The sequence below is a fragment of the Bufo bufo genome, chromosome 10, assembly GCF_905171765.1.
Source record: "Bufo bufo chromosome 10, aBufBuf1.1, whole genome shotgun sequence".
NCBI classification, from domain to species: domain Eukaryota; kingdom Metazoa; phylum Chordata; class Amphibia; order Anura; family Bufonidae; genus Bufo; species Bufo bufo.
In genome coordinates, this window is record NC_053398.1 from 144,567,360 (window position 1) to 144,708,858 (window position 141,499).

The window sequence follows — 141,499 nt, forward strand, 5'->3', positions numbered from 1 at the left end:
TTGCATAAAGCTGGAAAGGGTTATAAAAGTATCTCCAAAAGCCTTGCTGTTCATCAGTCCACGGTAAGACAAATGGTCTATAAATGGAGAAAGTTCAGCACTGCTGCTACTCTCCCTAGGAGTGACCGTCCTGTAAAGATGACTGCAAGAGCACAGCGCAGACTGCTCAATGAGGTGAAGAAGAATCCTAGAGTGTCAGCTAAAGACTTACAAAAGTCTCTGGCATATGCTAACATCCCTGTTAGCGAATCTACGAGACGTAAAACACTAAACGAGAATGGATTTCATGGGAGGACACCACAGAGGAAGCCACTGCTGTCCAAAAAAAACATTGCTGCACGTTTACAGTTTGCACAAGAAAACCTGGATGTTCCACAGCAGTACTGGCAAAATATTCTGTGGACAGATGAAACCAAAGTTGAGTTGTTTGGAAGAAACACACAACACTATGTGTGGAGAAAAAGGAGGCACAGCACACCAACCTCCAAAACCTCATCCCAACTGTGAGGTATGGGGGGGGGGCATCATGGTTTGGGGCTGCTTTGCTGCGTCAGGGCCTGGACGGATTGCTATCATCGAAGGAAAAATGAATTCCCAAGTTTTTCTTGCAAATATATATATATATATATATATATATATAAAAATCACAGATTTTGTTTCTTATCTCATTCCTCTATTTACTCACCCTCCTGCTTCATTAACAGACAGCAAGCTGTAGGGGTGATTTGTACCAGATGATTAGCGAAAATACTAACTTCCTCATGTTTTATCTTTAAATATAAATCTTTTAAAAGACTAGGAGTACTCTCTAAAACTGGCACAATTAGAGAAAAATTTGAGAATACGCTTTAGAAACGTGTGGCCTTTCCATAAAAAAATGGTGGACATATCACAAGATGGCAGATGCCATACTATTAAACATAGCATTTCATGTTTGATTCATTTCGGGCCAATAATTGTTACAACATCAAAAAAGTTGTGGGTTGATGGGGTGGGGATCCCAAGTAGTTGAGGTAGAGGTTTCAGTGAGGATCCCGAGAGGACATGGCAAAATCTGATCAGGCTAGTCTTCGTTCCCCGGAGAAAGGGCCGAGAAGAGCGTCCCGGAGGGAAGCGAGGATGGTCCGTTATCGGAACCAAAGGACCTTTAGGGTCAATTAGTGAGGTGTGTTAACTTATGGATGTTAACGTTAGATTTTAAATTTTAATTGATTTTTTTTCTGCAACACATCAAGGGTTAACAGCCAAACAAAACTCAAAATCTATTACCCTGAATCTGGAGTTTACAGAAACACCCCATGTGTGCTCAAAAACTGATGTATGGGCGCACGGCAGGCTTCAGAGTGGAAGGAGCACCATATGGCTTTTGGAGAGCGGAATTAGCTGGAATGGTAATTGGGAGCTATGTCGCATATGAAGACACCCTGAGGTGGCCCTACAGTGGAAACCCTCAAAAAGTGACCCATTCCGGAAACTACACCCCTCAAGGAATATTTCAAGGTGTGTAGTGAGCACTTTGACCCATCGGGCGATTCAACGAATAAGGAAACGCTTGGCTGTGAAAATGAAAAATTACACCCACAATTTTCACAAGAGGTAACCCACATTTTGTTCCCCATTTCCCCCTCAATACGCCAACACCCCATATGTGCTCAAAAATTGATGTATGGGCGCATGGCAGGGTTCTAGAGTCAAACAACTAAATATGGATTTTGCTGACTCTGAATTGTCAGACATGGATTTTAGGTGCCATGTCGCATTCATTAAATGCCTGAGATCCCCAGAAATGAAAAACCCCAAGAAGTGACCCCATTGCGGAAATGGCACCCCCGTACGAAAATTTTAAGTGGTAGAAAGGGTACTTTTCAGCAAATGGGCGTCTCACAGAAGACAGAAATACTTGGGAAGCATTTCAAAGCATATATTTGTGGGGGAAAAAATTACTAGCAGACCCCAATTTTTTATTCACAAAGGGGTTAAAGGAGAAAATGCACCCCAGTATATGTTCCCCATTTTCTTCCCATTCAGGAAACACCCCATATGTGCTTGTAGCCTGCTGTATGGGCGCACCGCAGGCAAACGGCAATATATGAATCTTACTGACGAGCCTGAATTGGCAGAAATGGATTTTAGCTGCCATGTCACGTTAAATAAATTCCTGAGGTCCCCAGAAATGAAAAACCCAAAGAAGTGACCCCATTTTGGAAAGTGCACCCCCATACGAACATTTTAAGGGGTGGAAAAGGCACTTTTGACCTAACAGTTGTCTTACAGAAAAGAATATGGAGTGGTTGTTAGAAAGTGGATATGCAAGCAAAGTGGAGTAAATCAGAGATATAAAGTGGAAATATTACAGGGAGCAAAAAGGATGAAATTAAATGAATACTCCATGGATGAGACTCTGAAACACTCCTGCATGCACATGCCAGGTTTTTCAGGGCAGGTTTCAGTGGTAAAGGGTGTCTTTCCTTATCCCCCTTTTGGAACACCCCTGCATCTTTTTTGGGTCCTTCCCTTCCTTGCTGTCTGGGGGACTTGACCTGGAAAATGTTGCCCTGGTACAACACTGGCACCGAAACTTCCTGAAGTACTGGGACCCTCCCCGGCCTGGGTTTGAAAAATTAGGGCCTTGACTACCACCTGTTGGAACTGAAGGAAAGTTACTCTATGGCCTGCAGAATGAAATAGCACGTACGCATTGCACATTGCCATCTGTACAATGTGTACGGCCAGCTTTTTGTACCACACTTTTGTTTTTCGTGTCGCACTGTAGGGCTTCAGAAGTTGATCTGCAAGATCCACCCCTCCCATGTGCCTGTTGTAGTCCAGAATGCAAACTGGTTTGGGGATAGTGGTTGTGGTACCTCGTACAGGGGCAGGGGAGCTGGTGTTAGTGTGAATGGTGGTCAGTACAAGAACGTCCCTCTTGTCCTTAACCACCAGCATGTTCTCATGGAGGAGAACCCTACGTTCACCCATTCTCAGTGGTTGCCTTACCAGGGATCTAGGGAGGCCTCTCACCACAGTTCCTCTGGCAGTTAGGGGTATGCTGGTATAATAGTTATCCACATAGCGATATGGTGACCCTTATCCAGCAGTGGGTCCAGTAACTCCCACACAATCTTCCCACTAACTCCTAGGATGGGGGGGGCATTCTGGGGGTGAAATCCGGGAATCGCTCCCTTGATAAAGGTGGAACTTGTGGGTATACCCGGAGCTACTATCACAAAGGTTGTATATTTTTATGCCATACCTTGCCCGTTTGCTAGGCAGGTACTGGCGGAATCTAATCCTCCCTTTGAACAGTAATAGGGACTCATCTACACATACATTTTTATCGGGGATGTACACCTCAGCAAACTAGGTGATGAAGTGGTCAATGACGGGCCTTACCTTGAACAGATAGTCAAATGTTGGGTCGTTTTTGGGTGGGCACTGTGCATGGTCATTGTAGTGTAGGAATTTCCGAATTGAGTCAAATCTATTCCGGGTCCTGGTCTGACTGTAAATTGGAGTCTGGTAGAAAATGTCTGAACTCCAATATTGCCTAACGTTTTTGTTTTTTTTACTACGCCCATATGCAGCACGAGTCCCCAAAATGTCATCATCTCTGCTGCATCTACTGGGGTCCAACCTAGGGGTCTAGCGTATGCAGTGGCGTAACTACCAGGGAAGCAGCTGCTTCGGGGCCCCAGCTATAAAGGGGCCCGGAGCAGTACTAGATACAGTAACAGCAGTAATAGATCGGGAAGAACTGTCTGCCATGTGATTGGCTCCTCTCCTAGCCCCTACCCCCTGGAGCATGCAGTCCTTTCATGGTGTTTTCAGTGCACCAGGCAGAGCCACCATCTTGAGCTCCATTGGAAGCCCCTTAGACGAAGCCTGAAGACTCTACCTAAGCATTGGGCTGGTCCATGGAGGGGAGAGGGTTTCTCTTTTGGGACCCGATAGCCATGCATACTGATGAAGAGAGAATCAGAACTGCAGTTCCCTCTCACCAGCCAGAGGAGGGCAGGCTTCATTTAAAATCCACCAGCATTAGTCACTTGCTTAGCTGGTAGCAGCTAGCCAGCTTCTGCCCCACCACCCCCCTACAGAGAGAGAGAACAATCCATCTTCCTGCTGGTGGTAATAGAACACAGCTCAGGTCGGCAGTCGGGACTAACAGGAGGGGAGGGGGGCTGCAGAGACGGCGCGGTCTGAGCCCATCTATATCTGCAGAGACTGCGCGGTCTGAGCCTGTCTATATCTGCAGAGACTGTACTGTCTGAGCCTGTCTATATCTGCAGAGACTGCGCGGTCTGAGCCCGTCTATATCTGCAGAGACGGCGCGGTCTGAGCCCGTCTATATCTGCAGAGACTGCGCGGTCTGAGCCTGTCTATATCTGCAGAGACTGTACTGTCTGAGCCAGTCTATATCTGCAGAGACTGCGCGGTCTGAGCCCGTCTATATCTGCAGAGACTGTACTGTCTGAGCCTGTCTATATCTGCAGAGACTGCGCGGTCTGAGCCCGTCTATATCTGCAGAGACTGCGCGGTCTGAGCCCGTCTATATCTGCAGAGACTGTACTGTCTGAGCCAGTCTATATCTGCAGAGACTGCGCGGTCTGAGCCCGACTATATCTGCAGAGACTGTACTGTCTGAGCCTGTCTATATCTGCAGAGACTGCGCGGTCTGAGCCCGTCTATATCTGCAGAGACTGCGCGGTCTGAGCCCGTCTATATCTGCAGAGACTGCGCGGTCTGAGCCCGTCTATATCTGCAGAGACTGCGCGGTCTGAGCCCGTCTATATCTGCAGAGACTGTGCGGTCTGAGCCGGAGTCTAAGTGGGAAGTTGGAGAAGGTGCGTGCGATGATGTCAAAGGACGCACCAGAGTTGGTTGAGTGGCTCATTCAGCCTTCCGCTTCTGCACCATACTCACTCTCTGCTGTGTGCACCCCCAAAGACACCACCACCACCATAGCCCCTCACTCGAATCAGAGGAATTATTTTCCCATCCATTCACAGACCTTACCGATGCTCAGCCATTCTTGGGCATCGAATGAGGAAGAGGAGGTAGCAACGGTCGCCACCCCAGCAGTCTTACGACAGTACCCAGATCAGCCCAAGAGGGTGGTCCCCGCTGTTGCTGCCTACTCCGATATCTCTAATGTCAGTGGTGGTGAAGGTGACGATGATGACGTGTCGATGCACGTCACATGGGTGCCCACAAGAGAGGAAGAGGAGGAGAGTTCAGAGGGAGAGACGGAGCAGCAGATAGGGAGGAGAAGCAGGCAGAGCTCGCAGTGCACAGGAGGCAAAAAGCAGACTGCTAATGTATCTGGAGTGAGGCATCCACCATGCACGGTCACATCTGGCGCTCCCAGGACGCCGGCACATGGCTCCGCATTGTGGGCTTTTTTAACGTGTCAGCTGCTGACAATCGTGTTGCCACTGCAGCCTGTGCTGTCAACGCATAATTTGCGGTAAGCCAACACTCACCTAGGGACGACCGCCTTAAGAAGGCACCTGGCTCCCATCACCGAGCCCAGTGGGAGCAACGCCGTCAGAACCCACAAAGCCACACTCCCGGCGCTCCACGTCCTGCCTCTTCTCCTCTCTCTTCCCATTTGTCCTCTACTCCACCTTCCACCGTGCCATCGTCGCGTTCATCTGGCACAAGGCAGGCTTCCGTGGTCCAAATGTTCGAGCGTAAAAAATGATGACGCCGGATAACCCTCTTGCCCAACGGCTGACCGCTGGCTTGTCGGAACTGCTAGCCCGCCAACTACTGCCATATAAACTTGTGGACATCGGAGGCCTTTATAAAATTTGTGTCCATTGGCACACCGCAATGGAAGGTCCCCAGAAGGAAATATTTCTCCCAGAAGGGCATCCCAGAGCTATATGGCCACGTTCAGAAACGGCAAGTGAATGTATCTCTGGCACACAGTGTCGGTGCCAAGATACATCTGACACGTGGTCTAGCAAAACACGGGCAGGGAAGGTACATAACTTTTACTGCCCACTGGGTGAACCTTCTGACGGCCATCAAGCATGTAACCCGTGGCACCCGTGATTGCATGCAGGCCTGCCTTTTCTTCTCCTCCTCCTACTCTTTCCTCCGTCTCCTACTCGGCTGACTTTTCCACTGCTACTGCCTCTCCCGCTGAATCCCCCAAGCTCCCGGAACCTATTCGACGTGCCAGGTGAGACGTTGCCATGCTGTGCTGCGACTGTTGTGCCTGGAAGCCAAGAGCCACACGGTCTTGCACTGCTTTCAGCTCTGCGGTCACAGGCCGATCAATGGTGCCAATCTGCTGAGCGCGCTGAAACGGCAAAATGACACACGTGCCCTGCATGGCACACGTCCTGGACTTAGTCGTGCAGCGATTTGTTGCCAAATACCCCGGGGTCCAGGACGTCTTGTGGCAGGCCAGGAAAATCTCTGGCCATTTTAGAAGATCTTACACGGCCATGGCTCGCCTTGCTGACGTTCAGCGGCGACACCACTTGCCTGTCAGACGTCTGATTGTGACTGCCCGACACGCTGGAACCTTGTATATGCTCGATAGGCTGCTCCAGCAGAAATGTGCCGTTAACCGACTACCTGTACGAACTCTGCGGCAGGACAGGTTCTGGGAGCTTGGTTTTTTTCACCGCACCAGTGGCAGCTCATGCGCGACGCATGCAGACTTCTGCGACCATTTGATGAGATCACCAAACTGGTCAGTTGCAGCCAGGGCGCCATGAGTGACATCGTACCTTACGCCTTCTTTCTGGAGCGTGCATTGCATTGTGTCATTGATCAAGACGTCGAGGAGCAGGAGATGAGGAAGTCACAATGCTGGATGAATTCCCAGGGGGGTTACTCCATCCGAGACAACAGGAGTCTGAAGAGGAGGTCTGAGGAGGATGGTGCCTGGGAGAGGAGGAGCAAGAAGAGCAGGCTTTAAACATTTCTGGGATCCCTGGTGTTGTCTGTGGCTGGGGGGGAGGAGAACGAGGACGATATTCTCCTGGGCGACGAGCAGGAGCCAGGCCGCTCCACCGCTTCCAATTTAGTGTAAATGGGGGCCTCCTGCTTCAGTGTTTGAAGAGGGACCCCCCCCCCCCCGTATAAAAATCATAAAGGTCAAGGACCTGTACTGGGTGGCAACGTACTTAGACCCCCGGTACAAACACAAATGGCGACACGTTACCAGCATCAAAGAGGGCTGTCATAATGCAGCATTTCCAGGCCTTGCTGCGAGAGATGCTGCATTCTGCTGTTGCGGGCGCTGGCATATGAATTTCCACCCACAGCGAAACAGGTGCGGGTACCAATCCTACCGTGCCTGCAAAAAGGCGGTTTGAAGATGTGTTGGTCACTTCGGATATAAGATCATTCTTGCAGCCAACCCATCGACAGCCGCCCTCCAGATCAAGCCTCATGGACGCCTAGACCGACAGGTGTCCGACTACATCGGGTTAACGGCCGATGTGGACGCTCTGAGAAGCGATGAACCCCTTGACTACTGGGTGTGCAGGCTTGGACCTGTGGCCAGAGCTGGCACAATTTGCCATGGAACTCTTGGCTCGCCCCTCGTCGAGTGTCCTGTCCGAAAGGACGTTCAAGCGCAGCAGGGGGGATCGTGACCGATAAGCGCACTCACCTAGCTCATGACAGTGTGGACTACCTCACATTTCTAAAAATGAATGAGGCATGGATCTCGGAGGAATTCAACACCTGTGACGACCAAGTGTAATTGAATTTCCTCATGCCAGCCCACACATATCCGCCACCACCCAGAACAAAGAATGGTCCTTGCCTTATGTATATACAGCGGCATAAAAGGCCTTTATTGGGCGACAGTTACATATTTATCCTGTGACCGCCTAATGTACCTCCAGCCACAGAATCCAAAGTTCTGTGCTGTCAGGGGAAGGCCTATTACCTAATTTTTGGGGCCTATACTGGCCGACAATTTTTTTATCTCTAGCCACATAATCGCACCCCTGTCTCACTCCTCTGCCTCTCTTTATGGTGGCGTATGATCCGCATTCACCATAAGGACCTTTTAATGTCACAGGGTCATGTGACTGTGCCCCCTTATACCCTGCATTGTGCCCTCTTACCACACCCTGTGCAGTGCCCCTAGTCATTCCCTGTACTGTGTTCTCTTATACCCTTTTATCCGGTCACGGTATGGCGGTTTTATCCGGTCATTGTACAGAGGTGTTATCCGGTCACGGTATGGCGGTGGTATCCAATATCTGGATGGCCATAACTGTATCCCTTTCCCTGCCTACGCCATCTTTTTTAGACCTGGCATGAGCGCGGAAAAGTTGCAGCTTGCGGTGCTAAGGACCTTTGCGCCACAATCTGTGTCAGAAATACGCCGAACATAGACGTATTTCTATATAATAAATGACCACCTAATTGTATAATTATTCGGGGGTAGGGCTAATATCTTTATATTATATAGATTCTAGTGTATTATACTGCGCCCTGTATTTCCCAGTAGAAAATGATCCTTGGGAAGCACAGTCCTCATCCCTGACCACCAGGACCAGGTAGCGCTCTGTCAGTACATGGCGCCCTCCCCTCTCCGCCACGCTGCTCCGCTGTGTACTGGGGCTTATTCTGACACCAGGGCTGGGTTCATGTCCTATTTTTGCCATCCATTTAATGTATACCAAAAATGTCTGCGTTACCAGATGCCTCAGACTGATGCCGTACAGTGGCGTCCATTTACCATACAGTTCCATGGTAGAAAAAAAAAATGACTAACGTATGCATTTTTTTTATGGACTCTGCAGGATACAAAAACGTGGAGCGCTGCACATTTGTATACATCAAACCGATAGGAAATAAAAAATTTCTAGGCTCCAGCAGGGCACATTTTTGAGAGTTTCACTTTAAGATGCATAAAAATGGCCCCTGATTAAAATACATATTTTTTGTGGGAATTTTTGCCAATGACCCCCGTCTGGTTTATCACTGTACATGTTGTGGGACTATTTGTGCACTTCTAGTAAGTGTTTGCTGGTTGCAAATATGACCTGAAGGTTTTTCAGGTTCGCCTGTCATTAAAGTGAATGGGGCCCGCTGCGAACGCGCGGTTCGCGAACATTTGATCGTCCATCACTACTGATCGGTGCTCTGCAGCACGCACGCTGCGTGTGTTCAAAAACTAGTATAAAAATTCACTACAGTGCTCTGCAAAATGCATGCACGCAGATGGTGCGTTCGTGCAAAAACCTAAACTCACACTAACTCAAATTTATATATAGTCATGGCCGTAAATGTTGGCCCCCCTGAAAACTAAAAAAATAGTACAGTCTCTGCAGATATAGACAGAATTCTGCATAAATAATCCCCAGGTGCTGATCAGGCAGGTACGCACTGAACAGCACTTGGCGGTCACAGCTCGCACGCAGAAAAAGTGGTGAAGAGCTGGAAAATGTAAAAAAATAATAAGACCAAAAAAAGGTGGCCCAGGATTCAGGATGATTAGTGACGGCCGCGGTGCACAGGGTTCAGGATGATTAGTGACGGCCGCGGTGCACAGGGTTCAGGATGATTAGTGACGGACCGCGGTGCACAGGGTTCAGATGATTAGTGATGGACGCGGGTGCACAGGGTTCAGGATCACTAGTGTCGGCCGCGGTGCACAGGGTTCAGGATGATTAATGACGACCCGCGGTGCACAGGGTTCAGGATCACAAGTGTCGGCCGCGGTGCACAGGATCAGGATGATTAGTGTCGGCCGCGGTGCACAGGGTTTCAGGATCACTAGTGTCCGGCCGCGGTGCACAGGGTTCAGGATGATTAGTGACGGCCACGGTGCACAGGGTTCAGGATGATTAGTGACGGCCGCGGTGCACAGGGTTCAGGATCACTAGTGTCGGCCGCGGTGCCCAGGATTCAGGATGATTAGTGACGGCCGCGGTGCACAGGGTTCAGGATGATTAGTGACGGCCGCGGTGCACAGGGTTCAGGATGATTAGTGACGGCCGCGGTGCACAGGGTTCAGGATGATTAGTGACGGCCGCGGTGCACATGGTTCAGGATCACTAGTGTCGGCCGCGGTGCACAGGATTCAGGATGATTAGTGTCGGCCGCGGTGCACAGGGTTCAGGATCACTAGTGTCGGCCGCGGTGCACAGGGTTCAGGATGATTAGTGACGGCCGCGGTGCCCAGGGTTCAGGATGATTAGTGACGGCCGCGGTGCACAGGGTTCAGGATGATTAGTGTCGGCCGCGGTGCACAGGGTTCAGGATGATTAGTGACGGCCGCGGTGCACAGGGTTCAGGATGATAGTGACGGCCGCGGTGCACAGGGTTCAGGATGATTAGTGTCGGCCGCGGTGCACAGGGTCAGGATGATAATGACGACCGCGGTGCACAGGATTTAGGATGATTAGTGTCGGCCGCGGTGCACAGGGTTCAGGATCACTAGTGTCGGCCGCGGTGCACAGGGTTCAGGATGATTAGTGACGGCCCGCGGTGCACAGGGTTCAGGATGATTAGTGACGGCCGCGGTGCACAGGGTTCAGGATCACTAGTGTCGGCCGCGGTGCACAGGATTCAGGATGATTAGTGACGGCCGCGGTGCACAGGGTTCAGGATGATTAGTGACGGCCGCGGTGCACAGGGTTCAGGATGATTAGTGTCGGCCGCGGTGCACAGGGTTCAGGATGATAAGTGACGGCCGCGGTGCAACAGGGTTCAGGATCACTAGTGTCGGCCGCGGTGCACAGGGTTCAGGATGATTAATGACGACCGCGGTGCACAGGATTCAGATGATTAGTGACGGCAGCGGTGCACAGGGTTCAGGATGATTAGTGACGGCCGCGGTGCACAGGGTTCAGGATCACTAGTGTCCGGCCGCGGTGCACAGGGTTCAGGATGATTAATGACGACCGCGGTGCACAGGATTCAGGATGATTAGTGACGGCCGCGGTGCACAGGGTTCAGGATGATTAGTGACGGCAGCGGTGCACAGGGTTCAGGATGATTAGTGACGGCCCGCGGTGCACAGGGTTCAGGATCACTAGTGTCGGCCGCGGTGCCCAGGATTCAGGATGATTAGTGACGGCCGCGGTGCACAGGGTTCAGGATGATTAGTGACGGCCGCGGTGCACAGGGTTCAGGATGATTAGTGTCGGCCGCGGTGCACAGGGTTCAGGATGATTAGTGACGGCCGCGGTGCACAGGGTTCAGGATCACTAGTGTCGGCCGCGGTGCACAGGGTTCAGGATGATTAATGACGACCGCGGTGCACAGGATTCAGGATGATTAGTGTCGGCCGCGGTGCACAGGGTTCAGGATCACTAGTGTCGGCCGCGGTGCACAGGGTTCAGGATGATTAGTGACGGCCGTGGTGCCAAGGTTCAGGATGATTAGTGACGGCCGCGGTGCACAGGGTTCAGGATGATTAGTGACGGCCGCGGTGCACAGGGTTCAGGATCACTAGTGTCGGCCGCGGTGCCCAGGATTCAGAGGATTAGTGACGGCGCGGTGCACAGGGTTTCAGGATGATTAGTGACGGCCGCGGTGCACAGGGTTCAGGATGATTAGTGTCGGCCGCGGGCACAGGGTTCAGGATGATTAGTGACGGCCCGCGGTGCACAGGGTAGGATCACTAGTGTCGGCCGCGGTGCACAGGGTTCAGGATGATTAATGACGACCGCGGTGCACAGGATTCAGGATGATTAGTGTCGGCCGCGGTGCCACGGGTCAGGATCACTAGTGTCGGCCGCGGGTGCACAGGGTTCAGGATGATTAGTGACGGCCGTGGTGCCCAGGGTTTCAGAGTGATTAGTGACGGGCGCGGTGCACAGGGTTCAGGATGATTAGTGACGGCCGCGTGTGCACAGAGTTCAGGATGATTAGTGACGGCCGCGGTGCACAGGGTTCAGGATGATTAGTGACGGCCGCGGTGCACAGGGTTCAGGATGATTAGTGACGGCCGCGGTGCACAGGGTTCAGGATGATTAGTGACGGCCGCGGTGCACAGGGTTCAGGATGATTAGTGACGGCCGCGGTGCACAGGGTTCAGGATGATTAGTGACGGCCGCGGTGCACAGGGTTCAGGATCACTAGTGTCGGCCGCGGTGCACAGGGTTCAGGATGATTAGTGACGGCCGCGGTGCACAGGGTTCAGGATGATTAGTGACGGCCGCGGTGCACAGGGTTCAGGATGATTAGTGACGGCCGCGGTGCACAGGGTTCAGGATGATTAGTGACGGCCGCGGTGCACAGGGTTCAGGATGATTAGTGACGGCCGCGGTGCACAGGGTTCAGGATGATTAGTGACGGCCGCGGTGCACAGGGTTCAGGATGATTAGTGACGGCCGCGGTGCACAGGGTTCAGGATGATTAGTGACGGCCGCGGTGCACAGGGTTCAGGATGATTAGTGACGGCCGCGGTGCCCAGGGTTCAGGATGATTAGTGACGGCCGCGGTGCCCAGGGTTCAGGATGATTAGTGACGGCCGCGGTGCCCAGGGTTCAGGATGATTAGTGACGGCCGCGGTGCCCAGGGTTCAGGATGATTAGTGTCGGCCGCGGTGCACAGGGTTCAGGATGATTAATGACGACCGCGGTGCACAGGATTTAGGATGATTAGTGTCGGCCGCGGTGCACAGGGTTCAGGATCACTAGTGTCGGCCGCGGTGCACAGGGTTCAGGATGATTAGTGACGGCCGCGGTGCACAGGGTTCAGGATGATTAGTGACGGCCGCGGTGCACAGGGTTCAGGATCACTAGTGTCGGCCGCGGTGCCCAGGATTCAGGATGATTAGTGACGGCCGCGGTGCACAGGGTTCAGGATGATTAGTGACGGCCGCGGTGCACAGGGTTCAGGATGATTAGTGTCGGCCGCGGTGCACAGGGTTCAGGATGATTAGTGACGGCCGCGGTGCACAGGGTTCAGGATCACTAGTGTCGGCCGCGGTGCACAGGGTTCAGGATGATTAATGACGACCGCGGTGCACAGGGTTCAGGATGATTAGTGACGGCAGCGGTGCACAGGGTTCAGGATGATTAGTGACGGCCGCGGTGCACAGGGTTCAGGATCACTAGTGTCGGCCGCGGTGCACAGGGTTCAGGATGATTAATGACGACCGCGGTGCACAGGATTCAGGATGATTAGTGACGGCCGCGGTGCACAGGGTTCAGGATGATTAGTGACGGCAGCGGTGCACAGGGTTCAGGATGATTAGTGACGGCCGCGGTGCACAGGGTTCAGGATGATTAGTGACGGCCGCGGTGCACAGGGTTCAGGATGATTAGTGACGGCCGCGGTGCACAGGGTTCAGGATGATTAGTGACGGCCGCGGTGCACAGGGTTCAGGATCACTAGTGTCGGCCGCGGTGCACAGGGTTCAGGATGATTAGTGACGGCCGCGGTGCACAGGGTTCAGGATCACTAGTGTCGGCCGCGGTGCCCAGGATTCAGGATGATTAGTGACGGCCGCGGTGCACAGGGTTCAGGATGATTAGTGACGGCCGCGGTGCACAGGGTTCAGGATGATTAGTGTCGGCCGCGGTGCACAGGGTTCAGGATGATTAGTGACGGCCGCGGTGCACAGGGTTCAGGATCACTAGTGTCGGCCGCGGTGCACAGGGTTCAGGATGATTAATGACGACCGCGGTGCACAGGATTCAGGATGATTAGTGTCGGCCGCGGTGCACAGGGTTCAGGATGATTAATGACGGCCGCGGTGCCCAGGGTTCAGGATGATTAGTGACGGCCGCGGTGCACAGGGTTCAGGATGATTAGTGACGGCCGCGGTGCACAGGGTTCAGGATGATTAGTGACGGCCGCGGTGCACAGGGTTCAGGATGATTAGTGACGGCCGCGGTGCACAGGGTTCAGGATGATTAGTGACGGCCGCGGTGCACAGGGTTCAGGATGATTAGTGACGGCCGCGGTGCACAGGGTTCAGGCTGATTAGTGACGGCCGCGGTGCACAGGGTTCAGGATGATTAGTGACGGCCGCGGTGCACAGGGTTCAGGATGATTAGTGACGGCCGCGGTGCCCAGGGTTCAGGATGAGTGATATGTGGCATTATTTTGCTGATTCCAGATTTTTCCATCTTTGTGATCTGGAATTAATTTACAATGATTTCCTTTCATTGGCGGGGGTTTAGTGATCAGACCATGCTCCTGGGCTCTACTGCGGCATGGCGACTGTCAGATCAAGGTGCCCCTAATAGGCATTCTGTAATCTATGGAAACAAAAGTGGAATTGTGTAAGACTGGCAAGTGTGATGGATTTGTAATGACGAGGAGCCTCCTCCCTCTGCACAGCCCAGCGCATTACTGGGAACACACTGTTCTGCAGTGGAAGAGACGTAGAGCGGAGGACCAGCTCCCCGGTGTGGAGGTAGGTGACAAAGCAGCTGACAAACACATGGCAGACCCGGGCACAATGTTCTGCAGATCTATAGGGAGGCCAGTAGTGTGATAATCTGCTGGATTATATCCTATCAGGAGGTAGAGAGGAAAGGGCAATGTTCTGCAGATCTCCAGAGAGGTCCGTTGTGTAATAATCTGGGGGACAGGGGCGTTGCTAGGGTCTGAAAACATCTGGGGCACAAGCCCACTGTGTTGAAATTGCACATTAAAGGCATGCTTAAAGGGGTGTTCTGGTTTACGCAAATGAAGCGCAGTACTGCAGACATTATATAATACAATGTTATGTTTCATTTCCTCACCACTGCAGAAATCTTTGCTTGGGCCCTTTAATATTGACGCCGCAGGATGGGATTGCGCACCGAGGTGACTAAACTTATGCCCGCGCAGCCCGCAAGTAGCGGATCAGCGGAACAAGTACAAGGTGGGTGGGGGACTGATCGGTGGTGGGTTGCCCAGGTCCAATCAATATTAAAGGGCCCGGGAATAGCAAAATAAATAAATAAAAATGCTACGGGGCCAGCATAACATTCGGGGCACTGGACAAAACATCCGGGGCTCAAGCCCCGAATGTTTTGACCTAAACGACGCCCCTACTGGAGGATATATCACCTATATCTGTCAGGAGGTAGGGAGGACAGACGATGTTCTGCAGATCTCCAGAGAGGTCGTGGTGTAATAATCTGGAGGATCTATCACCATGAATCCTGTCAGGAAGGTAGAGAGGGAGGAGTGTTGTTCTGCAGGTCTCGAGAGGTCAGTGGTGTAATAATCTGCAGGATATATCACTATGTATCAGGAAATAGAGAGGACAGAGCAATGTTCTGCAATCTCTACCTCTAGGTCAGTGGTGAGGAGGTAAGTACCAGACTGGACCAGGGTAATGCCCCAAAAGTTGAGAAATAAAATGAAACCGCCTGGACTGAAGAAAATAGGGGGTGGTTAACGGTACAGCCTCACAATTGGGTCACAGTTACTAGTGGGGTACCACAGGGTCCGTATTGGAAGGGTCACAGTTACCAGTGGGGTACCACAGGGTCAGTATCGGAGGGTCTCAGTTACAGTGGGGTACCACAGGGTCAGTATTGGATGGTCACAGTTACCAGTGGGGTACCACAGGGTCAGTACTGGAATGGTCACAGTGACCAGTGGGGTACCACAGGGTCAGTATCGGAAGGGTCACAGTTACCAGTGGGGTACCACAGGGTCTGTATTGGAAGGGTCACAGTTACCAGTGGGGTACCACAGGGTCAGTATCGGAAGGGTCACAGTTACCAGTGGGGTACCACAGGGTCTGTATTGGAAGGGTCACAGTTACCAGTGGGGTACCACAGGGTCAGTACTGGAAGGGCCACAGTTACCAGTGGGGTACCACAGGGACAGTACTGGAATGGTCACAGTTACCAGTGGGGTACCACAGGGTCCATACTGGAATGGTCACAGTTACCAGTGGGGTACCACAGGGTCTGTATTGGAAGGGCCACAGTTACCAGTGGGGTACCACAGGGTCTGTATTGGAAGGGTCACAGTTACCAGTGGGGTACCACAGGGTCCGTATTGGATGGTCACAGTTACCAGTGGGGTACCACAGGGTCTGTATTGGAAGGGTCACAGTTACCAGTGGGGTACCACAGGGTCAGTACTGGAATGGTCACAGTTACCAGTGGGGTACCACAGGGTCTGTATTGGATGGTCACAGTTACCAGTGGGGTACCACAGGGTCAGTATTGGATAGTCACAGTGACCAGTGGGGTACCACAGGGTCCGTATTGGATGGCCACAGTTACCAGTGGGGTACCACAGGGTCCGTATTGGAAGGGTCACAGTTACCAGTGGGGTACCACAGGGTCAGTACTGGAAGGGCCACAGTTACCAGTGGGGTACCACAGGGTCAGTACTGGAAGGGCCACAGTTACCAGTGGGGTACCACAGGGACAGTACTGGAATGGTCACAGTTACCAGTGGGGTACCACAGGGTCCATACTGGAATGGTCACAGTTACCAGTGGGGTACCACAGGGTCTGTATTGGAAGGGTCACAGTTACCAGTGGGGTACCACAGGGTCAGTATTGGATAGTCACAGTGACCAGTGGGGTACCACAGGGTCTGTATTGGAAGGGTCACAGTTACCAGTGGGGTACCACAGGGTCAGTACTGGAAGGGCCACAGTTACCAGTGGGGTACCACAGGGACAGTACTGGAATGGTCACAGTTACCAGTGGGGTACCACAGGGTCCAGACTGGAATGGTCACAGTTACCAGTGGGGTACCACAGGGTCAGTACTGGAAGGGCCACAGTTACCAGTGGGGTACCACAGGGACAGTACTGGAATGGTCACAGTTACCAGTGGGGTACCACAGGGTCCATACTGGAATGGTCACAGTTACCAGTGGGGTACCACAGGGTCTGTATTGGAAGGGCCACAGTTACCAGTGGGGTACCACAGGGTCTGTATTGGAAGGGTCACAGTTACCAGTGGGGTACCACAGGGTCCGTATTGGATGGTCACAGTTACCAGTGGGGTACCACAGGGTCTGTATTGGAAGGGTCACAGTTACCAGTGGGGTACCACAGGGTCAGTATTGGATGGTCACAGTGACCAGTGGGGTACCACAGGGTCTGTATTGGAAGGGTCACAGTTACCAGTGGGGGTACCATAGGGTCAGTACTGGAAGGGCCACAGTTACCAGTGGGGTACCACAGGGACAGTACTGGAATGGTCACAGTTACCAGTGGGGTACCACAGGGTCCAGACTGGAATGGTCACAGTTACCAGTGGGGTACCACAGGGTCTGTATTGGAAGGGCCACAGTTACCAGTGGGGTACCACAGGGTCTGTATTGGAAGGGCCACAGTTACCAGTGGGGTACCACAGGGTCTGTATTGGAAGGGTCACAGTTACCAGTGGGGTACCACAGGGTCAGTACTGGAATGGTCACAGTTACCAGTGGGGTACCACAGGGTCAGTACTGGAATGGTCACAGTGACCAGTGGGGTACCACAGGGTCCGTATTGGATGGTCACAGTTACCAGTGGGGTACCACAGGGTCCGTATTGGAAGGGTCACAGTTACCAGTGGGGTACCACAGGGTCAGTATTGGATGGTCACAGTGACCAGTGGGGTACCACAGGGTCAGTACTGGAATGGTCACAGTTACCAGTGGGGTACCACAGGGTCTGTATTGGAAGGGTCACAGTTACCAGTGGGGTACCACAGGGTCCATACTGGAAGGATCACAGTTACCAGTAGGGTACCACAGGGTCTGTATTGGAAGGGTCACAGTTACCAGTGGGGTACCACAGGGTCCATACTGGAATGGTCACAGTTACCAGTGGGGTACCACAGGGTCTGTACTGGGTCACAGTTACCAGTAGGGTACCACAGGGTCAGTATTGGATGGTCACAGTTACCAGTGGGGTACCACAGGGTCCATACTGGAAGGATAACAGTTACCAGTAGGGTACCACAGGGTCTGTATTGGAAGGGTCACAGTTACCAGTGGGGTACCACAGGGTCCATACTGGAAGGGTCACAGTTACCAGTGGGGTACCACAGGGTCTGTATTGGAAGGGTCACAGTTACCAGTGGGGTACCACAGGGTCCATACTGGAAGGGTCACAGTTACCAGTGGGGTACCACAGGGTCTGTATTGGAAGGGTCACAGTGACCAGTGGGGTACCACAGGGTCCATACTGGAATGGTCACAGTTACCAGTGGGGTACCACAGGGTCCATACTGGAAGGGTCACAGTGACCAGTGGGGTACCACAGGGTCAGTACTGGAAGGGTCACAGTTACCAGTGGGGTACCACAGGGTCAGTACTGGAATGGTCACAGAGACCAGTGGGGCACCACAGGGTCCATACTGGAAGGATCACAGTTACCAGTAGGGTACCACAGGGTCTGTATTGGAAGGGTCACAGTTACCAGTGGGGTACCACAGGGTCCATACTGGAAGGGTCACAGTTACCAGTGGGGTACCACAGGGTCTGTATTGGAAGGGTCACAGTTACCAGTGGGGTACCACAGGGTCCATACTGAAAGGGTCACAGTTACCAGTGGGGTACCACAGGGTCTGTATTGGAAGGTCACAGTGACCAGTGGGGTACACAGGGTCAGTACTGGAAGGGTCACAGTTACCAGTGGGGTACCACAGGGTCAGTACTGGAATGGTCACAGTTACCAGTGGGGCACCACAGGGTCCATACTGGAAGGATCACAGTTACCAGTAGGGTACCACAGGGTCTGTACTGGAAGGGTCACAGTTACCAGTGGGGTACCACAGGGTCCATACTGGAAGGGTCACAGTTACCAGTGGGGTACCACAGGGTCTGTATTGGAAGGGTCACAGTTACCAGTGGGGTACCACAGGGTCCATACTGGAAGGGTCACAGTTACCAGTGGGGTACCACAGGGTCTGTATTGGAAGGATCACAGTTACCAGTGGGGTACCACAGGGTCCATACTGGAATGGTCACAGTTACCAGTGGGGTACCACAGGGTCCATACTGGAAGGGTCACAGTGACCAGTGGGGTACCACAGGGTCAGTACTGGAAGGGTCACAGTTACCAGTGGGGTACCACAGGGTCAGTACTGGAATGGTCACAGTTACCAGTGGGGTACCACAGGGTCCATACTGGAATGGTCACAGTTACCAGTGGGGTACCACAGGGTCAGTACTGGAATGGTCACAGTTACCAGTGGGGCACCACAGGGTCCATACTGGAAGGGTCACAGTGACCAGTGGGGTACCACAGGGTCAGTACTGGAATGGTCACAGTTACCAGTGGGGTACCACAGGGTCAGTACTGGAATGGTCACAGTTACCAGTGGGGCACCACAGGGTCCATACTGGAATGGTCACAGTTACCAGTGGGGTACCACAGGGTCCAGACTGGAATGGTCACAGTTACCAGTGGGGTACCACAGGGTCAGTACTGGAATGGTCACAGTTACCAGTGGGGCACCACAGGGTCCATACTGGAATGGTCACAGTTACCAGTGGGGTACCACAGGGTCCATACTGGAATGGTCACAGTGACCAGTGGGGTACCACAGGGTCAGTACTGGAAGGGTCACAGTTACCAGTGGGGCACCACAGGGTCATAGTTACATAGTTAATACGGTTGAAAAAAGACAAACTATTTCTCATCAGAGAAACTACAAACAAAGAGCAGCTTTGTAATCAGGTGAGGAAATCCGATTTGGCGCTGCACGGGTCACGCAGGGATGTCGCCAGTGACCGCCTCCCTTTTACAGTGTACAAATACACGAAGCGTCAGTACAGAGTCCTCTCTGAGGTCTCAGGCTCACGGATCCGCAAAATTCGGACACCTTTCCGTGTGCAATCACATTTTTCTCGCTCCCATTACTAGATATTATTATTTTTTTGTCCACAGTACCCGCGTGTTCTATAATCTGTGGATGCCGACGGCACACGGATGACATCTTCGTGATGTCTGGAGGTTTTTTTTTTAATTTTTTTTTTATTGCAGCCCCTTAGAAATAATGGGTCCGTGTGCAGTCTGCTTTAAATGCGGATCGGACATGAATACCAAACATGGTTGTATGCATGAGGCCTGACTATCTTTTTACACCCAGACATGTATTTTGGACAAGAAGACGTCCTGCACATCTACCTTCTAGAGGGAAGAGTTTCATCATCATCAAAGACCGGGTTCTTTAACCACTTCCTGACTGCCCATAGGCTATAAACGTCCTGGGGGTCGGGATTATCTACCCGCTAATCGTGCAGCTGCTTAGTGGGGGGGGGGGGGGGGGGCCGCTGTCTGACGACAGGTCTCTTTATAGAGAAGGCAGAGACCATTCCTCTGTGTCCCTGCCTTCTGGATCACTGTATGAGCGTTGTATATACAGATCAGGAAGAGCTATGCTGCTTCCTGTTCCGCATGACCGTCGGGACTGTCGTACAGCCTCTGAGGAGTGCTCCCCCTGTAACTGTCAGCCCCAGCTACAAAGAAAACCAAAGGGGAAATTTTTTTAAATGTCCCCAGAGGTCTTGTAAGGCTACTTTCACACTTGCGTTGTTCTTTTCCGGCATAGAGTTCCGTCACAGGGGCTCTATACCGGAAAAGCACTGATCAGTTTTATCCCCATGCATTCTGAATGGAGAGTAATCCGTTCAGGATGCATCAGGATGTCTTCAGTTCAGTCGTTTTGACTGATCAGGCAAAAGAGAAAACCGTAGCATGCTACGGTTTTATCTCCGGCTAAAAAAACTGAAGACTTGCCTGAATGCCGGATCAGGCATTTTTTCCCATAGGAATGTATTAGTGCCGGATCCGGCATTCAGAATACCGGAATGCCAGATCCGTCCTTCCGGTATGCGCATGCGCAGACTGAAAAAAAAGGTGAAAAAATAAATGCCGGATCCGTTTTTGCCGGATGACACCGGAAAGACGGATCCGGCATTTCAATGCATTTTTTCGACTGATCAGGCATTTTTAAGACTAATCAGGATCCTGATCAGTCTTACTAATGCCATCAGTTAGCATACACTTTGCCTGATCCGGCAGGCAGTTCCGGCGACGGATCTCTCTGCCGCAAGTGTGAAAGTAGCCTAAGTGTAAAATAAAAAAGCAAATGGTACCAATGAAAATGTCACCTCATCCTGCAAAAAACGAGCCCTCACTCAAGACCATAGCCAGAAAAATAAAAATAAAATGTCTCTGAGAAAATGGCATGATTTTTTCCCCAAAAAAATGTTCTTATTGCATATAAAACTTAAAAAATAGACCTATTTAGTCTCTCCGCGCCCATAACAACCAGCTCTATAAAAATGTCACATGATCTACCCCATCAAGTGAATGAATAATTACGCTAAAACAGCTTTTTTGTTACCTTGTCTCCCAAAAAACATTATATCAAGTCATAAAAAAAAGCTCTCAGACATCTACGTTGGCACAAGAATAAAAATGTTATGGATGTTTGTATATGTCAATGCAAAATATAGTAGATCTTTAATAAAAAGGGATTTTATGATGCAAAAGTTAAAATTTGGTATTGCTATAATTGTGTCAATCTGCAGAGTAAAGTTATCATTATCACATATACCACATGGTAAACCTCATAAAAAATAAGAAGAAACACCGTCATAATTAAAATTTTTACCCACCTCACATCACAAAAAATGAAATAAAAAAGCGACCAGAAAGCCAAATGTACCCCGATATGATGCCAATAAAAACTACAGCTTGTCCCGCAAAAAATAAGCCCTTACACAACAAAGTCAACAACAAAAAAAAAGTTATGGCTCTTAAAAAACTTTTCACAAAACCCCATGTTAGAAAATCCAAATGCCGCTCCTTCCCTTCTGAGCCCTGGCGTATCCCCAAACAGCAGTTTACGACCACAAATGTGGTATTACTGCATTCAGGAGAAAATGGGTAACAAATTGTGGGGTGATATTCTCCTGTTACCTTTGTGAAACCTGTTGGTTCAAAGACCTCACTAAACCCCTTAGAAATTCCTTGGACGGTGTAGTTTCCAAAATGGGATCACCTATTGTGGGTTTTCACTGTGGGGGTACATCAGGGTCTTTTAAAATGCAACATGTCACCCAAAAACAATTCCAGCAAAATCTGCCCTCTAAAAACAATATGGCGCTATGGCGCCTGAGGGCTAGCCTCCTTCCTACGCAGTATGGACCCAGAACTATATGGAGACCCCCTCAGACCTCTTGGGGTTACAAGGAACTATTAACCCTGATGTATGTGTGGAGTTTATAAGCCATATCGTTCCTATTGCCCATTAAAGGTGGAGGAGTGAACCCAGCAACACAAAAAGGGTTAACTAGGATAATAAATATGGAGGTTTGTTTTGTTGTTAACCCTTGATGTGTTATAGCAAAAAATTAAAAATAAAATGGAAAATCTGCACACAAAAAAAAGTTACATTTTGAAATTTCACCTCCATTTTTCTTTAATTCATGTGGAATTCCTAAAGGGTTAACAACATTTCTAAAATCAGTTTGAAGGTGTAGTTTCTAAAATGGGGTCATATATGGATGGTTTCTGTTATGTCAGCTCCTCAAAATGACTTCAGAACTGTATTGGCCTATAGAAAATGATTTGGGAAATTTTCTTGAAAACTTCTAAATTGCTTCTAAAATTCTAAACTAAACTGATACCAACATAAAGTAGACATATGGTGAATGTTAATAAAGGTATCATTGTCTTAAAAGCAGAAAAATTCAAATTTAGAAAATAGTGACTTCTAAATTTTTGGAAATTTTGGATTTAAAAAAAATAATATAACATACTGACTCAAATTTACCATTAACATGATGTATAATGTGTCGCGGAAAAAAAACCCTCAAAATGGCTTGAATAAGTAAAAGTGTTCCAAAGTTATTACCACAAAGTGACACAGATGTCGGATTTGCAAAATTAAGCCTGGTCACTCAGAAAGGTGGTAAATGGCCCGATCTGGAAGTGACTAATGTAAGATCCTACGAGTCTCTATTGCTGCTCATACATTAAAAAGTCTCACTGCTCTTACAGTAAAGAGTCCATAGTCTCACTCCTCTTAAAGAGCAGAGTCCATAGTCTCACTGCTCTTACAGTATAGAATCCATAGTCTCACTGCTCTTACAGTAAAGAGTCCATAGTCTCACTGCTCTTACAGTAAAGAGTCCATAGTCTCACTGCTCTTACAGTAAAGAGTCCATAGTCTCACTGCTCTTACAGTAAAGAGTCCATAGTCTCACTGCTCTTACAGTATAGAATCCATAGTCTCACTGCTCTTACAGTAAAGAGTCCATAGTCTCACTGCTCTTACAGTATAGAGCCCATAGTCTCACTGCTCTTACAGTAAAGAGTCCATAGTCTCACTGCTCTTACAGTAAAGAGTCCATAGTCTCACTGCTCTTACATTATAGAGTCCATAGTCTCACTGCTCTTACAGTATAGAATCCATAGTCTCACTGCTCTTACAGTAAAGAGTCCATAGTGTCACTGCTCTTACAGTAAAGAGTCCATAGTCTCACTGCTCTTACAGTAAAGAGTCCATAGTCTCACCGCTCTTACAGTAAAGAGTCCATAGTCTCACTGCTCTTACAGTATAGAGTCCATAGTCTCACTGCTCTTACAGTAAAGAGTCCACAGTCTCACTGCTCTTACAGTACAGAGTCCATAGTCTCACTGCTCTTACAGTAAAGAGTCCATAGTCTCACTGCTCTTACAGTAAAGAGTCCATAGTCTCACTGCTCTTACAGTAAAGAGTCCATAGTCTCACTGCTCTTACAGTAAAGAGTCCATAGTCTCACTGATCTTACAGTAAAGAGTCCATAGTCTCACTGCTCTTACAGTAAAGAGTCCATAGTCTCACTGCTCTTACAGTATAGAGTCCATAGTCTCACTGCTCTTACAGTAAAGAGTCCACAGTCTCACTGCTCTTACAGTAAAGAGTCCATAGTCTCACTGCTCTTACAGTAAAGAGTCCATAGTCTCACTGCTCTTACAGTAAAGAGTCCATAGTCTCACTGCTCTTACAGTAAAGAGTCCATAGTCTCACTGCTCTTACAGTAAAGAGTCTATAGTCTCACTGCTCTTACAGTAAAGAGTCCATAGTCTCACTGCTCTTACCGTAAAGAGTCCATAGTCTCACTGCTCTTACAGTAAAGAGTCCATAGTCTCACTGCTCTTACAGTAAAGAGTCCATAGTCTCACTGCTCTTACAGTATAGAGTCCATAGTCTCACTGCTCTTACAGTAAAGAGTCCACAGTCTCACTGCTCTTACAGTAAAGAGTCCACAGTCTCACTGCTCTTACAGTAAAGAGTCCATAGTCTCACTGCTCTTACAGTAAAGAGTCCATAGTCTCACTGCTCTTACAGTAAAGAGTCCATAGTCTCACTGCTCTTACAGTAAAGAGTCCATAGTCTCACTGCTCTTACAGTAAAGAGTCCATAGTCTCACTGCTCTTACAGTAAATAGTCCATAGTCTCACTGCTCTTACAGTAAATAGTCCATAGTCTCACTGCTCTTACAGTAAAGAGTCCATAGTCTCACTGCTCTTACAGTAAAGAGTCCATAGTCTCACTGCTCTTACAGTATAGAGTCCATAGTCTCACTGCTCTTACAGTATAGAGTCCATAGTCTCACTGCTCTTACAGTAAAGAGTCCATAGTCTCACTGCTCTTACAGTAAAGAGTCCATAGTCTCACTGCTCTTACAGTAAAGAGTCCATAGTCTCACTGCTCTTACAGTAAAGAGTCCATAGTCTCACTGCTCTTACAGTAAAGAGTCCATAGTCTCACTGCTCTTACAGTAAAGAGTCCATAGTCTCACTGCTCTTACAGTAAAGAGTCCATAGTCTCACTGCTCTTACAGTATAGAGTCCACAGTCTCACTGCTCTTACAGTAAAGAGTCCATAGTCTCACTGCTCTTACAGTAAAGAGTCCATAGTCTCACTGTTCTTACAGTAAAGAGCCCATAGTCTCACTGCTCTTACAGTAAAGAGCCCATAGTCTCACTGCTCTTACAGTAAAGAGTCCATAGTCTCACTGCTCTTACAGTAAAGAATCCATAGTCTCACTGCTCTTACAGTAAAGAGTCCATAGTCTCACTGCTCTTACAGTAAAGAGTCCATAGTCTCACTGCTCTTACAGTAAAGAGTCCATAGTCTCACTGCTCTTACCGTAAAGAGTCTATAGTCTCACTGCTCTTACCGTAAAGAGTCCATAGTCTCACTGCTCTTACAGTAAAGAGTCCATAGTCTCACTGCTCTTACAGTAAAGAGTCCATAGTCTCACTGCTCTTACAGTAAAGAGTCCATAGTCTCACTGCTCTTACAGTAAAGAGTCCATAGTCTCACTGCTCTTACAGTAAAGAGTCCATAGTCTCACTGCTCTTACAGTAAAGAGTCCATAGTCTCACTGCTCTTACCGTAAAGAGTCTATAGTCTCACTGCTCTTACCGTAAAGAGTCCATAGTCTCACTGCTCTTACAGTAAAGAGTCCATAGTCTCACTGCTCTTACAGTAAAGAGTCCACAGTCTCACTGCTCTTACAGTAAAGAGTCCACAGTCTCACTGCTCTTACAGTAAAGAGTCCATAGTCTCACCGCTCTTACAGTAAAGAGTCCATAGTCTCACTGCTCTTACAGTAAAGAGTCCACAGTCTCACTGCTCTTACAGTATAGAGTCCATAGTCTCACTGCTCTTACCGTAAAGAGTCCATAGTCTCACTGCTCTTACAGTAAAGAGTCCATAGTCTCACTGCTCTTACAGTAAAGAGCCCATAGTCTCACTGCTCTTAGAGTAAAGAGTCCATAGTCTCACTGCTCTTACAGTAAAGAGTCCATAGTCTCACTGCTCTTACAGTAAAGAGTCCATAGTCTCACCGCTCTTACAGTAAAGAGTCCATAGTCTCACTGCTCTTACAGTAAAGAGTCCACAGTCTCACTGCTCTTACAGTATAGAGTCCATAGTCTCACTGCTCTTACCGTAAAGAGTCCATAGTCTCACTGCTCTTACAGTAAAGAGTCCATAGTCTCACTGCTCTTACAGTAAAGAGCCCATAGTCTCACTGCTCTTACAGTATAGAGTCCATAGTCTCACTGCTCTTACAGTAAAGAGTCCATAGTCTCACTGCTCTTATAGTAAAGAGTCCATAGTCTCACTGCTCTTACAGTATAGAGTCCATAGTCTCACTGCTCTTACAGTAAAGAGTCCATAGTCTCACTGCTCTTACAGTAAAGAGTCCATAGTCTCACCGTTCTTACAGTAAAGAGTCCATAGTCTCACCGCTCTTACAGTAAAGAGTCCATAGTCTCACTGTTCTTACAGTAAAGAGTCCATAGTCTCACCGCTCTTACAGTAAAGAGTCCATAGTCTCACTGTTCTTACAGTAAAGAGTCCATAGTCTCACTGCTCTTACAGTAAAGAGTCCATAGTCTCACTGTTCTTACAGTAAAGAGTCCATAGTCTCACTGCTCTTACAGTATATAGTCCATAGTCTCACTGCTCTTACAGTATAGAATCCATAGTCTCACTGCTCTTACAGTAAAGAGTCCATAGTCTCACTGTTCTTACAGTAAAGAGTCCATAGTCTCACTGCTCTTACAGTAAAGAGTCCATAGTCTCACTGCTCTTACAGTAAAGAGTCCATAGTCTCACTGTTCTTACAGTAAAGAGTCCATAGTCTCACCGCTCTTACAGTAGAGATTGCCTCGTCTCACGATTCTTACAGTAGAGAGTTCCATAGTCTCGCTGCTCGTCCAGTAGTGAGTTCTCTCCAATACACAGTGATTCTCAGCAATATCGTAGTAACTCTATCCCCTCTGACACCAGGCCCTGTGGTACCCACCTAGGAGTGATCACTAATGCCATCGCTCGTCCTCATACAGAAGCGTTCTTTCCTGACTATTGCCTGCTCGTCAGTGGAGGAGACACATTTACATGCAGCGATCTCCTCCACAGTTCCGGGAGCAGTGATCACTAATGCCATCGCTCGTCCTCATACAGAAACGCTGGGGCTCATAGCTGGAATTGGCATCTACTGGCAACGATTTAGCAGTGATTTGGTAATTGTGAGGAACGCCGATCACTTTGGAAAGACCAAGGGGATCATTTATTAAGACCGGAATTTTAGACACTGGTCTTAATAATCCCTATATCTGGCGGTGGATCCGCCGAAGTTAGGAAGAGGCGCTGGTCTAATTGTAAGACGGCTTCCATTTAGACCATTTTCTACGCCTAAAACAGGCCACGCCAGACCTGGTATGAGCGAGGAAAAGTTGCAGATTGTGGTGCAAAGACCCTTTGCGCCGCAATCTGCGCCAGAAATACTCCTAACGTAGGCGTATTTCTGGATGTAAATAACCTCCTAATATTTTTTTGTCTGTTGTCCTCCTGATGGTGACACTTTATCCTGAGAGGATCACGTTGCAGAACAGATTAGAGAACACAGCTAATTATTAACCTTTAAGCCATGTAATATCAGCGGCTCTCACTTCTTGTGTGTGGTACTGTGCAGGTCTTCTACGCGGTACTCGAGAATGGCCGGACTCGGGACAGGGACTCCGCCATGGCTGCCCGTATGGAAGATCCTCCTGTTGTTCTGCACCGTCCAGCTGCATCTTGCGGAGGCATTTTGGCTCTTCAATGTCCTGTTCCCCCCCAGCATTACTCCGAAAGCCGCGCTGAGCAACGACAGTTCACCCGTGGTGTTAGGTAAGACGTGCGTCATGTGCGGGGTTTGTGTGTGTTCACCAGTTATACCAGTCCAGCAATCTGACCAGGGGATATCCCATCAGAGAAGACCATGTTTACACAGGTCTATTTGGCCCCTCAGACGATAGGCGGCAGCAGCAGCTTCTGACAGACGCTTATCGTCTTGCATTGAAACACCATTTCATTTTGCATTGTCATAGCGGTCCGCCAAACGGTGCTCCACTGTTAATATAGATCCTTTGTAGCGTAATATCAGGTCTGTAGATGTGTGGGGCGTCTGCACAGACATGGGCAGGAAAACATGGCGCTCTGGCGCTTACCCGATACTCAGGGCTTCTAGGGCTCATTCAGACGGCCGTATGCACAGGTCTGCATACGTTCTGCAATTTTGCGGAACAGGTGCGGACCCATTCGTTTCAATGGGGCTGCCAAATCTGTAGTTCCATTCCGCAGCCACGCAAAAAAGATAGCGCATGTCCTAGGTGGACAAGAATAAGCATTTCTATCACAGGGCTGGCCACGTGCGGTCCACAAAATGTGTATCCGTGTTTTGCGGATCTGCACTTTGCAGAGAGCAAAACACTTATTCAGATGAGAATATGGCGGCTCATGTCTTCATCAGACCATCAGTTTTTCCTATGCCGTCTTGTGTTCGGGGAAGGCGTCTCAGTTATTGTCTTCTGGCAGAAGCTCTCGGCGTAGGCGTCTCTGTGGCCCCTGAGTGCTGCTTTTCTGGTTCTTGTTTTTCACTCCAGTCCTGTCCTTCTTTGGGACCAGTAGATGATAGCATGTCTTCCCTCGCTGCGTACTAGAAGACAGCACGGCCTGGACAACCATTCTGGGCAACTTTTATCCCATGTGCCATGGCCACCAGCATAACAAGTCTAAGACAGCCTAGTGTTTGGGTACGGACTGGTGGCCGAAACCTGCCCTACAGGTCACATCCCCAACCTTGTTTTCCCAGGTAATTGCAACACCTTCCGTCCTCACATGTCATGGAGAACATCTAGATCTTCACAACCTGGAGGAAAGGATGTGCAGGGGACTCGTCTGTTCCTGGATCCTTGTATGAATTACATCCTGGATCCCAGAAGCTGAGAAGGACTGAGTGACCTTTCACCTGGACCCCCGTCCTCTCCTCACACAGTTCTGTGCTACTGACCTGTCCGCAGTCAGCTGTGATTGCTTAACCCCCCATGTCCTCCATGCTGAAGATAACCTTTGGCCCATGTCCAGCAATCATTAACAACTTATGTCACATCTGTTACAAAGATGTTTCCCAAACCCTGTGTCGTAAGAAAAGGTCCAGTTAGAACTACCCTCCAAAGCTATATTATATATAATCTGCTCAGCTCCTCCTGCTCTATAACACGCTGCCTGCAGATTACACGGTGACAGGTTCTCTTTATATATAACCTGCTCAGCTCCTCCTGTTCTATAACACGCTGCCTGCAGATTACACGGTGACAGGTTTTCTTTATATATAATCTGCTCAGCTCCTCCTGCTCTATAACACGCTGCCTGCAGATTACATGGTGACAGGTTCTTTATATATAATCTGCTCAGCTCCTCCTGCTCTATAACACGCTGCCGGCAGATTACATGGTGACGGTCCTCTTTATATATAATCTGCTCAGCTCCTCCTGCTTTATAACACGCTGCCTGCAGATTACATGGTGACGGTCCTCTTTATATATAATCTGCTCAGCTCCTCCTGCTCTATAACACGCTGCCTGCAGATTACATGGTGACAGGTTCTCTTTATATACAATCTGCTCAGCTCCTCCTGCTCTATAACACGCTGCCTGCAGATTACATGGTGACAGGTTCTCTTTATATACAATCTGCTCAGCTCCTCCTGCTCTATATCCTGCTGCCTGCAGATTACACGGTGACAGGTTCTCTTTATATATAATCTGCTCAGCTCCTCCTGCTCTATAACACGCTGCCTGCAGATTACATGGTGACAGGTTCTCTTTATATACAATCTGCTCAGCTCCTCCTGCTCTATATCCTGCTGCCTGCAGATTACACGGTGACAGGTTCTCTTTATATATAATCTGCTCAGCTCCTCCTGCTCTATAACACGCTGCCTGCAGATTACATGGTGACAGGTTCTCTTTATATACAATCTGCTCAGCTCCTCCTGCTCTATATCCTGCTGCCTGTAGCTCAAACACCATGTTTGTTGTGACAGGTTCCCTTTAGGCCCCATTCACACGACTGTATTTTTAGCTGCATCTGATCCAAATTTTTTGAGGTTCACACACAGACCCATTTATTTCTATGGCTCCTCCCAATAAAAGACCCTGTGCTGTCCACATTCATGTCCGTTCTGCAGTCCTGCAAAAAAGATAGAACAGACGAGACTCGGCATTGTTACAACGGGTCCTCATGAAAAGAACAGATGCAACACGAACGTCACTAGTATTTCTTTGGATCTGCATTTAGCGGACTGCAAAATACATACGGTCGTGTGAATGTGCACTTGTCACTTTTACTCAGAGAAAAAGTTTTGAAATAAATTCTGTGAAGCTCGAGTGTCAGCCAGGATTCCTGAGCTGTCCTCAGGAGTTTGAGCTTGGTAATCCTCGGGGGGTGGGTTCCATGTGGGATCACCCTGGGGGCTGCCTCAGTTGTTGTCCTAGGGCGCCGTCTTGAGGGTCCTTCATCACTGGATGTTCTGTCTGCTCCATCTCTGCTGCTGCACTACTACCTCTCTGGTGAGCTCTCTGCTCCATCTCTGCTGCTGCACTACTACCTCTGGTGAGCTCTCTGCTCCATCTCTGGTGCTGCACTACTACCTCTGGTGAGCTCTCTGCTCCATCTCTGGCGCTGCACTACTACCTCTGGTGAGCTCTCTGCTCCATCTCTGGCGCTGCACTACTACCTCTGGTGAGCTCTCTGCTCCATCTCTGGTGCTGCACTACTACCTCTGGTGAGCTCTCTGCTCCATCTCTGGTGCTGCACTACTACCTCTGGTGAGCTCTCTGCTCCATCTCTGGCGCTGCACTACTACCTCTGGTGAGCTCTCTGCTCCATCTCTGGCGCTGCACTACTACCTCTGGTGAGCTCTCTGCTCCATCTCTGGCGCTGCACTACTACCTCTGGTGAGCTCTCTGCTCCATCTCTGGTGCTGCACTACTTCCTCCAGTGTACTCTCTGCTCCATCTCTGGTGCTGCACTACTACCTCTGGTGAGCTCTCTGCTCCATCTCTGGTGCTGCACTACTTCCTCCAGTGTACTCTCTGCTCCATCTCTGGTGCTGCACTACTACCTCTGGTGAGCTCTCTGCTCCATCTCTGGTGCTGCACTACTTCCTCCAGTGTACTCTCTGCTCCATCTCTGGTGCTGCACTACTACCTCTGGTGAGCTCTCTGCTCCATCTCTGGTGCTGCACTACTACCTCTGGTGAGCTCTCTGCTCCATCTCTGGTGCTGCACTACTACCTCTGGTGAGCTCTCTGCTCCATCTCTGCTGCTGCACTACTACCTCTGGTGAACTCTCTGCTCTGGTTCTGCACTACTACCTCTCTGGTGAGCTCTCTGCTCCATCTCTGGTTCTGCACTACTACCTCTCTGGTGAGCTCTCTGCTCCATCTCTGGTTCTGCACTACTACCTCTCTGGTGAGCTCTCTGCTCCATCTCTGGCGCTGCACTACTACCTCTGGTGAGCTCTCTGCTCCATATCTGGTGCTGCACTACTTCCTCCAGTGTACTCTCTGCTCCATCTCTGGCGCTGCACTACTTCCTCCAGTGTACTCTCTGCTCCATCTCTGGTGCTGCACTACTACCTCTGGTGAACTCTCTGCTCTGGCGCTGCACTACTGCCTCTGGTGAACTCTCTGCTCTGGCGCTGCACTACTGCCTCTGGTGAACTCTCTGCTCTGGCGCTGCACTACTACCTCTGGTGAACTCTCTGCTCTGGCGCTGCACTACTGCCTCTGGTGAGCTCTCTGCTCCATCTCTGGCGCTGCACTACTACCTCTGGTGAACTCTCTGCTCTGGCGCTGCACTACTACCTCTGGTGAACTCTCTGCTCTGGCGCTGCACTACTGCCTCTGGTGAGCTCTCTGCTCCATCTCTGGCGCTGCACTACTACCTCTGGTGAACTCTCTGCTCTGGCGCTGCACTACTGCCTCTGGTGAGCTCTCTGCTCCATCTCTGGCGCTGCACTACTACCTCTGGTGAACTCTCTGCTCTCTCTGGCGCTGCACTACTACCTCTGTACCATACATACTTCATCAATACGCCGACGAGATCGATAAAACATCAGCCATGAACAGTTATTCGCCCTTTGGTTCCGTTTTTCCTGATACGTTTCACAGATATTTCCTTCCTTGCAGCACGAAGCTCTACGTGGATGATGTTCTCCTAATTCCCCTCTGTCCTTCCCTCTCTGACCTTTCAGTACCGGGCTGCTTTGGAAATCAGCTGGAAGCCAAAGTGAACAAGGAGGAGGTTGTGAGTTGGATGTGCTCCCGCAAGTCTGACGATTACTTCACGGTCTGGCTCAATCTGAACATGTTCTTGCCGATAGGAATAGACTGTTGGGTCGATAATATCAGGTAATATCAGGAAAGTCTTACAGGCTGTAATAATCTCCAGCCATCATCATCATTATCATCATCATCAGCCATGAAACCCTGCCCTAGATGTCATCTAGCAAGAAAGGGTAGAAGACCACCAAGGTGGAGGTCCACCAAAAGTCTTCTCCCGGGCAGTGTTAGGGAGGTAGGCCATTTAGAATGGCAGTGGGTGTTATCCACGTCCCATCAGATTTAGCTTTGTCCAATGTTTTCTGAAGGACCACACGTTGCTCCCAATCTCATTACATTCCTAAGACAGCAGGATAAGAAACAGGGTGAGCAGAAGGACACTTTCCTCTCCTCACTAAGCCCTGGACTAATAGGTGACTTGTGTCCTTTACAGGGTCATCTACAACAGGACAACCAGGGTGGCTTCTAACGCCCCAGGGGTTGACATCCGGGTGCCTGGGTTTGGAAAGACGTTTTCTGTAGAATATCTAGATCGAAGCAAGTTAGCTGGTAAGAGGTGCTACCTGCTGCGTCCAGTGCCGCCATATAATATACAACCGACCGGTCCATATCCGCGCTCACCACTCTTCTCTACTCACAGGATATTTTCACACTCTGGTACAAAACCTGGTGAACAATGGCTACGTCAGAGACGAGACGGTGCGCGCCGCTCCCTATGACTGGAGGATTGCTCCCAGTAAGTCATAACGTCCAGATAAGTACGAGAGCGGATCCAGCCTGGCCGGTCATCTCCAAAAATTTACGTCTATAACATTTTAACTACAAAATGTCATTACCCAAAATGCCCGGGAATCAGCTTGTGTGACCAAATGGCGCCGGCAGATGAATTGAATGGTAAAGCAGGGAGTGGACGGCTTGAGAGCGGGTCATTCCTCGGCCCTGCAGGATAGTCATTCCTCGGTCATTCCGGACCTTTTTACCGGGAGCTATGTACTTGTTTGTGACATCTACCTGATTTAACCCTTGCTGTTCTGGGTCTTACTAACATGGACCTCTCCGTGGCATCTGAATTATTTCCATCTCCAGTGATCGGCCCCGTTAACCCTTTGGTGACCACACTTTCCTATACTGCAAGCTCTCTGAGCGCAGCAGCCATGATTTTGACGTCGGAGCCACATCTAAAATTTTTGCAGCACAGCTCCGGCCCATCGCTGAATATCAATGCAACCTTGTATAAAAGGGTGACCTTTACAAACCTATAAGTACGTCCACGTGTCACACGTACATCAGACCAGGGATGGCGGTATTAATACTTTGGGTGAAATTCTCTTTTCTTGCGATTTGGATGTCTCCCCTGACAGATGTGTCTTTTGCACAGATGGCCAGAAAGAATACTTCGAGAAACTGAAGCTTCTGGTAGAGGAGATGCACTCGCAGTACGAGAAGCCCGTCTTCCTGATCGGCCACAGCATGGGCAACCTCTATCTCCTGTACTTCCTCAACCATCAGCCGGAGCCGTGGAAGAAGAAATACATCAAGGGCTTCATATCACTGGGAGCACCGTGGGGAGGAGCGGTGAAGCCGCTGCTTGTCTTAATGTCAGGTCAGTGGACCATGCCCAGAGTTTGGGCAGCCATATGCACATGGGGTTGTTTTGCACTGTGCACACAGCAGCAGGGAGATTACCATGGCAGCCAGGGCTTCAGTAGCGTCCTGGCTGCCATGGTAACCGATTGGAGCCCCAGGATTCCACTGCTGGGGCTCCGATCAGAAGCTGCCACTGCACCACTAATGAGGAGGAGGGGACCCTGTGGCCCCGTCTCTCCTCAATGGCAGCGGCGGCACAGGGGGAGGGAGAGACTGCTTCCTTCTCCCCTGTGCTGCTGAGAGAACTTAGAGTGCGCTGACAGCAGCGCGCTCCATGTTCTGTGATACTAGAGTGCGCAGTAGCGCAGCCTAGTATCGAAATAATGGAAATCCCGGTATCGTATCGAAACCGGTATAAAAGTATCTAAATTTCGATACCCGAAACAACCCTATATGCACAGAGACCAAACCTGTCAGCAGGCAATCATTGTTGGGGCTCATTCAGACCACCATATGTGTTTTGCAGTCCATAAATTGCAGATCCGTAAAACACGGATAGCGGCAGTGTACGTTTTGTATTTTGCGGAAGAGAAAGGCCAGCCCTATGATAGAAATGCCTATTCTTGACCGTAATTGCAGATAGGAATAGGACATGTTCTATATTTTTTGTGGCGCCTCGGAACGGAAGTGCGGATGCAGACGGCACGCGGTGTGCGGTCCACATCATTTACAGCCCCAGTGAAATGAATGGGCCACATCCGTTCTGCAAAATTGTGGAACGGATGCAGACACAAAACATGCGGTCGTGCGAATAAGCCTTTACACCCGGCCCAATGCTTAGAAGGGCTAGCTCAGCTGAATGTAATGATCCACTTAGCAAACCATGGCTTCATTCTAGAGAAAAAGTGCTTTAACCCATATGCAAATGAGCAGTTAGGTGCAATGAGGGCGGGCTCAAGACACTGTGTGCACTCTTGTCCCTCCTACGTCCTCTTCCAGCTTCTCAGTCTCCTTCATCTCACTTGGGACTGTTAATCGCAAAGGAGAGGAAGGAGCCAGTGGGAACGTGGCCTTGGGGCCGCCCGTGGTGCACTTAGCCCTTAGGATACTGCTCAGAATTGCTCATTTCTTATGTTGGCCAAAATAAGAATTGCAGCTTTATTGCCCTGGGTTTCTTCAGCGAGACCCAGCGCATCAAAATCATTTATCGACATCCTCATTGGCCGCAGAGGATGCTGGAAAGAAGCTCAGAGGCGCAAACATGGTGCCTCACATGTCCTTGTGTTGCCTGTCTTCTTCTGGGTGCAGACTTAGCTGGCTGTCCACCATATTCTCATGTTCCCAGCACCCGGGTAATAACGCAGAGGTAAAATTTATACCTTCACTCACTACTTACTCACTGGTTTGCAGGAGATAATCACGGGATTCCAATGGTCTCCAACATTAAGATTCGAGAAGAACAGCGAATGACCACAACCAACCCATGGATGATTCCAACAAACCTGGGATGGCCAGAATCGCATGTCTTTATTTCCACCCCCGCATATAACTACACTTACAAGGACTACAAGAAGTTCTTCCATGATATTGACTTTGAAGATGGCTGGTATATGTGGGAAGATACAAAGGGTCTTGTGGAAGGGCTGCCCCCCCCAGGGGTGGACACATACTGCATATATGGCGTAGGTCACCCCACAGCTGAGACCTATGTGTACGGCGATGGCTTCCCCAACGAGCCCCCTATAGACATAATTTATTCTGATGGAGATGATACAGTACATAAGAGAAGTATGGAACTGTGCAGACGGTGGGAGAAGCAGCAGAAGGAGAAGGTCCAGGTGCTGGAGCTGCAGGGAATGCACCATCTCAGCATGGTCTTCAGCAACGATACATTAAATGTTATTAACGACATCCTAATGGGGAAAGATCTCTAGACTACTGATATCATGAGATGGACTTTTCAGCAAGTGCCGACCCCCTGTATATGTGCCTGTTAATAAAGGGGTTATCCTATGAATAATGTAAAAAAATTAAAATCATATCATATAGTACATTACAGCATCTGTCTAACAAACTTACATCCAGTCCAAAGATGTCCCCATTCATTGCTCCAAATGTGTTGCTAGATGTTGGCGGCTAAGAGGCAGTGATCTTTCTCAGGGGGCATGTCCTTTCTGCTGCAGCTGGTGAAGGATCGAACGGAGCATGTGCTTCCATCTCAGTGAGCTGGACAAAGAATTTTGAAAAAGAGCAAACAGCAGGTGGCGCTATACAGATTTCAGTGACTAACTTGGTAGCTATACAAAAATTTTAATTACATGTATTCAGGTCCAGGAGTTGTAGAAAATGTAGAATATTTTTCAAGGGACAACCCCTTTAAGGGGCTCCATGTATATGTTCCTATTACTACTGGGCCCCAGTGTATACTCTATGTGCTGTGGGGGTTTGCTCTGATTGGCAGCTTAGTGGACGCAGTATAGAGGCAAAGACCAGTTTATAACTCAAAAACTTCAGTCTTTATTCACACTTGTTTCAAGTACACAGTATGACAGTTCAATTGCAGTATTGGTGTTCGTTCACACCCAGACAGTTCCAAAAGCAACAACAGTCACCTTTTTATCCTGGGTGTTAATCCACACCCGGACGGCGTAGCACAGGACAGAGCTGTCCTCCCGGATTCAGGCCTCCAGCCTGGCACAAGGCTGAGATCCCACAGAGATTGCCAGAGCTCCAACACTACTGGCTGTTTTTTATAGGCCTCTCAAAACCCTGCCTGGAACGTGGGGAGTAGTCACCCACCCAGCACTTTGACTACTCCCAGTAAGAGCCGTCCCGGATCAGCTATTTACAGCCATACTAGATAGCAAGGTGTCAAACAGCAACTGCTGCTGACACATGAAAACTGTCTCTTACTCCACCGAGGCCAGGAACATTGGTGACACGTACCTATCATCCACGATGACTCCTTGTACCTTCTTACAGTGCCTGTAGGGATATGCAGCTCAAGGACTCATTCACACAACCGTATGGTCACCAGGCCTGTGCTGCAGACTGAAAACATCGGTATGCAATGCACTGGCCGTGTGAACTCTGTGCTGCAGTGCGATCCGCAAAATATGGCAAAAGATAGGACATGTACTATTTTTGCGGTGCGGAGGCACGGACCCGAAAGCCCATGGGAGCGCTTCCAAGTGTTTCCGTGGGCTTCCGATCCCTGCCTCTGCTCTGCAAAAGATAGGACATGTCCTATCTCTTGCGGATCGCCGACCCATTCAAGTTAGTGGGTCCGCACTGCAGCACAGAGTTCATACAGCATAGCGGCCATGTGAATGGGCCCTAACTCTGAGACAATAATCCGCTACATGTCCTCCTGCTCATATGTATGGCCATATACCTATATACAGCCGCCAGTTACAGTATTACTTGGTTCCATTGTATGTAGAAAATATTGTAACTTGAAATCATCCTAAGGGCTCATTCAGACGGCCGTATGCTGTCCGCAAAAATACTGAATGCTATCCGTTTTTTTGCGGATCTGCAAAAAAACAGATCTGCAAAAAAACGGATAGCATTCAGTATTTTTGCGGATCCATAGACTTCAATGGGGCCATGTCCTGATTTTCACGGACATGTATAGGACAGGTTTCATTTTTTTTGCGGATCCGCAAAAAAAACGGATAGCATTCAGTATTTTTGCGGACAGCATACGGCCGTCTGAATGAGCCCTTACACTATAAAAACTGGTGATTGGCTGCAAAGTGTCAGCCCCAGAAAAATAATAAGATTAGAAGTGAATGGCTAATACAGATAACGGTGAGGAGAAGCTTCGGGAAGCCGTAAATCACTTTCTATGGTGAGGAGAAGAGCGTCGGCAGGTCCTGTATGGTCAACGTTGTGCCGGAAAAATAAGATGGAAACCTCAACCGATGAGCGAGTAAGTATGTGATAACATTCACTGCAGCAAATGTCTATGTCTTGTCTCCTTCCTATACAGTAGAAAGTCAGATGATGGCTTCGGCCTTCTGAGTGCCAAAGTGTCCTGATTATTATTATTTTTTTATTAAAGCGCCATTCATTCCATGGTGCTGTACATATGATAAGCGGTGCACATACATAATACAGACAATTGCACTAAGCATGAACAAGATGAGTTACAGACTGGTACAGAAGGAGAGAGGGCCCTGCCCGCGAGGCTTACAATCTACATGGTATGGGAGAAGGACACAGTAGGTGCGGGTGAAGCTGTTTTTGGCGGTTTAGAGGCAGCAGGGTCACTGGTTGTAGGCTTGTCTGAAGAGGTGGGTTTCAGGTTTCTTTTGAAGGATTCCACTGTCGGTGAGAGTCTGATATGATGGGGCAGCGAGTTCCAGAGTCTGGGGGATGCGCGGGAGAAATCCTGGAGGCGATTGTGGAACGAGGCGATATGAGGAGAGAAGGAGGTCTTGTGAGGATCGGAGAGTGCGTGTGGGGATGTATCGGGAATGTAGCTCAGAGATGTAGGGAGGGGACAGGTGGTGGACGGCCTTGTATGTGTTTGTTAGTATTTTGAACTGAATTCGCTGGGCAATGGGGAGCCAGTGAAGGGATTGGCAGAGGGGAGAGGCAGAGGAGTAACAGGGTGGGAGGTGGATTAGTCGGGCAGCAGAGTTGAGGATAGATTGGAGGGGTGCGAGAGTGCTAGATGGGAGGCCACAGAGGAAAATGTTGCAGTAGTCTAGGCGGGAGATGATGAGGGCATGTACAAGCATTTTTGCAGATTCAAAGTTAAGGAAAGCACGGATGTGGGAGATGTTTTCGAGTTGGAGGCGGCAGGTGGTGGAAAGGGCTTGGATGTGCGGTGGAAAGGAGAGGGCAGAATCCAAGGTCACTCCAAGGCAGTGGACTTGGTTGACCGGGGAGAGTGTGCAGCCATTGATCGTGATAGATAGGTCTGTTGGGGGGGTTAAGCAAGATGGGGGAAAGATGATGAGTTCTGTTTTATCCATGTTAAGTTTTAGAAAGCGAAAAGGAGAAGAAGGAGGATATGGAAGATAGACATTGTGGGATTCTGGATAGTAAGGTGGTGATGTCTGGACCAGGTAGATTTGTGTGTCGTCAGCATAAGAGTGATACTGAAAACTATGGGACTCTATGAGATGTCCCAGGCCGAAGGTGTAGATAGAGAAGAGCAGGGGTCCTAGGACAGAGCCTTGCGGGACACCAACAGAGAGGGAATAAGACGACGAGCAGGTGGTGTGGGAGTGGGAGACGCTAAACGTCCGGTCTGTGAGGTATGATGTGATCCATGAGAGGGCCAGGTCAGTGATGCCAAGAGATGAGAGAGTTTGCAACAGAAGGGAGTGGTCGATAGTGTAAAAGGCAGAGGACAGGTCAAGGAGAAGGAGGACAGAGTATTGTTTCTTGGTTTTGGCTGTTAGTAGGTCATTGGTGACTTTGGTAAGGGCAGTCTCAGTCGAGTGGTGGGGTCGGAAGACAGATTGTAGGTGGTCAAAGAGGGAGCAGGAGGAGAGGTGATAGGACAGGTCAGAATGGACATGTTTCTCAAGTAGCTTTGAGGCATACGGAAGAAGTGATATGGGGCGATAACTGGACAAAGAAGATGGGTCAAGTGAAGGCTTTTTGAGGATGGGTGTAATGGTAGCATGTTTAAAAACAGGGGGGAAGACACCAGAGGTTAGTGAAAGGTTGAAGAGATGAGTTAGGGCTGGTGGTACATCCTGATCTGTGGTGGTACATTTCTATCATCATTTGTCTTCTCTGCGGGATACCACCACTTGAAATAAGGGCTCATTAGTGATAGGATCAAGGGTTCTTTTGAACAATAGGCCTTTTTGAATAAAGAGTTTTCTTTGCCGCCACAAGTGGATCAATTCTGGATCAGCTCTTCCTCACATTCTGCCACTTGTGAACTAATCTTGCAATTCCCCAGTAACTTGGCTCTCAGTCTGGAGCTGGATCTATAGTGGTTCAGGTTTGAAGTTTGGGTTTTCATATGATAAGTATCTTGCTGGGTGAATCTGGAGTAGAATGATGGCATTTCTATATCTCCCCTGTAGTCATCTGAAGAAGTAGGATCTTCTTTTGTGAGCAATCTTGACAAGGTATCAGCATTTTTGTTAGTTTTGCCAGAGCGATATTTGGTCACAAAGTCAAAGTTTGGGAGCTTGGAGGCCCACCTTTGCTCTAGGGATCCTAGTCAAGTGGCATTTAGATGAGTAAGTACCGGCAGATTATTTTCTGTGTGGTCCCTAAGCAGTTCTTGAACTTCTCTGTTACAGCCCACACTTAAAGTGGATTTACATGGCCCGATTATCCGGCCAATTATTGGGAATGAACGTTCCTATGATTCTGTGTGTAAAGATGCCCCAGATCACCCAACAAATGAGCAAAACGCTCATTCATAGTGTGAAATGATAGAAGGTGCGGGCAGCAGATCGTACAGCACCCTGCTGCCCAGAAGCAATGATTTTGTAGGGGGACGGAAAAAAAGTTTGTCCTCATAGTGTGGAGGTGATCGATGCATGGAAATGCAACCCTTCACCTCCACTTAACGAGCAGCCCACTGTTGGGTAGGAATGCCTTCTTCCTGACAATCGTCTTCTCCTTGCCTGGTGTAAATGCACCTTTAGGAAAGAAACTGTAACTTTTATGAGTTGTAGTGTTGGTCTTTTCTCTCGGCTCCTCTCAAGAATCGGCTAGCATAAGCGATGACTATTTGTTTCCCAACTTGAACTTGAGATAGTGTAGCTCCTAGGTCTTTCTTACTCACATCTGTACACCGAAGCAAGTTAGTTGTAGTCAAGGACTCGTGCTTCTGTGAGCTTTTTTTGAGAAGTTGGAAGGTTATTTCACACTCTGCTCCAGTGAACAGGGATCTTGGCGTTCCGATACGTCTTAGGATAGTCCTTCAGGAGTTCTTGGAGAGGCTCTGCAATTTAACTAAAGTGTGGTATGAATCTTCTGTAGTAGCTGGTGAAGCAGAGGAAGATGATACCTTCCTTTACTGTGGTTAGAGTTGGTCAGCTCTGAACTGCAGCTACATTTTCTGGTTCTGGTTTTACACCTTCTTTGAACTGTTACCTTCAGGTTTAGTCTTGGTTTTTGGCCTCACGGAGGTGACGGCTCTCGGGGCCTCTAGCAAAGATAAACCAAAGTTTTGTAGCAGCTCTAAGCTCTAGTCTCAAAGATTGTAAGTCTATCAAGGATTTGCCCTACAGTTCTAGATTATGGAGAGCAGCTCCTTCTAGGGATTAGAATTTCTACTTTCTGGTTTGTGGCGACAGGATATAGCTCGAAGGTATCTAACATCTTTTCATGGAAGTCTCTCCCATGTAGTGCGGGAACCCTGGCGCCCCCAAAATAGTACAGCATAGTGAATGGCACCGTTGCAGGGTTCTCACTGTCAGACATGGCTATTGATGTTTTCTCCGGATTGCTTGGGTCAGCGGGAGGCAAAAGTGCAATTTTAAGGCACGTTGATGTGGGCAACAACAGCATACATAGTGTGTGGCCCCTTTAAGTGTTGGGGCTGTGTAGCAGACGTGTGCAGCCGTGTTAGCGTTGGTCCCAGTCTTTTTATAGTTTTTTAAATTGTGTCTTTCCATTGGAAATATACATTTTTGTTCAGCATAACAGAGAGAAATGCACTGTAACCGGCAGGTACAACATCTGCTGCCTTCCTTCCTTAAATAAGGGCAATAATTGCCACCTGTTTTTCAAAGAATGAATGACCTCACTCATTGAACTCCACACTGCTATTATTTTGAACATGCCCTTTTCAATAAGTGATTGAATTACAGAGAATCAGTAGCATGCATGTCATGGCTGTTGGGTCTTTGGGTTTCTATTACTCTACCACACCTGCTAGTAAATTATTTGCCATGTAGAAATATCCTTTCTAAATGATCAGGTTAGTGATGTCTGACTGCTATTATTTTGAACACAACTGTATCCCCAGGATTCTTATATACCTCCACTAGGAGGTCCCCGTCAGGCCTTTCTTAGTCCCTATCTTCAGCTGATAACACTGGGAGCACCCCCCCCCTAAGATAAGAAGAAATATCTCCCCGACTAGAAGGAAGACGAGACTGATGCAGGGCAGAACAGAAGGAGCGATACGCGGGTAAAATAAGCTGGGTGTCAGAAACCTCCTTCCCCTCCGCATTTTTGAAGGCATTGACATATGCAGAACCTGACGGGGCCCCAGAGATAAGGGCCAGGAGATCACCCGCCTTCTCCCCCTCATCATAATATACAACTGCTTTGTTTGGGCCAATTCTACAATATGAGCAGTATACGTGTCCTGAGAGAGCTAACTGGCGGCCCCTCTCTCCACAAACCCCCGTCCATCTCCAATACCTCCCTCAGAGAAATTCCCTAAATTAAGTTTGGCCCTACTAATGCCCCGCTCTAAGACAAGCCTTCATGGCGTCCCACACCGTCCCTTTCATAGCAGATCCTTCATCTTGACTTAAGTGTTCCTGTAAGGCCTGAGTGATATATGGACCGCCTATAACCAGAAAGGGTTAAATGACTATAACCACTCAGGGGGCAATATCATCGGGGGTGGGGCATAACCGTATCAATAGAGGGGAGTGGTCTGAAACACCGATCCCACCTGCCAAATAATGGGTGCCAGATCAAAACAGGGTAAGTCCTCATGAGACCTCGTATAGCAGGAGAAGTGGCGGATGAATACTCCACAGATACAAAGGAGATACCTCCTCCAGCACCTCCCAAAGGAAAATGGCGGACTATTCTCCTCCCCACCAAACCTATCCCAATAAGAGAATACTGTATTATTAGTCGCCCACCGTAATATTGGGTATGTCACTAGTAAAGGACAGAACGTCTCGAGAGCTCTGGTATACAGAGGCGGTATATAAATGGAGACTGTGCCTTCACCGCCATTAGGCTCAACCGTGGACGTGTTCACCACAAAGGAATGGACTTCTGAACCAGTACACTAGAACTAGATAGAACACGTCCTATTCTTCTCCGTTTTGCGGACAAAGACAGGCATTGTTACAATAGATCTGCAAAAAAAAAAAACAGATGCCACACGGACGTCACACGGATGTCATCCATGTTGTGGATACGGCTGTGTGCATGAGCCATTAGGGTGATCAGGGCTCCCACAGGTAGTCGCGTCGGGTACAGCATGGCGTATGGTCCTTGCAAGTTGCGAAGTCGACGTCTTAAATTCAGGAGCGGACTTCGCTAGTTTTCGACCTCTGAAGAAAAACCAGGAAAAAGACGAACTATTGCAAATTGCTGGCGACATCGGCCGGTTCCTGGCGGCCTTGCAGACGGTGTCACGGTCCCTATAATGGAGCAACTTGACCAGCACGGATCAAAGTGGCGCTCCTGGGGTTAAAGGTCTAGTAGGGAACCGGCGTGGACGCTCCACCGCATACTGGACAAAGCACTGCCGACCTAAACACGTCTTCTCATAGTAGTAGGTGAGATCCGCCCTTCCGTTTTCCTGATTCTCCACGATGTCCGCCCAGTAGTGATTCCATGTGCTGCTCATGGGTGCGGGAGCCTCAGTGAGAGAAGGTGGCCGATCCTCCACGTCACCACCACGGCCTTCCACCGCTACAATCCGTTCATCAACTTTCTGCAGGTTGTGACGTATAAGGCCTCTATAAGACGGGCGTGTCCTGTGCGGAAATCACGCTCCGTGCATGATGCACTGCTATAGACACTGCTGGTTTCGCAGGAGCACACGACATCATACTGGTTTATAATGCTGTGTGTCCCTGCATGACCTTACTGCTACAGAATTATACATAATGCTGTGTGTCTCTGACATATCTGTCATGCAGAGACACACAGCTTTATGTCAGTATAATTCAGTAGATACAGGTCATGCAGAGACACACAGCATTATGTCAGCACAATATACCGCCCCAGCAGAACCAGATTCCACAGTGCAGCACAATATACTGCCCCAGCAGAACCAGATACCACAGTGTAGCACAATATACCGCCCCAGCAGAACCAGATACCACAGTGCAGCACAATATACCGCCCCTGCAGAACCAGATACCACAGTGCAGCACAATATACCGCCCCTGCAGAACCATATACCACAGTGCAGCACAATATACTGCCCCAGCAGAACCAGATACCACAGTGCAGCACAATATACTGCCCCAGCAGAACCAGATACCACAGTGCAGCACAATATACCGCCCCTGCAGAACCAGATACCACAGTGCAGCACAATATACCGCCCCTGCAGAACCAGATACCACAGTGCAGCACAATATACTGCCCCAGCAGAACCAAATACCACAGTGCAGCACAATATACTGCCCCAGCAGAACCAAATACCACAGTGCAGCACAATATACTGCCCCAGCAGAACCAGATACCACAGTGCAGCACAATATACTGCCCCAGCAGAACCAGATACCACAGTGCAGCACAATATACCGCCCCTGCAGAACCATATACCACAGTGCAGCACAATATACCGCCCCTGCAGAACCAGATACCACAGTGCAGCACAATATACTGCCCCAGCAGAACCAAATACCACAGTGCAGCACAATATACTGCCCCAGCAGAACCAAATACCACAGTGCAGCACAATATACTGCCCCAGCAGAACCAGATACCACAGTGCAGCACAATATACTGCCCCAGCAGAACCAAATACCACAATGCAGCACAATATACTGCCCCAGCAGAACCAGATACCACAGTGCAGCACAATATACTGCCCCAGCAGAACCAGATACCACAGCGCAGCACAAAATACTGCCCCAGCAGAACCAGATACCACAGTGCAGCACAATATACCGCCCCAGCAGAACCATGTACCACAGTGCAGCACAATATACCGCCCCAGCAGAACCATGTACCACAGTGCAGCACAATATACTGCCCCAGCAGAACCATATACCACAGTGCAGCACAATATAGCGCCCCAGCAGAACCAGATACCACAGTGCAGCACAATATACCGCCCCAGCAGAACCAAATACCACAGTGCAGCACAATATACCGCCCCAGCAGAGCCAGATACCACAATGCAGCACAATATACTGCCCCAGCAGAACCAGATACCACAGTGCTGCACAATATACTGCCCCAGCAGAACCAGATACCACAGTGCTGCATAATATACCGCCCCAGCAGAACCAAATACCACAGTGCAGCACAATATACCGCCCCAGCAGAACCAAATACCACAGTGCAGCACAATATACCGCCCCAGCAGAGCCAGATACCACAATGCAGCACAATATACTGCCCCAGCAGAACCAGATACCACAGTGCAGCACAATATACCGCCCCAGCAGAACCAAATACCACAGTGCAGCACAATATACCGCCCCAGCAGAGCCAGATACCACAATGCAGCACAATATACTGCCCCAGCAGAACCAGATACCACAGTGCAGCACAATATACCGCCCCAGCAGAACCAGATACCACAGTGCTGCACAATATACTTCCCCAGCAGAACCAGATACCACAGTGCAGCACAATATACTGCCCCAGCAGAACCAGATACCACAGTGCAGCACAATATACTGCCCCAGCAGAACCAGATACCACAGTGCAGCACAATATACCGCCCCAGCAGAACCAGATACCACAGTGCAGCACAATATACTGCCCCAGCAGAACCAAATACCACAATGCAGCACAATATACTGCCCCAGCAGAACCAAATACCACAATGCAGCACAATATACTGCCCCAGCAGAACCAGATACCACAGTGCAGCACAATATACTGCCCCAGCAGAACCAGATACCACAGCGCAGCACAAAATACTGCCCCAGCAGAACCAGATACCACAGTGCAGCACAATATACTGCCCCAGCAGAACCATGTACCACAGTGCAGCACAATATACCGCCCCAGCAGAACCATGTACCACAGTGCAGCACAATATACCGCCCCAGCAGAACCATGTACCACAGTGCAGCACAATATACTGCCCCAGCAGAACCATATACCACAGTGCAGCACAATATAGCGCCCCAGCAGAACCAGATACCACAGTGCAGCACAATATACCGCCCCAGCAGAACCAAATACCACAGTGCAGCACAATATACCGCCCCAGCAGAGCCAGATACCACAATGCAGCACAATATACTGCCCCAGCAGAACCAGATACCACAGTGCTGCACAATATACTGCCCCAGCAGAACCAGATACCACAGTGCTGCACAATATACTTCCCCAGCAGAACCAGATACCACAGTGCAGCACAATATACTGCCCCAGCAGAACCAGATACCACAGTGCAGCACAATATACTGCCCCAGCAGAACCAGATACCACAGTGCAGCACAATATACCGCCCCAGCAGAACCAGATACCACAGTGCAGCACAATATACCGCCCCAGCAGAACCATATACCACAGTGCAGCACAATATACCGCCCCTGCAGAACCAGATACCACAGTGCAGCACAATATACTGCCCCAGCAGAACCAGATACCACAGTGCAGCACAAAATACCGCCCCTGCAGAACCAAATACCACAGTGCAGCACAATATACTGCCCCAGCAGAACCAGATACCTCAGTGCAGCACAATATACCGCCCCTGGAGAACCAAATACCACAGTGCAGCACAATATACTGCCCCAGCAGAACCAGATACCTCAGTGCAGCACAATATACTGCCCCAGCAGAACCAGATACCACAGTGCAGCACAATATACCGCCCCAGCAGAACCAAATACCACAGTGCAGCACAATATACCGCCCCAGCAGAACCAAATACCACAGTGCAGCACAATATACCGCCCCAGCAGAGCCAGATACCACAGTGCAGCACAATATACTCCCCCAGCAGAACCAAATACCACAGTGCAGCACAATATACCGCCCCGGCAGAACCAAATACCATAGTGCAGCACAATATACTGCCCCAGCAAAACCAAATACCTCAGTGCAGCACAATATACTGCCCCAGCAGAACCATATACCACAGTGCAGCACAATATACTGCCCCAGCAGAACCAGATACCACAGTGCAGCACAATATACTGCCCCAGCAGAACCATATACCACAGTGCAGCACAATATACCGCCCCTGCAGAACCAGATACCACAGTGCAGCACAATATACTGCCCCAGCAGAACCAGATACCACAGTGCAGCACAATATACTGCCCCCAGCAGAACCATATACCACAGTGCAGCACAATATACCGCCCCAGCAGAGCCAGATACCACAGTGCAGCACAATATACTCCCCCAGCAGAACCAGATACCACAATGCAGCACAATATACCGCCCCAGCAGAACCATATACCACAGTGCAGCACAATATACTGCCCCAGCAGAACCAGATACCATAGTGCAGCACAATATACTGCCCCAGCAGAACCAGATACCACAGTGCAGCACAATATACTGCCCCAGCAGAACCAGATACCATAGTGCAGCACAATATACTGCCCCAGCAGAACCAGATACCACAGTGCAGCACAATATACCGCCCCAGCAGAACCATATACCACAGTGCAGCACAATATACCGCCCCAGCAGAACCAGATACCACAGTGCAGCACAATATACCGCCCCAGCAGAACCATATACCACAGTGCAGCACAATATACCGCCCCTGCAGAACCAGATACCACAGTGCAGCACAATATACTGCCCCAGCAGAACCAGATACCACAGTGCAGCACAAAATACCGCCCCTGCAGAACCAAATACCACAGTGCAGCACAATATACTGCCCCAGCAGAACCAGATACCTCAGTGCAGCACAATATACCGCCCCTGGAGAACCAAATACCACAGTGCAGCACAATATACTGCCCCAGCAGAACCAGATACCTCAGTGCAGCACAATATACTGCCCCAGCAGAACCAGATACCACAGTGCAGCACAATATACCGCCCCAGCAGAACCAAATACCACAGTGCAGCACAATATACCGCCCCAGCAGAACCAAATACCACAGTGCAGCACAATATACCGCCCCAGCAGAGCCAGATACCACAGTGCAGCACAATATACTCCCCCAGCAGAACCAAATACCACAGTGCAGCACAATATACCGCCCCGGCAGAACCAAATACCATAGTGCAGCACAATATACTGCCCCAGCAGAACCATATACCACAGTGCAGCACAATATACTGCCCCAGCAGAACCAGATACCACAGTGCAGCACAATATACTGCCCCAGCAGAACCATATACCACAGTGCAGCACAATATACCGCCCCTGCAGAACCAGATACCACAGTGCAGCACAATATACTGCCCCAGCAGAACCAGATACCACAGTGCAGCACAATATACCGCCCCAGCAGAACCATATACCACAGTGCAGCACAATATACCGCCCCAGCAGAGCCAGATACCACAGTGCAGCACAATATACTCCCCCAGCAGAACCAGATACCACAATGCAGCACAATATACCGCCCCAGCAGAACCATATACCACAGTGCAGCACAATATACTGCCCCAGCAGAACCAGATACCATAGTGCAGCACAATATACTGCCCCAGCAGAACCAGATACCACAGTGCAGCACAATATACTGCCCCAGCAGAACCAGATACCATAGTGCAGCACAATATACTGCCCCAGCAGAACCAGATACCACAGTGCAGCACAATATACCGCCCCAGCAGAACCATATACCACAGTGCAGCACAATATACCGCCCCAGCAGAACCATATACCACAGTGCAGCACAATATACCGCCAACCCCGTGGAACCATTCATTTCAACGGGTCCGCAAAAAAACGATAGTTACTACGTGTGCATTCCGTTTCCGTATTTCCGTTCCACAAAAAAATAGAACATGTCCTATTACTGTCCGCATTACGGAGAAGTATAGGACTGTTCTACTTGGGGGTCGGCTGTTCCGTTCCGCAAAATACAGAAAGCACATGGATGTCATCCGTATTGTTTGCGGATCCGTGTTTTGCATGAGCCCTAATATATTTTTTGCGGAACAGCTATGCGGACATATATACGGAAACGGAATTCACACAGTCATTTCCGCAAAAAAAAGCGGAACGGCCATGGAAAAAAATACGTTTGTGTGCATTGGCGCTTTCTTTCAGATTTTTCCCAGGCGGGTGATTCCAGACATCTATTGTATTACATGTTGCGCCCGTTTCACCCTTCTCACATTTTATTGCTTTTTCTTCATATAAATATTTGTGGCATCGCATTCACAGTAATAACCAGCTGCTTTCTGAGATTTCTGGATTATTTGACGCTCATTCTATCACACAGACACATATTGATTTCTGGCAGATAATTATTCAGTCACATACCACGGGTCGCTGAATGTGAACAAGGTTCTGACCCGTGCGTCTTCCGTGTAACCTGAGGAGAATTCCCTCCTGATGACGTCACCGGCGCCGCACGACTCTCGGTAATATCCTGTATAATGGAGTCAGCGCCCTCTAGCGGCAGTTTCATAGCTATCCCCTATCACGGTGCCGCACGAGGGAGCACCGCCCCTATTATAAATCAGCCAATAACAAGGGTCGAAGGCAGTGATTGACAGGATGTCACCTGACGTTTGCACTAGAGGTCGAGTTGTGTGTTTCAGCTGCCATATTGTCAGAGACTTTGGTTGGTTACTGCGAGAGCTGTGCTGCTGCAGGAGAGCCAGGAGGAGCAGCAGCCTCTAGTGCCAGGAATGCTCAGACTTGAGTTAGGCGCCGAGATTGAAAGCTGAGGAGCGCAGGTAACGGAGGCAGGTGCGGCGGGAGGCCGGAGGGGTCAGGGTGGGTCTGAACGGTACACACTGTCCGTATCGACCGGCTGGGTCTGTGGAAACAGCCTCGACTATGGGTGTGAAGGTCCTAGCACAGTACAACCTCTCATCTACCCGTCTGTACCGCGCAGTACGACCTCTCATCTACCCGTCTGTACCGCGCAGTACGACCTCTCATCTACCCGTCTGTACCGCGCAGTACGACCTCTCATCTGTCTGTACCGCGCAGTACGACCTCTCATCTGTCTGTACCGCGCAGTACGGCCTCTCATCTGTCTGTACCGCGCAGTACGGCCTCTCATCTGTCTGTACCGCGCAGTACGGCCTCTCATCTGTCTGTACCGCGCAGTACGGCCTCTCATCTGTCTGTACCGCGCAGTACGGCCTCTCATCTGTCTGTACCGCGCAGTACGGCCTCTCATCTGTCTGTACCGCGCAGTACGGCCTCTCATCTGTCTGTACCGCGCAGTACGGCCTCTCATCTGTCTGTACCGCGCAGTACGGCCTCTCATCTGTCTGTACCGCGCAGTACGGCCTCTCATCTGTCTGTACCGCGCAGTACGGCCTCTCATCTGTCTGTACCGCGCAGTACGACCTCTCATCTGTCTGTACCGCGCAGTACGGCCTCTCATCTGTCTGTACCGCGCAGTACGGCCTCTCATCTGTCTGTACCGCGCAGTACGGCCTCTCATCTGTCTGTACCGCGCAGTACGGCCTCTCATCTGTCTGTACCGCCTGTACCGCGCAGTAGCACTGTGGTTTTTCTCCCACAGGTCTCTCGCGTGTGACGTGCTTCGGTCCAGATCCTTGTGACTGCGGAGGATGGAGATGAAGCGGCAGCCCCTCAAGCGTCTGTGTGAGTTTTCCCCTCAGGGGTGGATGCAGCGGGGCGCGGGGTCCGATGTGATTCCTTGTGAATTTTGTTTCTTTTCAGGTTCAGACTTCACCAACGAGTCACCGAGGAAGAGACGCTACACTGCAGCAGAGGATGGAGCTGAGAACAGAGTCCCCGGGGCCCAGGAAGAGCTCTCCACGGGGACGTGGCCTTCTCTGCTGCGCTGCACTGAGCGAGAGGTGAAACCAGACACCCCGGCCATCGCATCAGTGAGGTCCCGCATTCACATGTTTCAAGAGAGGAGGAGGAGAAGAGGTACGAGGCACACGGAGGCATCCGTATTTTTGTGCGGATCAGTTTTTTTTGCAAACCGCAAAATACATACGGTCGTGTGCATGAGTCCTAACCCTTATCTTACCTCCTGAGTCCTCTGTGCTGCTTTGGGCAGTCTTGGTTTGCACCTCTCAGCTCTTGGTTCTCTTCTTTCAGCAGATGGCGCTCATGATATGAAAGTCGACTCTTTGCCCTGGACGGAAAGTGAAGTGGTAAATGCCCTCTTTTTGTGCCCGCTGTGGGCTTCCATTTACTTGGTGTGCAGAAGCTCCCTGCTGGCTGGTCGCCGGCCGGCACGAGCTCCCTGCTGGCTAGCTGTGTGCCATGACTGCACCCCCTGTTTGTACCATCTTTACCACCTTGCTGTGGTCCTTTATGCCCCCAATAGCCACACAGCTGTTCCCATAATCCCTCAGGGCCGCCTCTACTTCCTTGACCAGTAAAGTCCTCTCGGGGTGTTTCCTGTTGGCTCTGGTGGGTCATGTCATGTATTGTCGTGAGATCACAAGTTTCAGTAAAAATAGACTTAACACGACTAAGTTTAGTAAACTCTTTATGCACCTATGATAAAATATATATATAACCGTCCTGCAAACAAATGAGCGAGCTCCATAGACCAGCACTTTGCCGCCGCCCTTATCATTCATACAAAGAGAGGTTATGGTAGCAAGACATCTTACCCTGAGGTCTTCAATGGAGCTGAGCTCTCTGTTCCAAAACGTAGTGTTTTCTATTCTCCTAGCCCCACTAAAGGTCAGTACACCTGTACACTTACCTCACACTGCAGGTATAGACATCACTAAGCAGTTACACTTTACACTTCGGCTGATGCCATGTCTCCTAGGCGGTGGTGTACTAATCGGTATGGCTGCTCTGCTCTGTTGTGTATGGTGAACCCAGCTCTCTCCTCGCAGGTTGTCTCGGGGCTGATGGACGCTGTGTCTGAAGAGGAAGTGGAGCCACTGGCAGGTAGCGGGCAGCTCCGAGGTGCTGTGCATGCAGTGGAGCCGCAGTGACATCACACGTTGTGCTGTTCTTGTAGGATGCAGAGATGAGGGGACTGTGGAGAAGGCTGGAGGTAAATGGGGACTAGAAGAACATCTGCCGATGGCTCATAGCACCTTGGCCACCCAACGCCCTCTACACTCAGACGAGGAGCCTGCAAGTACAGAAACAGCCAGCCGCCTCCGCAAGGTCAGTTCTGAAGGGCTTGTAGAGGGGGACTTGTGCTCCGAGATGAGGGGAGCGCCGCGACACACAGCGCCGAACCCGGGCTAGAAGGGAGAGGGGACACGCTCGCCATATGCCGCTGACATCCCTCACACAGCTTTTCTGCTTCCTCCAGGAGCGTCAGGAAGAGCTGGCAATGGTGTGTGCAGTGCTGGACCGCAGCAACCCGTGGAGAGCGGCCTCAATGAGGCAGCCACAGAAGAGGACCCTGATGCCGACCAGTCAGGTAATGGAGGGCGTCACTGAGTGGGGGTGTCAGGTGCTGAGGTGTTTTTTGCACTGGTGGAGTTTGGTCACTTGTGGTGAAATGCAGCTGATTTCATGGACCTGAACCCTCCCTCACTGGTCTCCAGGACCTCAGCGGAGGGAGAAGGCGACGCCGGGTTAGAACCGGACGTGGGCGTGTGAAAATGGGCCCCATTTTGGATTCAAACTCAAGTGTAAGTGACAACCGCCCCATTAAAGAGCAGCTGCATTGTGGCCAAGTCCATGGAGACCTCTGCCGTCGGCACCCTGTCTTCTGCTCGCTTACCGTCTGTGTCTTCCATGTAGGGATCAGAGAGCGTGGAGTACTCTCTAGAAGGCAGCGATGGATCCCTCGATATATCAGATGATCGATGCGTTTCTTCTCTTGAAGTTCGGCTCAGAAGATCCTGTGATTCTGGTGAGGCTCCTTCTACAATTATTAGATTTGTCCCCTATAGACCTCCCAGTCTGCTGCAAAGAAATAGAAACTGATGATTACTGCCCAGATGGCGGCCAAAATGACCGTCGTGGCCTATGGATCCGTTTATTGTAGGTGCCGGGAGAGCTTCCCTGGTGCCAGAGCCTAATGTGTAGCGCAGGAGCTGCCGGCATGGGGGATGGTAACTCAATTCTGTCTATTCCAGATTGTCTTACCCCAGAGGAACCTCCGTCTTCCTTATGTGACGCAGCAGACGGGAGCTCTCCAGAAGGTACTCTGACGTAGTGCTGGGGGCACTGTGGGTGGTTTACAGCGCTGAGTGTGGAAGAAGCGCCAGGGTCCCCTTACTAATAGTAGCGGCTCCTCAATGGTCAAGACTCATTGCTTGGCCTTAGTTTCCTTTTTAGCCATTCCTAGGACACGTAGCTTTTCATTTGCTTACTCCTGTTCCACATTGAGCAGCCCCCGGACATCATGGTTTCTCCTCGTTGTCTCCTGTCACACCGTGAATTGTGACATCTCGACTTCCTAACACAGAAATAAAATGTCCCCTTTTTCACCATTGGAGCAGAAGCTCTTACCCAGGGTAGTGCCCATAATGGTGCCCTGGCATTGCGTCCATCTTTGCTGAGCTTTTCATATCACACATAGGAGATTCTGTAGACTCCGTATTCCAATAGGCAAGTGTCCTTGTAGAAATAGGTAGGAGGTTGATGGGATGCAGCTCTCTGGGGTTATTTCCCATATACTCCAGCCATGTCTTCTGACAGCAGTGATTCCAGATGGAGATGAGAGGAGGATAACCCTGAACAGCTCGGAGCTGATCGATAGAATATTTGAGGGTGTGCTGGATGTGAGCGAGGCCGCTGAAGAGCCTGACGTGGACCTTCCTCCGGTGTCTATTCTGTCTCCTCTTACCAAGTCCCTAGATATTCAGGCTGCTATCAGCCCCCTGGTGAGTCCTGCTCTGGGCAAAGTCTCTTTCCTCCAGGCTCCTCCACGTTTCTTATTCTCCACTGTTCCTGCAGAGTTCTGTTGTGTCCAGTTTGCCGGAACTGCACCAAGAGCCCCCAGAAACCCCAAAGACCTCAATCATCGAGGAGACCCATCTTCCCTACAGGTATGTTGAGGTGATGATGCGAATGTGGCTGGTGTGTCAGAAGAGTCCCTGGACTCATGCCCTGTATGACATGAGGGATATCGCCTGCTCTCATTGCAGCATTGACACTTACCGGACTCTGCAGAGGAATGTCCTAGAGGAGCCCACTTCCCAGAGGCGTTTGGCTACCAAGAACCACCTACCCAAGAGGCAGACCGAGGAGCGCGTGCCAATGGATGCGAAGGAGAAAATCAAGGTGTGAGACGTCCTAATGGCTGCTGTGATCTCTAGTGACCTGTTGGAGCCTGACGAATGTGTTCTTGTCTGACAGCTCCTAAGTAAAGAGGTGACCTCACTCCAACGCATTATTGAGCAGTCCTGCTGTGCGCTCAGCTACTGCGTGGACGCTGAACACGGGAAGGGAACGCGGCAGGAGGCGGAGGCCGAGCGTTTGCTCCTGTTGTCCTGTGAGTGAGTCCTTCAGGTGCGTTATGTGCAGTAAGTGGATAAAGAGTAATGGCGGTCTCTCCCTGGTTAGGTGAGAAGAAGGCTGCACTGCTGAAAGAGCTGGAACGACTTCGAGGAGGAAGATCAGAAGAGCCACTGTCCAGTCCTGGTGGTGAGCTGAGACCTTGTCATGGCTCGGTCACCATATCTGAAATCCGTCTGCCCCTGAAAGTGGACTATGTGTGCTCCACCATCCTGGAAACAGGTACTGCTATGGCTAGCTTCACACCATTTGTTTTCATCCCATGATTGGGCAGGATATGTACCGCACAGATGGATATACAGTTTACATTGCTGGGATTCTGGGGTTGATGGACCATAGTTTGTAACGAGATGCAGAACCTGTAGCCTCTCCTCTCTTCCTCAGGGCCTGCCGGGCATTACTTCGTTATACTGGTCCGTTACGGAGCCTATGATGTGGTGGCTACACCTCTAGCCAGTGCTTCCGATGCTCAAACAGGGGACACCATAATGTTCCCTACAACGGTGACGCTGTAAGTGCTGCGACCTAATCTGCTGGGGTCCCTGAAGAGTTGGACCCTGGGGCACATCACATAATAACTTTTTATCTCCACAGGAAGGATGCCTCCGCAGACTTCAGAATAGAGATAGAGGTCTACAGCCTGGTGAGTAGATGTAAACGTCTCATCCCCTGGACAGATTACTGCAGACGGGTCTGCTGGAGGCTAAAGCCTCTCTAGAGTACAAACCGCCCTGTAGAGTCTGAACCTGCCAAATATATGGAAGTGCAGCTGCAGGATCAGAGTCCATGGAGAGGCACCATTCTGCACGGGAGCTGCAGCCGCATAACAATTGGAGACTTATCTTAAAATAGATTTGTTTTAGATCCACAGGAGCAATAGCACGAAAATTTAGAAAGGGGTCAGATGGTCTTTAAAACGTTCCCTGCCAAGAGCGGCTGGAACATAATGGCTGCAGATTTTAGTGACCGTTTTTAAAGCCCAGAATCTTAGACACCTTTACATGATCAATTATCGAGTATTGTAAAAAGCTTTGAAGCGATAATCGCCGATGTAGACACCTTAATCCTTGTCCAGAATGACGATTACAGCGCAGACGATTCTACAGTCGGCGGAAATGCGACTGTCTGCCTGACAAACGTTACACAATACTCCGAGGGTTGGCGAATAACGAATCGTTTGTCGCTCAATCAAATCAATTATCTACTCCTGTAAAATGGCAGGGATCAGAGTGAGAAGGTTCACCTCTTGGTTATGTACGTGCTGAAGGAGAAGGTGCAGGTAACTGGGGGGGTTGCATCAGTGATCTGTGCCCCCCCCCCCCCCATCCCCCATTGAATGGTTAGGCGAGGATATGTGCTTGTCAGTATAGACCAGGGATCAGGAACCTTAGGCACTCCAGCTACTGTGAAACTACAACTCCCAGCATGCTCAGCTGTTCTCACAACTCCCAAGAAGTGAATGGAGCATTCTGGGAGTCCCAGATTTTACTCACATCTAACCCGCTGCTGTGAAAGACTGAGATGGGCCAGTGACAGCCGATCCTGTGCTGATCTGTGTAGGGGGATGTTGGGTTTGGGCTGCCTTGCTTAGACATCACTACAGCTGATTCTGCACAGTCATTGTAAATGTCTTCCAGGCACAAGTCGGAACTGCCCTGATCCTGGATAAGAGGAAGTCGCTGAAGCCCAAGGTACTGTGACCTGATAAACCATCACCAGTTGGCGACATGAATTGACAGTCTTGTCCCCATTTGGATCTAGTCCCACCACTGCACTGCGGCTCCTTGTAGTGACCAAGTGCCGTAGATGTATGGCGTGGGATTATAGCCCTACACCTACGCTCCTGATCAATTTGTGTCAATTTGCACATTTAAAGAAAATTAAACTATAGATTACATTAAAAAAAAATCCTAAAAAGAAAAAAATCTCTACAAAGCCCTTAACAGAGAGCCCTATGTGTCATGTAGAAAGCATTGCAGTCATTGTTCCGATAGTCCAGCAAATAAAAGTTGTCAGGGCCCTTTAACCACTGTAGCGGGAGTGGGCAAGGTGCCAACTAACCGCTCTGACTTTAGGCTAGTTCTAAGGGTGCTATCCTGATGATCCCCTTGTTTTCACCCTTTAACCCCTAAACAGGGATCTGGCCTTCGCTGCAGGGGACCCACCAGGCCACCACCTCTTGAAATAGTCCCAATGTAGTTGACAGCTGACCTACAGAGATCAGAGACACCGATGTGAAGTGCCAAGGGGTCAGGCAGTATTCATAACAGTCAGAAGGCAGCAAAGGGTCAGTAGACGGGCTAAAGGCAGGCAGCAGAGTCGGTAAACAGGTAGAAGTTCGGTACACGGGCAGACAATCAGAAAAACACAACTTCACTGGTTAAACCAGTAAACTAGGATCCGAAACTCAGGTAAGGAGTGAGACGGCGGCCCAGCATTTATAGCAGAAGCTGATTAACAATTAGAGGCAGTTGTGGAACTGCACATATTTATTTATTTTATGCACTTATATAGCGGTGACATGTTCTGCAGCGCTTTACAGACATTAGATAACTGTCCCCAATGGGGCTCACAATCTAAGGTCCTTATCAGTCTGTCTTTGGAGTCTGGGAGGAAACCCACAACAACACGGGGAGAACATACAATCTCCATGCAGATGTTGTCATTGGTAGGATTTAAACCTAGGACACCAGTGCTAACTGCTGAGCCACCATAGAGCAAGGAGAGGGGGAGTGGAGGTGACGACATATATGGGAGTAGTAATAGTCGAAAGCATGCTCCCCATCTCCCACCAGCAGGCTTACCCACCAGTTTGCAGTAAAGGTGTAGATGGGTGTTACCAGTCGGGGGGTGTCCTCAGAGTCTGACACCAGCAGCACTAATTTGACAGACGCACCCACTACTGGTAACACCCAGCAGTACCTTTACTGCAGAGTGCTGGCAATTTAGTTATAAACTTCTAGCAGGAATAATAGAGGAATGGCACAACATAGTCATAGGAATAGATGCTCCAGAATTATAATAATTACAAAAGGACTGCAAGTAGTTACTAAACCAGAGACGTCAGGAGAGGGGAGAGCTCCTCTTTATGTATCAGCTGCATAAAGCAGATACACTGGAATCAGAAGAAGCAGGGTGATGCACGCAGTAACCCTAGTCATTGGTGACGAAACATTTTGGGGGAGATTTATCAAAACTACTGCAAAGAAAAACTGACTTAGTTGCCCATAGCAACCAATCAGATTGATCCATTCATTTTCCGAGAGCTCTGAAATATTAAAAGTGGGATCTGATTGGTTGCTTTGGGCAGCTTTGCCAGTTGCCTTTTGCACCAGTTTTGCTAAATCTCCCCCTTTGTCTTTTTAGCCTGCAGCGCAGCGTCGGGGGTTCTGCTTTAGGTAGGTCAATGCTGTGGGGGGCAAGTGTACAGTTTTCTTTTAGCACAAGGACTGCAAATGAGAGAATGGTCAGCGGAGACTCCACAGCGAGACCAATGAGACCGCTGCTCTCCAGGCCGTTTACTGTTCTAGGAATACATAGTAAAAGCGTGAAACTCACGATGAACAGTTCAGAAAAATCGCATCATCTAAAGGAAGGATTTCTATAATCCAGTTCGCACAGCGCCGCCCTTGTGAGGATGAGCATTTCTCCGGTATAGGCAGCGTGACAACCGTCACATAGTGCATGGATGTAAAACGCCAGTTCTCGTGTTCAGCGTCCAGTCCTCCATGTAATATGGACGTATATCCTGACTACAGCGCCGCTCAGGAATCCTGTATTCCTCCTCCTGCTCTGGACCTGGATTATAGAAATCCTTTCTTTTGATGATGTGATTTTTCGGAATTGTTCTTCGTGTAGTTGACTCTTTTTACTATGTATTTCTGGAAGCGGTCTCATCGGCACACGGAGCCGTCACCTGATATTGGACTAAGTCTCCGCTGATGATGACGCCATCATACTGTTAGCGCTGTACAGTCTCTAGAAGTCCTGAACGCTGCTCCTTCTTCTCAGATCACACCCAAGAAGCTCCTGTCCTCCCGAGTAAGTGCCGCCACGTTCTGTCTGTTGATTTCCTGCGGTTATGAGGTAGGTTCTCACTTCTCTTGTCTCTTCTGTGCAGAAATCCTCTTTGAACTCTCCAGGTAAGTGTGCGTGCTGCTCCCCTAAATGAATCCTCCTCATTCTACTAATCATCTTCCTGAACCCCACACACAGGTTTTCTTTATGTGCTGGTAGTTTGTAATCTTAACGCAAAAAAGCGCCCCCCAATGATTCACTCTCCACCTGCAGCCTGTAGTTCTGCACTGAGGAGCGCCCCCCAATGATTCACTCTCCACCTGCAGCCTATAGTTCTGCACTGAGGAGCGCCCCCCAATGATTCACTCTCCACCTGCAGCCTGTAGTCCTGCACTGAGGAGCGCCCCCCAATGATTCACTCTCCACCTGCAGCCTGTAGTCCTGCACTGAGGAGCGCCCCCCAATGATTCACTCTCCACCTGCAGCCTGTAGTTCTGCACTGAGGAGCGCCCCCCAATGATTCACTCTCCACCTGCAGCCTGTAGTTCTGCACTGAGGAGCGCCCCCCAATGATTCACTCTCCGCCTGTAGTTCTGCACTGAGGAGCGCCCCCCAATGATTCACTCTCCACCTGCAGCCTGTAGTTCTGCACTGAGGAGCGCCCCCCAATGATTCACTCTCCACCTGCAGCCTATAGTTCTGCACTGAGGAGCGCCCCCCAATGATTCACTCTCCACCTGCAGCCTGTAGTCCTGCACTGAGGAGCGCCCCCCAATGATTCACTCTCCACCTGCAGCCTGTAGTCCTGCACTGAGGAGCGCCCCCCAATGATTCACTCTCCACCTGCAGCCTGTAGTTCTGCACTGAGGAGCGCCCCCCAATGATTCACTCTCCACCTGCAGCCTATAGTCCTGCACTGAGGAGCGCCCCCCAATGATTCACTCTCCACCTGCAGCCTGTAGTTCTGCACTGAGGAGCGCCCCCCAATGATTCACTCTCCACCTGCAGCCTGTAGTTCTGCACTGAGGAGCGCCCCCCAATGATTCACTCTCCACCTGCAGCCTGTAGTCCTGCACTGAGGAGCGCCCCCCAATGATTCACTCTCCACCTGCAGCCTATAGTCCTGCACTGAGGAGCGCCCCCCCAATGATTCACTCTCCACCTGCAGCCTGTAGTTCTGCACTGAGGAGCGCCCCCCAATGATTCACTCTCCACCTGCAGCCTATAGTCCTGCACTGAGGAGCGCCCCCCCAATGATTCACTCTCCACCTGCAGCCTATAGTCCTGCACTGAGGAGCGCCCCCCAATGATTCACTCTCCACCTGCAGCCTGTAGTCCTGCACTGAGGAGCGCCCCCCAATGATTCACTCTCCACCTGCAGCCTGTAGTCCTGCACTGAGGAGCGCCCCCCAATGATTCACTCTCCACCTGCAGCCTGTAGTTCTGCACTGAGGAGCGCCCCCCAATGATTCACTCTCCACCTGCAGCCTATAGTCCTGCACTGAGGAGCGCCCCCCAATGATTCACTCTCCACCTGCAGCCTGTAGTCCTGCACTGAGGAGCGCCCCCCAATGATTCACTCTCCACCTGCAGCCTATAGTCCTGCACTGAGGAGCGCCCCCCAATGATTGTCTTTTCTCACTGCAGCCTATAGTCCTGCAGTCAATACTCCTCTGCGGTCCAGTAATTTCCTGCTGGTTGGATCTCTGAACCTCACACTGGAATCTCTGGGCAAGCTCAAGTTTCCTCTGGAAAAGGTAAGACTAATGATGTACTGCCAGCCTCTCTTCCTCCTGACGCCATGTGCCATCACCAACATCTGTTAGACGTGTGATGTACCCAGGCCACACTCAGCCCGAGCTGCACCTTGGGGACCTGACTTACGAGTGGACATTGCTGTCCTGTATTGTATTCCCCACATTACAATCATTTTCAAGCATCTCTTCTTGTAAATTTGAATGTCCTCCTCTTCATGTACTATTTGTATTGTCTCCTCCACTTCTCTGGTCAGTGACTGCCCCCCGCACTGTATGTGTCCGATGTACGGTGTACCCCTGTTATATGGTCGTCCTGTCCCCCTCTTCTCTGGTCAGTGACTGCTCTCGCACCATGTATGTACGGTGTACCCCTGTTATATGATCCCCCTCTTCTGTGATCAGTGACTGCCCCCCGCACTGTATGTGTCCGATGTACGGTGTACCCCTGTTATATGATAGTCCTGTCCCCCTCTTCTGTGATCAGTGACTGTCCCCCGCACTGTATGTGTCCGATGTACGGTGTACCCCTGTTATACGATAGTCCTGTCCCCCTCTTCTGTGATCAGTGACTGCTCTCGCACCATGTATGTACGGTGTACCCCTGTTATACGATAGTCCTGTCCCCCTCTTCTGTGATCAGTGACTGCTCTCGCACCATGTATGTACGGTGTACCCCTGTTATACGATAGTCCTGTCCCCCTCTTCTCTGGTCAGTGACTGCTCTCGCACCATGTATGTACGGTGTACCCCTGTTATGTGATCCCCCTCTTCTGTGATCAGTGACTGCTCCCCGCACTGTATGTGTCCGATGTACGGTGTACCCCTGTTATATGGTCGTCCTGTCCCCCTCTTCTGTGGTCAGTGACTGCTCCCCGCACTGTATGTGTACGGTGTACCCCTGTTATATGATCCCCCTCTTCTGTAATCAGTGACTGCCCCCCGCACTGTATGTGTCCAATGTACGGTGTACCCCTGTTATATGTGCGGCCTGTCCCCCTCTTCTGTGATCAGTGACTGCTCCCCGCACTGTATGTCCTATGTACGGTGTACCCCTGTTATGTGATCCCCCTCTCCTGTGATCAGTGACTGCCCCCCGCACTGTATGTGTCCGATGTACCGTGTACCCGCTTTTTTATGTTCGGCCTGTCCCCTCCCGCTCCTCTCACGTTTCCCCCACTGTCTGTCTCCTTTTAGATGAAATTGGAAGGGAAGGTCGGTCGTCTGCTTGGGAATCATTTCCAGGATAAGGTGGTTATAGCTTCCTCGTAATTGTAGCGGGTAGAGTCCCTTCCCCTGGTGCGTGGCTGTCTGGTGGCTTCTGGTGCAGGACAATCTGTGGTTTTATTGTGAGCTGTGACACGTGGCCACCGTCCGGTCCTAGAATTTAAGCTTCATCCTCGTAGATAGTAGTTTTCTATCTTTTTTTGTGCAGTATACTTTTATTTATTTTTTATCAGTCGGGCACCAATTTCAAGATCTCTGCTTGCTGCCGATGAATGGAACCATTAGATGTTATCCTGATCATGTGTTACAGCAGCATGATTGCTACAGTGTATCAGTGCAGACTGCCCCCTCTAATGACAAGTCTCCTCAATTCCTCTTTTGATAACCATTCTGGAACATCTATTCTTATGTATGTCGTGTTGTTCCTCTTTTATTCCTTCTAGAAGTTTGAGTGAAGGTATATCTGGGTGTTGCCAGCAGTTTCTGTCCCTGATGGTGTCTAATCGATGCCTCCAGGGTCTTATTGTACAAGGACCCCCTACACACAAGGGTGACCCCTGATTGCCAGTTCATAACCTTTTACCAGGAACAACAGAGGAACAGCTCAACACAGTCACAAGGATAGATCTATCAGAATAGTTATTACATGGAGAATGGAGGTAGTTGTCGGCATGGCAGGAGAAATCCAATAGTAAAGACCCCTCCGTCCATCTTGTTCACACCTCACAATAACTCCTGCCACTGACCTGCTTTTACTGACGCTGCGCTGGCCGATGTGCCGCTACTAACCGTTGTGCTGCTGCCCTTCCTCTGCCTCATCCTCTTGTCTTCTCAGGTTCCATTTCTGTCTCCCTTGGAAGGAAACCTCTACCTAAAGGTGCAATGTCAGAGTCACTCCAGCGTCCAGCGCAGCGGATTCCTGGTATGTACTAAGGGGGGGGTCTTCCATGTTTTATCTTCTGATCCCACCACCTTCCGTTATCTCCTTCTAGACCATGTTTGAGGATGTCAGTGGACTGGGTGCTTGGCACAGACGTTGGTGCGTCCTATCTGGGAACACTCTCTCATTTTGGGCATATCCAGACCAAGAGAACTGTAAGGTGAGTCCTCCGCTGACACTGTGCTGGTGACCGATGTCCCTGCAATAGACTGACAGCATCTGTCCTACAGGAACCTCATGGGAGGACCAACCTCATCAACTGCACCAGTGCCAAGGTGGAGGCTGCCATGAGAGAGAGCTGTGCCCGGCCCAACACTCTGGAGCTGGTCACCATGCGACCACAGCGGGAGGACGACGTGGACAGCCTGGTGACACAGTGCCGCAACATGCTCTGCTTCACCAAGTGAGTGCGCCAGCGCTCCAGCCCCCAGTAGGAATGTAGAACATAGATCAGAGTCTGACTGCCCATAGGAATAGTCTGAGGGTCCGGTCGGTAGAACATAGATCTGGGGCTGGTCCAGGGTGGGAGGTAAGTACTGCGGTGACCGTAGACGTCCCCGATCCTTCTGGTTGAGATGGGGTTTTGCGCATTGTGAAGGATCCTCCCCATGGTTGGCGGGTGTTACATCCTCTGATGTAAGGACCACATTCCGCCCACCAGGGAAGTGTCCGACCAATCACAGCCAGCCTTAGTTTTACGGCTTTCTAATGGACTTAGTCCACTGGACACACGCCACTGACCTACTGGACACACGCCACTGACCTACTGGACACACGCCACTGACCTACTGGACACACGCCACTGACCTACTGGACACACGCCACTGACCTGGTCACGTGACTGACAGGTGCCATTAGTTCACACACTAATTTTGTGTATACGGTACTGCTAACATTGCTCCAACAATCATTGACACGCATCACTTCAATCACATTGGAATCGTTACCTGTCTGATAACTTATGGCTGGCGGGTAATAGACCTGCAGGTACCCACTTGGCCATATCCCTTTAGATAAAGTTGCCACCATTAAATTAACCTCCTCAACCCTCCTGCCTTCAGCATGGCCAGTCAGAAATATCATATCGTGCAGACACTGGTTGATGAGGCTCCTTCTCTGTAGTCAGACTGCAGCCGCCTTTATGTCCAAGTGCAGAAAGCAAGCCAAGCACTGACTGGGTGAAGCTCAGCCACCTGGTGCCAGGCTGGACACTGACTGCTTCTTCTCTCCACTCGTGGGCCGGGCAGTGGTCAGTGCTGACTGGCTGAGGATCCGCTAACCAGCACTATCCTTCTGCATTCTGCACCGCTCCATAGCGGTATTGCAGAGTGCACAGCATCTTTTGGTAAGATCTGTGATCTTAAACACCAGGGGGCAGTAGACCACGATGATGCGGCCTCAGCCCACCCACTGGTCCATGTGGCATCCACCACAAAGCCAGTCCACCCCGATTGTACTTCATTTACCATACAAACATCTGACAAAAATATCCTAAAACTCTGAAGCGGCAAACTGAAAACCAAGATTTGTGTCGGACCCCTTTAATGTTAACGTATTCTCTATGTGGCTGGCCGTGCGATGGGTCTTGGTGGCAGTTAACCTTTTAGTGGAGCTGAGCCCCATTTTCTGTTCCCCCAGGAGCTGGCTCTCTGCGGATACAAGGGAAGATCGGCAGCTGTGGATGGACTCCCTGAACCAAGTGCTTCTGGACCTCCGAACCTGGAAGACGAGTCCTGGGAAGGTGCCCTCAAGACGCCAAGCGCCGCCCGCTGTCGCCACTGCCCACTGACCGGTCCTGCCGACTGCGGTCATTGTTTTATGCACATTTTATATAGCAGCACTACATTGTATGGTGAGGTGAAGGGGGTATGTATTCTTGTATACGTGTGTGTATATACAGTCTCTGTATGTCCTAGGCCGGACCCTGTGCTCTGCTGCCTGTACTCGTGGAGCTTTCGTTTTAATGTTCCTGTTGATTCTAATAAATAATATGGTATATTTGAGCGCTGGACTGATCCTTTGGCTGCAGGTTTGTAAGGGTTTAAGGTAATTATTTTATTACTTAGTCCTTTTTATATGAAGGTAAATTTGTAAGAAGGAGCTCTGCTCGATGCAGTCTCCCCTGCTGAGCATCGGCTGACCCGGGGGTTAATGGCGACAAGTTATGGATTCCATTAGACACAAGACATAACTATAAGGTCATAGGTGACGATTGAATCAATAAGCAAGTTCTCGCAGAACAAGTTTACATTGCGCAGTGATGCTGTGTAAAGGGGTTGGAGCACTGGGGCCCCATAAATTGTTGCATCTCAGGGGCCACAGCTATAAGCAGCTCTTGTCGTAGCTGGAGCAATTCACACACTGATTAAATGACACATGAGCTGCAAAACCTCTGGAGCAAGGCTGCGTTGCTGCGACTGGACTCCAGGCAGCTTGGTGTAGACACCTCACACAGCGCAGGACCCTTGAGCAGCTCCCTACAGTACCAGGCACCATGCCCAATGAAGGGGGGCAGACGCCGCAGAACGGTCATGTGGGCGCTGCAACTCTGCCAGCACCATCATCATGTAAGACTAAAGGGTCTCCATCATGTACAGCGCGGGACTGCACACATAGTGACCTCCAGCCTCGTCCTGGTTATATCGGCCAGCAGCGTCATCACGCAAGACTGTGGGGCAGAGGTAGGCAGCTCCAGCTATTGTGAAACTACAACTCCCAGCATGCATGCATACATACTTGCTCTGCTCTTCTGAGTGCTGTCATAGAAATGAATGGCACATGTTTCACAACAGCTAGAGTGCCGAAGGTTGCTGATTCCCCCCCCCCGCTGTAGGTTCTCCATCATGTACAGGTCAGGACTTCACATAGTGACCTCCGGCCTCGTCCTGGTTATATTGGGCCAGTGCCTTTCACGTAAGACTGTCGGATCTCCATTATGTACAGCGCAGGACTGCACACGGTGACCTCCAGCCTCGGCCAGCAGAGTCATCACGTAGGACTAGGGCAGAGGTAGGCAACCTCCAGCACTCCAGCTATTGTGAAACTACAACTCTCAGCATGCATACTTGCTCTGCTCTTCTGAGAACTGTCATAGAAATGAATGGCGCATGTTGGGAATTGTAGTTTCACAACAGCTAGAGTGCCGAAGCTTGCTGATCCCCGCTGCAGAGTCTCCATCATGTACAACGCAGGACTTCACATAGTGACCTCCAGCCTCGTCCTGTTTATATCATCCAGCGGCGTCCTCGTGTAAGACTTTAGGGTCTCCATCATGTACAGCGCAGGACGGCACATAGTGACCAACAGCCTCGTCCTGTGGGACACCCCACCCCCCACATCCTGCCTCTGTCGGGATCTGCAGAGGATGTTTGTGCCCCCCTCCCTTTCCTCAGTGACTGGAGAGCCGGCTCAGCATGTCTGCGGAAGGTGAGTCCTCGCTGATGTCCAGCACTGTATGGTTCTGTCCTTCTGACAACTGCTCCACTTTGTTAGCGCCATGCTCCGTGGGCACAATGTATGCCTTCCGTGGCCTTTCCCATGTACAGTAGGGTCACGTATGACAGCCCCGTCTTTATGTGTGACCCTGGTGTGTTGTGTGATACAGACGAGACTTTGGCCCTTGAGAAGGCAGAGAGTTTGGCACGAGGGGCAGCTCTGAAATGGGCCTCGGGTATTTTCTGTCGTCCTGACCAGCTGACGCACCTGGGCCAGTACCGGCGGCGGGAGACGCAGCGCAATAACTCCATACAGTCCCGGCTCAAGGTAAGTGTCTGCTATTTTCCCTCTTTGGATTCAGATTTTCCACTTGTTACTCTCTCCTGTTTCTGGTCCTGCCCGAATTTGACGGTCCTCGATCCTGCCTTGTCCCCCCCATATTGGAGGAGATGCTGCCCGACACCCCGTAGATAAGTTTGGTTGCTGCCATGTATCCAGGTAACTTATCCACCAACAGGCATCGGAACATAGCAACGTTTCGACTTCACGCTTGAAAAAGACTCGCTGAAGTCTAAACGTTGCTGCAGATCTTTTGGATTCCTGTGTACTGGGATCTGACACTGCACACACCAGGTACCCTCAGAATAATTATGTGGTATTAAAAATATGCTTTACCCACTGGTGGATTTGGAGTGCTGCTCATCATAGCAGCCAGGCTGTCGGACCTGGATGACCGGCTCATAGATGGTTGTCCTGAGTGTGCTGTGGATGGAGGATCTCTGGGCATGTGCTCCTTCTCCAACCCTTGCCACTTCTGAGGAGGGCTCCTTGGGTAGCCTGTGTCTCACTTTCCCCACAGAACTTGTGCCTAGTTTTATCTGAAGAACTGCAAAAATCGGGGTTGATCCTGCCATGAATTTGTGAACTTGGCTGGGGTGGTGTGTAACACCCAAAGAAAGGAGGTACCCCACAGCAAATGTCCCTAGTGCTGAAACCTGCATTGTGTGTGGGATGCTGCAGTGCGGAGTATCTCTTCATGTACAGTTGTACCCGTCCTCCTCAGGTAGAGCTGCCCCGGAGGCTCCATATATCTGCTTCCCAGGGCAGGGCCATAGATATCTAGTCCTTTTCATGTCGCAATTCATAGATAAGACAGGATGATCCTGACTTGTCTTCATTGTGCTCCTAGTCTGCGCTGCAGTCATACCTGGAAGGGGTGGACCATGGCTTATCACAGCTTCAAGGGGCACTCTCAGAGGTTCGCCATGTCCAGCAGGCCCTGTGTGAGGTGCAGGAAATTTGGCGGAAGGGTGAAGGGACCCTCACCAAGCTAGAATCCATTCGGCAGCTGGTGATGGAGCATGTCCAGCTCTCTGTGGTCATACAAAGCCTGCCGTACATCTACGCTGGTAAGTGCATATCTACAACAAAATGGCCAGCATTTCTGGATTATGACCAACCTCTGTGTCCCTGATAGTCACACTGATTGTGTCCTGTCTGGGCTGCACAGGTTCTTCTATAAGATGGCCACAGACATCTGTACAGTTAACCTTATCTCTTCCTGACCTCTGTCCACCTAGTGCCAAAGCTGATTGCGCAGACTCAAGATCTAATTAAGAACCAGCGTCTTCTAGAGGCCCACGTCAACCTCCGAGAACTAGAAGGCCTTAGAGATGATGTTTTGTACAGATTACAGAAGGTTGGTCCCTTGGTCAACTCCACTGATGATCAGCCCAACACAGAAGCAGTAGATTTGGTTCAGCAGTTTTTTTCGGGTGTTCAGGGTTTGAGCGAGGAGCTGGCTCATACACTTTCCTCCCTGGGCAGATCAGCATTAGGGGTAGCCCGCTCTGACCCTTCTCTTTTAGTCTCTGCTGTCCGTATCATTGAACGAGAAGAAATCCTGGATGTTGAAGAGTTCAGAGGTTCCGTGCAGCAGCCCTGGAAGCCACCAGGACGACCCAAACACTGGAGAGAACTCTTCTTTCATGCTTTGGAAAAAGGCATGTGTGACCGACTAATAGAGCGAGAGCTGCCACTGGAAAATCTCAATGCAGCGTATCTGGCGAATCATTTAAAGGAACTTCAAGATCGAGTGGTGGAAGAACTTCATTGTGTGTGCTCAGTTCTGGTACCTTGTGTCCCGCCGCACTATGACCTGGCTCGAGCCATTGCCTTGATGTGCCACCATGGCATTGCTCGTCACCTTCGTGATCTCCTTAGCCATGACCTTCCTCATCCTGCCCTGTACCACGTTCTAAATTGGATGGCGACTGTTTACCCCAGGTAATTTCCTCCAGGTGGGTGCTTCTCATGGTCATGCCATGCATTCGGGGCAGTTTCCAGGTGGGGTCTGTGCGCTGGGGGTGTTTTTATGATGAGGTATTTACCCTCCTTACTTCCCACAATATCTGTTTTCTTTGCCCCCAGCGAGAATATGATGGGACACCACAACTTCTCATCGGAGATTGATGTTTCTGAACTTGGATCCCTCATCCCCTCAGAAATGTTGGAGGAACAGCTAAGTCGTTACACGCGCAGCATGCGGGTGAGCCTTTCTTGTTGTCCATTTATACCAAGACCCCGGGAAGCTAAAAATGTGTCCTTAGTCCTGGTGTTTGGATGATTTTCTGTAGATGGAGGGAGCAGCTCGTACCTCCACAGGAGCACGTCTCATCTCTTGACATCACCAGTAGATATCAATAGAATGCAACCCAAAAACTAGTTGTGTTGATCATCTGGCTCCTGGGATTTTTCCAGCCAGGCACCTGCTTAGGCACCACTGCACAGAGGACACGGTAGTGCACAACTGCATCATAGGTGCTTAGTTTCACAGTTATGAGGCATGTGCAGAAGTCCTGGTACCCTTTTTATTTAGGCTTGGCACTGTTGAGTGGCTTCATGTCTTCATTGTGTTCTTGTTTAGATCCTTTTCTTTTAGTTCAGAGAGGAGCTGTGGTTGTCAGCATTGTGTTCTCCATGTTGTTGTGATGTTCCAGGTCTGCATCAGCCAGTGGATACGCAAGGCGTTAGACGTGGAGTTCTCAGACTGGCTGCGGGATCAGGAACCAGATAAGGAACAGGACGGCTTCTATCTGTCAACTTTCCAGCACATCGTTATGCAGGTGGGAAAATCTAGACCTTGGGCACAGCCCTGGCCACCATTCATGACCGGAGAAAACATGTAGAATCTAAATATCACAAGAGTAGAGAAACAGATCTAAATCTACATACTGTACAATATGGTGATCGGGGGCTCCCACTTACCACACGCAGAATATATGACTGAGCGACAAGGTACAGACCAAACAGAGCATGTACTATATGAAGGAGACACGACCATGTAGTATGTGAACACAAACCAGGCCTGTGTACAATATGCACACAAGCCCCCCACGATACCCCCACGATACCTGCCCTCTGTACACATGCTGCAATTATACCACAGGTGTATAACATCCAGCCTTTAGCCATGCAGTCTACCATTACCACAGGTGTATACCATCCAGCCTCTAGCCATGCAGTCTGCCATTACCACAGTGTATAACATCCAGCCTCTAGCCATGCAGTCTACCATTACTACAGTGTATAACATCCAGCCTCTAGCCGTGCAGTCTACCATTACCACAGTGTATAACATCCAGCCTCTAGCCATGCAGTCTACTATTACCACAGTGTATAACATCCAGCCTCTAACCATCCAGTTTACCATTACCACAGTGTATAACATCCAGCCTCTAACCATGCAGTTTACCATTACCACAGTGTATAACATCCAGCCTCTAGCCGTGCAGTCTGCCAATACTACAGTGTATAACATCCATCCTCTAGCCGTGCAGTCTACTATTACCACAGTGTATAACATCCAGCCTCTAACCATCCAGTTTACCATTACCACAGTGTATAACATCCAGCCTCTAACCATCCAGTTTACCATTACCACAGTGTATAACATCCAGCCTCTAGCCGTGCAGTCTACCATTACCACAGTGTAGAACATCCAGCCTCTAGCCATGCAGTCTGCCATTACCACATTGTATAACATCCAGCCTCTAGCCGTGCAGTCTGCCATTACCACATTGTATAACATCCAGCCTCTAGCCGTGCAGTCTGCCATTACCACAGTGTATAACATCCATCCTCTAGCCGTGCAGTCTACCATTACCACAGTGTATAACATCCAGCCTCTAGCCATGCAGTCTGCCATTACCACAGTGTATAACATCCAGCCTCTAGCCGTGCAGTCTGCCATTACCACAGGTGTATAACATCCAGCCCCCAGTCTTGCAGTCACCTTTACAGACTTTGGTGACAGAATGGCTCATTGTAAAGAGCCCCTTGAATTCTAGCATGGTCCTGTATTAGGATGTCACCACTGCCACCAGTCACTTCCTGAAATGTTTTCCTTCCTAGATATTCCACCATTATCTGTGAATAGTGGTATTGTAAAGTGGAAGGAACCACAACAACTGAGCCACAAAGTGTAGACCACGTGAAGTTACAGAGCAGGGTCACCAAGTGCTGAGGAGCATAGAGTATAAAAGTCACCAACGCTCTGTCCAGACCTCCTCTGTTATTAACATCAGCACAATAACTTTGCTGGGAGCTTCATGGCATCCGTGTCCATGGCCACTGCATGGCAGCCTTCCATCACCAAGCACAATGCCAGGCGTGGGATGGAGGGTGTAAAGCATGCTACCACTGGACTCTGGAGCAGTGGACATGGAAACCTCTCAACCCAATCCAACACCAGAATTGAGACTGCGAGCTGGGCCCTCTCCAACATTAGGGTCTGACCTCACAAATGCTCTTCTGGATGAAGGGGCAAAAATTCCCACAGATACCCTCCAAAATCTTTTAGAAAGCCTTCTCAGAGGAGCAAAGGAGGGACCTTCTCACAAGAGCAATGGGGGGACAACTCCATATTGATGCCTATGGATGTAGAATGGGAGGTCACAGAAGCTTCTGGAGTGTGTAGGTGACCAGTATGTTTCTCCATATGGTGTACGTATGTTTTTTTGGGGATGCAGCAGCTGTCTATTGGGGTTTGGGTTTTTCAGATAAGATTTATGATAATATCTTGACCTCTTTCAGATTCCATTCTTCATGTTTTCTCATAACCTGTCCTTTGATTGGCCCGTAGTCTCCATTACACATGACATGTCATTTCGCTGTAGACCACTATTCATACATGATGTTATATTGGGAACTTTGGCTCTTGGCGGGCCCCAGGAAGATGGGGGGGAATGTTTTCACAATGGCTGTCCTTAAAGACATGTTACTTGTGACAGATGCTGATGGAAAATGTGCAGCTGGCAGCAGCTCTGGGGGAGAGTCTGGAGAATCGGGTGAGGAACGCAATGGTCTTTGAGATGGAGAACTGTCTGGTCTGGTAAGTGGTGGCATCCATGGCTGATAAGGAACTGCTGTAGAGACAGATCTGAGGCAGACTGTTATGTTCTCTACAGGCTGCGAGAGGCACTGGTGAAATATGGCATCGAGCACATGAAGGACAGGACATATCCCACCTACTACTCACAATACCTGCTGGCCGTAATCAATGGATGCTGTGCCTTAAGGTATAAGGAAGAAGGAAACCACATGTACTGGGTGGAAGGATATACATGTATGGAGCGGGGTCAGTTCATGGCACTGCTGGCTCTGCTACATGGCTGACACCTGCCTGAAGCGACCAGGATCAGCAAGAAGTCAAATACCGGCCATTTAACCCCTCACTTGCTGTGGCCCAGTGGTCTGATAGAGGGTCTGGGCTCATGATACAAGCCTGTACATAAAGAGAGAAAAGGGCTGGCTATCAATGATAAACCAGACGGATCACAGGGCGTTCGGGTGGACTGATGAGGTAACACCACAAGTGATCGTCCCCCCTGGGATGTGTGATGCTGCAGTTCTCATCAGTCCACCTGAACGCCCTGTGATCCGTCTGGTTTATCATTGATAGCCAGCCCTTTTCTCTGTATAGGCTTGTATCATGAGGTATTTGTTTATGTTTACTGTATTTTGTCAGTACCTTACTCATATAGACCCCCTGATGGGGGAAACGCGTTGGGTTAAGAAGAAGTAAGGCTGTCGATTAGGGCCTTAATAGGGTCAATCAGGATAGGAAGGAGGATGGAGAGACTCCACCATCGGGGGTCGTCTCCGGGCTGAGGGTGAGCATAGGGTGTTTGCAGGGACATCTCCTTACCAAACGGTCTCCCCTCATCTCCTTATTGACTTCAGGCCTTGATTTATTTTTTTCGTATTTTGCTCATTTGTTCTCTATTATCTAATATATACTTACCTACGGTTTAGTGCTGCGTATACTTGTAAGTCTCATCGAATCTATTTTAAATAAATTAAATAAAATTGTGCATTTTAGGGGTCCTTTACTCCTTGTTTTGGTAATACAGTGTCCTGCCTGCGCTAACCTCTCCTTCTGTCCTCAGCTCCACGATCTCACACTTGCAGCCAGAAGGGTCCGGGAGTCCTGCCTTCAGAAAAGTGGCACCCTGCTTACAGACATCACTGGACAAGACGCAGAAGAAAGCCTGTCATCTTTTGCTGGATGACCTGCAGACCGAGCTACAGGTGATCCCCCTCCTCTCTGGTGACACCCTGGAAATGGCCACTGGAGATTATAAAGCGCAGCATGAGTGTGAGGTGTCGGGCTGCGTGTGTCAGGCCACACAATGTCTGTGTCACAGGGCGCCGACGAGGTGCTCCTTCTCCTCAGCTTGGCCGGCTCCCTGCGGTGAGATCGGAGCGAGGACGCGCGATGCCGATGCGTCCTCGTCTTCAGAGTAACAAGGGGTGGGGAGGACCCGGCCGTGCACTTCTCTCCAGCGTGGCTGACGTCCTCCGCTCCCATAGTAACAGGGCTGAGTCTGAGCACCGAGCTGAGCAGCTGGATGCAGGAGAGCGAGTCATGTGACGCTGGCCATGTCACATGACTCCTCACTATTTAACAGGCAGCCTGTGATTAAGGTCCTTTACCTAGTGTATATTTCTGAGTGATTTCCTCTGGTTTATGTATTGACTCCCGGCTCGTGTATTGACTCGTCCTCGTCTGCTCCTTGTGTCTTGTGGTATCTCCTGGTATTGACTCCCGGCTCGTGTATTGACTCGTCCTCGTCTTCTCCTTGTGTCTTGTGGTATCTCCTGGTATTGACTCCCGGCTCGTGTATTGACTCGTCCTCGTCTTCTCCTTGTGTCTTGCTATTATCTCCTGGTTTGACTCCTGGCTCATGTTTTAACTCTTTCGCCTGCTCCTTGGTTCTGCCGTGACTTCCTGGTGTTTGACTTCTGCTAGCTAGACTTTCTGTATTGTCTGTCTTGTTTGTCCTTTCCGCACTTACGTAAGTTAGGGACCGCCGCCCAGTTGCGCTCCGTTACCTAGGATGGGTAAGTGCAAGTAGGCAGAGACAGAGGCGTGGGTGGCAGTCAGGGGTGCACTTCTCCTTACCCCCGTGACAGTCTGCTCTGTGCACAGTCACATCACCAACTTGTGAGGCTATGGACTGTAGTAATCGTGAAAAGGCTACAGGGTGACCAGGAGTGGACTGGCCATACACCCTACAAGGAAACTTCCCGGCAGGCTGATGGCCATGGGGCTCCTGAGCCCTGCTCACTGCTACCAGCCATGGTAAGTAATGATCTGATGCTCCCCTCCTGACTCTTGAATTTATCTGTATTGCCATCCTAAGGTAACTAGAGTAGGAGGACAGAACGTGGCAGCTGTTGCTGGCCACCACAGGGGGGGGCAGTTTTTGGGGAGGTATTTTGTGCTGCTGGGGCAGTATTTTGTGATGTACTGTGGTATTTGGGTGTGTTGGGGCGGTATAATGTGCCGCAATATGGTATTTCTGACCCTGCCTTCTGTCAGTTTGGGCCCACTACAAAATAGGGCCACTTTTAGTTTTCCTGGACCACTTTAAGTTCTAAGTCCACCCATGAGGGTGACATCAGAGAATAAGAAGAGTGATGGTGAAAAGGCTTTGGGCTAATACCTGCAGGATGGCGTGAAGGTGCAGAGGCTACGCATTGACAGCTGTGGGGTGAAATGATGGTGGAAATGCTGCAGAATGAAGATGAGTGATGGTGGAGAGGCTGTGGAACACCTGAAGAGGGGCTCAGGGGTGAATTTGCCTTGACATGTGATGGAAAGTTCAGTGTTTCAACTGGGTTAATTGAACAATATGGCTCCGCTCCCCAAGATCAGTGACTTTTGTATTTTCTCTGCAGCCTCTATTCAGGGACATCCCCTCCCGACCCTGGCTGACGGGCTCCAATAATGTGCATTTTATATGTGAAAAGATGGAAGATTACAGCCAGTATCTGTGCAAGGCCAGAGCCCCAGCATGCCAGGTGAGCAGACCTTCACTGAGCTCCGTCTGTAGATCCAGGTCCTAGGGAGAGGACACATCACTGAGCTCCGTCTGTAGATCCAGGTTATAGGGAGAGGACACATCACTGAGCTCCGTCTGTAGATCCAGGTCATAGGGAGAGGACACATCACTGAGCTCCATCTCTAGATCCTAGTCACAGGGAGAGGACACATCACTGAGCTCCGTCTGTAGATCCAGGTCACAGGGAGAGGACACATCACTGAGCTCCGTCTGTAGATCCAGGTCACAGGGAGAGGACACATCACTGAGCTCCGTCTGTAGATCCAGGTCATAGGGAGAGGACACATCACTGAGCTCCGTCTGTAGATCCAGGTCATAGGGAGAGGACACATCACTGAGCTCCATCTCTAGATCCTAGTCACAGGCAGAGGACACATCACTGAGCTCTATCTATAGATCCAGGTTATAGAAGGAGGACACATCACTGAGCTCCGTCTGTAGATCCAGGTCATAGGGAGAGGACACATCACTGAGCTCCATCTATAGATCCAGGTCATAGGGAGAGGACACATCACTGAGCTCCATCTCTAGATCCTAGTCACAGGGTGAGGACACATCACTGAGCTCCGTCTGTAGATCCAGGTCCTAGGGAGAGGACACATCACTGAGCTCCATCTGTAGATCTAGGTCATAGGGAGAGGACACATCACTGAGCTCCATCTGTAGATCTAGGTCATAGGGAGAGGACACATCACTGAGCTCCATCTGTAGATCCATGTCATAGAGAGAGGGCACATAACTGAGCTTTGCTTGCTTGGAGGTGCTATCCATCTTGGCTGGTGTCCTCCTGGCACTGTCCTCACAGCAGTGTCCACTGATTGTGTGCTGACCTCTAACCTGTCCTCTTAGTACCTGTTGGCGCAGACGGAGCGGATGGTGACAATCGAGTATGTACGCGCTCTGATGGACAGCAAGTTTGTATGCCGAAGCCCTGAGGAGCGGCAGCAGGTTGCCCACAGGATGGCTCTGGACGCAGAGGAGCTGAGAACAGTGCTGCACACCATGGTGAGGTGATACATTGTGCAGATCCAGGGGGATGTAGTGTCATTTTGAGATAACAGAAGTCTGATGGGAAAGATCGTGCCCACAGCAGGACGCCCTCCGTCATAATTTACGGGGCACACGGGCTCAGTGGGGTGCAGATTGTGGGCGTTCCTATTTATGCTGTAGAGATACAGCAAGGAACAGAAGTATTTGAGCACCCTGCGATTTTGCAAGTTCTCCCACTTAGAAATCATGGCGGGGTCTGAAATTCACATTGTAGGTGCTTTCCCACTCTGAGAGACAGAATAAAAAAAAAGAATTCAAGAAATCACATTGTATGATTTTTAAAGAATGCATTTGTCTTGCTCTGCTGAACAGAAGTATCTGAACACCTGAGAAAATCTGTGTTAATATTTGGTACAAACACCTTTGTTTGCAGTTCCAGAGTTCCTGTAGTTCTTGACCAGGTTTGCAGACACTGCACAGGGATTTTGTCCCACTCCTCCACACAGATCTCCTCTAGATCTGTCAGGTTTTGGGGCTGTCGCTGAGCAACACAGAGTTTCAGCTCCCTCCAAAGATGTTCTATTGGATTTAGGTCTGGAGACAGGCTAGGCCACTCCAGAACCTGGATATGCTTTTTACGTGTCACGGGGTTCCGAAGGTGCACTCGGTCCCCCATCGCCCGCAGACCTGTTGCTTAGCTTTGGGAATGAGGATCTGTGTTTGACCTCATTCCCAGGGCGGCTTTACTAGCTGGGTGGCTCCCTGCTCCTAAGTCTGCCTTGAGCGCCGAGCTGATCACTCGGTGCTCGACTGGTTGGTCTGTCGGTCATGTGACGCTGGCCACGTCACATGACCCTCACTCCCCACTATAAATACAGGCAGCCTGCTGGCTACAGGTTGCCTGTTAATTTCTAGGTTCCTGGCTATTTGTTGGACTGCTGAATACTTACCTGATCCTGTTCCTTGACCATCCTTTTGCCTGATCCTCCTGTACTGCGCATCCGTCCTGGTATTGTGACCTCGGCTCCCACCTGACTACTCTCTTAGGACTCCTCTTGTACTTCTCTGTTCTCCTGGTATTTGACCCCGGCTTCTCCTGACAATTCTTTGCTTAATCCTTTGTACTTTGTAGCTTTCCTGGTATTGACTCGGTCCGTTCACGTCCTGTTGTTTGTCTGTCATCCCTGCACTTATTCCAAGTTAGGGATTGCCGTCCAGTTGTCCCCTGTCATTAGGACTCGCGAGGCAAGTAGGCAGGGCCAGGGGTAAGGGTGGAGCGCAGTGGTCACTTCCCTCCCCCCCTGTGTGTGTGTGTACGCGACCGTTACATTACGGAGCCGCTCCTTGGTTATCCTGGCTGTGTGCTTCGGGTCGTTGTCATGTTGGAAGACCCAGCCACGACCCATCTTCAATGCTCTGACTGAGGGAAGGAGGTTGTTGCTCAAAATCTCACAATAAATGGCCCCATTCATCCTCTCCTTAATACAGTGCAGTCGTCCTGTCCCCTTCGCAGAAAAGCCCCCCCAAAGCATGATGTTACCCCCCCCCCCCATGCTTCACAGTAGGGATGGTGTTCTTGGGATGCAACTCATCCTTCTTTTTACTCCAAACAAAATGAGTGAAGTTTAGACCAAAAAGTTCTCCTTTGGTCTCCTCTGACCACATGACTTTCTCCCCGGCCTCCTCTGGATCATCCAGATGGTCATTGGCATACTTCAGACGGGCCTGGACATGTGATGACTTGAGCAGGGGAACCTTCCGTGCAATGCATGATCTGAAACCATGACGGCGTAGTGTTCTACCGACAGTGACCTCTGAAGCTGTGGTCCCAGCTCTCCTCATGTCATTGACCAGCTCCTCCCTTGTAGTTCTGGGCTGATTCCTCACCTTTCTTATCATCAGTGATACCCCACAAGGTGAGATCTTGCATGGAGCCCCAGTCCGAGGGAGACTGACAGTCGTCTTTAGCCTTCTCCATTTTCTAACAATTGCTCCAACAGTTGATCTATTTTCACCAAGCTGCTTGGCAATTGCCCCGCAGCCCTTTCCAGCCTTGTGGAGGTCCACAATTTTGTCTCTGGTGTCTTTTGACAGTTCTTTGGTCTTGCCCATGGTAGTAGTTGGCGTCTAACTGACTGTGGGGTGGACAGGGGTCTTTAAAGAGCTCAGACAGGTGCGACTAAGTTAGATTAATAAGTGGAGTAGAGGTGGATAAAGGCGCAGTAACAGGTCTTTGAGAGACAGAATTCTTGCTGTTTCTCAGGTGTTCAGATACTTCTGTTCAGCCGTGCAAGACAAAGAAATTCTTTAAAAATCATACAATGTGATTTCCTGAATTTTTTTGTTTTAAATTCTGTCTCTCAGAGTGGGAATGCACCTACAATGTGAACGTCAGACCCCTCGCAGGGTGTTCAAATACTTCTGTTCCTCACTGTATAGGGAAGAACATATAACGAAGCAGGTACAGCAGGATGTAGTGTAATATATAAATCAGATGTGGTGGAGGAATATATTTTATCAGATGCATGATGTACAGGGTGAGTGGAATGTAGTGTATTATGCAGAGAAGGTGCACTGTAAGTGGGATGTAGTGTTTGGGGGGTACTATCTCTCCTTGGGGGGGGGGGAGAGCGCCTTAATCGGTGTGAGGAGACTTATAGGCCATACATGCTCCTGGGAAGAAAGGGATGCAAATTGGCTCTTAACAAGCTCCGCCTTTGATGCTACCAGATGTACTCTCTGCTTTGCACTGATGAGGGGCAATCACCCCGAAACAGCTGTCTGCAGATGAGATGCTGGCTTACTTAATATCCGAGTCATGTGTCAAGGCCTATTTAACCTCCTAACAGTCACGTTACAATTGGAAAAAACCCTCCCAAAAATGTCACTTTTATTATAGATTTTTAATGTGTGCCTGCAATAAATCTTGTTGGCGCACAACTCAGGATGCACAATTGCATATTTAACCCCTTAGTGACATCATTAAGTATAGCCTTAAGGACCAATAATATTTCCCCCCTGATGGGGGATGGGGGGGGGAGCTTTATCTGCTCATACCTCTGGTTTGGTACCAGCTAGAGGTATGGGCTCTGTATTGTTTGAAAATTTCCAAGTTTTCAGTCAGACAATACCAGAATGACAGCAATATCTTCAGTAGATGGGAAGATATCACTGATAGAAATCGGAAATAATTGCAGGTAAAACCTGCTTTTATTTTCACTTTCAGCTATATTTACTGCATCCCGATTTCTAACAGTGATATCTCCTCTGCTATTTGGACTAATGCTGTCATTTTGGTCTTTTATGAAAGCCTTGTATGACCAGTTGCATGCTTCTAGCTACTACCATTCATAAGATATCGCCAGCTAAAGCAGCCCTTTCCCCTCCACTTCTGCCAGAGCTCAGCTTGGGCAAAACAGTTAGGTGGTTAAAGGGTCAAACATTGACTTTATCTGGCGGCATCAGAGACGGAACTTGGTAAGAGCTCATTTGCATCCCTTTCTTCCTGGGAGGTAGTGTAGTATATAGAGCAGGTGCAATGTGACTGGGAGGTAGTGTAGTATATAGAGCAGGTGCAATGTGACTGGGAGGTAGTGTAGTATATAGAGCAGGTGCAATGTGACTGGGATGTAGTGTAGTATGTAGAGCAGGTGCAATGTGACTGGGAGGTAGTGTAGTATATAGAGAAGGTGCAATGTGACTGGGAGGTAGTGTAGTATATAGAGAAGGTGCAATGTGACTGGGAGGTAGTGTAGTATATAGAGAAGGTGCAATGTGACTGGGAGGTAGTGTAGTATATAGAGCAGGTGCAATGTGACTGGGATGTAGTGTAGTATATAGAGCAGGTGCAATGTGACTGGGAGGTAGTGTAGTATATAGAGCAGGTGCAATGTGACTGGGAGGTAGTGTAGTATATAGAGCAGGTGCAATGTGACTGGGAGGTAGTGTAGTATGCAAAGAATATGCAGCGTAAGTGGGATGTAGTGTAGCGGGCGGGCAGTCGTGGATGATGCGGGGCAATTTGGCCTGTACCTTGTCGTATTGTGCTGGTCTTGATAGTCCTTTCTGCCGTTGGTTGCAGGGTCTGGAGGAGTCGGCACTCTGTGTCCCCCTCATTCACTCCCTCCAGGAACTTTTTGCCCTGATGGACTCCTCACTGCTCAGTCTGGAGGTGTCAGGACTGATGACAGCGTTCCCTGACATAAGGTAAATGGGGGTGATGCCGTTAATGAGAGGATGGGATTGGTGGAATGAACCGTAGATGGCGCCGCATGCTGGGGATCGGGGGAAGTCATGATGGTTCCTTTCTCTCTGCAGTGATGAACACGTGTTGGCGCTGCTAGTTCTGCGGGGTGATGTGACCCGGGATCTTCGTCACACAGTCCTCAGCACCATGCACCGCCAGGCGCTGACTCTTCCAGACGACTACCGGCCCATCTTCATAAGTATCCCGGTCCCTGCCCGCGCGCCCTCGTTCTGCCTTCACCCGAGCTCCTGTGCCTGAGGTCCGGGCTGATGCTGCCATGTGTATACGGCGCCCTCCTGTGGAAGCTTTTGTCCGGCCCCTGCAGACAGTCCTTACGGCGTCCCTTACATTGTGAACCTCGATGATAAAGCTAAAATAAATATTTTCTAGACCTCTGCTTATTGTCAGTGACTGAAGACTGGTCCCTAATTGCTATAGGTGACATCTGCTCCATTTCCTCCTCAGATGGGGGCTGTGGATATGGTCTGCTCTACTTTCTTTGCATATTTGTGGCAGCTTCAAAAAATACAATGTATGAACTCTGCTTTAGAAGAAAGCTCGTACGCAGCTGTTAAAGGGGTTGTCCCACGAAAAATATTCTACAGGGAGTGCAGAATTATTAGGCAAGTTGTATTTTTGAGGATTAATTTTATTATTGAACAACAACCATGTTCTCAATGAACCCAAAAAACTCATTAATATCAAAGCTGAATATTTTTGGAAGTAGTTTTTAGTTTGTTTTTAGTTTTAGCTATTTTAGGGGGATATCTGTGTGTGCAGGTGACTATTACTGTGCATAATTATTAGGCAACTTAACAAAAAACAAATATATACCCATTTCAATTATTTATTTTTACCAGTGAAACCAATATAACATCTCAACATTCACAAATATACATTTCTGACATTCAAAAACAAAACAAAAACAAATCAGTGACCAATATAGCCACCTTTCTTTGCAAGGACACTCAAAAGCCTGCCATCCATGGATTCTGTCAGTGTTTTGATCTGTTCACCATCAACATTGCGTGCAGCAGCAACCACAGCCTCCCAGACACTGTTCAGAGAGGTGTACTGTTTTCCCTCCTTGTAAATCTCACATTTGATGATGGACCACAGGTTCTCAATGGGGTTCAGATCAGGTGAACAAGGAGGCCATGTCATTAGATTTTCTTCTTTTATACCCTTTCTTGCCAGCCACGCTGTGGAGTACTTGGACGCGTGTGATGGAGCATTGTCCTGCATGAAAATCATGTTTTTCTTGAAGGATGCAGACTTCTTCCTGTACCACTGCTTGAAGAAGGTGTCTTCCAGAAACTGGCAGTAGGATTGGGAGTTGAGCTTGACTCCATCCTCAACCCGAAAAGGCCCCACAAGCTCATCTTTGATGATACCAGCCCAAACCAGTACTCCACCTCCACCTTGCTGGCGTCTGAGTCGGACTGGAGCTCTCTGCCCTTTACCAATCCAGCCACGGGCCCATCCATCTGGCCCATCAAGACTCACTCTCATTTCATCAGTCCATAAAACCTTAGAAAAATCAGTCTTGAGATATTTCTTGGCCCAGTCTTGACGTTTCAGCTTGTGTGTCTTGTTCAGTGGTGGTCGTCTTTCAGCCTTTCTTACCTTGGCCATGTCTCTGAGTATTGCACACCTTGTGCTTTTGGGCACTCCAGTGATGTTGCAGCTCTGAAATATGGCCAAACTGGTGGCAAGTGGCATCTTGGCAGCTGCACGCTTGACTTTTCTCAGTTCATGGGCAGTTATTTTGCGCCTTGGTTTTTCCACACGCTTCTTGCGACCCTGTTGACTATTTTGAATGAAACGCTTGATTGTTCGATGATCACGCTTCAGAAGCTTTGCAATTTTAAGAGTGCTGCATCCCTCTGCAAGATATCTCACTATTTTTGACTTTTCTGAGCCTGTCAAGTCCTTCTTTTGACCCATTTTGCCAAAGGAAAGGAAGTTACCTAATAATTATGCACACCTAATATAGGGTGTTGATGTCATTAGACCACACCCCTTCTCATTACAGAGATGCACATCACCTAATATGCTTAATTGGTAGTAGGCTTTCGAGCCTATACAGCTTGGAGTAAGACAACATGCATAAAGAGGATGATGTGGTCAAAATACTCATTTGCCTAATAATTCTGCACGCAGTGTATAGTTTTCAAACCAGCACCTGGATCTCAATACTTTTGTAATTGCAAGTAATTAAAAATATAGCATAGCCACAGAGTTATTCAATAAAATCCGTCCAGTTTACGTTATGCAGGAGAGGACCCCAGCATAATGTAAACCGGACGGATCCGTTATGCTGGCCATAGACTTCTATTATGACGGAATGAAAAACGGAATGCCTCTAAAGGCATTCTGTTATGCATTCCGTCATGGTCCGTGATAACAAAATCCATAATGCAATTCAGTAAATACCACAACACAAACCCTGCACACGAACTTCAAAATATGAAAGTCACTCATCCCTAAATATATATATATATATATATATACACACAGGGTACAGTAAAAATGATGAGAATAGCAATAGACTGGCTACATCACACATCCATTTTCTCCAACAGGTTTCAGGAACAGGCCTTTAGACCCAGACCGGCTCTGACCAATTTACTCCATACCCCATCTGGCGAGATTCTAGAGCGGGCCAGAGAGAACATCCTACTATATGTCGACCTGGCGGGCTTGGCAAAAGATGAGGCTTCTCAAAAACTTATACCCTCATTGCTCATTACAAATGACCCTCCTGGCAAACCCACATTTCCAAGCAGGATCACCCCATAGGGATTTCTACAATTGGCATAAGGGAGGACTAACTGATCAGTCACTTGGTGGACCACACCACACACAAGATTCTACCATTTGAAGATCTTAAATCTAAATATTTCCTATCTCCAGAGATTACTGCCCAACTTAACCCCCTGAGAATGGGGCCCACCTCTACAGGCCTCCCTCAAACATACCCCTACCCTAAGAGGACCTACCAGTAGCTACTTTAAGTTTATACACACCCCTCTGGACTATGGTAAGGGTGAATGGGCAATAGCTAAATGGCTCAAGGACATCCGGCAGTTAACGATTTCCACCCTATGTCAGGCTCTGGAACGCAATTTTCGTTATTTGCCATCCAGCCGCTACAGGGAGATGACCCTACAGATTTATCACCCGGCATATACAGTGGATATAAAAAGTCTACACACCCCTGTTAAAATGTCAGGTTTCTGTGCTGTAAAAAAATGAGACAAAGATAAATCATTTATTTCAGAATTTTTTCCACCTTTAATGTGACCTATAAACTGTACAACTCAACTGAAAACAAACTGAAATCTTTTAGCTGGAGGGAATAAAAAAAATAAAAAAATAAAATAATGTGGTTGCATAAGTGAGCACACCCTCTTATGACTGAGGATGTAGCTGTGTTCAGAATTAAGCTCCTCACGGGTATAAAGATAGAGCGGAGGTGCACCCCCTGAGCTGCCACCCGGTCCCCTGTCCCTGCCTACTTGCACCACCCGCCCTAGGTGACGGGGCACAACTGGGCGACAGTGCCTGACCTGAGTAAGTGCAAGCAGAGGGATAGAGACAGCAGCGAAGCGGACAGCCAATGAGAGGTAGCACTCGAGCGGACAGAGAGGTGGAACAAGCAAGGTACCACCAAAAACGGGAGGGCGAGGCGGGTCAACTAGCCGGGGTCAGTCCAGGAGGTCACGTCAGTACGAGGGAGGAGACAGAGACGGATCCGAGAGCGGGCCGAGGTCAAAATCCGGGAGGTCACGTCAGTACAAGAGAAGAGGCAAAGACAAAATACAAAAGCAAGCAGAGGTCAAAATCTGAGAGGTAGCAGGCAGAAGAGGTGTCAGGAAGCAGATCAAGGGTCAAATCCAAAGGTAAGCTTAATAACAATAATAATACACAGCAGGTTGCCTGTATTTATAGTGGGGAGTGAGGGTCATGTGACGTGGCCAGCGTCACATGACAGACAGACAAGTCGAGCACCGAGTGATCAGCTCGGCGCTCAAGGCAGACCTAGGATCAGGGAGCCTCCCAGCTAGGCGCCCCGTTACATAAGCAATCACATTCACAATCCTGTTAAATAGGAGTCGGCATACACCGGCCATCATTTAAAGTGCCTCTGATTAACCCCAAATAAAGTTCAGCTGGCTCTAGTTGGCCTTTCCTGAAATTTTCTTAGTCCCATCCCACAGCAGAAGCCACGGTCCACAGAGAGCCTCCAAAGCATCAGAGGGATCTCATTGTTAGACGGTATCAGTCAGGAGAAGGGAAAAGAATTTCCAAGGCATTAGATCTACCATGGAACACAGTGGAGACCGTCATCATCAAGTGGAGGAAATATGGCCCAACAGTGACATTACCAAGAACTGGACGTCCCTCCAAAACTGATGAAAAGACGAGAAGAAAACTGGTCTGGGAGGCGACCAAGAGGCCTACAGCAACATTAAAGGAGCTGCAGGAATATCTGGCAAGTCCTGGCCGTGTGGTCCATGTGACCACAATCTCCATATTCTTCATATGTCTGGGCTATGGGGTAGAGGGGCAAGACGAAAGCCTTTCCTTACCAAGAAAAACATCCAAGCCGGGCAACATTCTGCAAAAACACATCTGAAGTCTCCCAGAAGCTTGTGGGAAAAGGTGTTATGGTCTGATGAAACCAAGGTTGAACTTTTTGGCCATAATTCCAAAAGATATGTTTGGTGCCAAAAACAACCCTGCCCATCACCATAAGAACCCCATCCCCACAGCGAAGCCTGGCGGGGGCAGCATCGTGCCAAGGGGCTGTTCTTCTTCAGCTGTAATTGGGGCCTTAGTTAAGCTAGAGGGAATTCTGAACAGTTCCAAATACCGGTCAATATTGGCACCAAACCTTCAAGCTTCTGCTAGAAAGCTGAACATGAAGAGGAACTTCATCTTTCAGCATGACAACAACCCAAAGCATAGATCCAAATCAACAAGGAATGGCTTCACCAGAAGAAGATTACAGTTTTGGAATGGCCCAGCCAGAGCCCAGACCTGAATCCGATTGACAATCTGTGGGGTATTTGAAGAGGGCTGTGCCCAGGAGATGCCCTCGCAATCTATGGGGTGATCTGAAGAGGGCCGTGCCCAGGAGATGCCCTCGCAATCTGACAGATTTGGAGGGATTTTGCAAAGAAGAGTGGGCAGATCTCACCAAGCCAAAATGTGCCATGCTGATAGACTCATACCCAAAAAGACTGAGTGCTGTAATAAAATCAAAAGGTGCTTCAACAAAGTATTAGTTGAAGGGTGTGCACACTTATGCAACCACATTATTTTATTTTTATATTTTTTCTTCCCTCCACCTAAAAGATTTCAGTTTGTTTTTCAATTGAGTTGTACAGTTTATAGGTCACATTAAAGGTAGAAAAAGTTCTGAAATGATTTATCTTTGTCTCATTTTTTTACATCACAGAAACCTGACATTTTAACCTGTTTGGGACATGACCCCCCCTCCCCCCTTCGTGTTGGCGATCGCCACAAAGCGCAGGTCATTTCAGAGAGTTTGCGGCTTTTACATGTTGCGGCGGTGGCGGTGCCATCGGGTCCCCATGCGGCTGTAGGGAGGACCCGATGGCATGGAAGGCAGCGCGATGCCTTCCTGTGACGAGCCTGTGAGATCTAGCCCCCTGGATCTCACAGGCCGGAAGCTGTATGAGTAATACACACTGTATTACTCATACAGCCAATGTATTCCAATACAGAAGTATTGGAATGTACTGTAAAGGGGATCAGACCCCAAAAGTTGAAGTCCCAAAGTGGGACAAAAAATAAAGTGAAAAAAAAAGTTGAAAAATAAAGCCCCCCCCCAGAAAATTTCGTTTTAAGTAAAAAAACAAAACAAAAACGTCATTTCCCCCAAATAAAGTAAAAAAAAGGGAAAAAATAGGAAAAAAAAAAAAGCTGACATATTAGGTATCGCCGCGTCCGTATCAACTGGCTCTATAAACATATTACATGACCTAACCCCTCAGATGAACACCGTTTGTCACCTTACATCACAAAAAGTACAACAGTAAGCTATCAAAAAGGCGCATGCCCACCAAAATATCACTATTCAGGTCTCCCTCCACCTCTCTATCACTATTCAGGTCTCCCCTCCTCCTCCCTATCACTATTCAGGCTGCTCTCCACCTCTCTATCACTATTCAGGCTGCTCTCCACCTCTCTATCACTATGCAGGCTGCTCTCCTCCTCTCTATCACTATTCAGGCTGCTCTCCACCTCTCTATCACTATTCAGGCTGCTCTCCACCTCTCTATCACTATTCAAGCTGCTCTCCACCTCTCTATCACTATGCAGGCTGCTCTCCACCTCTCTATCACTATTCAGGCTGCTCTCCGCCTCTCTATCACTATTCAGGCTGCTCTCCACCTCTCTATCACTATTCAAGCTGCTCTCCACCTCTCTATCACTATGCAGGCTGCTCTCCACCTCTCTATCACTATTCAGGCCGCTCTCCACCTCTCTATCACTATTCAGGTCTCCCCTCCTCCTCTCTATCACTATTCAGGCCGCCCCTCCACCTCTCTATCACTATTCAGGCCGCCCCTCCACCTCTCTATCACTATTCAGGCTGCTCTGCACCTCTCTATCACTATTCAGGCTGCTCTCCACCTCTCTATCACTATTCAGGCCGCTCTCCACCTCTCTATCACTATTCAGGCCGCCCTCCACCTCTCTATCACTATTCAAGCTGCTCTCCACCTCTCTATCACTATGCAGGCTGCTCTCCACCTCTCTATCACTATTCAAGCTGCTCTCCACCTCTCTATCACTATGCAGGCTGCTCTCCACCTCTCTATCACTATTCAGGCCGCTCTCCACCTCTCTATCACTATTCAGGCCGCCCTCCACCTCTCTATCACTATTCAGGCCGCCCTCCACCTCTCTATCACTATTCAGGCCGCTCTCCACCTCTCTATCACTATTCAGACTGCACTCCACCTCTCTATCACTATTCAGGCCGCTCTCCACCTCTCTATCACTATTCAGGCCGCCCTCCACCTCTCTATCACTATTCAGGCCGCCCTCCACCTCTCTATCACTATTCAGACTGCACTCCACCTCTCTATCACTATTCAGGCCGCTCTCCACCTCTCTATCACTATTCAGGCCGCCCTCCACCTCTCTATCACTATTCAGGCCGCCCTCCACCTCTCTATCACTATTCAGGCTGCTCTCCACCTCTCTATCACTATTCAGGCTGCTCTCCACCTCTCTATCACTATTCAGGCCGCCCTCCACCTCTCTATCACTATTCAGGCTGCTCTCCACCTCTCTATCACTATTCAGGCTGCTCTCCACCTCTCTATCACTATTCAGGCTGCTCTCCACCTCTCTATCACTATTCAGGCCGCTCTCCACCTCTCTATCACTATTCAGGCTGCACTCCACCTCTCTATCACTATTCAGGCTGCTCTCCACCTCTCTATCACTATGCAGGCTGCCCTCCACCTCTCTATCACTATTCAGGCCGCTCTCCACCTCTCTATCACTATTCAGGCTGCTCTCCACCTCTCTATCACTATTCAGGTCTCCCTCCACCTCTCTATCACTATTCAGGTCTCTCTCCACCTCTCTATCACTATTCAGGTCTCCCTCCACCTCTCTATCACTATTCAGGCCGCCCCTCCACCTCTCTATCACTATTCAGGTCTCCCTCCACCTCTCTAACACTATTCAGGCCGCCCTCCACCTCTCTATCACTATTCAGGCCGCTCTCCACCTCTCTATCACTATTCAGGCTGCTCTCCACCTCTCTATCACTATTCAGGCTGCTCTCCACCTCTCTATCACTATTCAGGCTGCTCTCCACCTCTCTATCACTATTCAGGTCTCCCTCCACCTCTCTATCACTATTCAGGCCGCCCTCCACCTCTCTATCACTATTCAGGCCGCTCTCCACCTCTCTATCACTATTCAGGCTGCTCTCCACCTCTCTATCACTATTCAGGTCTCCCTCCACCTCTCTATCACTATTCAGGCCGCCCCTCCTCCTCTCTATCACTATTCAGGTCTCCCTCCACCTCTCTATCACTATTCAGGCCGCTCTCCACCTCTCTATCACTATTCAGGCCGCTCTCCACCTCTCTATCACTATTCAGGTCTCCCTCCACCTCTCTATCACTATTCAGGCCGCCCTCCACCTCTCTATCACTATTCAGGCTGCTCTCCACCTCTCTATCACTATTCAGGTCTCCCTCCACCTCTCTATCACTATTCAGGTCTCCCTCCACCTCTCTATCACTATTCAGGCCGCCCTCCACCTCTCTATCACTATTCAGGCCGCTCTCCACCTCTCTATCACTATTCAGGCTGCTCTCCACCTCTCTATCACTATGCAGGCTGCTCTCCACCTCTCTATCACTATTCAGGCCGCTCTCCACCTCTCTATCACTATTCAGGCCGCTCTCCACCTCTCTATCACTATTCAGGCCGCTCTCCACCTCTCTATCACTGGTCAGGCCGCCCTCCACCTCTCTATCACTATTCAGGCTGCTCTCCACCTCTCTATCACTATTCAGGCCGCTCTCCACCTCTCTATCACTATTCAGGCCGCCCTCCACCTCTCTATCACTATTCAGGCTGCTCTCCACCTCTCTATCACTATTCAGGCCGCTCTCCACCTCTCTATCACTATTCAGGCCGCTCTCCACCTCTCTATCACTATTCAGGCCGCTCTCCACCTCTCTATCACTATTCAGGCCGCCCTCCACCTCTCTATCACTATTCAGGCCGCCCTCCACCTCTCTATCACTATTCAGGCCGCCCTCCACCTCTCTATCACTATTCAGGTCTCCCTCCACCTCTCTATCACTATTCAGGTCTCCCTCCACCTCTCTATCACTATTCAGGCCGCTCTCCACCTCTCTATCACTATTCAGGCCGCTCTCCACCTCTCTATCACTATTCAGGCCGCTCTCCACCTCTCTATCACTATTCAGGCCGCCCTCCACCTCTCTATCACTATTCAGGCCGCTCTCCACCTCTCTATCACTATTCAGGCCGCTCTCCACCTCTCTATCACTATTCAGGCCGCTCTCCACCTCTCTATCACTATTCAGGCCGCTCTCCACCTCTCTATCACTATTCAGGCCGCCCTCCACCTCTCTATCACTATTCAGGCTGCTCTCCACCTCTCTATCACTATTCAGGCTGCTCTCCACCTCTCTATCACTATTCAGGTCTCCCTCCACCTCTCTATCACTATTCAGGTCTCTCTCCACCTCTCTATCACTATTCAGGTCTCCCTCCACCTCTCTATCACTATTCAGGCCGCCCCTCCACCTCTCTATCACTATTCAGGTCTCCCTCCACCTCTCTAACACTATTCAGGCCGCCCTCCACCTCTCTATCACTATTCAGGCCGCTCTCCACCTCTCTATCACTATTCAGGCTGCTCTCCACCTCTCTATCACTATTCAGGCTGCTCTCCACCTCTCTATCACTATTCAGGCTGCTCTCCACCTCTCTATCACTATTCAGGTCTCCCTCCACCTCTCTATCACTATTCAGGCCGCCCTCCACCTCTCTATCACTATTCAGGCCGCTCTCCACCTCTCTATCACTATTCAGGCTGCTCTCCACCTCTCTATCACTATTCAGGTCTCTCTCCACCTCTCTATCACTATTCAGGTCTCCCTCCACCTCTCTATCACTATTCAGGCCGCCCCTCCACCTCTCTATCACTATTCAGGTCTCCCTCCACCTCTCTAACACTATTCAGGCCGCCCTCCACCTCTCTATCACTATTCAGGCCGCTCTCCACCTCTCTATCACTATTCAGGCTGCTCTCCACCTCTCTATCACTATTCAGGCTGCTCTCCACCTCTCTATCACTATTCAGGCTGCTCTCCACCTCTCTATCACTATTCAGGTCTCCCTCCACCTCTCTATCACTATTCAGGCCGCCCTCCACCTCTCTATCACTATTCAGGCCGCTCTCCACCTCTCTATCACTATTCAGGCTGCTCTCCACCTCTCTATCACTATTCAGGTCTCCCTCCACCTCTCTATCACTATTCAGGCCGCCCTCCACCTCTCTATCACTATGCAGGCTGCTCTCCTCCTCTCTATCACTATTCAGGTCTCCCTCCACCTCTCTATCACTATTCAGGCTGCTCTCCACCTCTCTATCACTATGCAGGCTGCTCTCCTCCTCTCTATCACTATTCAGGTCTCCCTCCACCTCTCTATCACTATTCAGGCCGCTCTCCACCTCTCTATCACTATTCAGGCCGCTCTCCACCTCTCTATCACTATTCAGGTCTCCCTCCACCTCTCTATCACTATTCAGGCTGCTCTCCACCTCTCTATCACTGTTCAGGCTGCTCTCCACCTCTCTATCACTATTCAGGCTGCTCTCCTCCTCTTTATCACTATTCAGGCTGCTCTCCACCTCTCTATCACTATTCAGGCCGCCCCTCCTCCTCTCTATCACTATCCAGGTCTCCCTCCACCTCTCTATCACTATTCAGGCCGCTCTCCACCTCTCTATCACTATTCAGGCCGCTCTCCACCTCTCTATCACTATTCAGGCTGCTCTCCACCTCTCTATCACTATTCAGGTCTCCCTCCACCTCTCTATCACTATTCTGGTCTCTCTCCACCTCTCTATCACTATTCAGGCCGCCCCTCCACCTCTCTAACACTATTCAGGTCTCCCTCCACCTCTCTATCACTATTCAGGCCGCTCTCCACCTCTCTATCACTATTCAGGTCTCCCTCCACCTCTCTATCACTATTCAGGTCTCCCTCCACCTCTCTATCACTATTCAGGCCGCCCCTCCACCTCTCTAACACTATTCAGGTCTCCCTCCACCTCTCTATCACTATTCAGGCCGCTCTCCACCTCTCTATCACTATTCAGGCCGCTCTCCACCTCTCTATCACTATTCAGGCCGCTCTCCACCTCTCTATCACTATTCAGGCTGCTCTCCACCTCTCTATCACTATGCAGGCTGCTCTCCACCTCTCTATCACTATTCAGGTCTCCCTCCACCTCTCTATCACTATTCAGGTCTCCCTCCACCTCTCTATCACTATTCAGGCCGCCCTCCACCTCTCTATCACTATTCAGGCCGCTCTCCACCTCTCTATCACTATTCAGGCTGCTCTCCACCTCTCTATCACTATGCAGGCTGCTCTCCACCTCTCTATCACTATTCAGGCCGCTCTCCACCTCTCTATCACTATTCAGGCCGCTCTCCACCTCTCTATCACTATTCAGGCCGCTCTCCACCTCTCTATCACTGGTCAGGCCGCCCTCCACCTCTCTATCACTATTCAGGCTGCTCTCCACCTCTCTATCACTATTCAGGCCGCTCTCCACCTCTCTATCACTATTCAGGCCGCCCTCCACCTCTCTATCACTATTCAGGCTGCTCTCCACCTCTCTATCACTATTCAGGCCGCTCTCCACCTCTCTATCACTATTCAGGCCGCTCTCCACCTCTCTATCACTATTCAGGCCGCTCTCCACCTCTCTATCACTATTCAGGCCGCCCTCCACCTCTCTATCACTATTCAGGCCGCCCTCCACCTCTCTATCACTATTCAGGTCTCTCTCCACCTCTCTATCACTATTCAGGTCTCCCTCCACCTCTCTATCACTATTCAGGTCTCCCTCCACCTCTCTATCACTATTCAGGCCGCTCTCCACCTCTCTATCACTATTCAGGCCGCTCTCCACCTCTCTATCACTATTCAGGCCGCCCTCCACCTCTCTATCACTATTCAGGCCGCCCTCCACCTCTCTATCACTATTCAGGTCTCTCTCCACCTCTCTATCACTATTCAGGTCTCCCTCCACCTCTCTATCACTATTCAGGTCTCCCTCCACCTCTCTATCACTATTCAGGCCGCTCTCCACCTCTCTATCACTATTCAGGCCGCTCTCCACCTCTCTATCACTATTCAGGCCGCCCTCCACCTCTCTATCACTATTCAGGCTGCTCTCCACCTCTCTATCACTATTCAGGCCGCTCTCCACCTCTCTATCACTATTCAGGCCGCTCTCCACCTCTCTATCACTATTCAGGCCGCTCTCCACCTCTCTATCACTATTCAGGTCTCCCTCCACCTCTCTATCACTATTCAGGTCTCCCTCCACCTCTCTATCACTATTCAGGTCTCCCTCCACCTCTCTATCACTATTCAGGTCTCCCTCCACCTCTCTATCACTATTCAGGCCGCTCTCCACCTCTCTATCACTATTCAGGCCGCTCTCCACCTCTCTATCACTATTCAGGCCGCTCTCCACCTCTCTATCACTATTCAGGTCTCCCTCCACCTCTCTATCACTATTCAGGCTGCTCTCCACCTCTCTATCACTATTCAGGCTGCTCTCCACCTCTCTATCACTATTCAGGCTGCACTCCACCTCTCTATCACTATTCAGGCCGCTCTCCGCCTCTCTATCACTATTCAGGCCGCCCCTCCACCTCTCTATCACTATTCAGGTCTCCCTCCACCTCTCTATCACTATTCAGGCTGCTCTCCACCTCTCTATCACTATTCAGGTCTCCCTCCACCTCTCTATCACTATTCAGGCCGCTCTCCACCTCTCTATCACTATTCAGGCCGCTCTCCACCTCTCTATCACTATTCAGGCCGCTCTCCACCTCTCTATCACTATTCAGGCCGCCCTCCACCTCTCTATCACTATTCAGGCCGCTCTCCACCTCTCTATCACTATTCAGGCCGCTCTCCACCTCTCTATCACTATTCAGGCCGCTCTCCACCTCTCTATCACTATTCAGGCCGCTCTCCACCTCTCTATCACTATTCAGGCCGCCCTCCACCTCTCTATCACTATTCAGGCTGCTCTCCACCTCTCTATCACTATTCAGGCTGCTCTCCACCTCTCTATCACTATTCAGGTCTCCCTCCACCTCTCTATCACTATTCAGGTCTCTCTCCACCTCTCTATCACTATTCAGGTCTCCCTCCACCTCTCTATCACTATTCAGGCCGCCCCTCCACCTCTCTATCACTATTCAGGTCTCCCTCCACCTCTCTAACACTATTCAGGCCGCCCTCCACCTCTCTATCACTATTCAGGCCGCTCTCCACCTCTCTATCACTATTCAGGCCGCTCTCCACCTCTCTATCACTATTCAGGCTGCTCTCCACCTCTCTATCACTATTCAGGCTGCTCTCCACCTCTCTATCACTATTCAGGTCTCCCTCCACCTCTCTATCACTATTCAGGCCGCCCTCCACCTCTCTATCACTATTCAGGCCGCTCTCCACCTCTCTATCACTATTCAGGCTGCTCTCCACCTCTCTATCACTATTCAGGTCTCTCTCCACCTCTCTATCACTATTCAGGTCTCCCTCCACCTCTCTATCACTATTCAGGCCGCCCCTCCACCTCTCTATCACTATTCAGGTCTCCCTCCACCTCTCTAACACTATTCAGGCCGCCCTCCACCTCTCTATCACTATTCAGGCCGCTCTCCACCTCTCTATCACTATTCAGGCCGCTCTCCACCTCTCTATCACTATTCAGGCTGCTCTCCACCTCTCTATCACTATTCAGGCTGCTCTCCACCTCTCTATCACTATTCAGGTCTCCCTCCACCTCTCTATCACTATTCAGGCCGCCCTCCACCTCTCTATCACTATTCAGGCCGCTCTCCACCTCTCTATCACTATTCAGGCTGCTCTCCACCTCTCTATCACTATTCAGGTCTCCCTCCACCTCTCTATCACTATTCAGGCCGCCCTCCACCTCTCTATCACTATGCAGGCTGCTCTCCTCCTCTCTATCACTATTCAGGTCTCCCTCCACCTCTCTATCACTATTCAGGCTGCTCTCCACCTCTCTATCACTATGCAGGCTGCTCTCCTCCTCTCTATCACTATTCAGGTCTCCCTCCACCTCTCTATCACTATTCAGGCCGCTCTCCACCTCTCTATCACTATTCAGGCCGCTCTCCACCTCTCTATCACTATTCAGGTCTCCCTCCACCTCTCTATCACTATTCAGGCTGCTCTCCACCTCTCTATCACTGTTCAGGCTGCTCTCCACCTCTCTATCACTATTCAGGCTGCTCTCCTCCTCTTTATCACTATTCAGGCTGCTCTCCACCTCTCTATCACTATTCAGGCCGCCCCTCCTCCTCTCTATCACTATCCAGGTCTCCCTCCACCTCTCTATCACTATTCAGGCCGCTCTCCACCTCTCTATCACTATTCAGGCCGCTCTCCACCTCTCTATCACTATTCAGGCTGCTCTCCACCTCTCTATCACTATTCAGGTCTCCCTCCACCTCTCTATCACTATTCTGGTCTCTCTCCACCTCTCTATCACTATTCAGGCCGCCCCTCCACCTCTCTAACACTATTCAGGTCTCCCTCCACCTCTCTATCACTATTCAGGCCGCTCTCCACCTCTCTATCACTATTCAGGTCTCCCTCCACCTCTCTATCACTATTCAGGTCTCCCTCCACCTCTCTATCACTATTCAGGCCGCCCCTCCACCTCTCTAACACTATTCAGGTCTCCCTCCACCTCTCTATCACTATTCAGGCCGCTCTCCACCTCTCTATCACTATTCAGGCCGCTCTCCACCTCTCTATCACTATTCAGGCCGCTCTCCACCTCTCTATCACTATTCAGGCTGCTCTCCACCTCTCTATCACTATGCAGGCTGCTCTCCACCTCTCTATCACTATTCAGGTCTCCCTCCACCTCTCTATCACTATTCAGGTCTCCCTCCACCTCTCTATCACTATTCAGGCCGCCCTCCACCTCTCTATCACTATTCAGGCCGCTCTCCACCTCTCTATCACTATTCAGGCTGCTCTCCACCTCTCTATCACTATGCAGGCTGCTCTCCACCTCTCTATCACTATTCAGGCCGCTCTCCACCTCTCTATCACTATTCAGGCCGCTCTCCACCTCTCTATCACTATTCAGGCCGCTCTCCACCTCTCTATCACTGGTCAGGCCGCCCTCCACCTCTCTATCACTATTCAGGCTGCTCTCCACCTCTCTATCACTATTCAGGCCGCTCTCCACCTCTCTATCACTATTCAGGCCGCCCTCCACCTCTCTATCACTATTCAGGCTGCTCTCCACCTCTCTATCACTATTCAGGCCGCTCTCCACCTCTCTATCACTATTCAGGCCGCTCTCCACCTCTCTATCACTATTCAGGCCGCTCTCCACCTCTCTATCACTATTCAGGCCGCCCTCCACCTCTCTATCACTATTCAGGCCGCCCTCCACCTCTCTATCACTATTCAGGTCTCTCTCCACCTCTCTATCACTATTCAGGTCTCCCTCCACCTCTCTATCACTATTCAGGTCTCCCTCCACCTCTCTATCACTATTCAGGCCGCTCTCCACCTCTCTATCACTATTCAGGCCGCTCTCCACCTCTCTATCACTATTCAGGCCGCCCTCCACCTCTCTATCACTATTCAGGCCGCCCTCCACCTCTCTATCACTATTCAGGTCTCTCTCCACCTCTCTATCACTATTCAGGTCTCCCTCCACCTCTCTATCACTATTCAGGTCTCCCTCCACCTCTCTATCACTATTCAGGCCGCTCTCCACCTCTCTATCACTATTCAGGCCGCTCTCCACCTCTCTATCACTATTCAGGCCGCCCTCCACCTCTCTATCACTATTCAGGCTGCTCTCCACCTCTCTATCACTATTCAGGCCGCTCTCCACCTCTCTATCACTATTCAGGCCGCTCTCCACCTCTCTATCACTATTCAGGCCGCTCTCCACCTCTCTATCACTATTCAGGTCTCCCTCCACCTCTCTATCACTATTCAGGTCTCCCTCCACCTCTCTATCACTATTCAGGTCTCCCTCCACCTCTCTATCACTATTCAGGTCTCCCTCCACCTCTCTATCACTATTCAGGCCGCTCTCCACCTCTCTATCACTATTCAGGCCGCTCTCCACCTCTCTATCACTATTCAGGCCGCTCTCCACCTCTCTATCACTATTCAGGTCTCCCTCCACCTCTCTATCACTATTCAGGCTGCTCTCCACCTCTCTATCACTATTCAGGCTGCTCTCCACCTCTCTATCACTATTCAGGCTGCACTCCACCTCTCTATCACTATTCAGGCCGCTCTCCGCCTCTCTATCACTATTCAGGCCGCCCCTCCACCTCTCTATCACTATTCAGGTCTCCCTCCACCTCTCTATCACTATTCAGGCTGCTCTCCACCTCTCTATCACTATTCAGGTCTCCCTCCACCTCTCTATCACTATTCAGGCCGCCCTCCACCTCTCTATCACTATTCAGGCCGCTCTCCACCTCTCTATCACTATTCAGGTCTCCCTCCACCTCTCTATCACTATTCAGGCTGCTCTCCACCTCTCTATCACTATTCAGGCTGCTCTCCGCCTCTCTATCACTATTCAGGCCGCTCTCCACCTCTCTATCACTATTCAGGCCGCTCTCCGGCTCCAGCAGGCGTCCTGCCCCTGACTGCTTGAAAAGCGACAGCCAGAGCCATAGCAGCCGGGCCCGGCTTTACTGAACAGCGCATGCGCTGTAACCTAAGGCTATACACGCCTGCTGACGTCACTAACATGAATCCTCCCACTAATATTCAGTGACAGCGGGTTGTAAGGAGTGGCGGGATGTCACGTGTCCTCTCATCCCAGCCATTGTCCAGAGTCACGTGGTGTCACCGGCACAGAAGATGCTGCTGCTAACGGTAACTGCCAGAAAGGGTTAATATTATGTGACTGAAGTATATATATATAGTGTTATTATATGTGACTGATGTGTATATCTAGTGTTATTATATGTGGTAGACAGTATATATGGTGTTATTATATGTGACTGACGTGTATATATATAGTGTTATTATATGTGGTAGACGGTAGACGTGTGTATATAGTGTTATATGCGGTAAATGTGTGTGTGTATACAGTATATATAGTGTTATTATATGCGGTAGACAGTATATATGGTGTTATTATATGCGGTAGACAGTATATATAGTGTTATTATATGCGGTAGACAGTATATATAGTGTTATTATATGCGGTAGACAGTATATATAGTGTTATTGTATGCGGTAGACAGTATATATAGTGTTATTATATGCAGTAGACAGTATATATAGTGTTATTATATGCGGTAGACAGTATATATAGTGTTATTATATGCGGTAGACGTGTATATATGGTGTTATTATATGTGGTAGACGGTAGACGTGTGTATATAGTGTGTGTATACAGTATATATAGTGTTAATATATTCGGTAGACGCGTATATATATATATATATATATATATATATAGTTATTGTATGCGGTAGACAGTATATATAGTGTTATTATATGCGGTAGACGTGTATATATAGTTATTGTATGCGGTAGACAGTATATATAGTGTTATTATATGCGGTAGACGTGTATATATAGTTATTGTATGCGGTAGACAGTATATATAGTGTTATTATATGCGGTAGACAGTATATATAGTGTTATATGTGGTAGACAGTATATATGGTGTTATTATATGCGGTAGACGGGTATATATAGTGTTATATGCGGTAGACAGTATATATGGTGTTATTATATGCGGTAGACAGTATATATAGTGTTATTATATGCGGTAGACAGTATATATAGTGTTATTATATGCGGTAGACAGTATATATGGTGTTATTATATGCGGTAGACAGTATATATGGTGTTATTATATGCGGTAGACAGTATATATAGTGTTATTATATGCGGTAGACGTGTATATAGTGTTATATGCGGTAGACGTGTATATATAGTGTTATTATATGCGGTAGACGTGTATATAGTGTTATATGCGGTAGACAGTATATATAGTGTTATTATATGCGGTAGACGTGTATATAGTGTTATTATTGCGGTAGACAGTATATATAGTGTTATTATATGCGGTAGACGTGTATATAGTGTTATTATTGCGGTAGACAGTATATATAGTGTTATTATATGCGGTAGACGGGTATATATAGTGTTATTATATGCGGTAGACAGTATATATAGTGTTATATGCGGTAGACGTGTATATATAGTGTTATTATATGCGGTAGATGTGTATATAGTGTTATTATATGCGGTAGACGTGTATATATAGTGTTATTATATGCGGTAGACAGTATATATAGTGTTATTATATGCGGTAGACAGTATATATAGTGTTATTATATGCGGTAGACAGTATATATAGTGTTATTATATGCGGTAGATGTGTATATAGTGTTATTATATGCGATAGACAGTATATATGGTGTTATTATATGCGGTAGACAGTATATATAGTGTTATTATATGCGGTAGACAGTATATATAGTGTTATATGCGGTAGACAGTATATATAGTGTTATTATATGCGGTAGACAGTATTTATAGTGTTATTATATGCGGTAGACCTGTATATATAGTGTTATTATATGCGATAGACAGTATATATGGTGTTATTATATGCGGTAGACAGTATATATAGTGTTATTATATGCGGTAGACAGTATATATAGTGTTATTATATGCGGTAGACAGTATATATGGTGTTATTATATGCGGTAGACAGTATATATAGTGTTATTATATGCGGTAGACGTGTATATATAGTGTTATTATATGCCGTAGACGTGTATATATAGTGTTATTATATGCCGTAGACAGTATATATAGTGTTATTATATGCCGTAGACGTGTATATATAGTGTTATTATATGCCGTAGACGTGTATATATAGTGTTATATGCGGTAGACGTGTATATAGTGTTATTATATGCGGTAGACAGTATATATAGTGTTATTATATGCGGTAGACAGTATATATAGTGTTATTATATGCGGTAGACAGTATATATAGTGTTATTATATGCGGTAGACAGTATATATAGTGTTATTATATGCGGTAGACCTGTATATATAGTGTTATTATATGCCGTAGACGTGTATATATAGTGTTATTATATGCCGTAGACAGTATATATAGTGTTATTATATGCCGTAGACAGTATATATAGTGTTATTATATGCGGTAGACAGTATATATAGTGTTATTATATGCGGTAGACAGTATATATAGTGTTATTATATGCGGTAGACAGTATATATAGTGTTATTATATGTGGTAGACAGTATATATAGTGTTATTATATGTGGTAGACGTGTATATATAGTGTTATTATATGCGGTAGACAGTATATATAGTGTTATTATATGCCGTAGACAGTATATATAGTGTTATTATATGCCGTAGACGTGTATATATAGTGTTATTATATGCGGTAGACGTGTATATATAGTGTTATATGCGGTAGACGTGTATATAGTGTTATTATATGCGGTAGACAGTATATATAGTGTTATTATATGCGGTAGACAGTATATATAGTGTTATTATATGCGGTAGACAGTATATATAGTGTTATTATATGCGGTAGACGTGTATATATAGTGTTATTATATGCGGTAGATGTGTATATAGTGTTATTATATGCGGTAGACAGTATATATAGTGTTATTATATGCGGTAGACAGTATATATAGTGTTATTATATGCGGTAGACGTGTATATATAGTGTTATTATATGCGGTAGACGTGTATATATAGTGTTATTATATGCGGTAGACAGTATATATAGTGTTATTATATGCGGTAGACAGTATATATGGTGTTATTATATGCGGTAGACCTGTATATATAGTGTTATTATATGCGGTAGACGTGTATATATAGTGTTATTATATGCGGTAGACGTGTATATATAGTGTTATTATATGCGGTAGACGTGTATATATGGTGTTATTATATGCGGTAGACGTGTATATATGGTGTTATTATCATCATGGTGCCGGTGAAGCACGCGCCGCTTGTACAGACTGGGACGCGCTGCCTCTTCTGGGAGGACGGACACATCCAGTGTGAGCGCGCGCCTGTGTTCCTGTTCATCTCTGTTTCTTAGGCTCCTTCTCGGGCGTCTCCAGTTATAAAAAAATCCTTGAGTGCGACCTTTACCTGCTGATAATGTTGTCTGATAAGCAGCACTGGTATACCTGCGAGCCGCTGATCTCTGGCTGGTTTTGTATCTCTCTCCTTGCAGGGGGTCCCAGGGCACAGGATCTCGTCTCCAGCCGTAGTCTTCCCCTTCTGGTGTCTCTGACAGTGGAGAATGGTGGTGGACGCCGCTCGCCAGGCCTATAACACAATGTCGTCTGCATCTTCTGATAAGAGTGAGGCCCGCTCCAAGAAGAAGTCCTCTCAGATGAACGGCTTCCATGTGGCCCCGCAGCCTGGTCCCAGCAGGAGCCTGAGTAGGAGCCTCTCGTCAGGTGTGGTGGCCCAGCGGAGGCTCTCAGGGTGCGCGCTCTACGGGGGGACATGTAGTTGGCTGCGTCGCAGTGAGAGCTCCTGCACCCTCAACAGTAGCAGCAGCAGCAGCAGCTCCCGGGGCAGAATGCGTCCTGCCGGGTCTCTGCCGTCCATCAGTAAGGCCATAAAGAGGACCTCCTGCCTCCTTGTCGCTCTTCGGCCCACCAATGTGGAGCAGGAGCGGGATAATTTCTTCCTCTCCAACTATAGCTACAACCCACAATTCCAGTATCAGGAACCCATGTCCCTCAGTGTGCTGGAGAAATACAGCCAAGCATCTAACCAGTTCCTGGTCCAGGTAGGTAATGCGCCATGCGAAGCCTACCCGACTGGGGCAGGATAGAGATACCGGCCAGGTGTAAAGTATAAAATGGTTTGAGAAATACTGCAGTTTTCATACTGGCCACTAGATGTCACACAGTGCTGGAGCAGACACCTCGCTTTACAGCTGCTGCGAGGACTGAATGCTGTCATCTTATTAACACTATAGGACCTGAATCAGCAGGGTGGTCCCGCACCTGTGTGATATCTCATGTAGACCCCCAGCCGCACGTCTGTTGCGTGTATTGGGATCTATAAAGAACGTGTATTTTTCTGTTTGCAGTAGTAAATTGTTTTCCCATGTTTGGAGCGTCAATCCAAAATGAGCCTTAATTATTAGCTGCACCATGTCCTGCGTGACTGCTCTCCATGTTCACTCTGCAGGCGCTGAGAATACTGAACGCGGTCCTGGATAAATATGGTAGTTATGAAAGCTTTGAGTCACAGACTGGAGGAAATCTGCTCAGCAAGTGTCAGATCTGGTCATGTTGTCGGCGGTACATGCAGAAAGAGAACTGCAGCGGCGAGGTGAGAGGGCGAAGCTGGAAGACGGGAAAACGTGAGGATGTGAAAAGCGTGACGTACGGCTGTGAGGGGACTGCAGGGAAACCATAAGGGGAAGCTGACACGTGGAGCAGGAGAGCTGCAGGGCGATGGAGGTGACACGTGGAGGAGGAGAGCTGCAGGGCGATGGAGGGGACACGTGGAGGAGAGCTGCAGGGCGATGGAGGTGACACGTGGAGGAGGAGAGCTGCAGGGCGATGGAGGTGACACGTGGAGGAGGAGAGCTGCAGGGCGATGGAGGTCTGTGTGGAGGTGACACGTGGAGGAGGAGAGCTGCAGGGGGATGGAGGTCTGTGTGGAGGTGACACGTGGAGGAGGAGAGCTGCAGGGCGATGGAGGTCTGTGTGGAGGTGACACGTGGAGGAGGAGAGCTGCAGGGGGATGGAGGTCTGTGTGGAGGTGACACGTGGAGGAGGAGAGCTGCAGGGCGATGGAGGTCTGTGTGGAGGTGACACGTGGAGGAGGAGAGCTGCAGGGCGATGGAGGTCTGTGTGGAGGTGACACGTGGAGGAGGAGAGCTGCAGGGCGATGGAGGTCTGTGTGCAGGTGACACGGGGAGGAGGAGAGCTGCAGGGCAATGGAGGTCTGTGTGGAGGTGACACGTGGAGGAGGAGAGCTGCAGGGCGATGGAGGGGACACGTGGAGGAGAGCTGCAGGGCGATGGAGGTGACACGTGGAGGAGGAGAGCTGCAGGGCGATGGAGGTGACACGTGGAGGAGGAGAGCTGCAGGGCGATGGAGGTCTGTGTGGAGGTGACACGTGGAGGAGGAGAGCTGCAGGGCGATGGAGGTCTGTGTGGAGGTGACACGTGGAGGAGGAGAGCTGCAGGGGGATGGAGGTCTGTGTGGAGGTGACACGTGGAGGAGGAGAGCTGCAGGGCGATGGAGGTCTGTGTGGAGGTGACACGTGGAGGAGGAGAGCTGCAGGGCGATGGAGGTCTGTGTGGAGGTGACACGTGGAGGAGAGCTTCAGGGGGATGGAGGTCTGTGTGGAGGTGACACGTGGAGGAGGAGAGCTGCAGGGCGATGGAGGTCTGTGTGGAGGTGACACATGGAGGTGGAGAGCTGCAGGGCGATGGAGGTCTGTGTGGAGGTGACACATGGAGGTGGAGAGCTGCAGGGCGATGGAGGTCTGTGTGGAGGTGACACGTGGAGGAGGAGAGCTGCAGGGCGATGGAGGTCTGTGTGGAGGTGACACGTGGAGGAGGAGAGCTGCAGGGGGATGGAGGTCTGTGTGGAGGTGACACGTGGAGGAGGAGAGCTGCAGGGCGATGGAGGTCTGTGTGGAGGTGACACGTGGAGGAGGAGAGCTGCAGGGGGATGGAGGTCTGTGTGGAGGTGACACGTGGAGGAGGAGAGCTGCAGGGCGATGGAGGTCTGTGTGGAGGTGACACGTGGAGGAGGAGAGCCGCAGGGCGATGGAGGTCTGTGTGGAGGAGGAGAGCTGCAGGGCGATGGAGGTCTGTGTGGAGGTGACACGTGGAGGAGGAGAGCTGCAGGGCGATGGAGGTCTGTGTGGAGGAGGAGAGCTGCAGGGCGATGGAGGTCTGTGTGGAGGTGACACGTGGAGGTGGAGAGCTGCAGGGCGATGGAGGTCTGTGTGGAGGTGACACGTGGAGGAGGAGAGCTGCAGGGCGATGGAGGTCTGTGTGGAGGTGACACGTGGAGGAGGAGAGCTGCAGGGCGATGGAGGTCTGTGTGGAGGTGACACGTGGAGGAGGAGAGCTGCAGGGCGATGGAGGTCTGTGTGGAGGTGACACGTGGAGGAGGAGAGCTGCAGGGGGATGGAGGTCTGTGTGGAGGAGGAGAGCTGCAGGGCGATGGAGGTCTGTGTGGAGGTGACACGTGGGGAAGGAGAGCTGCAGGGCGATGGAGGTCTGTGTGGAGGTGACACGTGGAGGAGGAGAGCTGCAGGGCGATGGAGGTCTGTGTGGAGGTGACACGTGGAGGAGGAGAGCTGCAGGACGATGGAGGTCTGTGTGGAGGTGACACGTGGAGGAGGAGAGCTGCAGGGAGATGGAGGTCTGTCTGGAGGTGACACGTGGAGGAGGAGAGCTGCAGGGCGATGGAGGTCTGTGTGGAGGTGACACGTGGAGGAGGAGAGCTGCAGGGCGATGGAGGTCTGTGTGGAGGTGACACGTGGAAGAGGAGAGCTGCAGGGAGATGGAGGTCTGTGTGGAGGGGACACGTGGAGGAGGAGAGCTGCAGGGGGATGGAGGTCTGTGTGGAGGAGGAGAGCTGCAGGGTGATGGAGGTCTGTGTGGAGGTGACACATGGAGGTGGAGAGCTGCAGGGCGATGGAGGTCTGTGTGGAGGTGACACATGGAGGTGGAGAGCTGCAGGGCGATGGAGGTCTGTGTGGAGGTGACACGTGGAGGAGGAGAGCTGCAGGGCGATGGAGGTCTGTGTGGAGGAGGAGAGCTGCAGGGCGATGGAGGTCTGTGTGGAGGTGACACGTGGAGGAGGAGAGCTGCAGGGCGATGGAGGTCTGTGTGGAGGAGGAGAGCTGCAGGGCGATGGAGGTCTGTGTGGAGGTGACACGTGGAGGAGGAGAGCTGCAGGGCGATGGAGGTCTGTGTGGAGGTGACACGTGGAGGAGGAGAGCTGCAGGGCGATGGAGGTCTGTGTGGAGGTGACACGTGGAGGAGGAGAGCTGCAGGGCGATGGAGGTCTGTGTGGAGGTGACACGTGGAGGAGGAGAGCTGCAGGGGGATGGAGGTCTGTGTGGAGGAGGAGAGCTGCAGGGCGATGGAGGTCTGTGTGGAGGTGACACGTGGGGAAGGAGAGCTGCAGGGGGATGGAGGTCTATGTGGAGGTGACACATGGAGGAGGAGAGCTGCAGGACGATGGAGGTCTGTGTGGAGGTGACACGTGGAGGAGGAGAGCTGCAGGGAGATGGAGGTCTGTCTGGAGGTGACACGTGGAGGAGGAGAGCTGCAGGGCGATGGAGGTCTGTGTGGAGGTGACACGTGGAGGAGGAGAGCTGCAGGGCGATGGAGGTCTGTGTGGAGGTGACACGTGGAAGAGGAGAGCTGCAGGGAGATGGAGGTCTGTCTGGAGGTGACACGTGGAGGAGGAGAGCTGCAGGGCGATGGAGGTCTGTGTGGAGGTGACACGTGGAGGAGGAGAGCTGCAGGGCGATGGAGGTCTGTGTGGAGGTGACACGTGGAGGAGGAGAGCTGCAGGGCGATGGAGGTCTGTGTGGAGGTGACACGTGGAGGAGCTGCGGGGTGATAATTGTGTGTAATTCCAGGTCTTTTTCTGTGTCCCGCTTGTGGTCCCACTGTCCTTTCTTGTTCCTCTTTCCTCAATGTCCTCATGGGTGGTCTGCTGCTGCTGCTGTCTGGGTTTCCATCTTTCTTTCTCTGGTGGTGTCTAGGTGGTGGTCCAGCTGACCGAAGACTTGCTGTCTCAGGCAGTCATGACAAATGAGAACAGCCGTCCGACACTAACCATCAACTTACTAGGTGCGCGGCAGCACTGGCTGGAGGGGATGCTCCGACACGAGATAGGTAGGCGCAGGCCGGGCCCTCTGGTGGAGTGCAATTTGGGTCTGTATGTTATCAGACACTGGGTGGTCTCAGCAGATTTCTCCTACAGCTAAGTGTGATGCCAAACTGCCCACTTTGTGAAGCTGCACCCCCTCTCTCTAACCTGGCCCCTTGTGGCTATGTGGGAAGCCCTAACCCAGTCATTGACCCCGAGGGTCTCCAGATTTCACTTGCAAGAAGAACAGGGCCATCACCAAATCGTGATGCACAGGAACAACCCAGTAGACAGGCTGTCTAGCCATCCTCCGCCCGGTGTATACCCTGATGATAGTGGCTATATGTGGGGACATGCACTGAGCAGAGGCCGTGGCCCCCGATGATCTGGGGCTCCTGAAAGTCTCAGTAGTGGCCCATTTTATGCTCTTAATAGACTATGCAGAAAGGTTCCAGTGAGAGATGACGGGGAGCCTGTGAAATACCCCCAGTTCTTCTAACACCCTATAACCCATTAGTGCTGAGCAGGGCTCTCTTTTTCTGTCTCTGCAGGGACGCATTACTTGCGAGGAGCGAATGACGCTCAGCAGCCCTGGCATGGTTCAGAAAGTCGCAAACAATTTGGATTGAAGCCGGCCAACCCCACAGAGGAAGGCCTGGCTAGCCTGCACAGCATGCTTTTCAGGAAACACCCCTACTTGTGGCGCGCTGCCCTCCTCTACTACGCCATCAGTCGTGCCGCCACCTGCAGCTTCTCCAACCTGTTTAATGACCTGCAGCAGTTTGTAGAAGACCCTGCTGTGCGGTGGGAGTACTGTGTGCGGGCCAAGAGGGGCCAGAAGGACACCGGAAAACCAGGCAAGCATGGCGTATCCCAGGTTTAGGAGGTAGCGGCTGAGCGCAGGGCTTGTCCAAGTCGGGCAAAGGTCAGGTGGTGCCTATAAGAGTGCACTTGGCCCCTGCTGAGAGACCTCCACCGACTGGTGGACCATAACTAGAACCACAGCTTCCTCTCTATTGGTGGAGTTCACCAGGACCACATGTTGTTTAAAGCCAAAACCAGCAGCACATCCTAAACACCAAGAGGAAAGTGTGTGACTGGAGCCTAGTGGTGGGGCCAGCACACCCTTCCCCATTCTCCTAGGCGAGGCTGACCCCTGACTTTATCTCCTACAGGCTGCTTCAGCAAAGATCAGGTCTATCTGGACGGCATCATCCGCATCCTGCGACACCGCCACTCCATCGACTTCCGCCTGCTGACTTCCCTGGGAAAGGTAAGCCATCACGACAGGCGGAGCACGAGATGGCGGAAAGGTTGTGGATGCAGATTACTGACATTGCCTGGTTCTCTAGGTCGCTTTCGAGGACGTGGAGCGGCTTCGTCCATTTGCTCAGATGAAGGACGCTCGTCTTCCTCACTTCATGCAGGACATGGAGAAGTATCATCACCATCTGAATCACATCATGGTGATGAACCAGCTGAGCGACGAGGAGCTCCGGAGCCTTCTCCCAGACTGACGCGCTCTTTCTATATTTATTCATGGGGGACTGGACTTTTCTATTGGGTCACACGAGCCTCACCTTTTTTTATTCTTACGCTTTTGATTAGTCTTAATAACGCTCTGAAGGTCCCAGGGATCGTGGAAGGTGTGATCTCCATAGTTGTGTGTTGTGGCCCCGGGCTCTGTTTATTAAATGATAAACGGACTGATCCTCGTCACCATCACTGTTCAGTGCTATGTACTATCAGATCCTGGAGGATCGGCGTATGGCCACACGGTTAGGATTCCAAAATCAGGAGACAAGGTATTAAAGGCAGATACAACTTTTTTTTAATTCACTTCTGGTTTGGGATTCAAAAAAACCTGACCTTGTGGCCATACCCTTAGAGACACGTTGGCAGCTGGCTGTTCTGTGACGCTGACCGCTCTAGACCACTGGTTGTCAACCTTTTCACGCCAAGTACCCCCCTAGTGACAAGAAGTTCTAACAGAGAACCCCCAAGAAAGTGAACAATGATAGATTTTAGAGTAAGTTCACACTTGCATTACAACAGCTCTGCCAGACTAAAACGGGATCCACGTTTTCCAGCGTGAGGTTTCGCACGGACACAAACAGTTGTGTGAAGCACTATTCATCCTTTCAAAATGTCAGGCACCACATTAGGATCTATTATGGATGCTAGGAGTTAAAAAAATTAATTCTGCTCTACCAAACATACAGGAGAATACAGTGCGCATTGCTTCTTACGTCCAGTGACGTCTCCTCTGATGTAGACGTTCATTCCTCACCTTCTCCTTTCAGCCACTTGTCTCTCCAGAGTTTGACAAACAGACATCTTTCCTTCTGAACATCCCATCCTGCCACCCACAACACTATATAATACTAGCAGAAAGAAGAGTCCCCCTGAAAATTTGGGTACCACACAGGTAGTGCCCCCTTCAGTAATTATTGGCACACAATACCCTAAAAAATAACTACATCCAGCAAATAGTGCCCAACACTAATAGTGTAAGCATAATGTCCAAAATAACAATAACTCTAACAAAGACAGGTGCACTTTGCGGTCTTACTAAACCCTCATACTGATGTTAAAATTGAGAGATTAGCCAACATATCCTGCTGTGGAGGACATGTCTGAGCCCGAGCACCGCGCCAAGGTTTCTCAAATAGCTCGGGACCTAAGGCTAAACCTACCTGTGCCGTATGGGCAATACCAGGAGCCAGTGGGCGAATTATAGGAGCGCAAGGTCTGACTCTCAGGATATGTTGGCTAATCGCTCAGTATGAGGGTTTAGTAAGACCGCAGAGTGCACCCATTTTTGTTAAAGTTGTTTGCTATCCTGTGTAGGATGTCTATTGTGGTACTTTGTGGTCCACTGCGGGCATCCTCCATTGTATGCATTTTTACTGGGGATTGCTATTAGTAGCGGACCAGAGTGCCCCCCCCCCCCCCCCACAGTAATAGCACTCCCCAAAGTACCACCAATAGTAATAATTCTCCCCGTAGTGCCCCAGAAGTAATAATGCCCCCTTAGTCCCCTATAAAGTCCACCATAATGTCCCCATAGTAATAATTCCCCTTATAGTGCCCCAGTAGTGGTAGAGCTCACCATTATGCCCCCAGGAATAATCCCCCACCTAGTAATAAAGCCTCTCAGTGTTTTTCAGTATTTATAATGCCACCAGTAGTAATAATTCCCCCAATAGCGCCCCAGTAGTAGTAGTAGAGCTCACCATTATGCCCCCAGTAATGAAGCCTCTCAGTGTTTTTCAGTCTTTATAAAGCCCACCGTAATGCCACCAGTAGTAATAATGCCCCCGTATAGTGCCCTCCAGTAGTGGTAGAACCCACCATCATGAAATCGGATTGTGACCGACGACGATAGGCTCGGAGCACTAGGAGTTGTCACCCGTGAGCTGTTTATTGGAGGTCACACATGAAGTTGCCGTATTGAAGCAAATCCAGGAGAGAATGCCTAAGCTTGGGGTTACTACCCCCAACATCTGACTACTACCCCCAGTCTCAGAGATACCCAAAAACACATCCGTCCTTCCCCTGTCAGTAGCAGGGGACGGGTTACTACCCCCGCGGAGAGGAATTTTTTGAAGCATTTTGTAGCGTTCCCAACATTTCCTGAGGGTCACAGAGGTCATCAGAATACCTTATCTCTGGTACCAGGGAGATGTGAAGACCACCACTACAACCCCCAATATCTAATACAACACACACTGACCAGATCTAGACAAAATCATAGGAAAATGACAGCCCACAGCGACACCCACCATAATACCCCCAGGAGTAATTATTCCCCCTTTAGGGTCCATTCACCCATAGAACTGCCTATTCTTGTCCTAAATTGCAGAGCGGAAATGCGGAGAGCACACTTTCCGGCCCCATAAAGAACGAATGGGTCTGCACCCGTTCCCGATATTGCGAAACGGGTGCAGACCCATTTGCGGACGTGTGAATGGACCCCTTATAGTGCTGCGACGTGGGGCACAAGCCTCTTCCGGCCTGAATCCTGAGCTGCTCGTTGCCCTAATAAGGTGGTCGGGATGATGATGTCATCGTGCTGTCCTCTGGAAGGCTTCAGGCCTAGTGTCTGTAGCCTATGTGAGAGAATGGTGTGGGAGGGAGACATCACCTCCGTGCCCTGTTGCAGCATTCAACTTCCCTCTGTCCAGCAATGAAGCACCGCTGTATGCCGGGGGGTGCCACGTACCCCTTACTGCAGTGCTGGGCCTCATTCACATGCTTTCTACAAGAGACTGACCAGAATTGTGTCCGAGGCCTCAGTCCTCACGGGAGGGACATGTTGGGGGTTGTACAGCCATGTGGTGCTCGGGTGCCAGCGACCCAAATGCAGCACGGCTGTGCCACGGGGGCGTTCCCTGTGCCGCGTGTCAATTCTCCACTTCAGTGGGGGGCAGAGAAGTCTGCAAGCACAGTTGTGGTTTCAGCATGGCTTTGGCCTGGGGATTTCCTACCTTTAGTCCTCGTGACCAGTATGAACACCAGGCCCCGTCTGCCGGCGCAGATAACGGTGTCTGACAACTTAACCCTCTGGGCACCAGGCTAAACTGAGACCATTCTCCTGATTAACTGTACAGTGTAAAGTGCAGAAGCTGCTCAGGGGGTTATGTGATAACGCTGCGCAGGCGACCGCACACAGGACTGAGAGCAGAACATTTCCTTTACTACTACATACTGCAGCACACAGATGGATTGGTAGCGACAGGCCTCATTCACACAGTGCTGATGTGGCTCCAGAACTGGGGCGATGTACAAGACGGGTTTCATACTAATTCTGTACAATCCTGACCAAATCTGCAGTGTGTGAATGAGGCCATGAGACAGGGCAGCTATCTCCAGGCTAGCGTCTCTGCAGAGATCCGACATTATAAGCGATACGATGGTTCTTCATAGCTACGTCCACGTAGAGGCGCTCCTCTAGTTCTCATAAATCTGCCCCATTGTCTATACATGCCCTGGCCATAATGAAAACCACCATTCTTTACCCTGCTGGCTGAATTCAGAAGAGGTCCTTGTGTTCCTGGAGCCATTAGTCTTTAAGTACAGTCTGTACAGCAATTCTTAAAAAAAAAATTCTCAGGTCGATTCGCTTGCAGCCCCCGATAAGTGACAAAATCGGACTGACAAACCTCATCGCTCTCGCACGGACCGGTCGCCTTTACTATACGTACGTTTAGACCCAGTTAATGTTCAGACTGAAAGGAAAGGTTTAGGGCATGTTCACATTGGAGGAGTTCAGATCTGCTGTGGTGAATGACCCCCACGCCTGCTCACGGATGTTCATGTCTCCTCTCTTCTTTCTGATAGTGCCTCGGCACTGGCTCCAACAAACTGTCCGTCACTTTCTCCTCCAGCGGGGGCGCTCTTTCCCACTTGAATCTCTGGTCGCAGCTCCAGCATGAGCTCAGCTCCCACCCCAGTTACCGGGGCCAAGTCCTCCACCCGGCGGAAGCCGTGGATCTTGCGGCGATGGGCTGTGATACTCTGAGCCAAGGCCCGGGTTACACCTGGCAGGGTCATCAGCTCCTCTTCTGTGGCCGTGTTAATGTCCAAGCAGCTTTCCGGTGGTGCAGATCCCAGGAAGGACATCGTCCGTGTCCGTCTTCCCGTTCTACAGCTCACAGCCGAACCCATGGCCAGTGTGAATAGTGAGGGAAGAGAGTCGTACAATGCTCAACCCCTCCATAGAGAAGAAGTGCAGCGCGCGGACTCTGGCCCCGGAGGAAGGCGTGCCGCAACCTAATGACTAACTATGCGACCTTTCCACCTCCTGATAAAGGACTACAAGGCAGCGGGAATCACCTACTGACAACCCCCATCATCAGAGCCGCCTCTGCACTCCACACAAAGGTAGTGCACTACCCTCAAAGACCACCCTACAAGGCAGCAGGAGGAACACAACCCCCATCATCAGAGTCCCTCCAGTGCACTACCCTGAAAGACCACCCTACAAGGCAGTGGGAAGAACACAACCCCCATCATCAGAATGCCTCCAGTGCAACTCCCAGCAAAGACCACCCTACAAGGCAGCGGGAGGAACACAACCCCCATCATCAGAGTCCCTCCAGTGCACTACCCTCAAAGACCACCCTACAAGGCAGCGGGAGGAACACAACCCCCATCATCAGAGTCCCTCCAGTGCACTACCCTGAAAGACCACCCTACAAGGCAGTGGGAAGAACACAACCCCCATCATCAGAATGCCTCCAGTGCAACTCCCAGCAAAGACCACCCTACAAGGCAGCGGGAGGAACACAACCCCTCATCATCAGGAAGCCTCAAGTGTACTCCCCGCAAAGACCACCCTACAAGGCAGGAGAAGGAACACCACCCCCATCAGAGCCACCTTCAATACACTCTCCACTAAGGCAGTGGGAGGAACAGAACCCCCATCATCAAAGCTGCCTCTGCACTCCACACAAAGGGAGCAGGAGGAACACAACCCCCATCATCAGAGTTCCTCCAGTGCACTCCTCTCAAAGAACACCCTACAAGGCAGTGGGGAAAAACAACCCTCATCCTCTCCAAAGGCAGCGTAAGAACACAACCGCCATCATTACAGCGCCTCAAACACACTCCCCGCAAAGACCACCCTACAAGGCAGTGGAAGAACCACAACCCCCATCGTCAGAGCCACCACCAGTGCACTCATTGGACTCCTCCAAAGGCCATCCTGCCAGGCAGACGACCCCTGGTGCTTTGAGTGTTTTGGGGGGGGGGGGGGGGGGGGGGGGGAGAATACAAGTGCATTCTGGGTAAGGTTATGATGTGGAAATAATGTATCAAAATATTAGTTTATTATAAAATATAAAATATGGGGAAACTACAGGATGGCATACAAAAATACGGAGAAGCACAGGGTCAATATAGCACACAGATAGGTACAGTCCATAAATCAGGATAAAAGCTCAAGGATGACCAGGTATGGTCACTTGTACTTGTTGTGCATAGCCTTATTGCGGCAATTTCGGTGTCCTGTTATCCTGGTCATCCTTGAGCTTTTATCCTGATTTATGGACTGTACCTATCTGTGTGCTATATTGACCCTGTGCTTCTCCGTATTTTTGTATGCCATCCTGTAGTTTCCCCATATTTTATATTTTATAATAAACTAATATTTTGATACATTATTTCCACTTGTTGTTTTGGTCTATTCTGGATGTTTTGCAAGTGGCAATTGTAGCTGTCTAGTTGACAGGTGGCCTTTTTGTAGGTTAATAAGGTTATGATGTCACATTTTTTATCAATGGTCACGCCCATCCGACAATGATTGGAAAGTTCCAAACTAGGAAGGTGTGTCTAACTGATAAGTTTGTGATCATAAACCACACAAAGGGGATAGAGGAAGGGGAAGAGAAGTGGATCTCTCTAGAGGGGTCTATCAAGATGAAAGCCATGGTGAGATGCGCTATGATGGACCACCCAGCTTTCCTAGGAGCAGAAGTGAGATTCCTACTAGGACTTGGTAGGAGACACAGAAAATTATATTTCATTTTATTAAGACTAATTTGATAGTGTGGGTGAAATTATACCATCTAGATTGGCGAATAAATAAATAATTAAATTAATTGATCATCTCCATATTGAGATATAGTCCTAGGATATTGTGAGACTTCATTCTACCTGCAGAAGAATCTAGACTCATAATCTAGCAAAGCATTAAATAATTGCTTAGATAGATATTATATATTGATAGAACATTCTTCGCCAAGCTAAGTGATGGATTCCCACAGGAAGGACTTTTTCAAGTCCTTCCCATTTAAGATCCTAGATCCCTGGTATTTGTCTTAATATTCTTATGACCATAATTAATAATTCTTAATTGAATTATTACACCCCGACACACTCCACACAAAGGTAGTGCACTACCCTCAAAGACCACCCTACAAGGCAGTGGGAAGAACATAACCCCCATCATCAGAGTCCCTCCAGTGCAATTCCCAGCAAAGACCACCCTACAAGGCAGCGGGAGGAACACAACCCCCATCATCAGAGTCCCTCCAGTGCAATTCCCAGCAAAGACCACCCTACAAGGCAGCGGGAGGAACACAACCCCTTATCATCAGTAAGCCTCAAGTGCACTCCCCACAAAGACCACCCTACAAGGCAGGAGAAGGAACACAACCCCCATCGTCAGAGCCACCACCAGTGCACTCATTGGACTCCTCCAAAGGCCATCCTGCCAGGCAGACGACCCCTGGTGCTAGTGAGTGTTGGGGGAAGGAAGGGGGGGGGGGGGTGCAGAGTGAATACAGGAGCAACAGCTCACATGGTTCCAGGGGCCCTAGATTTGGGGCCACACTACAGATTTGCAGCCAGTTAGATGAGATAAGAATGTAGAGAAACACCGTAGTGAGCAGCCTCCAAGTCTACAAGAGGTGAGCTCCACACGGAGACAAGAACATGTACAGTGACACGCACAGACAGACACGCATGTACAGACACAAGCCGTGTACAGTTACCAGACACAGTAACAGCAGCACAGATATATTTTATTTAAATTACAAACACAAGGGGCCCCGGGCCCTCACTAGGAGTTCCCCAGAAGACCCGGATTCAGCAGAACCTTCTCTCCTGGTTTAAATGCCGGCATTCCCAAGTACGGGCAGCTGGCGCAGCGAAACGCGTCTCCCAGGTAGCACTGAAAGACAAAAAGCAGTCACGGGGACAGCCTGGTGTCTGCGCGCCCGGGCCCCCCGGAAGCCTACCAGCCGCTCCCTCTATACTTACGCTACCACACGCCGAGCTGGCAGGCTTGGGGGCAGCGCTCTGGCTCTTCTCTTCCTCCAGCTCCTCCGCGAGGCCACACGAGCTGCAGAAGATAGGAGAAGGTGTGAGATCTCGGCTGCAGACCGGACCGCCAATCCAGCGGACGCGGCGCTCACCAGTTCTTGCAGGCTTTGCGTTTCTTTTCACTCCCTTCCCCGCAGCCACCCGCTCGCAGAGAAGAAGGAGGCGGCTTCTTCAGGTCGTCTTGGTCCAGGAGCTCATCTGAGTCTAAGAGATCCTGACAAGACAGAAGTAAAAAGATAAAAGCAGTCGGCAGTCTACATGACACCTGCTGACAATCCCCTCCCCCAGACCACCATCCTCCTCTCCTCAGGCTTCTCCCCCAAACTCTAACTCAGTGACCCCATCCCCTGGCGATAGGTCCAGGGTAACCCCACGTGTCGCTCTCCTACAGCTTTCACTTCCACCATTCTCCTGCTCTGCCATCCAGTGTTTTCCAGAATCACCTTGTGCCCCTCCACCCCTGGTGACCCCTCATCGCCCCCGAGCTGGAGAAACAACTGACCACATCCTCGTCATTCATGTCATTGGCCGACAGCGTCCAGAGCTTCACGGCAGCCGGATCCGCAGAGGACTTCCCTGGAACACAAAGTCCCCATATTGTCAAAAGCCCAACCCACTGATATAACCCTTCCCCCGAGCATCTCAGACCCCCACAGTCAGTACCGGGCACCGGACGTCTGGACAGTGACAGCTGCTGTGAAGATCCCACTTCATAGTTTGGTTTTTTAGCTGCTAATGTAACAGGAGCCACGTCACCGCTGGAGGGCCCCTGATCCTGCTGGATGCCGTCCGGCCCCTGAAGAACCTGCAGAGGAAACACAGAGAAGAGCTCCGTAACTGTGTGCGGGTTTACCCACGGCGACTAGACCGCAACACGTGAATACGCCAGAAGCACACAAGCTGCAGCCCCAGGATCTGTTCAGGCTGCAAGCAGTCTCCATCGCCCCCACCCGGGTCACACAGACATGGCAGCCGCCCGCATCACAAGTACGGCACCCACCTGCGTCACTTCTGTTAATCCAGACAATTTGAGTGCGGAGTAGAGCTGTGTCGGGGACCGGAGCAAAGCAACGCCATCTACCAGAGGAAGGCATCAACATGGTCAGAGATGTAGGCAGGGTCTGTGCAGCGTGGGGGGAAGTTAGTAGGCGGGGTCTGTGCAGCGTGGGGGGAGTTAGTAGGCGGGGTCTGTGCAGCGTGGGGGGAGTTAGTAGGCGGGGTCTGTGCAGCGTGGGGGGAGTTAGTAGGCGGGGTCTGTGCAGCGTGGGGGGGGTTAGTAGGCGGGGTCTGTGCAGCGTGGGGGGAGTTAGTAGGCGGGGTCTGTGCAGCGTGGGGGGAGTTAGTAGGCGGGGTCTGTGCAGCGTGGGGGGAGTTAGTAGGCGGGGTCTGTGCAGCGTGGGGGGAGTTAGTAGGCGGGGTCTGTGCAGCGTGGGGGGAGTTAGTAGGCGGGGTCTGTGCAGCGTGGGGGGAGTTAGTAGGCGGGGTCTGTGCAGCGTGGGGGGAGTTAGTAGGCGGGGTCTGTGCAGCGTGGGGGGAGTTAGTAGGCGGGGTCTGTGCAGCGTGGGGGGAGTTAGTAGGCGGGGTCTGTGCAGCGTGGGGGGAGTTAGTAGGCGGGGTCTGTGCAGCGTGGGGGGAGTTAGTAGGCGGGGTCTGTGCAGCGTGGGGGGAGTTAGTAGGCGGGGTCTGTGCAGCGTGGGGGGAGTTAGTAGGCGGGGTCTGTGCAGCGTGGGGGGAGTTAGTAGGCGGGGTCTGTGCAGCGTGGGGGGAGTTAGTAGGCGGGGTCTGTGCAGCGTGGGGGGAGTTAGTAGGCGGGGTCTGTGCAGCGTGGGGGGAGTTAGTAGGCGGGGTCTGTGCAGCGTGGGGGGAGTTAGTAGGCGGGGTCTGTGCAGCGTGGGGGGAGTTAGTAGGCGGGGTCTGTGCAGCGTGGGGGGAGTTAGTAGGCGGGGTCTGTGCAGCGTGGGGGGAGTTAGTAGGCGGGGTCTGTGCAGCGTGGGGGGAGTTAGTAGGCGGGGTCTGTGCAGCGTGGGGGGAGTTAGTAGGCGGGGTCTGTGCAGCGTGGGGGGAGTTAGTAGGCGGGGTCTGTGCAGCGTGGGGGGAGTTAGTAGGCGGGGTCTGTGCAGCGTGGGGGGAGTTAGTAGGCGGGGGTCTGTGCAGCGTGGGGGGAGTTAGTAGGCGGGGTCTGTGCAGCGTGGGGGGAGTTAGTAGGCGGGGTCTGTGCAGCGTGGGGGGAGTTAGTAGGCGGGGTCTGTGCAGCGTGGGGGGAGTTAGTAGGCGGGGTCTGTGCAGCGTGGGGGGGGTTAGTAGGCGGGGGCTGTGCAGCGTGGGGGGAGTTAGTAGGCGGGGTCTGTGCAGCGTGGGGGGAGTTAGTAGGCGGGGTCTGTGCAGCGTGGGGGGAGTTAGTAGGCGGGGTCTGTGCAGCGTGGGGGGAGTTAGTAGGCGGGGTCTGTGCAGCGTGGGGGGAGTTAGTAGGCGGGGTCTGTGCAGCGTGGGGGGAGTTAGTAGGCGGGGTCTGTGCAGCGTGGGGGGAGTTAGTAGGCGGGGTCTGTGCAGCGTGGGGGGAGTTAGTAGGCGGGGTCTGTGCAGCGTGGGGGGAGTTAGTAGGCGGGGTCTGTGCAGCGTGGGGGGAGTTAGTAGGCGGGGTCTGTGCAGCGTGGGGGGAGTTAGTAGGCGGGGTCTGTGCAGCATGGGGGGAGTTAGTAGGCGGGGTCTGTGCAGCATGGGGGGAGTTAGTAGGCGGGGTCTGTGCAGCGTGGGGGGAGTTAGTAGGCGGGGTCTGTGCAGCGTGGGGGGAGTTAGAAGGCGGGGTCTGTGCAGCGTGGGGGGAGTTAGAAGGCGGGGTCTGTGCAGCGTGGGGGGAGTTAGTAGGCGGGGTCTGTGCAGCGTGGGGGGAGTTAGTAGGCGGGGTCTGTGCAGCGTGGGGGGGAGTTAGAAGGCGGGGTCTGTGCAGCGTGGGGGGAGTTAGAAGGCGGGGTCTGTGCAGCGTGGGGGGAGTTAGTAGGCGGGGTCTGTGCAGCGTGGGGGGAGTTAGTAGGCGGGGTCTGTGCAGCGTGGGGGGAGTTAGTAGGCGGGGTCTGCGCAGCGTGGGGGGAGTTAGTAGGCGGGGTCTGCGCAGCGTGGGGGGAGTTAGTAGGCGGGGTCTGCGCAGCGTGGGGGGAGTTAGTAGGCGGGGTCTGCGCAGCGTGGGGGGGTTAGTAGGCGGGGTCTGTGCAGCGTGGGGGGAGTTAGTAGGCGTGGTCTGTGCAGCGTGGGGGAAGTTAGTAGGCGGGGTCTGTGCAGCGTGGGGGGAAGTAGTAGGCGTGGTCTGTGCAGCGTGGGGGGAGGTAGTAAGTGGAGTCTGTGCAATGCGGGACTAGTAGCAGGAATTGGAATTGCCCCCTCCCATCTCACCGGCTTCAGGGTCCACGGGCTCCTTGAGCAGCACATTTCCTCCAGGCTTTAGGATTCGAGCTACTTCTTCCAAAACTTCGGCGCTGTGGACAGTGGTGCTCCCAGGAACGAGACCGAGGAGGACGGCGTCAAATCTGGAGTCAGCGTGAGCGGCTGCACAGGAGGGAATGTGTTAAGGAGGAAAGAGTGACGACCTCATGACCCTGCGCCCCACGTCACCCCCAAACAGTTCTGCCCCGAGCTCTGCTCAGGCTTTGAAGGGGTTCTGCAGTTCTTTTAAACTAATGATCTATCCTCTGCTGGGACCCCTGCCGGTCAGCTGTTTGAGAAGGCAGCGCCAGGCGTGGCCTTCTCTCTGTTTACCGTAGGCCCAGTGACGTCACGACTATGCCCTGGGCGTTCACTTGAATGGAGCTTATCCCCGCACAGACCAGTGATACTAGTTGTGATGTCACTGGCCTGAGGAAAACAGCGAGAATGCTGCTGATCGGCGGGGGTCCTGGGTGTCAGACGCCCACCAATCAGATGCTGATGATCTTCAGCAGAGGGAAGGAGGCGGCTCCTACACGTGACTTCAGCAGAGGGAAAGAGCTCTAGCTCTGCGGCCCCTCATACAGTCTGTAGTGGAGTGCTAGCTCTGCGGCCCCTCATACAGTCTGTAGTGGAGCTCTAGCTCTGCGGCCCCTCATACAGTCTGTAGTGGAGCGCTAGCTCTGCGGCCCCTCATACAGTCTGTAGTGGAGTGCTAGCTCTGCGGCCCCTCATACAGTCTGTAGTGGAGTGCTAGCTCTGCGGCCCCTCATACAGTCTGTACTGGAGTGCTAGCTCTGCGGCCCCTCATACAGTCTGTAGTGGAGTGCTAGCTCTGCGGCCCCTCATACAGTCTGTAGTGGAGTGCTAGCTCTGCGGCCCCTCATACAGTCTGTAGTGGAGTGCTAGCTCTGCGGCCCCTCATACAGTCTGTAGTGGAGTGCTAGCTCTGCGGCCCCTCATACAGTCTGTACTGGAGTGCTAGCTCTGCGGCCCCTCATACAGTCTGTAGTGGAGTGCTAGCTCTGCGGCCCCTCATACAGTCTGTACTGGAGTGCTAGCTCTGCGGCCACTCATACAGTCTGTACTGGAGTGCTAGCTCTGCGGCCCCTCATACAGTCTGTAGTGGAGTGCTAGCTCTGCGGCCCCTCATACAGTCTGTAGTGGAGTGCTAGCTCTGCGGCCCCTCATACAGTCTGTAGTGGAGTGCTAGCTCCAAATATATGCACTTCAGACAAACTCAAAATCGACATTTTCTGGAGGGTTTTCCCCAATTTGAATGTGACTATTAGTTTAATCACCACACCCCCAAGAGACAGCCAGCTGATCCACTCACATGAGATCAAACGCTCCACGTTCTCCACGCTGACCCGCCCCCCAGGGGCCACCAACGCCTGCACGTCAGACACAAACCCCTGCAGAGCGTCCTGAACGCAGCCGACATCCCACGTGACGAGCACAGACTGAGAGCGTGACAGGCGGTCCTTCAGAGCGGCCATCCTGCAAAGAGAAGACGACAACATCAGAGGAGCCGACAACCACCTGACAACGTGTGCGCCCTCAGACCCCCCCCCCCCTGTATACAGTGCGCCCTCAGACCCCCCCCCCCTGTATACAGTGCGCCCTCAGACCCCCCCCCTGTATACAGTGCGCCCTCAGACCCCCCACCCTGTATACAGTGCGCCCTCGGACCCCCCCCTGTATACAGTGCGCCCTCGGACCCCCCCCCTGTATACAGTGCGCCCTCGGACCCCCCCCCTGTATACAGTGCGCCCTCGGACCCCCCCCCCTGTATACAGTGCGCCCTCGGACCCCCCCCCTGTATACAGTGCGCCCTCAGACCCCCCCCTGTATACAGTGCGCCCTCAGACCCCCCCCCTGTATACAGTGCGCCCTCAGCCCCCCCCCCCCCCCCGTATACAGTGCGCCCTCAGACCCCCCCCCCCCCCCCCCCCCCCCCCCCTGTATACAGTGTGCACTTCCTCTCAATACTCGACCCCGCTGTATAAGGCTACGTTCACATCTGCATTCTGGTTTCAGGTTTTCAGACCCGGCGGAGGACCTCAAACCCGGATCAAAACACCTCAGGATGCGCCCGTTCCGATAGGATGCCGATGTGCGAAATCAAAACGGATCAGTCACTAAATACACTGAAAGTCAAAGTTTTTTTTTTTAGGATCCTAAAAACCAGGTCAGCAGTGACTTACATTGTTTTTAGTGACGGATCCGGTTTGTTCCGTTTCGATGACCGGACACATAAGGGAACGCTGCCGGAACGGAAGGCGCGTATCTCATCCAGAACGCATGGGACAAAACTGAACCATTCTGGCCTGGTTTTCAGATCCTCCGCCTCTCCTCATGTGAAAGCAGCCAAATCCGGTTATGTCGTATTACGCCGCGTATCACATGGTACCGGGCAGGTTACATCCCGCTATACACATCGCACGACCCGCAGCCTCATCACATGACCCGCCGTACTGGACGCCGCCTCATCACATGACCCCCGTACTGGACGCCGCCTCATCACATGACCCCCGTACTGGACGCCGCCACATCACATGACCCCCGTACTGGACGCCGCCTCATCACATGACCCCCGTACTGGACGCCACCACATCACATGACATCACCGTAAATTACACCACACTACATCTATGACAGCCTCATCACATGACCCCCGTACTGGACGCAGCCTCATCACATGACCCCCGTACTGGACACCGCCACATCACATGACCCCCGTACTGGACGCACCCTCATCACATGACCCCCGTACTGGACGCAGCCTCATCACATGACCCCCGTACTGGACACCGCCACATCACATGACCCCCGTACTGGACGCACCCTCATCACATGACCCCCGTGCTGGACGCAGCCTCATCACATGACCCCCGTACTGGACGCACCCTCATCACATGACCCCCGTGCTGGACGCAGCCTCATCACATGACCCCCGTACTGGACGCAGCCTCATCACATGACCCCCGTACTGGACGCAGCCTCATCACATGACCCCCGTACTGGACACAGCCTCATCACATGACCCCCGTACTGGACGCAGCCTCATCACATGACCCCCGTACTGGACGCAGCCTCATCACATGACCCCCGTACTGGACGCCACCACATCACATGACATCACCGTAAATTACACCACACTACATCTATGACGTCTATTACATCACATCCCATTTTATGACATCACCATGTCTCACATCCCTCCCCGTCATATGACATCACGGGCGGTTCTCACACGCTCTGTATATAACTCACGTTTGCCGCCGCTGCCTCTGTTTTCTTTACACTTCCTGTTCTATGAGCAAATTCTCCTCGGAAGTGACGTCACCATGGACGGCACGCCCACTGCCTGGCAGATGAGTCTCCGCCGGTTCCCCGCTGCCAGGACCTGAGATGGCGGCAGCCGCGGTGAGGTCGCTGTCCTTTGCGGGCGGGCGAAGGCTCCTCCTGCTGTGCGGGCGGCGGCGGGCCGGTGAGGAGGGGGCGCGGGGCCTGAGGGCGGGGAGAAATGGCGGGGGCGGCAAGGTGAAGTGAAGGGCACGGCCCCAACCGCTAAAATAAATGTGTCCTCCAGTCACCTCCCAGTATATGTCCTCAAGTCTCCAGTCACTCCCAGTATATGTCCTCAAGTGTCCAGTCACTCCCAGTATATGTCCTCAAGTGTCCAGTCACCCCCAGTATATGTCCTCAAGTGTCCAGTCACCTCCCAGTATATGTCCTCAAGTGTCCAGTCACCTCCCAGTATATGTCCTCAAGTGTCCAGTCACCTCCCAGTATATGTCCTCAAGTCTCCAGTCACTCCCAGTATATGTCCTCAAGTCTCCAGTCACCTCCCAGTATATGTCCTCAAGTGTCCAGTCACCTCCCAGTATATGTCCTCAAGTGTCCAGTCACCTCCCAGTATATATCCTCAAGTGTCCAGTCACCTCCCAGTATATGTCCTCAAGTCTCCAGTCACTCCCAGTATATGTCCTCAAGTCTCCAGTCACCTCCCAGTATATGTCCTCAAGTGTCCAGTCACCTCCCAGTATATGTCCTCAAGTGTCCAGTCACCTCCCAGTATATGTCCTCAAGTCTCCAGTCACCCCCAGTATATGTCCTCAAGTGTCCAGTCACCCCCAGTATATGTCCTCAAGTGTCCAGTCACCTCCCAGTATATGTCCTCAAGTCTCCAGTCACTCCCAGTATATGTCCTCAAGTCTCCAGTCACCTCCCAGTATATGTCCTCAAGTCTCCAGTCACCTCCCAGTATATGTCCTCAAGTCTCCAGTCACCCCCAGTATATGTCCTCAAGTCTCCAGTCACCTCCCAGTATATGTCCTCAAGTCTCCAGTCACCTCCAGTATATGTCCTCAAGTGTCCAGTCACCTCCCAGTATATGTCCTCAACTGTCCAGTCACCTCCCAGTATATGCCCCCAAGTGTCCAGTCACCTCCCAGTATATGTCCTCCAGTCACTCCCAGTATATATCCTCAAGTCTCCAGTCACCCCCAGTATATATATCCTCAAGTCTCCAGTCACCTCCCAGTATATGCCCCCAAGTCTCCAGTCACCTCCCAGTATATGTCCTCAAGTCTCCAGTCACCTCCCAGTATATGCCCCCAAGTCTCCAGTCACCCCCAGTATATGTCCTCAAGTGTCCAGTCACCCCTAGTATATGCCCCCAAGTCTCCAGTCACCTCCCAGTATATGCCCCCAAGTCTCCAGTCACCCCCAGTATATGTCCTCAAGTCTCCAGTCACTCCCAGTATATGTCCTCAAGTGTCCAGTCACCTCCCAGTATATGTCCTCAAGTGTCCAGTCACCTCCCAGTATATGTCCTCAACAGTCCAGTCACCTCCCAGTATATGCCCCCAAGTCTCCAATCACCTCCCAGTATATGTCCTCAAGTCTCCAGTCACCTCCCAGTATATGTCCTCAAGTGTCCAGTCACCTCCCAGTATATGTCCTCAAGTGTCCAGTCACCTCCCAGTATATGTCCTCAAGTGTCCAGTCACCTCCCAGTATATGCCCCCAAGTGTCCAGTCACCTCCCAGTATATGTCCTCAAGTGTCCAGTCACCTCCCAGTATATGTCCTCAAGTGTCCAGTCACCTCCCAGTATATGCCCCCAAGTCTCCAGTCACCCCCAGTATATGTCCTCAAGTGTCCAGTCACCTCCCAGTATATGTCCTCAAGTGTCCAGTCACCCCCAGTATATGCCCCCAAGTGTCCAGTCACCTCCCAGTATATGTCCTCAAGTGTCCAGTCACCCCCAGTATATGCCCCCAAGTCTCCAGTCACCCCCCAGTATATGTCCTCAAGTCTCCAGTCACCTCCCAGTATATGTCCTCAAGTCTCCAGTCACCTCCCAGTATATGTCCTCAAGTCTCCAGTCACCTCCCAGTATATGTCCTCAAGTGTCCAGTCACCTCCCAGTATATGCCCCCAAGTCTCCAGTCTTCTCCCAGTATATGTCCTCAAGTGTCCAGTCACCTCCCAGTATATGCCCCCAAGTCTCCAGTCACCCCCAGTATATGTCCTCAAGTGTCCAGTCACCCCCAGTATATGCCCCCAAGTCTCCAGTCACCCCCAGTATATGCCCCCAAGTCTCCAGTCACCCCCAGTATATGCCCCCAAGTCTCCAGTCACCCCCAGTATATGCCCCCAAGTCTCCAGTCACCCCCAGTATATATCCTCAAGTGTCCAGTCACTCCCAGTATATATCCTCAAGTCTCCAGTCACCTCCAGTTTGTCCTCCAGTCACTCCCAGTATATATATCCTCAAGTGTCCAGTCACCCCCAGTATATGTCCTCAAGTGTCCAGTCACCCCCAGTATATGTCCTCAAGTGTCCAGTCACCCCCAGTATATGTCCTCAAGTCTCCAGTCACCCCCAGTATATGTCCTCAAGTGTCCAGTCACCCCCAGTATATGTCCTCAAGTCTCCAGTCACCCCCAGTATATATCCTCAAGTGTCCAGTCACTCCCAGTATATATCCTCAAGTCTCCAGTCACCTCCAGTATATGTCCTCCAGTCACTCCCAGTATATATCCTCAAGTCTCCAGTCACCCCCAGTATATATATCCTCAAGTCACCCCCAGTATATGTCCTCAAGTGTCCAGTCACCTCCAGTTTGTCCTCCAGTCACCCCCAGTATATGTCCTCAAGTGTCCAGTCACTCCCAGTATATGTCCTCAAGTGTCCAGTCACCCCCAGTATATGTCCTCAAGTCTCCAGTCACCCCCAGTATATATATCCTCAAGTCACCCCCAGTATATGTCCTCAAGTCTCCAGTCACCTCCAGTTTGTCCTCCAGTCACCCCCAGTATATGTCCTCAAGTGTCCAGTCACTCCCAGTATATGTCCTCAAGTGTCCAGTCACCCCCAGTATATGTCCTCAAGTCTCCAGTCACCCCCAGTATATGCCCCCAAGTGTCCAGTCACCCCCAGTATATGCCCCCAAGTGTCCAGTCACCCCCAGTATATGCCCCCAAGTCTCCAGTCACCCCCAGTATATATCCTCAAGTCTCCAGTCACCCCCAGTATATGCCCCCAAGTGTCCAATCACCCCCAGTATATGCCCCCAAGTGTCCAGTCACCCCCAGTATATGCCCCCAAGTGTCCAGTCACCCCCAGTATATGCCCCCAAGTGTCCAGTCACCCCCAGTATATGCCCCCAAGTGTCCAGTCACCCCCAGTATATGCCCCCAAGTCTCCAGTCACCCCCAGTATATATCCTCAAGTCTCCAGTCACCCCCAGTATATGTCCTCAAGTGTCCAGTCACCCCCAGTATATGCCCCCAAGTCTCCAGTCACATCCCAGTATATGTCCTCAAGTCTCCAGTCACCCCCAGTATATGCCCCCAAGTGTCCAGTCACCCCCAGTATATGTCCTCAAGTGTCCAGTCACCCCCAGTATATGCCCCCAAGTGTCCAGTCACCCCCAGTATATGCCCCCAAGTCTCCAGTCACCCCCAGTATATGTCCTCAAGTCTCCAGTCACTCCCAGTATATGTCCTCAAGTCTCCAGTCACCCCCAGTATATGCCCCCAAGTGTCCAGTCACCCCCAGTATATGCCCCCAAGTGTCCAGTCCCCCTCAGTATATGCCCCCAAGTGTCCAGTCACTCCCAGTATATGTCCTCAAGTGTCCAGTCACTCCCAGTATATGTCCTCAAGTGTCCAGTCACTCCCAGTATATGTCCTCAAGTCTCCAGTCACTCCCAGTATATGCCCCCAAGTCTCCAGTCACTCCCAGTATATGCCCCCAAGTCTCCAGCCACCCTGCTCTCCAACCCTCCAGAACATCCCCTATCACCTCAGAATCCTGGCACGGTGTGGGCACAGAGACGAATGGGCTTCAGTGCGGACCCCCACGTTCTCCCCGCCTGCCCCGTGTAGTGTATGGTGCGACCACTGAGGTCATGAGTAACTCCCCTGAACCGGGTCACCCACATTTCTGCCTCTTCTCTTTCCAGCTCTGACACGGCCAGCCTGGTGCTCCACTCGGACCTTGTGGGTGACCTCCGCTGTGAGATCTGGAGATCAGAAGCCCTCCCCACCTTTTTCAGATGCCCCCCCATTGGACACAGCAGAGGAGCTGGGCACTGCACCCCCCAGGTAAGGTGAGGGCTCTCATTGTCAGGATCAGCTGTGGCCCCTGAGGCCCCAGTCTGATTCCAGCTGTGGCTGCAGGTACACGGACCAGGGTGGAGACGAGTCGGAGGGTTATGAGAGCGAGGAGCAGCTCCAGCAGCGCATCCTCTCCGCTGCACTGACCTATGTGCCCGAGTACGGCTGGAGCGCTGAAGCCATCGCTGAGGGGGCAAAGGTAAGTCCTGGCTCAGTGAGGTCAGTCCCACGTCTGGGGTCGGAGTCATGTGACCTCTCCCCTCTCTTCACAGTCCCTGGACCTGTCCTCAGCAGCAGCAGGAATGTTCGAGAATGGCGGCAGCGAGCTCGTCCTGCACTTTGTGTCTCTGTGTAATAGGAACCTGGCGGAACTGCTGGAGCAGGAGCACAAACTGGTGCAAGTGGGCAGTGCCGAGTGAGTACGGGGCCCCCTGCTGGATAGGATGGACACGTGACGTATAATGTGCAGGGTAGAATGGACACGTGACGTATAATGTGCAGGGTAGAATGGACACGTGACGTATAATGTGCAGGGTAGAATGGACACGTGACGTATAATGTGCAGGGTAGAATGGACACGTGACGTATAATGTGCAGGGTAGAATGGACACGTGACGTATAATGTGCATGGTAGAATGGACACGTGACGTATAATGTGCAGGGTAGAATGGACACGTGACGTATAATGTGCAGGGTAGAATGGACACGTGACGTATAATGTGCAGGGTAGAATGGACACGTGACGTATAATGTGCAGGGTAGAATGGACACGTGACGTATAATGTGCAGGGTAGAATGGACACGTGACGTATAATGTGCAGGGTAGAATGAACACGTGACGTATAATGTGCAGGTTAGAATGGACACGTGATGTATAATGTGCAGGTTAGAATGGACACGTGACGTATAATGTGCAGGTTAGAATGGACACGTGACGTATAATGTGCAGGTTAGAATGGACACGTGACGTATAATGTGCAGGGTAGAATGGACACGTGACGTATAATGTGCAGGGTAGAATGGACACGTGACGTATAATGTGCATGGTAGAATGGACACGTGACGTATAATGTGCAGGGTAGAATGGACACGTGACGTATAATGTGCAGGGTAGAATGGACACGTGACGTATAATGTGCAGGGTAGAATGGACACGTGACGTATAATGTGCAGGGTAGAATGGACACGTGACGTATAATGTGCAGGGTAGAATGGACACGGGACGTATAATGTGCAGGGTAGAATGGACACGTGACTTATAATGTGCAGGGTAGAATGGACACGTGACGTATAATGTGCAGGGTAGAATGGACACGTGACGTATAATGTGCAGGGTAGAATGGACACGTGACGTATAATGTGCAGGGTAGAATGGACACGTGACGTATAATGTGCAGGGTAGAATGGACACGTGGCGTATAATGTGCAGGGTAGAATGGACACGTGACGTATAATGTGCATGGTAGAATGGACACGTGACGTATAATGTGCAGGGTAGAATGGACACGTGATGTATAATGTGCAGGGTAGAATGGACACGTGACGTATAATGTGCAGGGTAGAATGGACACGTGACGTATAATGTGCAGGGTAGAATGGACACGTGACGTATAATGTGCAGGGTAGAATGGACACGTGACGTATAATGTGCAGGGTAGAATGGACACGTGACGTATAATGTGCAGGGTAGAATGGACACGTGACGTATAATGTGCAGGGTAGAATGGACACGTGACGTATAATGTGCAGGGTAGAATGGACCTGTGACGTACATTATATCCTGAGCCCTTTACATTACAAGTCACATGATAATTCACATTATATTCATTATTATATTTTGTGGCAGAAGGAAACCAACAGCGCAGTTCCTGAGAGACGCCCTGGAGGCCAGACTGAGGATGATTGTGCCGTACGTCGAGCGCTGGCCCCAGGTATACTGAGTGCACCTAGCAGGTGGAGAGAACACACTCATACCTGGAAAGCTGTGATGTCACTTCCTGTATAATATACCTTGTATCTGGAGAGCAGTGATGTCACCTCCTGTATAATATAACTGATATCTGGAGAGCAGTGATGTCACCTCCTGTATAATATACCTAATATCTGGAGAGCGGTGATGTCCCCTCCTGTATAATATAACTGATATCTGGAGAGCTGTGATGTCACCTCCTGTATAATATACCTAATATCTGGAGAGCGGTGATGTCACCTCCTGTATAATATACCTAATATCTGGAGAGCGGTGATGTCACCTCCTGTATAATATAACTGATATCTGGAGAGCGGTGATGTCACCTCCTGTATAATATAACTGATATCTGGAGAGCGGTGATGTCCCCTCCTGTATAACTGATATCTGGAGAGCGGTGATGTCACCTCCTGTATAATATAACTGATATCTGGAGAGCGGTGATGTCACCTCCTGTATAATATAACTTATATCTGGAGAGCGGTGATGTCATCTCCTGTATAATATAACTGATATCTGGAGAGCAGTGATGTCACCTCCTGTATAATACAACTGATATCTGGAGAGTGGTGATGTCACCTCCTGTATAATATAACTGATATCTGGAGAGCGGTGATGTCACCTCCTGTATAACTGATATCTGGAGAGCAGTGATGTCACCTCCTGTATACCTGATATCTGGAGAGCGGTGATGTCACCTCCTGTATAATATAACTGATATCTGTAGAGTGGTGATGTCACCTCCTGTATAATATAACTGATATCTGGAGAGCGGTGATGTCACCTCCTGTGTAATATTATATGTTATACACACAAGGACACATGGCAGCAGGTGTGAGGAGATTGCAGTCAGTTGTGTTACTTTTCCAGGCGTTGGGGATCCTCCTTCTGCCGCCCAATCTTCCCTCCAGTCTGGCGCTCCTGATGGCCATGGTGGATGACATTTGTCACTATGCCAGTGACCAATCTACAGACGTGAGTGCCCTCTATGATGGGCCTGTTCTGGTCTTGGTGGCAGCAGGCACAGTTCCTGACTAGTTTCCCGCCGGTGTCATGTCCGCAGGTCAGCTGGTACACGCGCCGGGCAGTGTTGGCCGGGATTTATAACACCACCGAGCTGGTCATGATGCAGGACAAGTCTCCAGACTTTGAGGACACCTGGAACTTCTTGGACAACCGCATCTCTGAGGCCATGACTATGGGAGACTCTGTGAAGCAGGTATGGCCCCGGCCGAAGCGGCCACTCACCCCGCGGAAATACTTGCACTCTACTCTACATTGTCTCCTCTCTGCCCTAGGTGACCGCCACAGGAGAAGCTGTGATCCAGGGGCTGATGGGCGCTGCCGTCACTGTGAGTACCATGAGGTAGAGGCCACCATGCTTTTGCTCCTGGGGCCCTCAGCACAGACTTAACTCAATTTATTTTCCTATTTTTCCAGTTGAAGAACCTGACAGGTCTGAACCAGCGGCGGTGAACGTCTGCCCCTCCCACATGACTCCTGTACGGTGCAGCGCTGCCCCTCCCCCTTGACTCCTGTATTAAAAACATGTAGACAGCAGCTGCCTCCGGTGATTGTGTGCACCCCCGGTATATGATCTGCCTTCTCACTGGGCACTACAGCACTCCATAGTTAGGCCCTGTTAGCCGTCCGTAGTCCTGGTGCGTTCCGTGGCCTGACTGCACGGGTAACGGACTCGATCCTTAGAATGCTGTGAGTTCAGGTCAGTAGAAACAGCGGCCATAACGTCTGAATGTGGCTCCATCTTTAGGCCTCATGCACACAAACGTGTTTTCTTTCCGTATCCGTTCCCTTTGCGGACCTATTCATTTCAATGGGTCCGCAAAAAAACAACAACGAAGATACTCCGTGTGCATTTCCTTTCCGTAAACAAATAGAACATTTCTTAATATTGTTCGCATTACGGACAAGGATAGGACTGTTCTATAAAATATGGAATGCACACGGACGTAATCAGTATTTTTTGCGGACCGCAAAATACATGTGGTCGTGTGCATGAGGCCTTTATACATAGTCTTACTGTTACCTCGCTCTTAGGACAGGTAATCAGGATGAGATGGGTGAGGCCCGACCGATTACAGCAGGCTGCTCGGGTATTCAGAACGCCCATGTTGTCGGGCTCCTATAGGTACAGCGTTCTGACTGCACTGAAGGAGCCCATCCTGAAAGGGCCACTAAACCCAGAATCCTAAAAGATTCCGCAAAATCAAACCTCATCTCCCTGTGTGTCTGATATTTGCACCAATTTCATCAGATATCACAATTGGAAAAGCCAAGCACTGTTGTCTCCGGCCGCAGCCATGTCGTCCCCCCCACTGGTGCTAGGGGACATGAGCAGGACGAGGCTTAGTATGACTGAATACTTCATGTCTACACGCAGTGACCACGGCCATTTTGTTGGAAGGATAATTAATAGTAGTATATACTACCAGCTGTAGTGTATACATGGCGCCAGTCACTGTGCCAGCTGTAGTGTATACATGGCGCCAGTCACTGCGCCAGCTGTAGTGTATACATGGCGCCAGTCACTGTGCCAGCTGTAGTGTATACATGGCGCCAGTCACTGTGCCAGCTGTAGTGTATACATGGCGCCAGTCACTGTGCCAGCTGTAGTGTATACATGGCGCCAGTCACTGTGCCAGCTGTAGTGTATACATGGCGCCAGTCACTGTGCCAGCTGTAGTGTATACATGGCGCCAGTCACTGTGCCAGCTGTAGTGTATACATGGCGCCAGTCACTGTGCCAGCTGTAGTGTATACATGGCGCCGGTCACTGTGCCAGCTGTAGTGTATACATGGCGCCGGTCACTGTGCCAGCTGTAGTGTATACATGGCGCCGGTCACTGTGCCAGCTGTAGTGTATACATGGCGCCGGTCACTGTGCCAGCTGTAGTGTATACATGGCGCCAGTCACTGTGCCAGCTGTAGTGTATACATGGCGCCGGTCACTGTGCCAGCTGTAGTGTATACATGGCGCCGGTCACTGTGCCAGCTGTAGTGTATACATGGCGCCGGTCACTGTGCCAGCTGTAGTGTATACATGGCGCCAGTCACTGTGCCAGCTGTAGTGTATACATGGCGCCAGTCACTGTGCCAGCTGTAGTGTATACATGGCGCCGGTCACTGTGCCAGCTGTAGTGTATACATGGCGCCGGTCACTGTGCCAGCTGTAGTGTATACATGGCGCCAGTCACTGTGCCAGCTGTAGTGTATACATGGCGCCAGTCACTGTGCCAGCTGTAGTGTATACATGGCGCCGGTCACTGTGCCAGCTGTAGTGTATACATAGCACCGGTCACTGTGCCAGCTGTAGTGTATACATAGCGCCGGTCACTGTACCAGCTGTAGTGTATACTTGGCGCCGGTCACTGTGCCAGCTGTAGTGTATACACATAGCACCGGTCACTGTGCCAGCTGTAGTGTATACATGGCGCCGGTCACTGTGCCAGCTGTAGTGTATACATGGCGCCAGTCACTGTGCCAGCTGTAGTGTATACATGGCGCCAGTCACTGTGCCAGCTGTAGTGTATACATGGCGCCGGTCACTGTGCCAGCTGTAGTGTATACTTTGCGCCGGTCACTGTGCCAGCTGTAGTGTATACACATAGCACCGGTCACTGTGCCAGCTGTAGTGTATACATAGCGCCGGTCACTGTACCAGCTGTAGTGTATACTTGGTGCCGGTCACTGTGCCAGCTGTAGTGTATACACATAGCACCGGTCACTGTGCCAGCTGTAGTGTATACATAGCACCGGTCACTGTGCCAGCTGTAGTGTATACATAGCACCGGTCACTGTGCCAGCTGTAGTGTATACATAGCACCGGTCACTGTGCCAGCTGTAGTGTATACATAGCGCCGGTCACTGTACCAGCTGTAGTGTATACTTGGTGCCGGTCACTGTGCCAGCTGTAGTGTATACATAGCACCGGTCACTGTGCCAGCTGTAGTGTATACATAGCACCGGTCACTGTGCCAGCTGTAGTGTATACTTGGTACCAGTCACTGTGCCAGCTGTAGTGTATACTTGGTACCAGTCACTGTGCCAGCTGTAGTGTATACTTGGTACCAGTCACTGTGCCAGCTGTAGTGTATACATAGTAGCGGTCACGGTGCCAGCTGTAGTGTACACATGGTACCATCAGGATAAAACTGGTAGACTTGATGCCACTATGCCGTATGATGCAGGGCTTCTCAGCCTGCCTCTAGTCTCCACGCCCCCGCTTCTGCCCTCTAAATGGGTGACAGAGCTTACATTTGTTAAAGAGGCTCTTTCATGTATTCATTTTTTTTGTTTAATTAAGTACCCTTACTTGCAGGGTATGCGCCACAGTTTTTTCCCAAATACCCCTCAGTTGCCCCCATGCAGTTTTCACACCCAGTAGGTTAATACCGAGCATCGGTACAGGGAGGCGGAGACGCCAGGGTTTCTCAGGGGGCGTCTCCTTCTCCCTGGCTGCGACAGGACCACAGCACAGCCATGGAGAAGCAGACGCCCCCTGAGAAACCCTGGCGTCTTCTGCAGAGGGGCAAGTGAGCGGTATTTAAAAAAAAAACAATGATGGAGGAAATCAGCGGAGCATACCCCACAAGTAAAGATACTTAAACAAAACAATTAATAAATGCATTAACAGTCCTCTTTAAGCCGGATTCACACATCAGTGTTTTCCATAATTGGAGCTTCACAGACATCGGCTGGTTTCACACGAGCACATCGGAGTCGCTGCGTGTCTGCGGAAGCTCCTGACCTCCCAGCACTGCCGGGGTCGCATAGTATTATATTGATTTATAATGCTATGTAACCCTTAGGCCTCTTTCACACGGGCGAGATTTCCGCCGGGGTGCAATGCGTGAGGTGAACGCATTGCACCCGCACTGAATCCGGACCCATTTATTTCTATGGGGCTGTGCACACGAGCGTTGTGCGTTGCGTAAAAATCGCAGCATGCTCTATTTTGTGTGTTTTTCACGCAACGCAGGACCCATAGAAGTGAAAACCGCAAGCAAGTGCGGATGCAGTGCGATTTTCACGCACGGTTGCTAGGAGACGATCGGGATGGGGACCCGATCATTATTATTTTCCCTTATAACATGGTTATAAGGGATAATAATAGCATTCTGAATACAGAATGCAAAGTAAAATAGTGCTGGAGGGGTTAAAAAATAAATAATAATTTAACTCTCCTTAATCCACTTGTTCGCGCAGCCCGGCATCTCTTCTGTCTTCATCTTTTCTGTGCACAGGAAAAGGACCTGTGGTGACGTCACTGCGTTCATCACATGACCCATCACCATGGTGATGGACCATGTGATGAGCGCAGTGACGTCAAATGTCCTATTCCTGTGCACAGCAAAGACGACGACAGAAGAGATGCCGGCTGCGCGATCAAGTGGATTAAGGAGAGTTAAATTATTATTTTTTTTTAACCCCTCCAGCGCTATTGTACTATAGATTCTGTATTAAGAATGCTATTATTTTCCCTTATAACCATGTTATAAGGGAAAATAATACAATCTACACAACACCGAACTTCTGTGAAGAAGTCCGGGTTCAGATCTGGGTACCAAACATGACGATTTTTCTCACGCGTGTGCAAAACACATTACAATGTTTTGCACTCGAGCGGAAAAATCGCGCATTTTCCCGCAACGCACCCGCATCTTATCCGGCCCTAAAACATGACGCCCGTGTGAAAGAGGCCTTAGAGTTCTGGAATGTATTGTATAACACTGACCTAATGCTGTCCATGTTATACAATACATTCCAGAACTGGAAGGGTTACATAGTATTATATTGATTTTTGATGCTATGCGACCCCGGCAGTGCTGGGAGGTCCGGACGGGAGCTGCTGCAGACACGCTGCGAGTCCGACGTGTGGCACTGAAACCAGCCATAAAGTATAAGGGAAAGATCTGCGCCTGGTTTAGGCTCAAAATCACAGACGTGTGAATGAGGCAGTGTCAGTGCTCACCATATTCCTGTATATTGAAGGATGCCGTTACAGGTGGCTGAAAAATCTGTCAGATAAGAGTTTTCCCCAAGTTGAAAAGGGTCAGTTCCTGCAGCTTTTCTAAAGCAAACGTCTCCATTGCAGCGGAACAGCAGAGTCACCGCCCCGTTCTGTGGCCAAAAAGACGTTTTTTGTGCAGATTTTTATTTTATTCCTCAAGTCCAGAGAAGTAACTGATAGCATATAAAAGACAAAAAAAAAACCTCATAGGGCCCGGGGCTCCTGGACATAAAGTTTTGTTGTACAATGTTCCATGTGGTGGATTTTAACATGAGAGATGAGCGGTATGTTCATACCTGGAGGATACACCCACTGCTCATCCACAGACTCAGCACTGACCAGGATCTCAGGATCAGTCATGTGAACCCCCCAATGGAGAGATTAATAACACAGTAACAAACCATCAGCTCTGGCTGCAGGCTGAATCTCCAGAACAGAGAAGTTTCCACTCACTGACAGCAAGCAGACAGTCTGAACATGGTGTGGACGTGACATCATAAGTGTCCGCTCTGCAGCAGTGTGTATCTACTAACAAACACCTCCACGTCGGCTCCCTGCAGCACTTTCATGGCTCTCCAGTGGATGGCGCCACAGTTCTCCGGCTTCCCCTCCCCGTGGCTGAGCTCTTCTCTGATATAGGACAGCCAGAGGTCTGCGGAGGAAAGAAACTGCTGTCAGCCCAGCTCTAAACACAGACCTTACACCTGCTGGCCACTAGGAGGCGCTCCTCATACAGCAGAGCTGGGAGGGTGTATCAGGACACTCACCTGGCTGTGTGGCACCAAACTCCCTCAGTGCCCGCTCATAGTACTCTCTTAAATTCGCCATCTTGCTCTTCTCCTATTTGTGACAAGGAAAGATGAAGTAAGTGCTGAAGAGCAGAAATCCCTGCAGAACGCAGGCGGCGCACAGGCCACACCCACCTGATCCTTCTCTATGTCAATCATCCTGGTGAAGAAATCCTCAGAGAAAGGACGGTTTTCCTGTAAACTAGAAGAAGAAGAGGGGCAACTCAGGGAAGGCGGAGGCCCGGGCAACTCAGGGAAGGCGGAGGCCCGGGCAACTCAGGGAAGGCGGAGGCCCGGGCAACTCAGGGAAGGCGGAGGCCCGGGCAACTCAGGGAAGGCGGAGGCCCGGGCAACTCAGGGAAGGCGGAGGCCCGGGCAACTCAGGGAAGGCGGAGGCCCGGGCAACTCAGGGAAGGCGGAGGCCCGGGCAACTCAGGGAAGGCGGAGGCCCGGGCAACTCAGGGAAGGCGGAGGCCCGGGCAACTCAGGGAAGGCGGAGGCCCGGGCAACTCAGGGAAGGCGGAGGCCCGGGCAACTCAGGGAAGGCGGAGGCCCGGGCAACTCAGGGAAGGCGGAGGCCCGGGCAACTCAGGGAAGGCGGAGGCCCGGGCAACTCAGGGAAGGCGGAGGCCCGGGCAACTCAGGGAAGGCGGAGGCCCGGGCAACTCAGGGAAGGCGGAGGCCCGGGCAACTCAGGGAAGGCGGAGGCCCGGGCAACTCAGGGAAGGCGGAGGCCCGGGCAACTCAGGGAAGGCGGAGGCCCGGGCAACTCAGGGAAGGCGGAGGCCCGGGCAACTCAGGGAAGGCGGAGGCCCGGGCAACTCAGGGAAGGCGCAACATATGGAAAGGCAGACATATGGAGAGGCAGAAAAGGGGGAAGGGGCAACATATGGAAAGGCGGAGGCAGACAAGGGGGAAGGGGCAACATATGGAAAGGCGGAGGCAGACAAGGGGGAAGGGGCAACATATGGAAAGGCGGAGGCAGACAAGGGGGAAGGGGCAACATATGGAAAGGCGGAGGCAGACAAGGGGGAAGGGGCAACATATGGAAAGGCGGAGGCAGACAAGGGGGAAGGGGCAACATATGGAAAGGCGGAGGCAGACAAGAGGGGGGCCGCCCGGGAAAGGCAGCAGCAACAACAACTCGGGGAAAGTGGAGATACAAAATGGGGAAGCAGCAACATATGGAATGTGGGGACATGGGGGCCGCTCTCTAGAGAAAGAGGGGTGGCAGGCCGCCCGGGGAAGGAGGAGGCACACAAGAGGGGGCCACCCAGGGAAGGAAGAGACATGGGGCTGCTCTGTGGAGACAGGCAGAGGGATGACCGAAGAAACTCAGGTAAGGATTGGAGGCACACAACATGGGGAGGTGAAAGCACACAGAAAAGGCTATAGGGGAATGGGAGCGGATATGAACTGCTGCCCACCACTCACCAGCTGAACACCTTCCTTGCTCTATTGTAGCCCTGTGTCCTGTAGGCCCAGTCCAGGTACTTCACCTTCATGGTCCTGGTGGTCACTGGATTGAGGACGAGTTTCTGTAGAGGATCACAGGTCAGGATTGGTGGCTTTGACTGGTGGCTGTGCGGCTGGATGGGGTGCACTTACCTGGTACAGGGACTTTGTGGCTTCCTCATCCCTTTCCTTCTCACTCCACCCCACCATCAATGTCCACAACGGCAGACTGTCCTAAAACAAGCATGGAGACCGTGAGCTGCCATGACGATCATGTCCACCACAGCAGACATCCCCGTCTTCCCAGTACCTGCATCTTCACCAGGGTCAGCGCTTTCTCAAAGACTTGCTCCACGTTCTCAGACTTCAGGGTCATCAGAGTCTCCAGTCTCTTCTTCCACATGTCCACAGACCCAGGGAACCTGTCTGTAGCTGCTGCCAGTACCTCTGCTGCCATCTGCCCCTGCTCCAGCGCCATGAGTAAGGAGACCTAGAAGGCCACTTCACAATCAAGCCCTGTCACCAGCTCCCACCCTCCCCCACATCTCACCTCTGCTCACCCAGTCATGGTATCTTGCTTGTGGTAAGAGGCCAGCATCATGGGCCTTCTGAAGAGTGGACAGCAGCCGGTCCTGCCTCTGAAAACATAGGATAGACGTCACAAGAGCTCACAATCAGTCTGTACCAGACATCCTGCAGATAGCGGAGAACCCCTGAACGCCAACCCTCAGCTGTGGACATGGGAGTCCTAGTATGGTCAGATGTAGTCAATGTCACCACTCACATTTCCCTGGCTGTAGAGAGGAGCCTCTAGTCATCCTGTATTTCCTGGGCCAGGAATAGAATGCTAGAGCCTCGGTGAAGACTGATGTTTGGGTCCTTCACAACATACCTGCTGTTTTAGCTCTTTGCTGTTGGTTTGCCGCCTGTATCTCTCCTGACAGAAGGACACGTATAGCTCCCACATGGACTCTGGAGACGAAATATGGCAGGGTCAGCAGAAGCGCCGGCCAAATGGTGGCTTACCCAATCACTACGTCACCGTCACCTGTTTGCAGAGAGCCTAGCGCAGTCTCATACACGCGGCTGCTCTGCTCCTCCAGTCGTGCCAGGTCTTGTGCCTTTGTCTGTTTGGACGTGTACTCCGCTGAGGGCAACGGCTTGGCGGACAACTCCTGTCGGGCCAGAAAGTCCCAGGTGAGGGGGTCCTCTGCATGGAGAGCCTGCAAGCTGAAGCGGCACATCATCAGTCCCTGTCCCCACCCCGAGGCATGATGGGAACCAGAACGATCAGTGATGACCGTTATATGGAGAACACACAGTAGTAGAGGACAGTGGTGTTCATCTAAAAGCAAAAGGGACAATACCCCCCATCATCCCTAGGGAAAACCCTTCATATCAACAAGACAACCCTCAACAGATCCAGGAATTATCCTTAAATCTATAGTCTGCCGACCCACTGGTGAATCAACTGGTGGTCACATACTGAAGTGTATACCAGAGTAATGGCCGCCCCTCGCCCCCCAACACAAAGCGGCCAAAAATAAGAGGAGGAAATAAAGACAAGATGTCCTGCGGCCTGACGCGCTGGCCTTCATATTTCCCTGAACAAGCGGGAGGTAACTCACTCGGACAAAATGGCCTTCTGCAGATCTCCAGTGAAGTTAAACTTCTTGGCGATAGAGAGAAGTGAGAGCTGGAACTCGGCCCCTGGAATGAGGAGGAGACGCTGGTCACATGAGCCTCCTGGGCACTCCGCCAGCCTCACATGGACCGGAGCTCACCTTTAATCTTCTGCACAGCGGATTTATAGACCACACGGACCAGTCCTCCATCCAGAATCTCATCCGAGTACGAGGCTTCCCCCTGAGAGGAGAGACACACGGGGCCCTTATATAGACTGCAGGCAACTCATCTCCAAGGGAGGGGGGGGTTCTGTATCAGTGTACAAACTACAGCGGAAGGGGGAGGCCGAGCTTACAATGTCTGTCAGTGTCTGTCCCAAATCTTCTCTCTCTATCCTCTGCTTCTCGACATTCATCAGCTCCATCCGGAAATACTAAGGAAAAACCGTGGTCAGACGATTGATTATAGATGGAGGCAATACAACTGCTATAATACTGCCTCCTATGTACAAGAATATAACTGCTATAATACTGCCTCCTATGTACAAGAATATAACTGCTATAATACTGCCTCCTATATACAAGAATACAACTGCTATAATACTGCCTCCTATATACAAGAATATAACTACTATAATACTACTCGTATGTACAAGAATATAACTACTATAATACTGCTCCTATGTACAAGAATATAACTACTATAATACTGCCTCCTATGTACAAGAATATAACTACTATAATACTGCCTCCTATGTACAAGAATATAACTACTATAATACTGCTCCTATGTACAAGAATATAACTACTATAATACTGCCTCCTATGTACAAGAATATAACTACTATAATACTGCCTCCTATGTACAAGAATATAACTACTATAATACTGCCTCCTATGTACAAGAATATAACTACTATAATACTGCTCCTATGTACAAGAATATAACTACTATAATACTGCTCCTATGTACAAGAATATAACTACTATAATACTGCTCCTATGTACAAGAATATAACTACTATAATACTGCTCCTATGTACAAGAATATAACTACTATAATACTGCTCCTATGTACAAGAATATAACTACTATAATACTGCCTCCTATGTACAAGAATATAACTACTATAATACTGCTCCTATGTACAAGAATATAACTACTATAATACTGCTCCTATGTACAAGAATATAACTAGTATAATACTGCTCCTATGTACAAGAATATAACTACTATAATACTGCTCCTATGTACAAGAATATAACTACTATAATACTGCCTCCTATGTACAAGACTATAACTACTATAATACTGCTCCTATGTACAAGAATATAACTACTATACTACTGCTCCTATGTACAAGAATATAACTACTATAATACTGCCTCCTATGTACAGGAATATAACTACTATAATACTGCTCCTATGTACAGGAATATAACTACTATAATACTGCCTCCTATGTACAAGAATATAACTACTATCATACTGCTCAAATGTACAAGAATATAACTACTATAATACTGCCTCCTATGTACAGGAATATAACTACTATAATACTGCTCCTATGTACAAGAATATAACTACTATAATACTGCTCCTATGTACAAGAATATAACTACTATAATACTGCCTCCTATGTACTAGAATATAACTACTATAATACTGCTCCTATGTACAAGACTATAACTACTATAATACTGCCTCCTATGTACAAGAATATAACTACTATAATACTGCTCCTATGTACAAGAATATAACTACTATAATACTGCCTCCTATGTACAGGAATATAACTACTATAATACTGCTCCTATGTACAAGAATATAACTACTATAATACTGCTCCTATGTACAAGAATATAACTACTATAATACTGCCTCCTATGTACAAGAATATAACTACTATAATACTGCCTCCTATGTACTAGAATATAACTACTATAATACTGCTCCTATGTACAAGAATATAACTACTATAATACTGCCTCCTATGTACAAGAATATAACTACTATAATACTGCTCCTCTGTACAAGAATATAACTACTATAATACTGCCTCCTATGTACAAGAATATAACTACTATAATACTGCCTCCTATGTACAAGAATATAACTACTATAATACTGCCTCCTATGTACAAGAATATAACTACTATAATACTGCCTCCTATGTACAAGAATATAACTACTATAATACTGCTCCTATGTACAAGAATATAACTACTATAATACTGCCTCCTATGTACAAGAATATAACTACTATAATACTGCTCCTATGTACAAGAATATAACTACTATAATACTGCCTCCTATGTACAAGAATATAACTACTATAATACTGCTCCTCTGTACAAGAATATAACTACTATAATACTGCCTCCTATGTACAAGAATATAACTACTATAATACTGCCTCCTATGTACAAGAATATAACTACTATAATACTGCTCCTATATACAAGAATATAACTACTATAATACTGCTCCTATGTACAGGAATATAACTACTATAATACTGCCTCCTATGTACAAGAATATAACTACTATAATACTGCTCCTATGTACAAGAATATAACTACTATAATACTACCTCCTATGTACAAGAATATAACTACTATAATACTACCTCCTATGTACAGGAATATAACTACTATAATACTGCTCCTATGTACAAGAATATAACTACTATAATACTGCTCCTATGTACAAGAATATAACTACTATAATACTGCTCCTATGTACAAGAATATAACTACTATAATACTGCCTCCTATGTACAAGAATATAACTACTATAATACTGCTCCTATATATAAGAATATAACTACTATAATACCGCTCCTATGTACAAGAATGTAACTACTATAATACCGCTCCTATGTACAAGAATATAACTGCTATAATACTGCTCCTATGTACAAGGATATAACTACTATAATACTGCTTCCTATGTACAGGGATATAACTACTATAATACTGCTCCTATGTACAGGAATATAACTACTATAATACTGCCTCCTATGTACAATGTGTGCCCGATGCATTAGGTGACCCTGGTCATGGACTCACTTCCTGGTACAGTTTGGCGGAGTCTGGGTGGAAGCGCAGGGCTCGCAGGAATAGTTGTCTAGCGCTCTCAGACGACAGCTGATCCTCAAACTCCCACTTTGCTGCCATGATCCATAGGGCTAGAAGGGATGAGAGCGAGGTTTAGGGCTCTTTCACACCAGCGAGTCCAATACAGGAATCTCGCTCCGTGTGGGAGTGTGACCCTCCGTTCCGGACTTGCAGGAGCGCACAGCATTATACTGATTTATAATACTGTGTGCCTCTGCTTGACCTTACTGCTACAGGATCATACTGACAGCATTATATAGCAGTAAGGTCAGGCAGAGACACACAGCATTATAAATCAGTATAATGCTGTGCGCTCCTGCAAGTCCAGAACGGAGGGCCACACTCCCACACGGAGCGAGATTCCTGTATTCGACTCACTGGTGTGAAACAGGCTTTAGGCAGGGGGGGTTCCGCAGGGGCGGTCTCTGGGAGGTGGGGAGGGGCAGGGGTACCTGGTTTATCGGGGTGCACTGCCAGGAGGGAGGAGAAGATGCGGCTCTGCTGATTCTTACAGTTCTGAAATGGAGAAGCGGCAGAGTCAGAGTCTACGCGGCGGGCGGCCGCTGAGCAGCAAGATGGTGGAGACACTCACCCACTTCTTACAGAAGGCCACATGAGACAGCCACAGCTGGAGATCTTCCTACAAGACAAAAGCCAGCGGATCAGACTCCCACCAGGAGGACTACCACTCCCAGCAGGCTCGGCATCACTTACCTTCCACCTGTTGGTGGCTCGCCTGAAGAGCTCATGGATCCGCTGCAGGATGACGTACTCAATCTCCTCCTTCTTAAAGGCGTATCCAATGCGCTGAAGGGAATAGACTGACCAATCACTGGCTGTCACTGACCCCGCCCCTGCAGAGCCGCTGACCATGTGACCACTTACCTGACGCCTCTTCTTCAGCAGCTCCAGGTAGTTTATCTCATACTGTAAGGCAGAGAGAGGGGGGGGGTGAGGGCGGGAGGCGAGGGGGCTGCGGAGGATCACTCCCACCAGACACTCACCTGGATGTATTGGAGGTAGTCCTCCTTCTCCGCGGTCCTCCTCTTCAGCTTATACTCCAGCGCCGTCACCTTCCGGATCACCGCCCTGCAGAGAGCAGAGGTTAGGACCCGGCATGAGCAGAGGAGGGGCCCCGCAGCAGCCGGTATCTCGGGCCTCACCTGGCTTCCTTCCCGGTCAGAAGACCGACTCTCTCCAGCTGCTGGAGCTCGGGAATCTGGTTCTCCACCCGGCGCTGCACAAACTCAGCCATGCTGTTCCACAGCTCCGAGACGTCACTTCCGTCTGTTCTCACGTGGGCGCTCTATCCTAATCCTCCTCCTGGGGGCGCTCTATCCTCCTTCTCTTCTTCCTAGGGGCGCTCTACCCTCCTTCTCTTCCTCCTGCGGGCGCTCTATCCTCCTCCCACTTCCGGTTTTGGTCCTCTGGTTCTAAAGATGCCGTACGCCAACCAGCCTACTGTTCGGATAACGGAGCTCACCGAAGAAAACGTGAAATTTGTGGTGGAGAACACGGACCTAGCGTGAGAGACAAACCTCCTGACTGACTGACTGCTCCCCCCTCCCTGTAGACCTCCTGACTGACTGCTTCCCCCCCCCCCCCCTCCTGTATATCTACTGACTGACTGCTCCCCCCTCCCTGTAGACCTCCTGACTGACTGCTCCCCCCTCCCTGTAGATCTCCTGACTGACTGCTCCCCCCTCCCTGTAGATCTCCTGACTGACTGCTTCCCCCCCCCTCCCTGTAGACCTCCTGACTGACTGCTCCCCCCCCCCCTGTATATCTCCTGACTGACTGCTCCCCCCTCCCTGTAGACCTCCTGACTGACTGCCTTCCCCCCCCCCCCCTACCTGTAGACATCCTGACTGACTGCTCCCCCCTCCCTGTAGACCTCCTGACTGACTGCTCCCCCCTCCCTGTAGACCTCCTGACTGACTGCTCCCCCCCTCCCTGTAGATCTCCTGACTGACTGCTCCCCCCTCCCTGTAGACCTCCTGACTGACTGCTCCCCCCCTCCCTGTAGACCTCCTGACTGACTGCTCCCCCCTCCCTGTAGACCTCCTGACTGACTGCTCCCCCCTCCCTGTAGACCTCCTGACTGACTGCTCCCCCCTCCCTGTAGACCTCCTGACTGACTGCTTCCCCCCCCCCTCCCTGTAGACCTCCTGACTGACTGCTCCCCCCCCCCCTGTATATCTCCTGACTGACTGCTCCCCCCCTCCCTGTAGACCTCCTGACTGACTGCTCCCCCTTCCCTGTAGACCTCCTGACTGACTGCTCCCCCCTCCCTGTAGACCTCCTGCCTGACTGCTCCCCCCTCCCTGTAGACCTCCTGACTGACTGCTCCCCCCTCCCTGTAGACCTCCTGACTGACTGCTCCCCCCCTCCCTGTAGATCTCCTGACTGACTGCTCCCCCCTCCCTGTAGACCTCCTGACTGACTGCTTCCCCCCCCTCCCTGTAGACCTCCTGACTGACTGCCCCCCCCCCCCCTCCCTGTAGACCTCCTGACTGACTGCTCCCCCCCTCCCTGTAGACCTCCTGACTGACTGCTCCCCCCCTCCCTGTAGACCTCCTGACTGACTGCTCCCCCCCTCCCTGTAGACCTCCTGACTGCCCCCCCCCCCTGTAGACCTCCTGACTGACCCCCCCCCTGTAGACCTCCTGACTGACCCCCCCCCCCCCCCTCCCTGTAGACCTCCTGACTGACCCCCCCCCTCCCTGTAGACCTCCTGACTGACTGCTCCCCCCCTGTAGACCT

At 50.4% G+C, this 141,499-nt stretch overlaps 8 protein-coding genes and 1 long non-coding RNA gene across 15 annotated transcripts in view; 7 read left to right on the forward strand and 2 right to left on the reverse strand.

The window, feature by feature from the left end:
* Window positions 1–14,228: 14,228 nt before the first annotated feature.
* On the forward strand, window positions 14,229–35,720 carry LCAT (lecithin-cholesterol acyltransferase). The gene is made up of 7 exons (XM_040409873.1): window positions 14,229–14,359; window positions 27,388–27,584; window positions 31,995–32,151; window positions 32,516–32,631; window positions 32,723–32,818; window positions 33,461–33,685; window positions 35,080–35,720. Exons 2-7 carry the CDS (start codon window positions 27,410–27,412, stop codon window positions 35,601–35,603), a joined length of 1,293 nt encoding a protein of 430 aa, XP_040265807.1. The 5' UTR covers window positions 14,229–14,359; window positions 27,388–27,409; the 3' UTR covers window positions 35,604–35,720.
* Window positions 35,721–49,301: 13,581 nt separating this feature from the next.
* Window positions 49,302–64,032, forward strand: LOC120980908 (anillin-like). 6 transcript variants are annotated; one of them, XM_040410276.1, is made up of 26 exons: window positions 49,302–49,377; window positions 50,181–50,263; window positions 50,342–50,557; window positions 50,732–50,787; window positions 51,490–51,544; window positions 51,618–51,769; window positions 51,921–52,031; window positions 52,159–52,245; window positions 52,358–52,469; window positions 52,696–52,761; window positions 53,261–53,445; window positions 53,519–53,610; window positions 53,710–53,845; window positions 53,921–54,056; window positions 54,128–54,301; window positions 54,464–54,590; window positions 54,674–54,722; window positions 55,717–55,770; window positions 58,091–58,120; window positions 58,200–58,221; window positions 59,744–59,853; window positions 61,048–61,101; window positions 61,913–61,999; window positions 62,070–62,177; window positions 62,248–62,420; window positions 63,656–64,032. In XM_040410276.1, the coding sequence occupies exons 2-26, from the start codon at window positions 50,230–50,232 to the stop codon at window positions 63,804–63,806; spliced, it is 2,577 nt and encodes an 858-aa protein (XP_040266210.1). In that variant the 5' UTR covers window positions 49,302–49,377; window positions 50,181–50,229; the 3' UTR covers window positions 63,807–64,032. The 6 variants fall into 6 exon arrangements, with proteins under 6 accessions (XP_040266210.1, XP_040266212.1, XP_040266213.1 ...); XM_040410278.1 differs by having other exon boundaries at window positions 53,264–53,445; XM_040410279.1 differs by having other exon boundaries at window positions 50,735–50,787.
* Window positions 64,033–65,295: 1,263 nt separating this feature from the next.
* On the forward strand, window positions 65,296–79,491 carry LOC120980656 (exocyst complex component 3-like protein). 2 transcript variants are annotated; one of them, XM_040409894.1, is made up of 13 exons: window positions 65,296–65,443; window positions 65,622–65,779; window positions 66,642–66,861; window positions 67,033–67,738; window positions 67,883–68,000; window positions 68,452–68,577; window positions 70,744–70,844; window positions 70,921–71,031; window positions 71,902–72,043; window positions 73,697–73,819; window positions 74,710–74,865; window positions 78,932–79,056; window positions 79,168–79,491. In XM_040409894.1, the coding sequence occupies exons 1-13, from the start codon at window positions 65,431–65,433 to the stop codon at window positions 79,352–79,354; spliced, it is 2,286 nt and encodes a 761-aa protein (XP_040265828.1). In that variant the 5' UTR covers window positions 65,296–65,430; the 3' UTR covers window positions 79,355–79,491. The 2 variants fall into 2 exon arrangements, with proteins under 2 accessions (XP_040265828.1, XP_040265827.1); XM_040409893.1 differs by lacking the exon at window positions 65,296–65,443 and having other exon boundaries at window positions 65,450–65,779.
* Window positions 79,492–95,746: 16,255 nt separating this feature from the next.
* KIAA0895L (KIAA0895 like) lies at window positions 95,747–106,043 on the forward strand. Its single transcript, XM_040409417.1, has 7 exons — window positions 95,747–95,845; window positions 99,232–99,798; window positions 100,206–100,349; window positions 103,764–103,896; window positions 104,422–104,727; window positions 105,046–105,143; window positions 105,223–106,043. The coding sequence occupies exons 2-7, from the start codon at window positions 99,301–99,303 to the stop codon at window positions 105,385–105,387; spliced, it is 1,344 nt and encodes a 447-aa protein (XP_040265351.1). The 5' UTR covers window positions 95,747–95,845; window positions 99,232–99,300; the 3' UTR covers window positions 105,388–106,043.
* LOC120980363 lies at window positions 100,358–103,435 on the forward strand. Its single transcript, XR_005774512.1, has 11 exons — window positions 100,358–100,674; window positions 100,981–101,174; window positions 101,236–101,333; window positions 101,380–101,759; window positions 101,857–101,893; window positions 101,930–102,125; window positions 102,260–102,376; window positions 102,548–102,553; window positions 102,615–103,102; window positions 103,139–103,187; window positions 103,298–103,435. It is a non-coding gene; the product is annotated as an uncharacterized LOC120980363 (long non-coding RNA).
* A 6,334-nt stretch (window positions 106,044–112,377) lies between the features above and the next one.
* Window positions 112,378–119,530, reverse strand: CIAPIN1 (cytokine induced apoptosis inhibitor 1). The gene is made up of 9 exons (XM_040409269.1): window positions 119,393–119,530; window positions 117,453–117,616; window positions 116,087–116,239; window positions 113,700–113,776; window positions 113,363–113,504; window positions 113,202–113,275; window positions 112,792–112,913; window positions 112,637–112,718; window positions 112,378–112,547 (listed from the first exon to the last, which is right to left on the reverse strand). Exons 2-9 carry the CDS (start codon window positions 117,613–117,615, stop codon window positions 112,437–112,439), a joined length of 924 nt encoding a protein of 307 aa, XP_040265203.1. The 5' UTR covers window position 117,616; window positions 119,393–119,530; the 3' UTR covers window positions 112,378–112,436.
* Window positions 119,453–127,278, forward strand: COQ9 (coenzyme Q9). Its single transcript, XM_040409268.1, has 9 exons — window positions 119,453–119,609; window positions 123,596–123,737; window positions 123,813–123,948; window positions 124,022–124,164; window positions 125,596–125,680; window positions 126,589–126,693; window positions 126,782–126,937; window positions 127,017–127,070; window positions 127,159–127,278. Exons 1-9 carry the CDS (start codon window positions 119,531–119,533, stop codon window positions 127,192–127,194), a joined length of 936 nt encoding a protein of 311 aa, XP_040265202.1. The 5' UTR covers window positions 119,453–119,530; the 3' UTR covers window positions 127,195–127,278.
* Window positions 127,279–131,855: 4,577 nt separating this feature from the next.
* Window positions 131,856–140,034, reverse strand: UTP6 (UTP6 small subunit processome component). Its single transcript, XM_040409969.1, has 19 exons — window positions 139,900–140,034; window positions 139,741–139,825; window positions 139,622–139,663; window positions 139,451–139,543; window positions 139,329–139,376; window positions 139,189–139,252; window positions 138,689–138,807; window positions 135,974–136,051; window positions 135,777–135,858; window positions 135,621–135,702; window positions 135,041–135,222; window positions 134,885–134,964; window positions 134,553–134,630; window positions 134,303–134,482; window positions 134,146–134,226; window positions 133,972–134,075; window positions 132,673–132,739; window positions 132,517–132,589; window positions 131,856–132,401 (listed from the first exon to the last, which is right to left on the reverse strand). Exons 1-19 carry the CDS (start codon window positions 139,989–139,991, stop codon window positions 132,244–132,246), a joined length of 1,788 nt encoding a protein of 595 aa, XP_040265903.1. The 5' UTR covers window positions 139,992–140,034; the 3' UTR covers window positions 131,856–132,243.
* A 99-nt stretch (window positions 140,035–140,133) lies between these two features.
* The window catches only part of POLR2C (RNA polymerase II subunit C), a 4,581-nt gene continuing 3,215 nt past the window's right edge, over window positions 140,134–141,499 (forward strand). The window contains exon 1 of the mRNA XM_040409971.1: window positions 140,134–140,261. Coding sequence (XP_040265905.1) covers window positions 140,176–140,261 — 86 coding nt within the window. The 5' untranslated portion in view covers window positions 140,134–140,175. The remainder of the gene's footprint in view (window positions 140,262–141,499) is intronic.

Coding starts and splice junctions, on each gene's coding strand:
- LOC120980656 (XM_040409893.1), top strand. CDS start 65,534: ATGCCTTCCGTGGCCTTTCCCATGTACAGTAGGGTCACGTATGACAGC. Junction 65,780..66,641: donor CCATACAGTCCCGGCTCAAG/GTAAGTGTCTGC, acceptor TTGTGCTCCTAG/TCTGCGCTGCAGTCATACCT. Junction 68,578..70,743: donor TCCAGCACATCGTTATGCAG/GTGGGAAAATCT, acceptor TACTTGTGACAG/ATGCTGATGGAAAATGTGCA.
- COQ9 (XM_040409268.1), top strand. CDS start 119,531: ATGGCGGCAGCCGCGGTGAGGTCGCTGTCCTTTGCGGGCGGGCGAAGG. Junction 125,681..126,588: donor ACGTCGAGCGCTGGCCCCAG/GTATACTGAGTG, acceptor TTACTTTTCCAG/GCGTTGGGGATCCTCCTTCT. Junction 126,938..127,016: donor TGGGAGACTCTGTGAAGCAG/GTATGGCCCCGG, acceptor TCTCTGCCCTAG/GTGACCGCCACAGGAGAAGC.
- UTP6 (XM_040409969.1), bottom strand. CDS start 139,991: ATGGCTGAGTTTGTGCAGCGCCGGGTGGAGAACCAGATTCCCGAGCTC. Junction 139,253..139,328: donor TGGCCTTCTGTAAGAAGTGG/GTGAGTGTCTCC, acceptor TCTCCATTTCAG/AACTGTAAGAATCAGCAGAG. Junction 134,227..134,302: donor TGACCCTGGTGAAGATGCAG/GTACTGGGAAGA, acceptor TGCTTGTTTTAG/GACAGTCTGCCGTTGTGGAC.
- CIAPIN1 (XM_040409269.1), bottom strand. CDS start 117,615: ATGGCCGCTCTGAAGGACCGCCTGTCACGCTCTCAGTCTGTGCTCGTC. Junction 116,240..117,452: donor CGTGGAGCGTTTGATCTCAT/GTGAGTGGATCA, acceptor CCTCCTGTGCAG/CCGCTCACGCTGACTCCAGA. Junction 112,719..112,791: donor CGCAAAGCCTGCAAGAACTG/GTGAGCGCCGCG, acceptor TATCTTCTGCAG/CTCGTGTGGCCTCGCGGAGG.
- LOC120980908 (XM_040410276.1), top strand. CDS start 50,230: ATGGAGATGAAGCGGCAGCCCCTCAAGCGTCTGT. Junction 52,246..52,357: donor TTTTGGATTCAAACTCAAGT/GTAAGTGACAAC, acceptor TCTTCCATGTAG/GGATCAGAGAGCGTGGAGTA. Junction 54,302..54,463: donor CTCCACCATCCTGGAAACAG/GTACTGCTATGG, acceptor TCTCTTCCTCAG/GGCCTGCCGGGCATTACTTC.
- LCAT (XM_040409873.1), top strand. CDS start 27,410: ATGGCCGGACTCGGGACAGGGACTCCGCCATGGCTGCCCGTATGGAAG. Junction 27,585..31,994: donor CAGTTCACCCGTGGTGTTAG/GTAAGACGTGCG, acceptor CTGACCTTTCAG/TACCGGGCTGCTTTGGAAAT. Junction 32,819..33,460: donor TGACTGGAGGATTGCTCCCA/GTAAGTCATAAC, acceptor TCTTTTGCACAG/ATGGCCAGAAAGAATACTTC.
- KIAA0895L (XM_040409417.1), top strand. CDS start 99,301: ATGGTGGTGGACGCCGCTCGCCAGGCCTATAACACAATGTCGTCTGCA. Junction 99,799..100,205: donor CTAACCAGTTCCTGGTCCAG/GTAGGTAATGCG, acceptor TTCACTCTGCAG/GCGCTGAGAATACTGAACGC. Junction 105,144..105,222: donor TGCTGACTTCCCTGGGAAAG/GTAAGCCATCAC, acceptor CTGGTTCTCTAG/GTCGCTTTCGAGGACGTGGA.